This window comes from Podarcis pityusensis (assembly GCF_964106645.2).
Source record: "Podarcis pityusensis genome assembly, chromosome: Z".
NCBI lineage: Eukaryota > Metazoa > Chordata > Lepidosauria > Squamata > Lacertidae > Podarcis > Podarcis pityusensis.
Window position 1 is genome coordinate 47054563 of NC_138044.1, and position 142072 is coordinate 47196634.

At 49.6% G+C, this 142072-nt stretch overlaps 2 protein-coding genes across 15 annotated transcripts; both read right to left on the reverse strand.

Moving 5' to 3' along the window:
- Nucleotides 1-398: 398 nt before the first annotated feature.
- NLGN3 (neuroligin 3) lies at nt 399-64368 on the reverse strand. Of its 6 annotated transcripts, XM_080990076.1 has the most exons (8): nt 64184-64368; nt 31845-32556; nt 30508-30567; nt 23249-23311; nt 19181-19330; nt 16242-16427; nt 4763-5552; nt 399-3414 (listed from the first exon to the last, which is right to left on the reverse strand). In XM_080990076.1, the coding sequence occupies exons 2-8, from the start codon at nt 32323-32325 to the stop codon at nt 2568-2570; spliced, it is 2577 nt and encodes an 858-aa protein (XP_080846202.1). In that variant the 5' UTR covers nt 32326-32556; nt 64184-64368; the 3' UTR covers nt 399-2567. The 6 variants fall into 6 exon arrangements, with proteins under 6 accessions (XP_080846202.1, XP_080846203.1, XP_080846205.1 ...); XM_080990077.1 differs by lacking the exon at nt 30508-30567; XM_080990079.1 differs by lacking the exon at nt 19181-19330.
- Nucleotides 64369-83845: 19477 nt separating this feature from the next.
- Nucleotides 83846-137891, reverse strand: MED12 (mediator complex subunit 12). Of its 9 annotated transcripts, none has more exons than XM_080990033.1 (44): nt 137571-137891; nt 135298-135402; nt 134334-134525; nt 133332-133491; nt 131562-131737; nt 131330-131440; nt 130261-130515; nt 128773-128949; nt 128453-128552; nt 127949-128085; nt 125549-125680; nt 124411-124537; nt 124030-124256; nt 123834-123917; nt 123053-123226; nt 116788-116932; nt 115395-115513; nt 114624-114767; nt 112739-112902; nt 111754-111885; nt 111425-111652; nt 110652-110796; nt 109602-109722; nt 109365-109466; nt 108192-108305; nt 107897-108051; nt 106447-106626; nt 105195-105266; nt 104598-104752; nt 104267-104428; nt 104054-104165; nt 103371-103460; nt 102928-103037; nt 102396-102531; nt 100428-100589; nt 99492-99866; nt 98340-98490; nt 91451-91659; nt 90781-90858; nt 89558-89772; nt 88224-88377; nt 85467-85610; nt 85268-85349; nt 83846-84031 (listed from the first exon to the last, which is right to left on the reverse strand). In XM_080990033.1, the coding sequence occupies exons 1-44, from the start codon at nt 137667-137669 to the stop codon at nt 83988-83990; spliced, it is 6456 nt and encodes a 2151-aa protein (XP_080846159.1). In that variant the 5' UTR covers nt 137670-137891; the 3' UTR covers nt 83846-83987. The 9 variants fall into 9 exon arrangements, 8 of the variants coding, with proteins under 8 accessions (XP_080846159.1, XP_080846162.1, XP_080846161.1 ...); XM_080990036.1 differs by having other exon boundaries at nt 128803-128949; nt 137571-137890; XM_080990035.1 differs by having other exon boundaries at nt 85467-85607; nt 90781-90861; nt 128803-128949; nt 137571-137890.
- Between the last annotated feature and the right edge of the window lie 4181 nt (nt 137892-142072).

Here is a 142072-nt window from a genome sequence, read left to right on the forward strand (position 1 = left end):
TGTTTTTAGAGCATATTGCTCAGTGGCACAGCATCTGTGTGCAGGAAGTCCCAGGGGTTCAATTCCCAATGAAAGCTCCAAGCACAGATGCCCTCTAGGTGGAACCTTGAACAGCCTCTGCAAGGCAGGGCAGGCGATGCTCGCTAGGTGACCAATTCAGCCTCAGGTGGCTTTCTCTGTTCTCCGTTAAGTCAAAATGGTCTTCTGACCCCCTGACAAGGATGCGGGACAATTCTGGGGAGCAGGAGTTGTTCTCTGGGGGCCCAGATGGACCCTGCTGCACTGCTCCCCCACCCTCTTACCACACCAAAGAGCACGGGGAGCCACGGTCCTCCCCCTCCCCACTGCTGTGCCAACCCCCATGCTCACCCCAAGAAGCAGACAGGACAGCAGACAGCTAAAAATACCCCTTCCGCTTTATTTGGATTTCTTTTCCTCTGCGCAGGTGATTGACAGGGCCGCGTAAATACATTCTCAGCCAGAACCGCTCGCCTGCACCCCACCTTCCGCTGCTGGCTCTGAAAGGTACCCTCTGAAGCGGGACAGGGGGGCAGGTCAGGTCTAGAGCCCTCTTAAATGCACTCTGCCCCCTGCCCCCTGAAGTTGAGTTTGCAGCTTCCATGGGGGGGGGGGGAGGGCAAACAAGCGGCACCAAACCATCCCGGCTCAGTCCCCATGTGGGTGACCCCTGCAGCCTCCCCAGCCTCGGTGTCCATCTGACCCCTGGGCGGTGCTCCTGCCTCTCCCTTAATCCTGCGCAGCCCCCACCCCGCCCCATTGCCACAAGCCGGGCCCAGCTCCTGCTGCCCAATGGCAGGGCTGTGCCGCCTCCACCACAGGACCCCATTCCCCTCCCCAGACCTCCAAGACCCCACCCCACCGAACGTCCAAGCCCTGGTCCAACCATATTTGGGCTGTCTGCACCCCAGTCCCCCCGGATCGGCCGGCGGCTGAGTTTCTGCCAGCTCTGCCAGAAGCACCCCCCACCCACCAAACGCAGCCCTCTGTGCCTTCCCCCATGACCTTGAGCACCTGGGTTTTGCAGTGGGCGAGGAAAGCCAATTGTGCGTGAACGCAGAACCCCTGCCATCTCCCTGGGCACACTGCATTTACACTGCGCTGCCCTGCAGCTATATTCCCTCCCCCCTGCCCAACCCTCCCAGTTGCTCCTCTCTGTGCCCAGCCTGCCCTTGGCCTCCTCCTTCTCCTGCCCCACCTAATGCCTCTGAGGTCCATTGGCCTGATCCAACCCAAGAAGGCAAGGCGCTGGGGAGGCCAGGATAGGTGTGTCCGGCTGGCATGGAGCAGGGAGCGGTTGAGGGGGATGGGAGGGTGGGCTTGGCCAAGCTCCGAAAGGGGTTTGAAAACTATGGGAGGTTTGGCACAGCGGGTGGGGAGGGGAATGGGGCAGGCTGGCCAATGCAACTGGGGGGGCAGCAGCATGGAGAAGAGGCAGGAGGCGGAAGGAACTAGGTCATCCCTTGGGTGCCTCCAGGCCACAGGTTGGTTGGCTGAAACGTACAGGAATGAATGGCTGCGGAAGGGCATATCAAAAGTACAAAAGGACCTGGTAGCCTGCTGGGGGCCACTGCTGCCCCAAGGGAAGTCTGGCTGGTTTCTCGGTTTGGCACAGGTCATTGCTGGCAGGGCCACGGCGGTGGACAGAGGGAGGCTGCAGCACAGATGGGGTTGGCAGGTGCATGTCTGTGTTTCCCAGTGTATGGGGAGGGGTCTCTCTCTCTTTCTGTGTGTGTGTGTTTGTGTATTTGTGGTGTGTGTGTGTGTGTGTGTGTGTGTCTAACTGGCTTTTTTTATATCAAGAACACTTAAGTTTAAAATCTTTACAAAGGACAAAACACGGCGTCTTCCGTTAGTGTTTTAAAGAACTAAAGATCTGCTTAAAAAACGTCTCTTGGAAAGAAACAGACGGACAGGAAAAAAGTTTTCTCCACGACACGAAGGAGAGGCGTGAGGGTTGCGGGGGATGGGGCGGGGGGGGGGGAGGAGAGCCACCTGGACAGCATCTGTTTGGGCCCAGCACCAAGCGCAGGCTACATATCCAGGACACAGCACTGGGGCTTTGGGCACCGGACTGCACCTGCCCAGGGCTCCCTGGCATGCGGTCCCAAGCCGCTGTCTCGGCATGGCAACTCAGCTCACGAGAGTTGTTTTCCCATGGCACTGACTGGTAAATCTCTAGTGGTAAGGAGGGAACGGCAGGCAGGAGCCACCCCGAGGCCCACAGTTGGGGTTCCCCAGGCAGTGCCCTGTGGCTCTGGGGAGGTGCCGGGAGGGGCCTCCAGCAGGCTCAGAGGGCTCACCAATCCCCTCCTGCACAGTGTCTGGACTCGGGAGCAGGCGGCTCTGGTCGCAGTTTTTGGCCCCCTTCTGCTCGGCCAAGACCCTCGCCGGGCCTCCAGGAGAGTCAAAGCACTTGATACAAATGAAATCCCCAAAGGGCAAGTAGTCCAGGGACGCTCGCCACACCTTGCCGCCACTCCCCCCTCCCCCCGGCAGTGCCAGGTCCGGCGAGGGCGCACGGGGAGTGCACGGGTGCTTGGGGCAGGCTATACCCGGGTGGTGGAGTGTGAGTGCGGGAGCCCAGTACTGCTGAAGCTGGCGGCGAAGGTGTTGTAGGGGTGCAGGGTCTGCAGACCCACCAGGGAGTTGGGGATCATCGTGATGGTGTTGGGCGTCATGAGCGGGATGTCGTCCGGTGAGCGGCGAAGGGTGAGCGTGTAGTCGGGCAAGGCGGCAAGGCGCAGGGCGTCGTGGGGGGCCTCGCAGTCGCCGTGGTGCGCCTGGTTTGCCTGCAGCGATGGCATCTCCTCCTCTGGGGTGTGACCGATGTCGTTGGCGGCGCTGGCGGCCCGCTGCGGGCTGGGCTGACGGTGCGTGTCTTGCCGGCGCTTGTCCTTGCGGTAGTAGAGGGCGGCGAAGGCCAGGACGTTGAGGAAGAGCAGCGAGGCACCCACGGCGATGGTGACGCTCAGCTCGGTGGAGTAGTCCCGGGGGTTCTCCACCAGCAGGGTCCCCGCCCCGTCCTGCTCCGGGTTCCACTTCTCCTGTGAGCCCTCGCTGGTGTAGGCGGTGGAGATGGCTGGGCGCTTGGTGCTCCAGGCCTTGCCGTTGGGCCGGCGGGTGATGTGGGAGTTCTGGGTAGTGTCGGGCGGCGGCACCTTGGTGGTGGTGGAGGTGTAGTGGAACATGTCATGCAGGTTGTACAGGTGCGGCACCAGGTGCTTCCAGAAGGCAACCTTGGTGGCGCGGTAGTGATCTCGCACGCGCGGCTTGAGGCCGATGTGCAGGTAGAGCTGGTCGCGGGGGTTGTACTTGGACCACGCCACCTCCTCAAAGCGGTTGGCCTTGGTGTGGATGAACTTGGTGTCCTGAGGCACCGGCTTGTTGGGGTCCCTGGAAGTGTGAGAGAAAGAGGGAACACAAAGTCAGCAACGTGACTTTGGACAACATTATTATTATTATTATTATTATTAGATTAAATTTATCTACCGCCCTTCATAAATGGATCCCAGGGTGGTTCACAGAATAAAATACAAGCTAAAGCACAAGTAAATAATTAAACCAAAACAATAACACACACACCCTCTCACAGATACATTTTAAAAGACTGTCAGATTTTTATTTATTTATCACATTTATATGCCACTTTCTCCTCCTTGGGACTTCAAGGCAGCGTACGTGGTGCTCCTTCTCCTGCGCACCTCAGCCTCACAACAACCCTGTGAGGTAGGTTAAGGTAAAAGATGCCCAAGGTTGTACCCAGCGAGCTTCACGGCTGAGTGGAGATTCAAACCCTGCCCTCCCAGATCCTAGCCCAACACTCTTAACCACTACGCCAGCTGGGTCCTCGAGGGAGAAAGAACCACTATGCCAGCTTCAGAGGCCTTAGAAAGACAAGTGGCCTATCCGGGGTAGTTAACACCAAAGCAGAAGCAACAAGCTATTAAAACATAGGCGGTTGATTTAAATGGCAGGCCCTGAAATTCTGGTTCTGTAAATCTGAGCTCAGTCTAGGGCAGGGATGGGGAAACTTTCTTCAGGCAAGCTTCTGAGGAAAACATGCCACTCATGGGTGGGCCAGAGGTGAAGTGGGTGGAGCAACATGTGTAATTCTAACCTCTGCCCAGTAGGCTGTGCATTCACTTCCCCACCCTCCATCTAAACATGCTTGAGATGTTACCAGAGTTCAAGGACACGTTCCAGCCAATCAGAAGCACTAGGGATGAGAGGGAGGGCCATAGCAGGGTGTGGCCTGGAGAGACAGTCCCAAGGGCCAGATGGAGAGCCCTGAAGAGCCACATCTGGGACCAAGATTCCCCACCCCTGCTCTGGCAGATGGAGACCAGGCTTTTCTTGAGGAACCACCTTTTGCTTAGCCTGATGGTTGATCCTTTTTATTCTGTACTGCCCACTCCAATGGGAAGTGGCCCTCTTTGACTTGAAACCCTTTTAACTGAAGGAGGTAGGGATCAGACCTAGGACCCTCATGCCTACACAGCCTAATGAACTGCAGCCTTTGTCTCAACCTCCTGCCCCATCGCCAAAACCAACCAACCTGTTTAATGCACAACTTTGCACAGGGAGGCAGCATGGCAGGAGGTGTCTGCAGCTTGCAAGTAACACAGCCCCTGCAACCATTACATATCCCTGTCCTGCACCCTAGGTTCGTCCACTAGGGAGATGACTGGTACCCCCTACCCACTTGGCCCCTGGGGTGGGAAGGAGGGTGGTGCAAACCTACCCGGTCTTGGCAAAGTTTGTCCAGTAGGTCATGACCACAGCACTCAGCATGACATCGTTCTTGGAGAAGTTGCAGGGGAAGAGGTCAGTGGGCCCGATCATGGGGATCCCGAAGACGTAAGGCACCTCGTCCCCGTGGGCGGCGTCGGACCAGGGCGGCTTCATGAGGCTCTGACAGTGGTGGTAGAAGGCGTAAAAGTATGTGGGGGAGCCATAGCGGGCATGCAGGTCAGCGGTCACCACTGAGGGCTCCACCCACTGGTGGTCGGTGAACAGGGCCACCAGCGTCTTGCGGCGCGTCTCGGGGTTGTCCCGGTCAGCCCAGTCCGTGTACATGAACTTGATGGTCTCACGGAGCGTGTCCTTGCCCTCAGGGTAGCCGTACAGGTTGTCCACAAAGTTGGAGACGGAGTAGTCAAAGTCGCTGCCCGAGACACCGTCCTCCGGGTCCACCACGCCCTCCACGAACTTGAGCCCCTCGCCTTGGTTGACGCCCAGCATGATGTCGTAGTTGAGGAACTCGCCCTGTTCCATCAGGATCTCAGGGTCGTCAGGGATGACGTCCCCATCAATGACGGGCCCGAAGGCCACGTGGTAGCGTGCCGGCTGGATGTCCTGCTCCACCAGCTCCTTGGCGCTCTTCTGCCGCAGGCAGTCCACCATGTCCACCGTGTCCAGCACGTTGCAGCCAACCTTGTCAGCCAGCAGGCTAGTGTACTTCACTGGCTGGTAGTTGACAGCCCAACTGGAGAGGGCAGAGCCGCTCTGGATGATGGCCCTCTGGAAGAGGCCTGCAGGTGGGAGACACAGAGGTGAGCAGAAAAGGCTTGAGCATCAACATCAACCTTCTCTCTCTCTCTCTCCTGCCTAGGCTGAGGAACCCCTTAGGATGCTGCCCTGCCACAAGTGCTGAAACGGCAGAATTGACTGCCGAATTAAGAGGATGTCATGACAAGAGTGTTTACGGTGGAACAGAGACCCCTGACGGATCACCTACCAAAATATCAGCAATCTATGAAGTTGTGGGTGGGATTTGGCATATGAGCAGCAGATGAATGAAAGATCGAATGGTAGCGGGGTTTAGATAATGAAAATACATGTGTTACGAAACAGCTTATAAAAAGGAGTATAAACCAAACGTCAGGAAAGGAAGGGTGGTGGGAAGTCAAGAAGGAACTTGCATGTTTTTTAAAAAATGTATATGGTGACAAATGCTTTGAAATATTGCTGGAGACTTAATAAAAATGATATATGCACACATACAAACACACAAACAATATGCCACCCTGTTTTCCTGCCCACAAACAATGTGGCAGCCATCAGCCTCTGCGAGAAGCTAGCTCTAAAGGGAGAGAACAGTTGATGCTGCCCTGCGGACCTTTGGCCTCTCCTGAACTATTTCTGGGAAACACAAGAAGCCACAAGACACACCCAACAGCCCCTCTTTCTGTTGCTGGGCTCCAGAAATGGGAAGAAAGGGTGCCACTTTCTTCTTAGATGCTGGCCTGGCTGCAGAGTGTGGGGCACCCTGGGGCATTAGCTTAAGCCTCCCCCCCTCCAGTGTTCACTAACCCATCGCCAGCAGCCTCTGGCGGGATGCTCAGGCAGGGCCAAGTGTGGCTCCGTCCAGCCCCGCCCGCCACAATAAGCAGGAAGGGGACGAGGGGGTGTTGGCAGCGGCCTCCCTCCTGCAGGCAGGGCTCTTGGAGGCTGCAGGCTGGCGGCTTGGGGGTTAAAGTCCCACACCACTTAACCCTGTGCATCCCACCGGGAGCAGCCCTCGCTTCCTGCCCAGCTGGGCCCCGCTCCGTGCCAATGCCCAGTGGCACAAAGAAGCCTTTTTGCTGGAGGGAACACAAGCAGCAGGGGCGGTGGTGGGGGTGGGGGGGCGGCGACGGCAACGCAGAGCCTAGGAAGCAGGCCCACAAAGGGCCTGGGGCTGGCAGAGGAATGCTGGGCTGGGTGCCAAGGCCCCTTCCATGCAGCTTGTCCTCTGAATACAAAAAGGCCCCAGGAAACGGCAGCCTCCGCAGCTGAGACAGGGGGAAGGGGCCAGAGGGCAGCGTTCCCTCTGCGGCGGCAGAAGCGCTCAGCGCTTGGCCTGGGCTCCCCAAAAGAGCAATGCCACACAAGGAACCGAGGCCAGGCCTTGTCTCTCTGGATGGAGAAGCCCCCTGGCTCCCGACCTGGGGAGGGGGGTAGATGTCTATTTATAATCACGCTCTCTCTTGCTGCAAAATATCCTCTCAACCAGCTGCATACCTTGTCAGCGTTAATTGCCTCTCGCCTACATTTTCTGTCGGTATTTTAACAACCGTTGCAAGGGCGCTGTGTCATCGCAAGGCTTATACCAAAGCCTTCCAGGACATCCGCCGAGTGGAGGAGGTCTTGAATCAGCCACTCAAGTGCAGTTGGGCATGCTTGGAAGGCATCCTGGCTCCCGCAAGGCTGGGGCAGCTAAAGAGACCGAGCTACGAGCTGGAGGAAATCCCTGGTTTGAATCTTGCCCCAGCCATGAGAACATAATGAGGGCCTGGCTGCTAGATTGGGCCAAAGTCCAGCACCCTGACTTCACAGCGGCCAGCTGGGGGCCTCTATTGGAAGCCCATACACCAGGCCTGAGCACAACAGACAGCACTCTCCCCACCTGCAATTCCCAGGTATTCAGGGGCACAGTGCCTCTGACCAAGGGCAAAGAACACAGCCAGATCCTCAGGGATTTGTCTAATCCTCTCTCAAAGCTGTCCAATTGAGTGGCCATCGCTGCATTGCAAGAGAGCAAAACTACATGCTGAACTACATGCAATGAAGAGTTTTTCCTTTTGTCTCTTCTGAACATTCCAACATTCAGCTTCATGAGCGGCCTCAAGTTCTAGGGTCACTGAGAGGGAGGAAAAGACTTCTCATCCTCTTTCCCCCCCCCCTTTCACACCAGGTGTACACACCTCTGCCATGTCCCCTCTCACTCGTTTTTCTTCTTCTAAACTTATTCACACACCCTCTGTCTTTTTTCTTCAGTAAGCCTCTAGCCACTGTTACACAGTGATAACGATGCTTTACCGAGGTATTGTAAGGCAGAGTTTTCCAGACTGTGTGTTGTGACACGTTAGCATGTCAGCTGCAGTGTGCAGGTGTGTTGCACGAACGCTCCCTGCACTGCTGCCGGGGCTGGAAAGGGGTTTGTTTAACTTCCAGTTTGCTAGTGAAACTGAATTACTGAATGATGATGCATGTCTAAAAAGTGTGTCACCAGCATGAAAAGTTTAGAAAGATCTGTTGTAAGGATTACGAAGGGGCCCTTCTCTCAGTCCCACCACCCTTACAGGCATGCTTGGGGGGGGGGGGACACACACGCGGGACAGGGCCTCCTTGGTGGTGGCTGCTCCCCGACGACTTCAGAACTCCCTCCTGAGAGACACTAGACTGGCTCCCTCACTGTGGTCCTTCTGCAAGCAGGTGAAGACTTCCTCGTTCCAAGAGGCTTTTGGGAACTGACTGCTTTAAAGAAAAGGGCTGGTGCCATGCTGCTTTTATAGTAATTGCTGGAACACACACACACACACACACACACACACACTTTAAACTCTATCAATGTTTAATTGTTTTTAAATTATTATTTTTTCTGTGTTTTAGCAGTTCTTATTTTTATCAGTAAACTGCCAGGGAAAAAGGCAGGGAACCCACAGGAACCTCCCTGCAGCATCACAACTGGGTCAGTGGGCATATAAAACCAGTCCAAAACTAGCTTCCTCCCACAGCCCTCATCTGCGGATGCTGCCATCTGGGCTGTGAGTCCTGGAAGACCTGCTGCCTGCCTTGCAGGCCTTTTCTCACCTGGACTGGAAGGCCGGGGCCCGGACTGACTCCAACTGCAAAAGTTGAGGCTCCTGAAAAGACACTTGGGCTGGGGCATTGTTTAGGGAGGGGTTTTTTTTGGGAGGGAGGTGTTATTGCTATTATTTGTATCTTTATTTTAGATCTTGATGAACATGTGAAAATTGTTCAGTTTGATTATGCATTTTTTAAACGTTTTATTTATTGCTTTTGTTATGTCACAGCTATGTATTTTCTTTCATGTTGCAAGCCGCCTTGAACATGGTTTGAACTGTGGAAAAATATACAAATTAACTACATATGCATGCATCTATGCCATGAGAAGAGGACCGTGGGTCCATTCCTTCTGCTGATCATATCAGCAAAGTCATAGCTACTGTTTGAGGGCTTATTTTTTTAACAAAAGCAGCAAGTTGAAACTTTGGAAGCCCATTAACAACAGAAGCAAACACACAGACACTTTCCTATCAATGGGGGGCATCCTAGGTGGGCGCGTATTCTGACCTATGAACAGATATTCCAGTGCCTTTTCGGGAGGAGGGTGGAATAGGGGGCAGCAGCACTGGGGGAGGGTAGTTGTTTTTAAAAACCCTCCCCTCCCACCCCACAGGCCCAATATAAAAATCCACTCTTCCTCCCCTACCAGGAGCTATTATGGAAAACACAATATAAGTATCTGTATCCCCCCCCCCCAAGAGAACTGCGGGTTTGGCAAAGCCCTTCTCACAGGGTTCTATCCTCAGTTGACACATCTCTCTTCCTCAGATACAAACACACAGGCTAGCTCTCTCCCCGTATATGTGTGCGCACACACGTGGGTTTTTTTTTGGTGTGTGTGTGTCTGTTTTTAACCAAAGAAAAAGTCACTGGGAGCTCTCATCGCGTCACTGTCTAGTTCTGGCCCCTGGCACTTAACACGTCTCCCTTTCTCTGTGCTCCCAAACCAACGCCGTTTGTTCACTGTGACTCATCTTGGGCCTTCGCCTTGTTGGATGCAGTCCTGACAGCTTTGTGCTTTCCTTCTCCTTAGTCACATGTACTGCCTCCCGTTTCCTGTAAGTTCTGCTTTTATAAAATCTCCAGGCTGCTAGGAAATCTCCTTGTGCAGCCACATCGATCTGCTGGGGAATCATTCCAGGTTGTCCTTTGCATCGGCACGCCACGAGGGTGTGCCTCTCCCATACTGCCCTCCTGAAGAACTACCAGCCCCCAGCTCCCTCCTTTCCCCTCCTCTGTGCCCAGGACCAGATTTGCCGGTGTGCTGAAGCTTGTGCTATTGAACTTCACATCCTTCACTTGCCAAGCATTGCCCCCACCCCCAACACACACCCTGCCACCACTGCAGGAAAATACAGAACGATGTGATTTTTATTGACATGTGAAATGTAGGTGATCACATTTCAACCTCTCCTATATACACATTGGCTGGAACCGGAGGGAGCATTTTGCCTCCTGAATTCAGGTTTGGAAGGTGCTGACAGCCCACTAATTAAAGAGAGGAACCCATAGCTTGCAACCAAGTAGCCACTAATACTGAGCTCCCAGGACAGAGATGAGGGAACTGGGAGCCCTCCACATGTTCCTGGACAACATCATGTTTCCTGACCATGGAAATTGGTGTTGAGTGACATTTGGAAGGTCCCAGGTTCCACACACCTACCCTTGAGACACAACAGAAGTTAATGTGCCGTGATTTAAAAACAAACAAACAAACAAACAACCTACTTGCCAATTGGTTGGATGAGCAGGCGTGACCGTGAAACCATATCTCAAAAGCTTTCTTTGAATATTTACTGCATTTCTATCATTACCATTGCATGTATGTACCACCCTTCGTCCAAAGATCACAGAGCGTTTACAACATAAAAACACAAAATTCATAAATAATAATTTTTAAAAAACACACAGAAAAAAACATGTTTAAAAGGCCATAGATTGTCTAACAGCCAAAGGCCTGGTTGAAAAGAAATGATACCACTATGTTCAGCTGTGGATCGTGGTTGTGACACCTGTGATGAAGCCAGTGAGCAATACAAACAGATGAAGCAAAAGCAAGCAAGCAAGCAAGCAAACAAACAAACAAACAAACCCCACCAGCTTTCCCATATCCTCAGCATACAAGCATGCTAAAAGACACCAACAGCCAGCTGCCCCAATGGAAGGTTTGCACAAGTGGGACACTGACTGTCTCCAGCACAGGGGCTGCCTTCCGGCAGCCAACTTGCCCCCTTTCTCAGGAAGGGCAAAGGTTTGTGTCAATTCTGCTGCAGAACAGATGCATCAAAAGGTCCTTGAGAAAAGGGCCAAGCCTCTAGCTATTTCTGAAAGAAGGTGGTGGTGAGAATAGTTTTGTGGGGCTCATTAAACTGCATCGACATCTTCTCCCCGCATTCTCCTGGCTGGCCCTGAAAGGATCACTTCAAGGATCCCAGGGCAAGGAAGTGTTCACTATGCAGTAGTTTGGTCACCTCTGTGCGCTCACTAAATTAAAGGTGGGGAAGCTCAGGGCCCTGGGAGTTAGGCAGCCCTCCAGGTCCCTAGGACTCTCCCCAGGACACATTCCTCACTACCCCTGCTTTGCACCTTCCTCCTTGGATGCTTTTGCCTGGCTGGAATGTGTCCCTGGACTCTTGCTTGCCTGCATGGAGGACAGAGAGGGATGGGCGTGCATGAACATGCAAGCTACCCAACTGCGCAAAGGTAAACCTGGCATTCATTGCTCTGCGCACTTTCGCCTCCAGTCCCACTCACCACCGGCATGTGGCCCCTGGAAAGCAGCACAGAAAGGGATGTGGTCCTCCGACTGAGCATTATTCCCCATCCCCGCAGCATGTGCAACAAAAGCAGCCATGTGCTAAAACTGTCCCTTGTATCTGCCCACCTTGTCCTCACCACTAAGCTGTATGTCGGCCCTTTTTTTTGCTTCTGATATACACTTCTCCAGCATGGTTTCACTGGGTTCCAGTGGCCACAGGGGCATCCTTTGCCTTCCCAGCTCGACAGATAACAGATATTGCCTTTCAGTGAGGTAATATCCAAAAGGAAACATTCTCCCCGGTACATGCACTGGTAGGAGAAGGCACCCCACACCTGCTGCCATGCCATTAGAAAATGGTCTGCTAGCTCCCTCCTGCCTGCTCCTGGTCCCCTCCCCTGGCTGGCTCAAAGAGGCCTGTTTATTCCCCGAGTCTGGCATATTCCTGCCAGCCTCCTTTGCTAGCACAGGATGATACCGCCTCTAGCTTGAGTGACAAGTTTTGCAGAAGCTGCACGACAGCAGCAGGGGGAGTGGCAGAGACCCTTCCTGCGTCTGCTGGTTTATGAGCCTCGGTAAAGAGCGAAGAGATTCCACCCCAGACGTACAAGAGCCTGTTTGGAATCAGTTCCCTGCAGGCAGAAGTGAGGAAGGCCAGGATGATGAGAGGTGTATTGCTGGCTCCTGACAGAACCATCAACGGGCCAGAGAGAGATTGGCGGCAGCCTCTCTCCAACTTCTTTGGGGCTGCTTAAGGAAGATCTGTGGGGAAGTAAGACACCAGACTACACATGCTAAGCGCATGGCTCCTCCCAAACAATCCTGGGCACTGTAGTTTGTTTGCAAAGGGTGCTGGAAACTGTAGTAAGCTATACTGGTAAGGTACAGTGCCCAGGATTCTTTGGGTGAAGCCATGCGCTTAAAATGTGTGATGGGGTTATTGACCGAAAGGAGGGCCAAGTTCAGGAAGCATGCGCCAGCCATTCCTGAAGAGGCTTTCAGCTGGCCTGAGGGGGACTCATATCGCTCTGTGCTTTATACCAAGTATTTGTTTCTGTATTTTAAAGCTGAAAACTGCCTTGACAGAAAGGAGGCATATAAATGAATGAATGCTCTAGGCCTCTGCTCTGCAGGCTGGAATTTGACCAGAGTTTAATGCTTTAGAGCAACAGAGGGAAAGAGAGAGAACACAATCCTGGATGGGCCCAGCATGTGCAACATGAGCAATGGGCTCCCAGCATTTATCAGCACAGTGCAGACATGCCCTCCCCTGTAATCAGCGACATTCTGGGTGACCTTTATTTATTATTATTATTATTATTATTATTATTAATACAACCACCCTTTATCCAAAGATCCCAGGGTGGTGTACAACATTAAAAACATAATTTACACAGAATAATAATAATGACCAAAGGTCTGGGTAAAGAGGAAAGTTTTCACCGGGCACCTAAAGTCCTGCATGATGGCGCCAGGTGAGCCTCTCTAGAGAGAGCATTCCACAGATGGGGAGCCACTGCAGAAAAGGCCCACTATTGTGTTGTCACCCTCTGAACCTCTTAGGGAGGAGAGGACACAGAGAAGAGCCTCAGATGACGAGTGCAGGGTCTGGAACGATTCGCGAGGCGAGAGTTAATACGAACTACCTGCCGTTGCCCCACTCCCGTCTTGCTAATTCAGTTTCCATTTACATATTCCATTAACACACACCCACACCCACACCTCTGAAGATCCATGCAGTGAAAGGCAAAGAATCATGGGTCATGAAAGACTCATTAATGCTTCTCCTTATTTACATAACTGCTGCTAAAACATAAATATAAGGACATATGAAACTGCCTTATATCAAGGTCACCTGCACTGGCTCGGTCCTGTCATCTCTGACAATGGTTCTCAGAGGTCAACTTGGACAAAGGTGTTTCCTAGCCCTGTTGCCCAAGAACATTTTAATTGGGGTAGACTGATTCTGAGATTTTAGGCACGCAAATGATATGCTTTCCACTAAGCTATGAGCCTTTTCCATAAGTCAGCCTCTTCCATAGTGCAAGCTCACAGACAGAAATGACTGACAGCCTCCATCCTGCTCTATCTCTTTTAGCAGCAGCCAGTTTGGGTTTTCATTATGGAAAATAGCACAAGGCACAAGCACAATTCATTCCACACATGCATCCAGAGACTCATGCACACATAGGTCACATTCCAGAAGACCAACAACAACCCTGCAATTTCAAATTCCTAGCAGAATTTCTGATTCTGCATTGCAGCTGTTTCCTAGCCCCAAACAAGTCAATGGAAAGATGAAATTAACTACACCAGAGTCAAGCAGCTTCTGGTCTAGTTAACTGCAGCCCAATTAAAATAGCTCTTAAATTGTGAGACAGTGCTGAGAAGGAAAGAGGCATGGCATTACTTTCTTCAATCTGTAAAAACAGATCATATGATTGCTTGGTCAGTTAATACATGGACCCAATACCCTTATAAAAATGTTATGCAAAGCACTGATGTATCTGCTATGTGATGTCTTTGGTGATGTCACAGGCACTGCCCAATAGGGTCTGCTGACAACTGTTCACACTCAAACAACAGCAGTACCAATAGCGCCACCGGGGCTTGTACTGGTGCCTGTGATGTTCTTGATGTTGGCACCCATCTGTCTTAAGACAGAATGTTCTTGATGACCCAGCCTTGAATCAGCTCTGCCGGTCAGTTTACTAACCTCATTCTGCCCAACCTTTGCTTCAGTTGTAAGATACTCTCACTGCAACCTGCCAGCCAGGATTTAGAGTAAGTGAGAGCGTGAAGCCTTTGACCTAATTAAAACTCTTGAGTATTGCATTAGTCAGCCCCACAGGTTTTGTAAAATACAAATAAAAATAAAAGATTAAGCAGGTATTTTGTTCACAGCTTCCTTAGTTATGCATGGCAAGCTTCCAGACCTGTTTTACAAGGTCACTTGGAATGGATGGATGGGCTGCTCTGGTTCTTTGCCGAAGCTGAGCAGAAACATCTCACAACAGACCTGACCTGCTGCAGCTGTTCTTTTTAGACTTGAAAAATGCCTCTACAGCACTTTTAACCCCTATCGGCCTTGGCTATTTCATGGGCTATCAAGCTGTTTCCCATCACTGCTGCTGATTTCCCCTTTAGGCCCATTATACAGCCAACATTTCTTTTAGCGTGGCTCCCTCTGGGGCTCGGGAGTTTTGCATGCCTCTGTTCAGCTCCTCATGCTTGGTAGGAATCTGACCCTAGGAAGGTCCTCAGACCATCTTCAGTCCACCCAGCTCCTTTTTTCATCTTCTCACATGAACAGGTTCCTTCTGCCACATTTGAACTCTACCGCCAAACCATTCCACACCAGGAAGAGCTGTGTGTTTTCATTTCTTTGCAAGTGTGCAAAGCACAGCACAGGGCACCAAACTCAGCACCCTGAGAATCCTCCTCATTACAGAGGTTTTCTAAGAGAAATATCAAATGTAGAATGCTAACCCTCTTTCCAAACCATTCCAAACAGGAGTTTTTAACTTGGTTAAAATATATTACAAACGTGCAGCAGAACTTAAGAAGAACCAGGTGCCTGTAGGAAACCCGCCGGCAGGACCCTGATATTTCTAGCAACTGGTATTGGGAAGCATTACTGCCTCTGACAGTGGAGGCAGAGCAGAGCCATCATGGCTAGTAGCCACTGATGGTCTTATCTTCCACGACTTTGTCTAATCATCTTTGAAAGCCATCCAAGTTGGTAGCCATCCCTGCTTCCTTTGGGAGCAAGTCCTGCAGTTTAACTATGCACTGCACAAAGAAATACTTTGTCTGTCCTCTGCCTCTCACATATACATGTGGATTTGCACTGTTGTACCTATGCAACCTTTCAGATAGATTGCTTGTTAATTTCATTTACCCGTTTCCTGTAAAGCAGAGGAGCAGCTTAGGCACTTCCTGATCCCTCAGTGCCGACACTTTCAGAAGCCTTTGTTACCATGAGCCACTCCTTCTTTCCTGAATCTACTTTGCATTTTACTTAGATCTCCAAGATCTGGACCAAGGTACAAGAGCAACACACTTAAGGGCATGGTACCTCTCAGCACTTGCTGGGTTAAAAATGGGGTTTGGTTCTGAACACCAGGACTGAGCAAAGGCCATTGTATTAACAATAATAACAATAACAACAATAACAATTTATTTTTATTATTATTATTATTATTATTATTATTATTATTATTATTTCTACCCCGCCACTCTGGGCGGCTTTCAACAGAACATTACAAATTTCCACACAAAAATATTTTCCTATTTACCCCAAGGTCTCTTTGACAGTCTCATTTTGAGTGGAGGGCACTAATTTTGTGATTGATATTGTTAGAACAATTAGGAGTCAGAAATCCTTGCAAATCACCCAAACCTCTACAAGTAGAGCCTGATCTGCCTGATCTTTGCAGTCAAGATAATGTGAGCGTTAATTCAGAATTACTTTAACAACAAGAGCAAAGAGGCATACACATACCGGTTAAGCACCCTGGAACCTGCCATTCCAAGAGGAGGTAATGCATCAATGGGAGGTGCGCAAAGAATCCTGGGAGCTGCAGCTTACCCCTCACAGAGCTACGGTTCCCAGCACCTACGACAATCTACAATTCCCAGGATTCCTTGGGTTTGGGTGGAAGTCATGCGCCTTAAATGCATATGGCGTGTTTGTGTACAGCCATACACAAGGATAAGGAGGGGTGAAAAGCACGGCTTCTCATGTCAGCACGGCTGGAGAGGCAGAGAAGCCCAGTAATTTCAGGACGGAGATGGGGAAAAATCCGGGCTCTTTCCAAACCCTTCTCCGACGCACTCCACCTACTTGGCAAACGCAGAACTGGGTGCTGGAATGAAGCCGGTCTCTTACCCTCGGAGTGGTGCGACAGCGTGAGCAGGCTGACGCAGGAGGCACCAATGCCCGAACCGAAGACAGTGATGCGCAAGGGGTCGCCGCCAAAGAAGGCGATGTTTTCGCTGATCCAACGCAGAGCCTGGATCTGGTCCAGCAACCCATAGTTGCCCTTGGCAGCCTGGTCCCCGGTGCTCAGGAATCCTGCAGGCAAGATGATAGTAGTAAAATGGGCAGCACTGGCCCCAAGACAATTCTCGCCTGCCCTCGCCCCTGATGCTACGCACTACAAAGGGCAAAGGCCACTGCTATGGGTCCCAGTTTCTCAGCTGCGACTGACCCCTTCCCTCCATCCCCTCTCAATATTGCAGAGATCCCCCACACCGTGCATTTGAAGCGCACCTCCTCACCCTGGCCCAAAGAATTTACCCCCACAGAACTGTCATTCTCAGCATGCGTAACAAACTGTAGAGTTACTGGGATTCCTTTGGGTGGTGGAGGAGTTAATGTGCTTTAAATGTACGGTGCATACACAGCTAAGAAGAACAAATGGGCGCAGTCTGCTCTGCATGCGGCTGTGGCTCTTTTGGTATCTGCCTGTGGCGTACAGCCATTTTGGAGGGCTTGCCTCAGGAACGAGCCACCGTATTTTGGGAGAAGTGATGGTTCGCGTTTCTGTGGGTGCTGGGTCAAAACAAGTCAGCCTCTGTGAGAGGGGGCAGCTAGCAGCAGGGAAACGAGACCCTTGTCTGGGGTCAAGACTTGTCCTCTATTCCCTCACAGCTGACCCAGGCCCCCTCTGCCATCTTGGGCCTGCTGAGGGAATCTAAGGCCTCCAGGCCTTAACTAGGTCAGAGCCTTTCCGTACTTTGGCGCACTAAACAAAGCAGTTAGCCTGTTGAGGGAATTTTTATCTGGTTCCTTTTGGATGCTTCCCCCCCCCCCCTTTTTTTTTGGGAACAATTGATATATTTTATAGACATACTTTCCTGCAAGCTTTTGGGCAACATTTAGAAAAGCAGCTTTTGGACACTAGTGAGTCAAGTGGGATATATATATATATATATATATATATATATATATATACACACCCACCCACCCCGATGAACCATAATGAGCTAGGTGGGGTTTGTTCTTCTCCCCCGATTTTATGGTGGATATTTCCTTTGGTTTCTGGCCCAGGCCTTCCCTCCCCATGTAGTTATGAATGCTGTGTGATACTTGTTTTTATTTATTTATTGTATATGATATTTATCTTAAGAGCAAATGTCTCTAACAAACATTAATTTGCTAGGATGCAAAATGCACAAGTTTACCCTAGTGCTCCTGTTTAGTAGGGCTGCCAAATTACTAAAATCTTCTTTTAAAGTAGCAAATGTATCTTATTTCCAGACAGTGCCCCAGATTACCACACAGGCACCCACAAAATCAGAGATGCAGTTGCCATGAACAGTGGCCACGGTCCCTCTGTTTTCCGGTGCAGAAGAAACAGGTCCTCGGGTGGGGACTTGTTAGGGAGGGTGGCTTGTTTGCTTTTTTGTAGGGCAGACTGAGCTCCAGGGTACAGTGAGCAAGACTCCCTTCGGGCAAAGGGAAGGCCCATATTCAGAATGCAAAGGAACGTGGAAGCCGCCTCAGGTTCCCCAAAACGTCTAGCAATGTTGCCCCTTTAGCGATCAGCCATTGCCAGTCCATTTCCAGAGGAGGCTTGGCTGCACCCCAGCGATGGGGACATAGAATACTCCCTCTGGTGCAGCTCATTAGCGGCGCTTGCCAGGCCCTGCAGGAGGGAGGAGGTGAGTAAACACGTTTATTCAATATTTAACCGCAGATCAATATTTGCTCTGTGCTGTGTCAGGATGTGTAAATGAGAAAGAATTCCCAAGCAAGGGACCTAACGCCCTTCTGCACAGCCGGCCGGCCACTGCCACAGCTTCTAGCTTGGAGAGAAATGGAGGGTCTGTGCTGGAGACACGTTGCCCGTGGAGAAATGCCCCCACGCCAGCTAGACAGCAGGTATGGGGCAGGGGACCTTCCTCCACCACACCTTCTCAACATGCCTTTGGCAGTTGGGCAGGGGTGAAAGAAGGCGAGAGGGTCCCCTGCCAAGGAAACAGCATTGGGGCAATGTCTGCACCCCTCAAACATTTGGAATAAACACCTGGTCAGACATGCCCTTCCCACCCTGCACAGATATGTTCACTGCCAGCGGGTGATGGTGTATTTATTCGTATCGAGGTTGCAAAATGCTCTGGCTGCTAGAAAATTAAGGGCGAGAGATTAGAAACAAACCAACCTAGAAGGGCGGGTGGGATGTTCTTTTGCTCCATCATGCACTAATTTATATGATGTCCCTTTTGCTCTGGAGAGGAAGTCTTATTTTAATTCTCCCCCCCTTCTTTTCCTTATGCTTATCATCTGATGGAATGTTCCTGGTGCAATGTGTTAAAATTGACCATATTTCTGTGGGCATCGGACTGCGATAGAGCTAAGGTTCTAAGCAATAAAAGGTTCAGTTCAATTCGCCAGGCCAGGTCCTGGGGTGGTGGGGGTCAGCATGAAGCATAGCATTTGGGGGGAAGGGGTGGCTACTGAGAAGAAGGCGGGTTTGAACAGTCTTGCTTGTATCCAGGCACCAGCTCCATGCAGAGCAGAACAGGACACCCCCTTCCTCATCCTTGTAAAGTTTGCTCCCAACATGGAAAGGAGCCCACGAGGATGTGATGGAGATAGGCAAGGACAACTTGCTGAATGGCTGCGGTTGTGGCCATCTACCAATGTGGCTCTCACATGTCAAGAGAAGCCACAAGGAAACCAGCATCCCACTCTGGTCTTGAAGGCACAGGTCGAAGCATCTCTGCCCATCTAGATGCTCATGGCCTACTGCAGCACCTCTTTCCCCCCTGCCCCCCACAGCACCTCTGCCCCCCTGTGAAGCGGGCCCATTGGATCCATACCCAGCACTCCCACACGGTAGTTGAGGGTGATGACGATGACATTGCCGTAGCTGGCCAGCACGCTGCCGTCAATCATGTTGCCTGTGCCTTCCATGTATGAGCCGCCATGGATGTACACCATCACCGGCTTGGCCCCACTGTCTCGGATGTCTGCAAGGGGGAGAAGCTAGAGACAGGAGTCCGACAGAACCACCTCCTCACCTCCAGCCTCATTGAGCCAATGGGGGGGGGGCAGCTCCTGGCACAGGGGTGTGGGGAAAGAGGCCCAACCCACCCACCTGCATCCAGAGAGACCCTGGGCTGATGCTCAGCCCAATGACTTTTCCAGCAGAGCAGCCAGCATGAGGAAACCCTGAGGACTTGGCAGGACGCACAGCTCGGTTGAGTCTCAAAATGCTGCACTTCCAAAGCCAGACCCAGAATGGAATAGGGCCAGGGGCGGCCGGCGCAGGACCAGCATCCCACCTTGTGAATAAACCATTGTGGTTTGCATTGCCTCCCCTGGGAGGGGGCATGGGGAGCCAGGAAGGGAAATGGGCAGCCTGCTCCCTCCCCCCAGATTTGTGTGATAAGAGGGTGATTTGAAAGGTGGGATGATTGGGGCCAATAAGGTCTCAGGGCCAGAGGGAGAGGACAGAAAGCAAACACCACCTCTTCACTCTGCCAGGGAACCAGCCCTTTCCACAGATGCTGCCAGAAAGGGCTTGCACCAGAGTGATCCCACCTTGCTCAGCCTCCATTTTCCTCTCTCTCTCTCTCTCTCTCTCTCTCTCTCTCTCTTGGTGTGGGTGTTGCTCCTTAAAGACAACACATCCATCACAAGCAAGCTTTGTGCTGGGAAGAGGCTTGGGAACGCCTCCTCCCAAAGAGCTCACCCATTCTGCTCTCATGGCCCCATTGCATCCACAACAGTTGTGCCTGACCCAGCTTCACGGAGCTGGACTCTACACCTGCCAAGGTGACCCATGGGCACCAGACCCCTCACTCCAACATGCACAGATCAAAGCGTCCTAACAGGGAGGCCTACATTGCGCAGGGCACACCAGGCATGGACAGAAGGGGGGGGGGCTTCCTTTGAAATCCAATTGAGAGGCGATGCAATTGACTGAAGGAAGCCCTGTTCTCAGTAGCCACCTGTCCCCCCAAATAACAGCTCAGCGAGGACCCTTGTGGTTCTATCCAGGTGCTTATTGCTGATGTTCTCAGCACAGCCACGAGGCAGCAGCCTCGGCAGAGGAGGGGAGAGCAGCATAGGGACTCAGAAAGAAGTGCACTGCCTAATTTAGCCTTTGTATGGTAGAGGTCCCTGCATACGACTTTGGCCCAAACGGACTGGATGGGGGGGGGGGGAGGCCTTGCAGCCAAAGCAGGTCAAGTCCAGAAGCAGAAAGGTAGCAAACAAGACAAAAAGGACAAAGCGTCAGCATTGCTCCTGAAGGGTCCAGACCTCCGGAAGCTTCCAACACTCCATCCAGAGACTCATCATCAAATTCTGCCCCAAAAAACCAAACCGAGGCCTGAAGATTGAGGTTGAGGGCTGGCCCTGGAGCAGCATCCTTGAGAATCCGCTAGGAAGATGGTGAGAATGCAGGAAACAGCCTTATCCTGAACCAGGCCATTGGTCCACCCTGACTGGCAGCAGCTCTCAGGTTTCAGGCAAGGGTTTCTCCCAGACCCACCACGAGATGGTAAGGATTGAACCCTGGACCTTCTCCAGGCAAAGAAGATGCTGTGCCACCAAGCAATGGACCTCCAGCAGGAATTCACAACAAGCTCAAATGGAAGCTGCTGGCCTTCTAAGCTCTGAAACAAGTTCAGGTTATGGAGTCCTCCATTGCAGAAGAGAGGGAAGGGGAAGAAAGAAGAGTGTTGGCTCCTGGAATAGCTCTCCAAGTCCAGTCCCTGTTTGCTTTTCACAGAAGCTGCCCACCATCATGGGTGGCGAAGTTGCTCCATGGGGTTGGTGAAATGACTTATCACAGTGGTGTTTCATGAAGAACTCAGAATTTTGACCCCCTGCTGGGAAAAAAGGCAAGTCTGATAATCAGCTTCCAACATGGGTACAGCTGGGTGGAGGTCGAGTTCATCAGTCGGAAGTGAAGCCACAGGTCCTTGTCAACAGTGGGCATGATCTCAATGCCCACCCGCCCGCCCACCCACTTGCATCCAATATATCATTGCAACACCTCCAAAACCTTCCATGATGCAGAATGCTGTTCATGCCTGGTTTCCATTCTGCTGGTCTCTGGGGGTTACAGACACAGTCTTATGGTGGCTTCGCAGCCTCCAGCTGATGCCTCAGTGCCCTGACCAGGGTGGTGGAAACTGTTGGGAAGTTACCACCTAGAAGGAAACACATAATGCTCCCCAAAGCATTATGAACCCATACGGGGGGAAAGCCAGGAGAGGCATCTGGAAAATGGTTGAACGCCTCTTGACATTTTCAGCGTACCCAAAGAGTGAACCAATACAATAGGGCTTACAGCGTGGTAGCTGTTTTGTAAAATTTGGTACCCATCAAGGAAGACAAGCTTATCCCTTGATTGATTATGGTTCAGGAGTGGTGAGTAGTAGGCATGAGTTACCATGTGCTCTTTCAAAGGACTACATCACAAGGTATGCAATGGTATCCAACTTGAGCCTTCCAGATGCTGTGGACTTAAATTCCCACCAGTCCCAACCAGCAGAGCCAATGACCAGGCATAACACCTGGAGGGCACTACCCTGGCTACAGTCTCCCAGACTGGCAACCATTCTGTGGTTATTGCACGGCATCTGGGGAAATGTTAGATGGCTACTTGCGACTGTTGGTTCCAAGTTTAGTAGCTTCAGCTGTTGAAAGGTGGCTGCACACACACGCAATTAATTCATGAGTGAGTTCTTCATTGCAATGAATCTGCCAGTGCCCCAAAGAGGTGCACATCTTGCAATTCAGGAGGGGGGCCTGGGATGGCCTGCTGCAGTCTCTGGCTTCTCCATCATCCACTGCATCTACCTGCCCGAAATATAGCCACTGCCTAAGGACAGCTTCATCCTCCACATCTGGGTGTTGGTGTGATCATTCCATCTGCTGCAGAGTGATTTGACCTGGACCTTGGGCACATGAAGGTCTGTCCCCATTCCCCCCCCCCCCCCCCCAGATTCTGCATCTCCTGATCGCTTTGTCTGCCCTCTCGGCAACGGGATGGCTGCGTCCTCAGGATGCCTGCCTGGGTGCAAAAAAGAACAAGTCTCTTTTCAGCAATTTTTTTTGCAACAGTCAGGTGACAATGTCCTCCTGCCCCTGGCAGATGCACAGCTCCTTCTGACCAACATGAGAGAGGCTGTTTGTGCCAGAGGGGCTCAATCCTGTTCCCCACCCCTCCGGGTATCGTTGCTTTGGGAAAAGATGCTGGCAGGCACAGCTGAGTGGAAGGCTACTCTCCCTCCTTGGGGGGCAGGGGCAGGTGTCAAGTGTGAGAGAGAGAAACAGAGAGAAAGAGCTGTGAGAGACACGCATTACTGGTTGCAGGCTGCACAGAGGTTCTTCAGACCTGAGCCTTCTCCTGCGACCACAATACATGCTCCCTGCAACAAGCCAGCAGGCAGCAGACCTTTGGGAGACCAGACCTGCTGAGCAGGAAATCCAAAGGGGACACCTTTTTGTCCAAACAGGAGATTGGCGACAGCTGGTATGTAACATTTATCCCAGCTCACCATGCTACCCACATCGCCAAGTGAGACAAGGTGGGGTTGGGGATGGAGGCAGTGAGCAGGCTCCCATAAGCAACCACACGCCCAGAGCTGGGTGCCCCTTCCATCTCCCTCCTTCACTGCCCCCTGCCTGCCCACCTCCCTGGAAGAGGAGGCCGAGGCTCAGAGAGCATCACCACCATGCCCCTCCCATGCAGCTGCTCAGCACAAGGAGACAGAAATACACACACACAAAAAGAAAAAACCAGCGGGGACTTCCTGGGATGGCAGCAAATGAGGAGCGCGCATGAAAAGGAAAGCGTGAGAGAGAAAGAGAGAAAGAAAGAAAGAGAGCAGGTTCATGCAGCCACAGCCACCTGGCGCGCACACAAATACCTTCGTCTTCATCCCCGTCATTATCCGCTAAGTCCTCGCCCTGTTTCTTAGCGCTGGAGCCGCCTGGGGGGGACCAAACATGAAGGAGACAGAACAAAAAAAAGGGGGGGGGAGAAAATGAAGAGGAGGGTGGGGGGAAGGGAAGAAAAACAAAAAAGGAAGAAAAAGAGAAACAAAAGAAAAAAGAAACAAAAAGAGAATTCAAAAATAGCATGATTGCAGAGAAGGTGGCACGTTACCTGGGTAGCGCTTGGGCTCCACACTAAAAAGCATCTTTTTGCCCCCCCCCCCTGACCTCCAAAAGCAGCACTGGGGGGGGGGAGGCAGGGGCTGTCTGGAGCAGTTTCCCTTCCATTTCCAGGTGAGGCAAGAGGCTACTCACAGCAAGGGGAGAAGGGCAAGCAGGGACACCTCCTTCAGGGTGCTCACCTGCCTGCCCTCTTCCAGGCAGGGGATTCTGGAAGTCAGGCCCGAGGAAGGCATGGGAAGAGAGGGGTTGATAGAACCTATGGGGACCCTCCACACTGCGGCTTCAGGTCAGGTACTCGCCTGTTCCCTTCATTATCCCATGGGGGGCGGGGATGACTCCAGGACTGATGCCCGAGTTTTGGGAGGTACCAGTTCCCTTGGAAAAGTCAACAACCCTCAAGAGACCAGAGGGGAAGTTGTGGGGGAAGGAGAGAGAACTGCCACAGCTGCCTTTGCCTGGGGAGGCAGCAGTGTTGGGTGGATTTACGGGCAGCAGCATACGTGATCAGTGTATGCCTTGTGATCAGACTCAAGTCACCGGTTGCTTGCACATGGGTGCCAGTGAACAAGAAGGCCCTCACTTGCCCATTGCCAACCACGCTGTACATGCACAATTCCAGTGTGTGTTCGTGGGAGGGAAGGAGGGAGGGAGGGGAGGAAGAGGTGTGTGCGTGCACATTGGTGTGAGCATGCTCACATGCATGTGGCAGAGGCTGGTGGGGCAGTGGGAAGTCCTAGCAAGGGACAGAGAGGAGCACCCCATCTTCCCCAGGTTCCTGGGGATAAGAGGCTGTGTCCATCTCATCTGGCCAACAACTTGGTTGCTCATGGCAGTAGAGCCTTCTATGAACATATGAAGCTTCCTTGGAGTGTTGATGCACCAAGCCCAATATACCACCTACTCAGACTGGCAGCAGCTCTCCAGGGTACCAGGCACAGAGAGGGCGGGGGGGGGGGGCCTTTCCTGTCCACTTGTTTGATCTTTTCTACTGCAGTTGCCAAAGACTGGGACTTTCTGCATGCAATGCATAGATACAATATTCGCCACAGGGAGGGCTCATTTAACTTTCCATCACTTTGCGGGGTGGTGTTGTGGAGGAGGCAGGCAGATTGCTACTTTAGGAGAACTGCAGAGAGGTAGTTCAGCAAGTTACTTCTTCGCCTGGCAAATCACAGGATGGCTCCTAGCAAGTTCACACGCATGGCACCACGGACGCCTTTTATTCTCTAATGCCTGAGCATTCTTCATGCGCTCCAGAAAACATAAATGAGCCACTTGCTGAATCAAAGACATGTGTTCTAGTATGAGTAGCCCTTTCATTTTTTTAAAAAATAAATCCCTTATTTTTCTTTTTTCTTTTTTTTTATAAGATATTTATTAAGATTTTTAAAAATATTACAATAAAAATGAAAAAAAATATATAACAAAAATACAAAATAAAAATGGTTAAAAACACCCAGATTTTCCATTACTTATTTTCCTTTAGCTTGTTTCCCGGACCTCCCTTATTTTTCACTTCCCTTGTGAATGCACACTCCGGAAAGCCACCTAGCACAGACTACCTTTCTAGTTTCCCTTGTCTGAGGCCAGCTTGGTTTTCCAAATGTAGACAGCCAAGGGCTCTTTGCCTTGCAGGCCCATCACTGGCATGGCTGTCAGGAGACAGCTGGGAACAGAAACTTGGCTGTGTTCATCTTAAAAGTTATTGCTTGCTGGAAAATGGGCAAGCCAAAGGATATGCAGAGAGGGAGCCATGGGCTCATGGAGCAGCCACAAGCAAAGACAAGCCAGCATATTTTTACCCAGAAGAACTAGGTTACCAGTTCAGCTTGCAGGACCCATTATGCTGCTCCCCACCACTGCCTCTGGAAGACAGAAAACCCTGACCTTAACCACCCACACAAGAGCACAGGCTAACAGCCCCAGCCACCTAGCCCTATATCACAGAAGCAATGAGTGACTTTTGTCAATTTGTTTTTCCAAGTTTTCATTTTTGCAATGTTCAGTGCATTGGTATTTCCACATCAGTTTGCAAAAATCATTCGGGGGAAAGTCCTCATTTATCCTAATGTAAAGATTTTGCAAGCAGTTCTCCCAATGCAACACATTTCTGCATGTTATTTCCAGAAATATATGCATTTTAATGCAGATTTGCCCTTAGTTTCTGCTTCCTTGTGCACCTTTCTTTTGGCTGGAGAACTGCATTTCAATATTTGGGAAAGCACAAACTTTGGAGGATAGCAGTGCTTTGGTTTGCATAGCGTCTTGGGAAGTATGAAGTACACAGGTTTGCTTTACAATGTGAACCAAACTGAATTTATCCCCTCCATTTCTACTCTGCACAGGTGTCACTGTGACTGAGCCACAATTCCCTGGTCAGAGGGGATCACCTGCCTACAAACTTTGCAGCAAACCATTCTGATTTTCCAGGCTGCAGGCAAGCTAGTGGCAGAAAAAAAGGGCTACAGTTAAACTAGTGGCCCTGAGCACCACCATCTCTCTCTGGTCTGCTGCAACACAAATGGGCTCCCAATGCCCACCCCCACCCCGGCCAAAGCCATTGGCAACCTGAAACACTTGCACCACCGCGCAAGGGAATCTGCATAGAAAAGCATGAAGCAGGGAGGTAAGAAAGACCCTGCAACGCTGGGGGGCAGGAGATAGGCTGGGGCCAGAACAAAGCCTTGCCTGGACTGAACAAAGCTCCCCTGTCTGCAGCCGCAGTTCAGATTCCAGGCCTGCTCTGTTGCCATGGAAACCAAGGCAGAAGGAGACTGCATTTCCCATCAAGGAGCACCAGAGTCCCTCCCGCCTTCCGCTCGCTCCTATAGGGACCTCCATCCTGCCGGGGCTGGGCACAACATCTACCCGTTTCCCCTCCTGTTGTCACCCCCCTCTCCCCTCAAAAGGAGCGGACTTTTGGAGACAAGAGGAATCCACGGGAGGTGGTAGCTCCTTGTTCCCGCCACCACTCCTCTCCCCGCATCCCCGCTTGCTGCACGCAGGACGTGGCAGCCTTTGGGGACCCCAGAAGGCCTAGACAATGCACTGCATCATTCCCAAGGCCCGCTGCTGGCAGCAGAAAGAGAAAGGCACACTCACGCACCCAGGGACCAGTCTCTGCTGATGGGCTGGGGCTGCTGCCACCACCACGGAGAGCCAGGCAGAGATGGGAGATGAAGCTTCAGCTGCACCAGGCAGAGGAGACAGGCATGCAGGGGTGAAGGAGGGTAGACAAAAACCAGGGGCCTTGGCAAAACTTCCCATGGCATCTTCAGCAACAAAGCGTGGCCCAGAGAAACAGCCCTTTTATTTGCAAATGCAGTCAAGAGTTGTAAAGGACATGCCTCCCTATTGTGCTCCAGACTGGGGCCTCAGGAATGGCTCTTTACCCCACTGCCCTGAACTCCCTCTGTGTGTGCAGGTGCATGTTTGCAGCAGAGGGTACTCACCCTCCTACGTACTTGCCAGCCCAGTCCTGAAAGAGGGCGGGGGGGAATGGTGCCACCCGACAGCCCTGGGCATCTCATTGCCTTCATTGGCTAGGTGAGTTCCTTTCTCTGAAGTGCAGAATGCAGCCTCCGTCCCCCACACCCAGAGAGGGTGGGTGAGGAACAAGTAAAAATGATCCCAGTCATTAGAACGTAACAGATCTCTCTACTTACAATCAGAATCAGAAGCATGAGTGTTTGTGTTTGAATGGAAGTGTGCAAGGCTATACTACTTGAAATGACCATCTTGGTTCCTTTGTTTGTGAATGGTGCACAATGGTGAGGCCCTCAACTTGAAATCTCACCACACAGGAGCAAAAACTAAGCAATTCATTGAAATGGCACAGAATCAGGGTTCATTCCAGTTTGCAGACTGATACGCAAGACTTGCGTGTCTCTTAAATAATTTGAAGGTTGTTGTTGTTTCAAGTTAACTTTTACAGAGTAGCCAGGATGTAAGGACTAACAGCAAAGGACGCATGCAGCCTGCTTTAACCAAAGCCTTCTAAACAAGAGGCAAGAGAAATGCAAGATCTCATCTTGAAGAACAGTAAAGGCTGCTGCCAGTAGAATGAAGGGTTTAACACTTTCTCCCTGCATTGCAGTCCTGATCAAAAACACCCCTCCCACAAGCTGCTGCCCAGGGCCACCTTATTCTTGTAAAACAGAGAAGGACATAGACTCCAAAGTGGCAGTCAAGGGACATGGCCTCATGGATAATATTTTCGCCTGCTAGCTTCAGTCAAGTTTCTGCCCTTCCAGCACCAAAACCTCCAATGCAATTCTACTTCAGCATTAGTCAACAGAAAAGTTAACATTTCTGCAGATGAGCAATCCCCATCTCTTTCTCTCATTGGACTTCCTCTCAACAGACCTATAATCACAGAACCAAAGAACTGTAGAGTTGGAACGGGCCCCAAGGGTTATCTCATCCAGCTCCCTGCAATGGAGGAATCAAAGAATCCCTGACAGATAGCCATCCAACCGCTATTTAAAAGCCTCCAATGAAGGAGAGACCACTGGCTTCCCAAGGGAGTGGGTGCAACTGTCAAACAGCTCTTACAAGCTCATTCCAGTGAGTCTTTGAGCAAATATGGGAATGCTTGCCCGGCTTGAAACAGTGGACACACCTGCACAGGGGCACACTGGAAGCTGTACCAAAGGGCTGGCACACCTTTCTTCAATGGGGTCTCAGTATTTGTGGCTATGCCTCCAATTTCCCCAGGTGCAGGTGACTTGGGAACCTGGCTGGGCCCATCTGAGATCAACCCCCCTGGAGAAATCAGTGGAGCATTTCCACTGACACGGCTGTACTGGATATTTCAGTAGACTCAAGGATCCTGAAGGAGCCAAGTCTTGTTCTTCTGCAAAGTTTGTTTCCTAAGCTTGGCAAACTTTGAGGATAGCAACCTGCTCCCTCCTCCATCTTTTCCTTCAAATCTTGCCTTAAAACCCACCTTTTCTTCAAAGTCTTCAAGCACAATCTCCTTGTTCCCATCCTAGGCTGAGTACACAGACGCTCACATCCACAGTGTACATTTAAAGAACTCTTAAACAACTTTAACAGCCCTGGCTTCCCCCAAAGAATCCCAGGAACTGTGGTTTGTTGAAGGTACTGGGAACTGTAGCTCTGCAAGGGGTCTCTCAACAACTCTCGGCACCCTTAGAAAACTAGAGTTCTCAGGATTCTTTGTGGGAAGCCTTAACTGTTTAAAGTGATATCATAGTGCTTCAAATGTAACCCTGATATAATGTTACGTTCATTTCCCCACTTTAACCCATGCTCCCTTCCCCTGTTGCTCCTCCTTTGCTGAACATTACAACCACATCCTCCTTGGGGAAAGTGACCTGTTCTCCTATCCTTCGTGATGCACCATGCAAGTTCATTGCGCTGCAACAAAAACGAAGTGCACTTACATGCAGTTTGGGGGACTTTGACAACCTCCCAAGTGGTTTCCCCCTCTTCCACCACCTCAAGTGCTTTAGGTCTCTTGCCATGCATAGAAGGATATGAGCAGAGGACATTTCCAGGGAACTTCATTAGCTGTGGGGCTTCCACATTGACACCCCGGGGACTCAGTTGAGGAATAATGGAAATATATCCTGACAATATTTTTACTGTCGCATTATCCATCTGGAAGCTGCCGCTCCATTGCTAAAGCTGGGCCAAATGCTTGCCAAGGAAGAAGGGAACAGGGTGTGCAGGCCATTCTGGGGCTTTGTGGATCTATGCCGATTTGGCAAGTGATCTCTGGAAGAGCAGAGATCACTCTGAGGGCCCGTGCTGGGAGCCCCTCCAGGAAGATGGATCTCCCCTCCCTGCCAGCCATCCTTTCCTTGCCCGCTTCTGCACACCTGGAGTTAACAGGCCCGGCCAAGGAGCTTCAGGAGGTGAGCCAGAGCTTTGGAGTGGCCATGACAATGTGCCAGTGCTGGCCCCTTGAGAAGGAGCCCTGGTGCCCAGAGAGACGCTGTCTGAATAGCCGGGGCAGGCAGAAGCTGGGGAAGCAAAGTGAGAAGTCCGAAGAGGATCAGGGCAGGGTGAGGAATGAGAGCAAAGGCAGCTTGCCTTGTAAAGTACCAGCTGAGGAAGAGAAGGCCAAGCTCACCGTGGCTCAGGTCAGGACCCCCTCTCAGAGGAGATGCACATGCTGCCTTACCCATCTCTGCCACGGCAGGAAGGAGGGGAGATAAGGAGGAAACCCACCCATCCCCAAAGCGAGGCGTGTTGAGAGGAGGGTCTCTTGGGGGAGCGCGTGAAAGAGAGGAAAGGCAGGGAGGGGGTTGCGGCTGGGTGCCCAGGTGTGTTTGGCAGCACAGCCAACCAAAGAAACGGGGGGGGGGGGCAGCAGCTCTACACAGGATGCAATGCCAGGACAGAGATGGCACAGGGAACAAGGCAGTTCCTATGGCAACCAGAGCCAGTCACGTCCCCCTAGCCGCACACCCAACATACAAAGCTCAGGGCCTGGGGGGGGGGAATGCCAGTGGAGGGGGACAGACTCCATTTTGTATGGCCAAATTTCAAGCAGACCCCTGCCCCCTCTCCGCTTTGCTGCTAAGCTGCCCCCCCCCAAGCGTGACATCCCTGGTCTGCTGCTGGAGAAGAAGCAGCATGGTTTTTCCAGAGACGGAAGCTGTTGGGTGTTCCTCACAGCTCTGCCAGTGGGGAGGGCAAAGGGAACCCCCATATCCGAAGGCCCCTCCCTTCCCCGGATGACAGGCAGCCCACACCTACAGGGCAGCCCTGCTCAGAGTGGGAAGGGCAAAGGGAGAGAGTGGGGAGTTCCAAGGGGGAGCCGCCTCCCTCCCAATAGAAGATGGACGGACAGAAAGACAGACAGATCCCCTCCCCTGTGAGCTCCAGAGGAGGGCCCTCCCCCTCCCTCCCAGAGAATGAGGAGGGGGGGAACGCTGCTGTGGGTGGGGCAGGCCAGGCGCCCCTCGCGCTCGCTCCCTCTCTCTTGCCTCTCTCTGCGCCCCTCTTGCCAGCCCCGCCCCCCCGGCTCGCTACCTACCTCCTTTCCTACATATTTTCTTGTTGGGTTTTCGGGCGCATTCCTTGGAAATCCGTTTTACTGTAAAATGAATAAAAGACTACAAAATAACAGGAGGCTCCAGCGGACGGCGCAGGCATGCAATCCAGCCTCATTGTAACCCCACCGGTCCCCCACCACCCACACCCTGTCCCCCCTCCGCCCGCAGCCTTTCCCTCCCCCCACCCTTGGGACTGACCGCAGGAGGAAGGAGAGGGGGAAATTCAGGGTGGGGGTTGCTGCTGCTCTGGGAGAAAAACTCTGGAGCCAAGAAAAAGTGAGCTGGGAGGGGGGGGGAAGAGGGGAGGGCACGCTAAGCAGGAAGCTGCCACCTCACCCATGGGGGGGAAAGGGGTCACCAGCCCTCCCCAGTGCTGCTCTGTACAGACAAAAGCCCCCCCCTGCCTTCCCCAATGTCTCTATGGCTGGGCTTCCCCTCCCCTTGTGGTGAGGCTGAAAAAAGGTCCTTTCCATGCTGTGCTACTTACGGTTGGAAGAAGGAGAACCCCCTGGAAAGGAAGGGTTAAAGGAGAAGGGCACCCAGCCTCACCACAAAGGGCCAGGCCCCCTTGCACTCCTCCCCCCCCCATGCAAGCCCTTGTCACTAACAGTGGCACCAGAGAGAGAGGGAAGTCCTGTAACTCAGCCTTGGTTTCTGGGGAGTTTCAGAAGCAATGCTGTCCCAGCAAGAAAGAGAAAGAGAGAGAGAGAGAAAGTAGGAAAGGGAAGAGAGGGAGAAAAAGAGAGACAGTCCCTACTCCCTGCCCTCTGCAGAATAACAGCACATGAAACCTCAGAAAAGGTGGGGGGGGAGAGAGAGAGAGAAAGAGAACAGGAAGGAGGGAACCCCAAACCAAACTCAGGGCCGAACTTGGCCGAACCTGGGTGCCCGGGAACCAGCCACTCGCCATGAAGATCTGCAGTCAGCCAGAGAGTTTTCTTTGTTTTTGTTTTGTTGTTGTTGTTGCAACACAAGAGAGGAGGCCGTGATGAGGATGAGGATGCCATGGCAGGAGACGGGCATGATGGGCAGAGGCACAGCACATATGAGACAGAAAGAAAGGAGTGTACGCGGCAGAGAGAGAGAGAGAGAGAGAGGGAACAGGGAGAAAAAATGTCAGCCAGGAGGAGGGCACAATGGAAGCAGCGTGGGCAGAGAGAAGCATCTCCACAAACAGACAGACATGCGTTGGGCGGCCGGGGAGGGAGGAGCAGGAAGGGAAGGGGGTCAACGCTGGCATGCTGCAACCGCATGAGACCAACCACCGAGAAACAGAGAGCCGCCGCGTCTCCTGGAGGCAACCCCGCTGGGGACTCACCATCCTCAGTGGGGATGTAGATGTTGAGGTACAGGCAGTCCTCATTCGGGTCCTGGATGTAAGTGGCCACAATGTCCAGGTTCGAGGTGAACCAGATGGGCAGCATGATCTCGGGGACGGCTGTGTGGATGTTCTGTGGGCACACCGGGGAGAAGTGCGTGGCGTTGCGGATCCCCGACCAGGAGGGGGGCGGCTCGGGGGGCATGAACCGCTTCTCCCCGATGGGGGGCGCTGCGTAGGGGACCCCCAGGTACTGGTCCACGGGCCCCAGGATCTCGCTGGGCAGGGGCACCCGCACGCCCCGCAGCTTCCCATAGTGCGTGTTGACGGTGGGAGAGTACGCCTGGCTCTCCATCTGCACCACGGCCGAGGCAAAGCTGAGGATCCACAGCGCCAGGCGGGCCTCCCAGCCGGTGGCAACTTCGGTCACTTGCAGAAAGGGGGAAAGGAGCGGTGGGCCTCGGAGGAGTGACCACCACATGGTCTGGGGAGGGTAGCACCGGAAGCCAGGCCTCAAGCAGATTCTTGGGGCTCACAGAACCCCCATGGCAGAGAGGGAAGGTTTTCTGAGAGGGGGTGGGGAGTGCGTCGTCCAGAAGCAAGGCGGAGCAAGGCAGGTGGCAGCCAGCGGGTTTGTCTTCAGAGTCCTCGGTGTGCCCACAACGACCTCTCCCTTTTGGCAGGTGCTGCAGCTCCTCCGGTGCTGATGGTTCTGCGAGGAGGAAGAAGAGGAGGACACACAGGAGTTCAATAGCCATGGCCTTGTTGGGGGTGACATCAGGCACTAAACATGCGCTATATTCCAGCATATGTATAGAACTAGCTTTGAAGTCGTGTGGCAGCTCAAATACAATGCAGATATTAACTGTTAGGGGAAAATAAGTAAAACAGGGTAAGCTGCCACGTGAATGCAGCTTAAGATGCACTCTTGCTGATTATATCCCCAATCATTATACACTGCAGTGATGCCAACCTGTCAGGAGGTCCATGCGCTACAATGAAAGAATTGGGACTTTAGCCTGGTGGCACCTAACATTTGGATCTCCCGGCTGCTTCATATCAGACAGGCACCAGACCCCCTCTACTGTCTTTTTTGCACCTTACTGAGCAGACTTTCCTTTTTTCAACAAGCCTTTTAAGTGGAGGCCCGTATTCTAGTCTGCAACCACATTGGACTTTAAATGGCTTGTGTTTTTATCCTTGATGTTTTTATTGATGCTTCTATAATTTTTTAAAATTGTTAATCACTTTATAGAATCATAAGAGTTGGAAGGGACCCCTGAGGACCCTCTGCTCCAACCCCTGCAATGCAGGGATCTCAGCTAGATCACACATGACAGGTGGCCAGCCAATGTCTGCTTTGAGATAAACGAAACGGAACAAGATAAATAAGCAACGATAATTTATAGGTTCCAGGTTGGGTGGTGAGCAACCTTTCAGAGAAACAAACGCTGCATGCCCCCCAAGGAGTATGCCCCCAGCTCCCTCCACCTCTGAGTGGAAAGGGCAGGGCAATTCTGCTCAGGGCAGCAGAGGCGTAGTCCAAACAGGTTGGCCTGGTCAAGCAGAACAACCCCTGCAATGGCCGGACACCACACTACTGCTTTCCCAGCCCAACCTGCCCAGTTGCCTTGAGAAGCCTATTATGGGGCTGGTCGGACCTATATAACTGTTGCCCCAGGCTTGGATCCTTCATCTGAGCAATGTAGCTGTGAGAGGAGGTGCTGAGCCAGGGGTAGGGAGCCTTCCTTTGGGGCTTCAAGGGAACAATCAGGAGGTTAACATGAGCTCCTGGTTGTTCCTTTGCTGGTCTATGGTGCACTCCCACCCACATTCAGCTGAAGGGTTATGGGAGGTCACAGAAGTGCAGGGGAAGCTGCTTCTCCCTCCCAGGATTGCTCCTTGAATTTCCAAGAAAACCAGAAGTTCAAAGAGGTTCAGGTGTTGCTGTGCTTTCAAGCCCGATTGCCAGGACTACAAAGTGCAGTGTGAGGCTGTTTTGAAAGCATTTTGTAAATAGACCACTAATAGATCATTCCACAGTCTGGCCCTAGCTAGTGGGAGAGCCGGATTAGAATAAAAAAAGTAGAAGAGAGGCGTAGATGAAGCTCAGGGTTAAGGCTTCAGGTTTTTTTGGGTCAAAAAGATCACATTTTTAAGATGAAAACGGAAGCATATAAGCAAAAGAGTAAGGGTATAGCGACAAAGCATCAAGGTAACAAGTGAGTTAAGCAGCTGATTATGTGCAGCAGCAGGGCAAAGATGTGAAGGCAGTTCCTCCTCAAAGAGTCCTAACAAATCCCAGGCTTGCAGGTAAATTGACCCAATAAGCTACAGAAACATATATGCAGGTGGAAAGTCAATAGGGGCGTGGGAGCTATTTTGCACAGAATGTCACATGTACAGTGACCTGTCCGCTGAACAGAAGTTGTGCGTCTGTGTGCTCAGTGCAATGAGCTTCTAGTCTTCAGGGAATAAGATTGTTCCTCCTGAGGCCACCAAGGGTGGCCGACCTGGAGAAGCTGAGAGAGGCAGAGAGGCTGTTGGGTGAGGCCTCTAGGGTTGTGATGGCTTGTGTCCGGCTCCCACAGTATGACAACTTCCTTGCTGCCATGGAGAACAAGTGTCTTGGTGAAGGAGAGCATCAACTCAGGTGAAGAAGTTATTATTCCTTAGCAGGGACTCATTCTTTGAGGAGGGGGAGCAAGTCGTTAGCCTCTCATGCCAAGGGTTATCCTCCAGAGGCTGGAGCTTTCCTAGTAATGGAAGGAGCCCACCATTAGGGACACAGATAGCCTGTGTTTGTGATGGGTGTGCAGATTGCAACGTAACAGGCCTGCCTTAGTTGTAGATGTCATAGGCGATCTAAACAGCCTGGTGGATAGTGCTCAGGAGTGGTGTGTGGTCATGGTCCATGTTAGGGAGTTGGGCAAATGCTAGTTGTGCTGTCCATGAAGCAAAGTATATACTAGTGGCCAAAATTGTGGAAACCTTTTGGGGAAAGTGTATTTCTGAGGTTTGATGGCTCACCAAATCCACTTTTTTGGAGTAATACCATAAAATTATATATCAATGGAAAGATATTTAATGAAGAATGTAATGCAGCAAGGTTTGTTCAATTATCTGTATCCTATCAAAAGTTATAGCCAAATAACCAGAAAAGGGAGGCACAACTTGCTTAGGTTGATATGCAGCAGCTTTCCTTCATTTGAATGTAGCCAATGAGCAGGAGTGTTTAGAGAGCCAATCAGGTGTTATGAGCCATCACACCTTGGAAATACATTTTTACCAAAAGGTTTCCACAATTTTGGCCCCTAGAGCAGGCTGCTAGGTAGGAGGTTGGTAGCCAGAACCTTCAGGGTAGCTTTCTCAAAGTGCTTTTGGTGTTCTCGTGCAGAACCAGCTAGACAGGCACAGAGATGCAGTCTCAAAGCATGGATGAGGTGGTGGCATCTGAGGGAGAGGTTAGGATTTGTTAAGTCACTGGGCAATGTGTTCAGATGAAATGGACCTGTGCAAAATAAGATGGGCTCCACTTGAACCAGGACAGAGCCAGGCTGCTGTACTTAAAACCAATAGATTTTAAACTGATTGCAGAGGAGGGTTTGGAACAAATTATCCTCACCCACCCCCAGAATGAACATGAAAGGTTTTGGTGCACCAGGTGCACCTTGAGGTACGGTCCGCAAACAAGAGGTAGCGATGGCCACCAAATTGGATGGCTTTAAAACAAGATCAGATAAGTCCATGGAGAATAAAGCTACCATTGGCTGTTTGCCACAACAGCTATATGTTCTCCCTCTACCATCATAGATGGTATGCCTCTGAATACCAGCTGCTAGGATCCCAAGTGAGGAGAGTGCTGCTGTGCTCTGGTCCTGCTTGAAATCACTATATCAGAGTCTCTGCTAGAACAGAGTCAAGGAAGCTATTAGAGGTAAGAAGACTTCCTTCAGAGAATGGACATCTTGCCCAAGAGGGAACAAAAGGAATGTGGAATTTGGCAAAAAGAAACTGAGACAGACAATAAGGAGTGCAAAGAAAGATTTCAAGGAGCATATGGCTAAAAATAAAGACTCACAACATAAAAATTATTTAGACACGTTAGTAGCAGGAGACGAGTTAGAGAGGTGGTTGGACCTTCGGGTGACACCGGGGTGAAAAGAGTGCTCAAGGAGGAAAATGAGATTTTAGAGAAGCTGAATGAACTCTTTGCATCTGTCTCCACAGTGTAAAATGCACCCTTATTGACAAATTTTAAATTGACAAATCACTGGGTCCAGATGGCATTCACGCAAGTTATTTAAGAATTCAGATGTGAATTTGCTGAGCTTCTAACAAAACTTTGTATCTTGTCTTTAAGATCAGCTTCCGCACCTGAGAGAAGCGGCCAAGTTAGCATCAGCTCTGGGAAACTGGAGGTATGCATTATTAACGATAGAATCATAAAAAACATAGAAGATCCACTGCACTGAAGCAGACCACTCTCACTAACCTTTTAGAGTTCTTTGATAGCTTCAATAAGCACATAGAGGTGATCCAGTCAACACTGTGTCCTCAGACTTTCAAAAAGCTTTTGATACACTACCTCACCTAAGACTCCTGAGTAAGTTTAGCAGTCATGGGATAAGAGGAGAAGTCCTCTTATGGATCAGAAACTACTTAAGCAAAATGAAGCACAGAGCAGGAATAAGTGGTCATTTCTCCTAATGGAGGGATGTAGAATGCCAAGTCCCCTAAGGATCAACATTGGGACCTGTGCTTTTTAACTTCTTCGTAAATGATCCAGGGTTGGGGGTGAGCTATGAGGCGGCATATGTGCTGATGATACCAAATTGTTCAAAGAGGTGGGGTTTTTTGTTTTGTTTCTTGTTTTAACAAAGGGATTGTAAGGAGCTCCAAAATGACCTCTCCAAACTGTGTTGGCAGCAATATGGTAAATGCAGTTCCATGTAAGCAAGGGTAAAATGGTGCACAATGGGGCAACACCCCCCCCCCCCCCAGTTTGAACATACAGGCGTACCTCCGCTTACATATCCCTCTGGATACGTAAACTTCGGGATGTGAACACGGCAAACCCGGAAGTATTTTTCCGGGTTTCGCCCCGTGCGCATGAGCAGAAGTGCTCTACACGCCACACGCATGCATAGAAGCGCTAAATGACGCCACACGCACGCGCAGAAGCGGTCCTCTGGTTGCAAATTCCTCGGGATGCAGCCGGACCTCCAGAACGGATCCTGTTTGCAACCGGAGGTACCACTGTACTCTAATCAGGTGCACCAACTCCTAGGGGTGGAGGGGTCTTTGACCCCTCAATATTTGCTGGCAGGGGGCCAGCCCTCCTCGATGTTGAGGGGGCAGAGGACGACAAATGCAGTGCGGTTCAGTGGCTGACTCCTCCAGAGCACAAGAGAGGAAGCCCTGCCACACTGGGCTCTGCACTGGGCCTCCTCCCAATGTCATGTGTGCATGACATCATGCACATGCGACACAAGTCAGCCCCCCAGTCTTGGGCACGACACAAACGGTATCTGAACTGGTGGTGAATAAGAAGGAACTGGGGTGACCTTAAAGTCACAGTGGACAACATAGTAAATATGTTGACCCAGTGTGTGGCACTTGCTTAAAAGAAATAGCATGTTTGGGATTATTAGGAAAGAGATTGAAAATAAGCTGCCGCACTTCTTGTAACTGCTTTTCTGGTTCCCGTCCAAACCGATTTGCTTAAAGGTACATCAGAACTCTCTGTGTTCCCTGCTCCCCATTGTTACCTGGCTGCATGTTAAAGCCTTTGAAGAGCTCTGTCGTTAAACCAATGTTTATTTGTTTAACAAATATGCCACTTTTCACAGAGCTCACTTCTGAGTAGAAAGGTTTGGAATTACCCTGTAAAATTCTTTTAAAAAAGATTCTCAGTTCCTCAATGAAGGCATGAGGAACAGTAGTATTAACACCCCACTCAAATACCTTTCATTAAAAAAAATCTCCACCTTTCCCTCTCCATCATTATCTGGCTGCATGCTTAAGGCTTTGAATAGTTCTTAAACCAATCTATCTGTTTAACAAATATGCCACTTTCTCAGAAGTAAGTTGCACAGAATTCAGTGGCACTTCGTTTTTCATAGGCAGGTATGGGGCAGCAGAGCAGAGATCAATGAAGACATTTTCAAGCTTGGCAGATCAGAGCTCAACAATAGAACTGAGATTGCTAACAATGTGATGGGCTGAGAGGTACCTCTAATGCAGGGGTCCCCAAACTAAGACCCGCAGGCCGGATAAGGCCTGCAGGACTTGTTTATCCGGCCCGCGGCGACCCTCACCGCCTGCTGCCGTCGCCCGCTCTTACCGGTGCTGCGCTGCGTGGCTGCCCACTTCCGGGTCGGAGGAGCACCGGAAATAGCTTGTGCTCCTCCGACCCAGAAGTGTGCCGGAAATCGCATGTGCACATGCATACGGGCATGCGCTCCTCCACCCTCCGGCTCACTGCGCGATCGGCACTGGAGACACTGGCCCGAGGCGCGGTAAGTTTGCTGACCCCTGCTCTAATGCAAACTGCATTTTGGAACTATCCCAGGTGGCATGACAAAAAAAACCACGAGTGTTAGCTGAGCACAGACAAGAAACAAGCCCCATCCCCAGCTGGGTATCACAAGTGGGGAGAGGTGCTGTTGCACAGAGGTCCTGCTTTCACACCTCCCATTAGGACATTTGATTGGCCACTGTGAGAACAGGATGAGGGACTACTAGATAAGTCCTCTTTGGCTGTGATGCAACAGGGCCCTTGTTACGTTCTTATGGCAGTCACGAAGGCCTAAAAACTTTCCCTGCTGATTCTCCTTAAGACAATTTCAGTAGTCTAATTCAGCATCTCTCATGGCTTGGTGGTCTCAGCTCACACATAACACTAAGTTATGACTCATTAAACCTTGGTTTTGTACTATGTGTGGACACTGCCCAGTGGCCTAACCATGGTTTGTTTACTGCCAACAGACGTGACCTGAAGCTGTGGCTTGTTGTTTGCTTATGAACCTTGCTCTGCTTTAACTATGCCCTTCCTTTAAGCATGGCTTGTTTGGTGCATCATCCCGGATGCTCACCAAGCTACAAAGTTCACAGGGCAAGAGTGGCCGGAAAACAAAACAAACTCTAGGGAAACAAGCCATGGTTTGTTTGACCATCTAGTTTCTTAAAGAAGCCAGGCCTTAGTTTTATGAGCAAACCAGGGGTAGTTTCCAACGGTGCTCAGAATAGACCCATTTAAAACAAGTTTTTAGTGTTTGATGTTGTATTGTGTTTTTATCATTTTTCTGGGAGCCACCCAGGGTATCTGGGGCAACCCAGTCAAATGGGTGGCATATAAATAATAAGCTGTTATTACTATTGTAATGCATGTAAGTTAGTCATGTCCATTAATTTAAACAAGTTTACAGTGGTACCTCGGGTTACATATGCTTCAGGTTACAGACGCTTCAGGTTACAGACTCCGCTAACCCAGAAATAGTACCTCGAGTTAAGAACTTTGCTTCAGGGTGAGAACAGAAATCATGTGGCAGCGGCAGGAGGCCCCATTAGCTAAAGTGGTGCTTCAGGTTAAGAACAGTTTCAGGTTAAGAACGGAGCTCCAGAACGAATTAAGTTCTTAACCCGAGGTACCACTGTATTCTGAGTAGAACCTGCACTGGATACAAACCCAGAGCACTGCTTCTTATTCCGCCTGAGAGTCTATTGCTTTTATTTAAAAATATGTATAGATCACTGTTGATCAGAACACTTTCAAGGCACACAAATAAAAATGCAACTTTTAAACAGTGATAAAAGAAAATGCAATACAAAAGTTTCAAAACAACCATAACACTGATATAACCAGGAACAGCACGTACATATTTAGCATGGAAACAAAAGACACTTTTAGCAAATCCATCAAGCAAAAGGAGTACAGTAAAGCAAAGGGAATAACACTTGTGAGAACAAGTGGCTATTCAAGGCCATTCTGAGATCCTGAAATGTGGCAACTTTACGCAGGTCAGCTAGAAGCGAATTCCAGAGCTGTGGGGTCAAAAAGCCTTCCTATTCCTCTCTGTAAAATGCTTTGAGAGAGACTTGACCTGAAAAGCAACAAGCAATTAACTGGAGTCAATCAATCAATGAACGAATGACCCAGGGGCAAGAGAGATGTATTCTGTACATGCTCATATGCCTTCAGCATAACTCTGTAAGTTTCAGGGCTAATCCTGCCAGCTGAGTTTAAGCCACTATCCAAAGTTTTGCACTAGGCAGAGTTTGCAATGTGTTTGCATGGTTCGCAATGTGACGCATGGTTCGCACCAACGAAACTGAATCCATGAGGACTCAAAAGGAAAGCACCGAGGGCTGGAGCGGTCTGACACAACCACAGCTCAGAGCCCCCACAAAAGCAGCTCCTGGTGGGTTCCTACATATCTTATTACCTTGCCTCTAAGTTTTGCACATGGAGGGGTCTCTCCCTAACCCACTGTTCTGATCATTATTCCCCTGGATCATTATTACCGAACAAACAGCTTTACTTACAGGTAGGTAGCTGTGCTGCTCTGCCGTATTCGAAACAAAATAAAAAAAAATTCCTTCCAGTAGCACCTTAGAGACCAACTAAGTTTGTCACTGGTATGAGCTTTCGTGTGCATGCACACTTCTTCATGAAAGCTCATACCAATAACAAACTTAGTTGGTCTCTAAGGTGCTACTGGAAGGATTTTTATTTTTTTTGTTTCAACAGCTTTAGTGTTCCACAAGGCTAACGCAATTTAAGCACTTGACTGGCTTCACTCAGGTGTCTGAAGGTACAATTAGCATCCTTAACTTCACCTTGGAACCAGCCCAGTACCTCCTTGCTCACCTCCCCCATCACTCGTTAAATGAGGTTTTTGGCCTGTGTCCTTAGTAAGTCCAAATCTCAGATGCAAACATTATGTTCTTCCGCCTTATATTTTAGATAAAAGCTTCGCCATGCCAGGATTTTTTATTTTTGTATTTTTTTTAAGATCTCTGAATCTGGCAGTGTGAGATGTGTTCCTGTGAGACTTTGTGCTTTACAGAGATGCCAGCCAGGACATGCAAAGCAGCTCAAGTGACACATCTTAAAGCTTATTAAGTTATATATTTTGGAGCTTGGGCAGGAAAGCATCCATCAGTCTACATCAGACAGTGGCTCACCAGTCCAGAAAATGGAAACTTGGTGCGTAGTTTCTTTAGTTAGTAGGAAGAAACTGTTCAAAGGAGTCACTAAAAAAAAAAAAGGGGCTTCTGATAGGATAGGTATTTTCACTCTGCGCGAACCTTATCCAACTTACGTCTTCTTGAGTTGGAGTTTTATAGATGGGGAGGGACTGGGATTTTAAAACCTCTTAAAAACGAACACTGGCCTACCTGCAGTACTGCAGTTGTAAGGCATGCCAAGATAATGCACATGATGTGCACTTGGGGAAAGCACCATATATTGATGGCCAGAGTAGCATAGTGGTGAGTGCTGGGATAGAAACCTAAGAACCTAATAAGAGCCTGCTTGGTCAGGCCAATGACCCATTTAGTCCAGCGTCCTGTTCTCACAGTCAGTGACCAGATGCCCGTGGGAAACCTGCAAACAGGATTCGAGCACAAGAGCCGCTCTCCCCTCCTGTGGTTTCCAGCAGCTGGTAATCAGAAGCATTACTGCCTCCCGCTATGAAGGCACAGCCTGGCCATCATGGCTAGCAGCCATTGAAAGGCCTCTACCTCCATGAATGTGTCTAATTCTCTGTTAAAGCCACCTAGGCTGGTGGCCATAACTGTGCACCACACAAAGTATCCTTTCTTTTATCCACCCTGAATATTTCAACATTCAGCGTCATTGGATGTCCCAAGTCCTGTCATTATTCTCTAAACTAAAAAGTTCCAAACACTGCAACCTTCATTTATAAGAGAGCTGCTCCATCCCCGAGATAATTACGCTTGCCGTTTTCTGAAGCTTGGGAAAGCAGAGAAATCCCCGCTCAACTATGAAGTTCACTAGTTGGCCTTGGGCCAGCTGTTATATCTCAGCCTAACCTACTTCACAGGGTTGTTATGAGGGTAAAATGGAAATGGGGTGGGTGGGAGAACCATTTATGCCACCTTAAAGTCCCTGGCAGAAAGACAGACAGAAATGCTGTAATAAAAGAAATCAATAAATAGACAAATGAACATGAATATTATTACTAATGACGATGGCAATGGAGCATGTTCTAGGCCCTGCCATGGGGCCTCATTATTTGCCAGCTCAACCCCTCGTCTCTGGGAGGCACCTGGCTCTGAGATGGGCACAACCATCCCTCTCAATACCAGGGAAGCAGTGGAACCAGGTCAGTGCGACAACTTCAAGAACAAATACAACAGAAAGTAAACACACCTGCTTTTGGCAGCCCTGGCGATAAGGGGGAGGGGAAATTCATTGATCTGGGAAGACATGGGGTTGTGCAGAGTTTGGATGGGTTGGAGAGGGAGATGCCAGCGAGACAACCAGTCTGCTTAGACCAGCAATGCCAAACCTCACCTACAATCACCCCGAAGCATCTCAGCATCATGCAATGAGCCGCAAGGCAGGTTTCCCCTCACCCCAGACAAGAGCTGTCTTCTGCAAGGAAGCAGGCAAAGGGAAAGAAGGAAGTGCAGGTTGCAGAGAAGGGAAGCAGAGAAATCAGGAAGTCGGGAGAACCCTGATGAAAATGGAAACAGACGCAAAATTTGCTAAAGTTTGATTTCTTGTCCAGCAGAAAAGAAACTATTCCGGTGAACACTGACTGGTATTCGCTGTTGGGGGTGGAGGGGTTAAAGTCCACAAATTATGGGGGGGGGGGTTTCCCATTTAAATTGCGTGTCCTTAGCATTGAACTAAACGGCCTTTGCATAGAAAGGAATGGTGTGGAATTAATTACGTCATTCATTACATTAAATGCACAGCTTACATAAATAATTAGGTGAATTACATTAAATAGCAGGCAATGAGATGAATAACGTCGTATTTGGCAGGCACCAAACTGCAGTGGAACAAAACAGTGATGGTTGTGAATGGAAATAGCTGCTGCCTTATATCCCTACAGAGAAATACATGTGGAGAAGTCCACCATCTCTCCTTTGGTGAGGCCGTAAGAGGACGAGGTGAAAGGGCCAAGCCAAACTGCTTAAATTGCGCCCTATGCAGCAGGTGGGGACCACTGCGGACCGAACCACGTGAGGCTTCCCCACCGCCACTGCTAGAACAATAATACCATTGTACAAATCTGTGGTGCAAGCCGCACCTGGGATACTGTTCACAGTTCTGGATGCCTCGTCTCAAAAGCAGTAAGGTAGAGCTGGAAATGATTCAGAAAAGGGCAGCCAAAATAATCAGCAGGATGGAGCAACTCCCCTATGAGAAAAGATAATAACATTTGAGGCTTTTTTGTTTCGAGAAAAGCAGAGTGAAAGGAGACAGGACAGACGGGCTTATAATTATGTATGTTGCAGAGAAAGTGGATTGGGATAAGATTTTTTTCCTTTTCTCTCTTTCCTAATATGAGGGACATCAAGTGAAGCGGGATGTTGGAAGGTTAAAGAAAGAGTCCTTTTTTCACCCAGCAAATAGTTCAAACAATGGCATTCACTCACAAAGGACATAGTGATGTCCACCTACTTGGATGGCTTTAAGCAGTAGACAATTTCATGCAGGACAAGGCTATCAGCGGCTCCTAGCAATGATGGCTTTGCTCTGCCACTGCAGTTGGAGACAATTCTTATGAATGCCGCAGGACGGAAGAATGCTCCTGCGCTTTGGTGCTGTGCCCCATTGTGCCCAGTAGCCATTTGAGAGCCCTTCATGTGTCACATAATTAAACTGTGGAACTCGCCGCCACAGGAAGCAGTGAAAGCGGCCAACCTTTAAAAGGGGATTTAGATAAATTAATGGAGGCGGCCATGACTATGGTAGCTATGCTCTGCCTCCACTGCTGGAGGTGTTAGGCCTCTGAATCCCTGCTAATGGGAACTGCAGGTTGGGAGAGGGCTGTTGCGCTCGGATTTCCCAAAAGAGGCCCCTGGGTGGCCCCTGTGAGAACAGGGTATTGGGCTGGATGACCCACTGGCCTGACTCAGCAGGCTCTTCCTATGTTCTTGTGAGGGCGCTGAGACACAGGAGACGATGGGAGGAAGACATTAATTTCCTTGAATCCGGCAGATGATTCTTTGGGGAGGGCTCAAAAGGGCTCCGCCAAGCCGCTTCTGAATTACTGGAGCATGAGAAAGTGGCCTGCCGGCTGCAGAGGCAGCTCTGGGCAAGTGGCGCTTGCTCACATCTAGAGCGGCTCCATTGAAAGCAGCAAATGTGGGGTAGCGGAGTGGCTGGGGTGGGGGCGGGGAAGCAGACCCGAGGAGCTTGCGTTGCAATGGAGCCAGGACTGGGCCAGGACGAAACCCAGGGAAGCATGCTCAGTGCTGAGCACCACCATGCCACTGGTGCGAACAGGGTCAGCCAGAGGGGCGAGGAGTGCTTCCAGGCAGAGGGCTGCAGCTGGCCAGGTGGCAGCCCTGCCAACCCAGGTTCAGCATGGTCCAAACAAACCATCCAAATGCTCTCTCCCCATTGCGCACAAGCTGGCAGGAGAGATGCCTCCTAGGGGCCTCCCTCTCTTCAGTGCCTGCACGTGCTCAGAGGCCACAGCCCACAAAGGAGGTAGGGGGACATCTTCCAGCCCCAGAGGCCACATTCCATTGTGGGCAGCCTTCCAGGGGAGGAAGAATGGATTGGACCCTTCCCTATGCATGGGAGGCTACATTGCAGCCACATGCAAAATCCAGAGGTTTCCACATCAACACACCCCTCTCCCCATCTGTCCAGGCATGGCCTTCAGAGACTCCCAGAGTCTGGCAGTGTGGCTACAGAAGCACCAGTTGCCTAGGCCAGTGGTTCTCAAGCTGTTTCCTCTGGGCCATGATTTCGGAATAAAAACTTTCTCGCACCACATTGATTTTTTAATTGGTAAGAAATACATTGGAAAAACAAAAAAGGAGCAACTCCGATCAGGGCTCAATTTATACAACACAGAACACAACTACTTTATTATATGATCACAGAGCATCAGAAAGTATAAAAACAAAGCAGGTTACCTAAGAACATGAACTGCTCCCAAAATATAACTATAAATGAGCCTCTTACGTATGTACCTTAAGTATGTAGACAAACTCAGTGAGAGGTGTGAACTTGCTTTTGCCGGGTGATCTCATTTATACGAGGTCAAATTTGAGACAGTCAAGCTCTCGTCTCCTCATCAACACAAAGGAGCCTTTCTCTTTTCTGATCATTCACATGTTCGCAACAAAATGTTGTGGAGAACTGTAGAAGAATAGACAATGCCATTCTCCAGCACTCTGAATGGTGACTGCTCTCATTTTGGGGGAAAATTAATCTCTATCCATATTCTGAAAATAAAAATATTTTCATACTATACTACACTGAAATGTTTAAACGTTTATTTGATTGTCCTAGAATCTTCCTGCCACGTTTGCCATCCTCTCCTGCTGCACCCTTTGAGAACCACTGGCCTAGGAAACTGCCCAGCAGTAAACCCCAGTAAGACAGGGCAAGAACTGGGAACAAAGGAAATCTGCCTAATACTAGGCTGAACTATTCATCCCACTAGCCCAGGACTGTCTGTTCCCCAGGACCTCAGGCAAAGAAGAAAGGTCTTCCCTGGTGCCGGCTGCCTGGAGGTGCAGGGGGTTGAACCTGGGGCCTTCTGCACCCAAAGCAGGTGATCTCAGTGGTGGCTGGTGACCATAGGGACTGGGGGAAAGCAGGGAGGCCAGCTGTAGGGGGAGCTGGAGACAAAGGCAGCCAGAGCCAAATGTGCTCCTCCCTGCTGAGTTCTGCAAGGGCAACACTGGGACCAAGGAGGAGGAAGTGGGCAGGAAGAAAGCAAGTGAGCTTGATGGAATCAAGAGGGAGGTTGGTGAGGCAGTGCTCCGTTTGTCCTAATGGAACAGCTTCCATTGGGTGTGCTGCCCCCAGAGCTATGGTTCCGTCTCCTAGGAAGTTTGCGACACTGAGCCCCAAAACTATTGTTACCATATTGGCACAAATATAAGCCACGCTCGAATATAAGCTGTGCCTTTAAAACTGGGGGGGGGGGGGGAGAGAAAAAGAAAAAGAAAAAAATACCCAAATATAAGCCAGTCACTTCCTTGCTGCTTCTGGCTGCATACTAGGTGGTCGTGGTAGTGGTGGTGGTGAGCTGCGTTGTTGGCGGTCTTTCCCCTTCCTCCCTCTCCCCCTCCCTGGCCTTGGGGGAGAGGATGGGGGACTACATACAGGGCAGGCACCCCTTTGCCATGCTCCTGGCACTGTTTGCCCTGTGCTCCTGGCTGCACACTGTAAGATCGCGAATATAAGCCACACTATAACTTTTCAAGGTCGAAATTTGGCGAAAAAGTGAGGCTTATATTCAGGCCAATACGGTACAAGGTGACATCTCCACAAGCCAACCTGTTACAGAGGAGTCTGGTGCAGCAAAATGGCATGTGAGGTTTGCAACTCATTGCTCCTGCCTGTCTCCCACTTGTTCTTCTGTGAGTGCTGCCTGCAGGAACACAGCCACCTTCTTCCAGTCACAGTGGAAGAGGAGGAATCTTGGCTGCACACACCCCATACATTTAAAACATGTACTCCCACCCCCAAGTATCCTGGGGACTGTAGCTGGCTACAGAACTATAGCTCTATGCGGGATAAGCTACAGTTCCTAGGAGTCTCTGGAGGGACATGCTTTAAACACATGGTTGGCATGCAGCCCTGGTGTCACCCTGCAAAGTGAGGGCAATGCTATTTCCCACCTCCCACCCGTGAATACGGTAGCAAGTGCAGGTTCCAGCAGCAGCAGCAGCAGCAGCAGCTGGCAAACAGATGGGCTGCTCAAAATGGCGCAAGGGCAGGGGAATGGACTTGTGGCGTATCTGCCCACAATGACGCCATGAGTGCTGTCCAATAGGTGACAAGGCAGCCAGTCCCCAGGGCAAAAGGTTCTTTCCCGGCAACTACATTTAGCAGTCATGAGTGCTCAGGAGAGAGGGGGAGATGGTTTCCTGACAATGGGACATCTAGGTGGATTAGGGACAGCAGTGCAGTCTGCTTGGAAGGGAGAAACCACAGAGTCTGTGAAAGCCCCAATAATGTGCCATTGTCTGGTATATCGCAATCATTACTTTGGGAGTGGGGAGGCTGAAAACTGTCGCCCCCATTGTAAGAAGGAGCTGTTTAGTCCGGCCTTCTGATGCATGCCTTTTAAGAGCAGCTACAACCGCCCCCCCCGAAAGATGTTCCTTTTTCAATGCTGTCATTCCTTAGGTATTTCAGAAAGCCAAAGGCTTTTCCAAACTAATGAATAGCTTTGCACATCTTTCCATCAGGATAGCAGTCCATTTATTTATATTGTGGCTGCATGTAGCCCAAGGTGTTACCACCTCAAAAAACCCGCTCCTGTCCCTAATCTCAGCTGGAGGAGTAGCTCCTGGTGAAGAGGCACCAAGCTCTAAAGAAAGGCACAAATTATCAGTGTCCACCTTAATTTCCTTGCTTAAGCAGACTCCCTGCTTAACCTCAAGACACAAGCCCCAGCCTACCACTTCTCTGTTGCTGAGCAAAGCAGCCATTTGGTGCCCTCAGTTAAGATGGCCACCATTTCTTCACAGCCATTGGAGAGCACCCTAGAAGCACTGGATCTCAGCCTTTGTGAAGGCAGTAGGCAAGGAATTGCCCTGAAGGGACATGGCTGAAACTGCAGTCCCACAGAAAGCATGTTTGGTCTTTGTTTTAAGACTGCCCGCCTACACAACAAATACACTGTTTTAACTGTGGCACACATCCTACCTTTAAGCACATGGCTTCTTCCAAAGAACCTTGAGGGCTGTAGTTTGTTGAGCATGCTGGAAATTGTAGTTCCATTGGGGGGGTTTAAACTACAGTTCCCAATATTATCTGGGGGAAGCCACATGCTTTAAATCCCTGAGCTGCACACAGTGTCTAATGCCTGGGTCAGAAAACCAGCTATGGTAACACTGACAAACAAGCAGTTATGACCAAAAACAAACAAACAAACAAACAAAACCACACACCCCAAATCCCACAGCCCTCTGGGAACAGTTACCGGTAGCTTACTGATGGCCAAGTAATACTGCCTGTGTCCAATGGGGCGGGGGCTGTTCATACAATCAAGAGTCAGACACTTTAATCTTCAAGGGTTATCCTAAGATGGTAGTATCTGACAGCTCCAGAATTTTTTGTCCCCATTTATCGCTTGTTTTTACATATTTATATTCTGCTTTTAAGGAGGGGGGAGGTAGTTTCACAACAAGGCAGCTTGCAAAACAGCTAAAAATGATTACAATGAAAAAAGCAACAACAAAACAAGTCAGCCTGCCACAATAAAAATCCTAAAAGGCTTTCCTTACTAAAACTTCTTGGGTTACCCCCAGCCCTCCTCTTCTGTTGCAGAGCTGTGAGCCTCCCCATAAAAGAAACCAGTCCTCCTTCTGCTTCCGCTTGTCTCAAGAAGAATTGCTCTCGAAAGGAGTCTGGGTAATATGGAAGAGTGAGGCTCTGCCCCCCAGAAAATGCCAGCAACCTTTCTGGCATCCTGAATTCTGGTGCCAGTTCTGGCGTTGATGCCAGGCTCAAATGATCCAGAGGCTTCTTACAGACTGCTTATCCAGGAGGCCGACACGGGAACCCCTTTCTGCCAGAATCCCTTCCTGGATCCCTTCAGCCTTGGATCCCTTACCAGACTAAGCCCTTGCCTCTATCCCCACTTCCCCACGGATTAAAAACAAGCAAACACAAAACCCCGTCCTGGCTTCAGCAGAGCAGCATCCCCTCTGGTCTTCCACAGTTCTCTGTAGCAGGATGGCAGAGAATCCTACCTTTGTCTCCAAAAGCCTTGGCGCCTGCTACATATGGAGCAGCTGCTCGTGGGCCACAGTGCCAGCCCTGCCAGGAAGAACCCTGGGCTGAGCAGCAGCAGCAGCTACCCCTTCTCTCTTGGGCTGCTGGCATCCCCAGCGACCAGGAATTTCCGACCCTCAGAAATTGCTATTTATTTAATCTGCTAGTCACCTAACAGCTTGGTTAGTAGACCATGAGGCTCTTAATCTCAGGGTTGTGGGTTTGAGCCCCACCTTGCACATAGGATTCCTGCACTGTAGGGGGTTGGACTAGATGACCCCTTGTGGTCCCTTCCAACTCTACAATTCTAAGATTCTATGAAAAACACTGGGGGGGTGCGCATCTACTTTGGTGTGTGTTCTACTTTGAGTAGGAATTTGCTGGGTACAACCCATGCATTATTATTTTTTGTAAGAAGGACAAGTGTCAAAATTTAAGCAATCGAATCAATGCATAAAACACTAAGTTCTGCTGGGTCAGCAAATTAGAGTGAGGAATGGGACATAGTAGCAACTAGAGTGGCAACAACATCAAGGTTTTCTCATTGAGAAGAGTTTTTAGCAAACAGGAGTGGGTTTTTTTAAGCTATTAACTTGCAGTCCAAAGGGTTACAGTCTGTTCTACTAAATGTGGGAAATTCTCTCTCTCTCACACACACGGTCAAAGGGCAAGGTAGGAAACAGTTTTTCCCAGAACTGACCACTCTCTTTGGGCCAAGATGACCCTCTGCTTTAAAACCCCTGACTGCCTATCTAAATATTTACCCAGGAATACTCAAGTGAAGCAGAAGGTCCTTCTCCCAACAGAATGAGGAAGCTGACAGCAGGGATACTAAAAATATGCAGGACTCCCTGGAACTCAGATTTTCAACCAAGAGTCCAGCCCTCAAGATACTACAGATTACTTAGATAAGTAAGCCCAAACACTCGCTGCTGCAGAAAGACAGGGAAGAAACTCAGCAACCCTCTCTGTAAGATTTTCAGGACTTACCCCAAAGGTTAAGGCCAGGGGTGGGGAAACTCTGGCTCCCTAGATGCTGGACTACAACTCCCATGTGCCATCATCGCCAATCACTGGCCATGCCAGCTGCAAGGACCTATGGGATTTGAAGTCCAAAAGCATTTGGAGAAGCCCAATAGGTTCCCCATCCCAAGTCTCAACCTTTGGGGTCATCCCTGAAAATCTTACAGGGAGGGTCTCTCCCTACCTGTTGGGTATTTTATTACAATCAAAAAGATATAAATCTCATGAAATAAGTAAATGCTGCTTGGGTTAGACCTTCAGTGTAAAGCAAGGCCCATCTTAGCAAGTCAAACCATGAGGGAATCTTACTTGAATGGCCCACGACTATCAACCGACGCCTAAGGACATGCTGAACACTGGCTCTGCTCCAAGGCACAAGCAAACCTGGCCTTGACCCCTTCTCACAAACAGAGGTGAAGTGGCCCAGGGTCTTGGGGAGTCGTGGATCTGTTCCTATTTCTGCACCATCTCCAGCCCCCTACAGCTGTCTAATCAGCATGAAAGGGGAGCCTTTATAGCTGCTGCAAAGAAGCCTTCACACCCAGAGTGAGAGGAGGCAAGTCAGACACTGAGGGCTGGCTCCCGGGGTCATTCCAGGGGAGGCATGTGGCAAGAGCCCTGAGCAAGAATCATTCTGTGTGCTCCAAAGCTGAGGAACACTTCAGTTTCAAGAGTGTGGTGTGCAAGTGCTGTTGCTCATGATGGAACTTCAAGGAAAACACAAGTTAAGGCACTCTGAAAGAAAACACTCGAGCACTTCAAACCATTTGCCCATTGCTGTGCACTAGCTCTAGCAGAAAGGTAGTGCGGAAAAATCTGCCCTGATCACTGCAATGCACCCCTAATTATTATCATTGTATAATTATAAGAATATTGCATAATCTTGGGTTGCTGTATAATCTTAGAAGGGGGCATGGCTGTGGCTACCATGAAGGGGGCCTTCACTTCTGAATTTGCCACAAGCAGCCTGTATCACTTTAGACCCACATGATGGATTGCTCCTCCATACAGAACAAGAAAAGAACACCCACTGCAGAATTAGGTGTCAGGGAGGGACCCATATACAGCCTTTCCCCCAACATGCTACTTCTGTTATCTGCATGGGCTTTCTTTGTTTAAGGAAGACATTAAGGTTATGGTGTGAGGCTCTGCTTGCAGTCTGAAGTGGCAAAGGCCAGAGACACATTCTGCAAGTTTGAGAACAGTGATAAGAAAGTTCACCCTCCTTCCTCACACAGCAATGGGCAGGAGGGGTCCCTTCAGGGCCACCCAGTCCTGTCTCAGCAGAAAACAGAAGACAGAAGAGAATAGAAGCATGGGAGACCTACCTGGATATTCTCTGTCGCCTATTCAGCCCCTGGTCAAGTTAGGAAAGCAAAGCTACTGCTTTATTTCATTAGGAACACTTTGCAATGCAAGGTGAAGACTAACAAAATAAGAGGAGCTATACATTGCACACAGTAGACCTCAGGTCTAATCCCCAGTGACATTTCCAGGTATGAACAGAAAAGACACGAAGCCCTGGGGAGCCACTGCCAACCAATGTAGACAATATTGGGTGAGGTGGAGCCATGGTCTGACTTAGTGTAAGGCAGCTTCCAATGTCAAAGACATTTGCCTAGAGGAACGATCTTAGCTCTGTGACAGAACATCTGCTTTGCATGCAGAATGTTCCAGGTTCAATCCCCAATGGCATCTGCAGGTTGGCCTGGGAGACTCTGAAACCCTGGAGAGCAACTGCCAGTCAGTGCAAACAGCGCCAAGCTTGATGGAGCAATGGGTCTGGTTCACTATCAGGTAGCTTCCTTTGCTCCCGAGAGATCCCCAAAGATCTCACCAACAGATAAAGAACAATAAAAGCTAAATGGCCTATATGTGATTAGGAGAGGAGCCACGGAAAGTAAGAACAGCAACTTTCGAGCCCTGGTGGACAGAGAGGACCACTCCACCTTCTCAGATGTGGGAGACTAACGTGGTCAGATGTGGGGATGGTAAAAGGAAATCAAGAGCTTCATCCTCGTGTTCAGCCATTGGGGAAGTGGCAGGGAACCCCCAGCCTCAGCAGGACACTCGTGGTGCAAAGAGGCATGAAAGGATCCTGACCGTCTTAGCGGAAGGAAAGACCCACAGCAGCAGCAAGCTTCCCCTTCACCTCCCCCCAAAGGCTTCCCAGAGGTTCCTGCGGCAGCTGCTGCTCCTCCAGCATGACGTAAGGCTCCCCGGGGGAGGCAGGCAGCGAGGCTGCATTTAGCATGCAGCCAGCAACCTGCCCAGACTTGGTGTAAAAGCCCAGGGAAAGAGGCCTGCTCTTCACTAGCCACAGGTTGCCTACAAATTGAATTTCACACTTGTGCACCCTTGAACAAAGCCCAGGTTGGCTGGAGGGAGGGTGGTGGAGGTGGCTGAATCAGGCTTTCCTGAGTGGTGCTGGCCTGCATACTCACTGGAGGCCCAGCCTTTCTGCCACCTGTGGTGCCCCTTCCTCTGAACCACAAGCACGCCTTGGCTAACCTACTACGGGGGAGAGAAAGAACTGGCTGAGTGCAGGTCTGTTTTAGTGGAGGCTGCAGAAAAACACACCTCACATTTAGAAGGTCCCAGGTTCAACCCCCGATGACATCTCCACTTAGGGTCAGGAATGTCCCCTTGGCCTGAAAGCCCCAAGAGCTGCTGTCAGTCAGCAGAGATCACTCACTAGTCTACAACTGGAGGGTAGTAGGCACGGCTTGGTCCGAGGTGGGTCGCCGCCGCCGCCGCCGCCGCCGCAGCAGCAGCAGCAGCATTTTCACCATGTAAATATATGGCAAAGGATTGAGAAATACCACCCCCTATGCATCTTTGTGTTAAAAGTGGGTCCTGGGTTCAAGAAGGTTGAAGGCTACTTGCATAGGCAATGCAGAGCTAGATGGACCAATGGGTATATTCCCATGCTCCCAATTGAATCAGCTCTTCATTTAGAACCATGAGGACTAGAATCTTACTTTCTTTTTAGGTGACGGGCCATAGCTCAGTGGCAGAGCACCTGCTCCACACCGAGAAGGTCCCAGGCTCAGCTCAATCTGTGATGGCATCTCCCGATAGAGCTGGAAAAGCCCCCTGACCAAAACTCTTTCCCTCTCCCTCACACGGCGGCGCCTCCTCCCTCCCTCCTCCTGGCTTCTCTCCGCCCTGCCTAGAGGAGGAAGGGGGCTGGGCTTTGTTGGTGCCAGCAGCAGCAGCAGCGCTCCAGCAGCCGCCATTTTAAGCAGCCCCTCTCTGGAGCCCTTTCGTGCACCGCTCATCGTCCTGCCGCCACTGCCGCTCACAAGACACAGGTAAGCAGCCACTGGGGCTTGTGGTGCTCTTGCATCATTTTTTCCCTTCAAAATATAATCTGGCCCCCCACAAGGTCTGAGGGACAGTGGACCAGCCCTCTGCTGAAAAAGTTTGCTGACCCCTGGATAAAAGGGCCTTGGGCCAGGGCCAGGACACCTGCTTTGCCTGCCGAAGGTCCTAAGCTCCATCTCCAGCATCTCCAGGTAGGGCTAGGAAAGACTTGAGAGCTGCTGCCAGCCAGTGTAAACAGTACAGAGATAGATAGACCAATGGCCAAAAGCAGTATAAGGCAGCTTCCCATTCTCTTCCTCCCATGTTTGAACAAACTATAGTTTGTTGAGCTGTTAGGCAAGGTTAAAACCATTCTCTGCCTCCAAAGTAGAACCAGAAACCACTGCTGAGGGAAGGTGCTCAGTGGCAGAGCATCTGCTTGGCGTGTTTCATGTCTGAGGTCCAATCCCTGGCACCTCCGGGTAGAGTTGGGAATGTCCCCTGCCTAAAACCCTGGAGAGCCGCTGCCAGTCAGTGTAGGCAGTGTTGAGCCAATGGTCTGACTCAGGAGAAGTCAGGCTCCTAAATTCCAGAGTCTTTCTGTGTAGAGTCTGAGTCCAGACATGCCTTATTCCAAGCCCACATCGCACTTTAATAGGAAGCAGTTCACACTTTCGGCTGAGACTCATTAAGAGAAGCAGGGAGACGTGTCTGGACCAGCCTTGAGCCATCAGCCAGCGGATGATAAGCATCAGCTTAGCACACCAACATGTGGATAGCACTCAGTGTCCTGATATGCCAAAGGAAGTCAGGCAACTGGCACAGAATCTGTATTCTTGGGGGAACTCGGCTTAAATCTCTCCCTCCAGCAAAAAAAAAAAAGGGGGGGGAGGTTTCTGGCTTTACATCTGCGAAGCTGCAGATAATGCTGCCCAGTGGCCAATCTGCCTGGTGGCTTCCATCGCTCACTAGCCTCTTTCCTTCCAGCCTCTGTGCCACTCTTGGCCATGAAATCCCAACTCCTGCCAAGGCTCCCTGGTGTCAGAGTCAAGCATGAGAGAAGGGAGAGCTAATGCAAAATGCATGAGTCAACGGATTAGTACGCGAACACGGTATTTCTTTTCACAAGGTGCCAAGCGAATCATCCCCGTGCAGAACACAAGCTGGTCACTGAGTACATCTAAGTCCCTTTCCACCTCTCTCTCTCCCCAGCAAGCAGCCAGCCCACCTGGGGCAGCCACCTGTACAGATCAGGTGTGGGGACCCTATGGCCCACAAGGCTGAACTGTTGAACTGCAACACCCATCACCCATCCCTGGCCACAGGCCATGCTTGCTGAGGCTGATGGGAGTTGTAGTTCAGCCAAAAGCTTTCCACACCTGGAGGCAGAGGCTGGTTTAGGTGGCAGCAAACATACTCTGCGTTTCAGTGGCACTTTTCTGCATGTTTCACACACAATGAATCCTAGAGTTGGAAGGCACCACAAGGGTCATCAAGTCCATCCCCCTGCAATGCAGGAATCCTTTTGCCCAATGTGGGGCTCAAACCCACAACACTGAGATTATGTTCTACTGACTGAGCTATCCAACATCGGTTGCTCTCAGTAATCTTTACAACAAACACATAGGGTAGGCAAGCAGCAGCATCCCTACATTGTGGACTGGAGGGCAGAGCTAAGAGCAGAGTACTTTGCCTTCCAAAATCTGGGACCCTCCAGATGTTTTGGACAATATTGCTGGTACTGATCAAGAGTGCTTATTCCAAAACACATCTGGAGGACAGCAAGGTGGGGATAGATAAACTTTTTTTTTTTTGCTAAAGTTAGGATCTAAAAATTGTCAGCTCATTTGTATACCTCCACAAATTCCTAATAGGATGTATCCTAATTGTAAACTGTTTAGAGAAGAAATCTTGTGTAAAAAGTGGGGTATAAAATAAAGAGGAACAACCTTTTTTTGAACTGTGAATAGACTGTCCATCTGAGCAAGTCATTATAAGAACCCTGTAACATCAAACATGTGGTGCCTGATTTTAGCTCACTTTCCTCTTCTCTCCTCATCCCGTTTTTCCTTTTGTGTCAAGTCTTTTTTACACTGCAAGCCTGATGGCGTGCTCCGTGTCATTTTACTGCTTTGCAAGCCACTGTGTGAGCTTTTCCAGCTGAATGCTCTGAATGAAGGAATGAACGAGGGAAGGAATGCTCTCAGCCACTGCAGTTACATCAGTTCTCCTGTGATGGCTGTTAGTCTGGGCTTATTACCCAGACTCTGTAATCTGAGTGCATGAATGAAACTACTGGCCCAGCTAGCTTGCTACTGGACACTCCGGCCAGCAGAAACCACACCCCCCTGCCCCACCCAGCAAAGTCTCAAGCCAAAAAGAGGCACTTCCAGGTCTGCTTTAACTGGAGAGGCATGTCCTCCACCACTGAGCAATGGACCATCCCTGAGAAAACACCTTTACAATAGCACATCACCACAATAATCCCCACTTTTTGGACCATTTGCAGTGGTGCACAACCATCTCTGCATGTGGCAACTGTGACCATGAGGAGCACCTTAAAGCAACCTCTACATCACACCTGCAAAGCCCTTGCTTCTCTGAGGCAGAGAAATAAGCTACAATCTTTAGCTGAAGACTCTTTGGGTGCATCCTGGGCAGGGCCCTGAGCAGCCACCAGGATCGGTCAATATATGACAAGAGCTTGCGGCTCCTAAAGGGGAGGGGCTCAGTGGCACAGCACCTACTTTGCATGCAGAAGGTCCCTGGTTCGAACCGCAATGACATCTCCAGGTAGAGCCGGGAGACAACCCCGCTTGGAACGCTGGAGAGCGGCTGGCAGTCAGTGTAGACAATACAGAGCTAGGCAGATCAATTGTCTGATCAACACAAGGCAGGTTCCTGTCTCTCCAAGCCCTACTTGCAGATGCCAGGAATAGAGCCCGGGACCTTCTGGAAATGCTTCCTCCTCCCCTTCCTGTCCGCCTGAAACCCTGCCTGTCAGCATAGACCATCCTGGACCAAGAGTCTCACTCACCATAAGATGACATCCACAGAGAGTGCTGCTTGTTTATCCGACCAAGGTGGGCCTTTCCTTCTCTGACCAACGAAGCCACAGGCTGCATATTCCAAGACATTTTGGTGGCAGCTTGGTTGGCCTAAGGTGTTGCCCTAACCCTGAACTTTGGAATCTTCCTTATGGGCCAGAGTTGTCCTCCTGCGGTTGATCTGTTTACCATCTAGCCTGAGGAACAGTTCTTAAGAACTCGCAAGTTGGCACACTATTTTGTGACGCTGTGGTTGTCCTAAAAAAAGGGGGATATTGCTCTGATAGCAAGAGAGTGGTGCAGAGAATAAGCTTTTCTGTTGGAATTGGTCTGGCACCATGCACATCCTCCTGCTGCAGCTCCCGTCCACCCAGATAACCTGGCCCCAAATGCAGACTCCTTCCTACAGCTCTACTAAGGTTCCAAACCTGCTACTGCAGCTGGGAGGAGAAACTTCAAATGATACAACACACACACTCAGGAGAAGAAGGCTCTTTGAAGTCATGTGGGGTATCACCTGCTGCGGACAGCAGAGAACAATGTATGGGAGGGAATCTCCGGCCCAGGGGCCAAAGGGCTCTCTATCAGGTCCTTGGGGCCTTCTCAAAGGTGCACCTCCCACTTGTCCACAGACCCCATTCCTCCCTGGGCCTGTTCTGTATGATTCTTGAGAGCTTTCCCCTGACCAGAGATTTGCCCTTGAAGTCTGTTCATACCGCTTAGTTGCCTGGATGGAAGATAGGTGTGTGCAGTGCTAGGAACCAGCCAGGTGCCGGGTGATTTTGCGACTGACATGGGTCCCCTTGTGACCATGTGGAGCTCTCTGGATGCCAGGCTGGCGACTGGGGGAAGCAAAATGTCACTTAGAGAAGGATCTGAAATATTTTCCTTGAAGCTTGAATTTATTTTGTTCCGACTTGTTTAATTTGATGCTTTAATGTGTTGCAAACCACTTTGAGATCTGATCTTTAAAATATAAAGCACTATAGAAATGAAATTTATCATAATAATAAACTCCGGGGGGGGGGGAGGTGCCTAGACATTCCACTGTGTGGCCGAGGTTTAAGGTGCCGTTTAGCAATTGAATTATAAACCAGAGTTTCTGAGATTGTGTGTGTGAGAGAGAGGGGGGGCAGTGTGTGTAGAAACTTGCCTACTGCACACAATGCTCTACCCGCTTTTGCCTCTGGCCCTGCCCACCGCTGGCATGTGGCCCCTGGAAGGTTGAGGCGAAGGAAACGCGGCCCTCAGGCCAATAGGGAGAATGGTAGGGAAGAGGACTTCAACACTCCGACTGCCTCTGAACATATATAGACTGAGTCAGACTGAGGAAGAACTAATAGGAGGAGCGCAGAGGACGCCTTCATCTTCCCCACCTGAAACAAAACATGTCTCTCCGCAGCAGGCGCTGTGACTCTCCAACAGTTTGACTTCACCCACAAAGGCACACTCCTCCATCATCTCCTGAGCTAGACAACTTAAGCCTTAGACTGAGCAGAGCCATGACCAAATCCCCAGACGGACCCAGGTTACCTTGGGTCAGCTAGTCTCACTCAGCCTAACCTTCCTTATTGCATCGTTGTGAGGAGGAAAGGGGGCTGGGTGAATCATATAGGCTCCCTTGAGCTATTATAGACATGTTATAAATAATGTGGGTGGCGCTGGGGTCTAAACCACAGAGCCTAGGACTTGCCAATCAGAAAGACGGCGGTTCGAATCCCCGTGACCGGGTGAGCTCCCGTTGCTCAGTCCTTGCTCCTGCCAACCTAGCAGTTCGAAAGCACATCAAAGTGCAAGTAGATAAAGCGGTACCGCTCCGGCGGGAAGGTAAACGGTATTTCCGTGCACTGCTCTGGTTCGCCAGAAGTGGCTTAGTCATGCTGGCCACATGACCCGGAAGCTGTACGCCAGCTGCTTTGGCCAATAAAGCGAGATGAGCGCCGCAACCCCAGAGTCGTCCGCAACTGAACCTAATGGTCAGGGGTCCCTTTACCTTTAATAAATAAGAGCAAAGATTTTGGGACCACAGGACCCATGGTAAATGGAGGCAGCACCTCCTAAAACCATACCTGGCAGGGAATGTCAATAAAGATGCACACAAACACATACAAATAAACTTTGGGTTTGTTTTGTTTTAACCCCAGAATCTGCTCTCAGGTCCTTTTCGTGGTAGTATTCCTACTGCTGCCAATTTATCCTTTTTTGGAGGAAGTGAGAGAAAACAGGACATTCCAGTTAAGCAAGTAAGACTACAAAAGTCACTGGCCAATAAAAAATACTAACCAACCTGCCCCACTATAGTAGTCATTTGTGGCTTTCCCAGAGCTTCAATGAGAAAGGGAGAGGACGAACTCTTTCCACACTTCTTCCAAAAGGTTCTCTGCCAGGGAGGATCCTTCGTTGCCTGTGGCTCAGAGGCAGAGCACCCACTCTGCATGCAGAATGTTGCATCTCCAGGTAGGGCTGGGAATGTCTTCCGCGTGAAACGCCATAGAGTCGCTGCCGGTCAGTGTTGACAATACTGGGGTAGGTGGACCGATGGTCTGACTCAGAATAAGGCAACTTCCTATATACAGTGGTACCTCAGGTTAAGTACTTAATTCGTTCCGGAGGTCCGTTCTTAACCTGAAACTGTTCTTAACCTGAAGCACCACTTTAGCTAATGGGGCCTCCTGCTGCTGCTGCGCCGTTGGAGCATGATTTTTGTTCTCATCCTGAAGCAAAGTTCTTAACCCGAGGTACTATTTCTGGATTAGCAGAGTCTGTAACCTGAAGCGTATGTAACCTGAAGTGTATGTAACCTGAGGTACCACTGTATAGCTCAGTCGGTAGAGAATAGAATCTTGGAATTGTAGAGGGGGAAGGGACCCTGAGGCCATGGTGGAGGAAGCCACTTGGGTGCCTGGGGTGGGGCGCCCAGGGGTGGGGCGAGCTGCCCATAGGGGTGGGGGCAGGGCCGGATTTAGGTCTGATGAGGCCCTAAGCTACTGAAGGTAATGAGGCCCTTTATATGTCCAGCTGTCCTTATTGCTTTTTTGTGTTGAATATATGCTATATGGTCATTGATGGACCTAATAGGTATCTAAAGCCATTTGCACATAACAAAATATGTGTTTTATCAAAGTAATTGTTGAACTGAAATACAATTAAGAAGTATATTAATAGTGAAATTCTTTTTAATTTTTTTGGGGGGCCCAGGAGAGTGGGACCCTAAGCTATAGCTTGTTTAGCTTATACATAAATCTGGCACTGGGCGGGGTGAGCCACCCATAGGGGTGGGGCGCACTGCGGGGCCTCTGGAGTCTCAGCCGCCCTACAGCTGGAGGGAGGCAGCAGGCGGACCATTTGGGCAGCACAGAGCCTGCACACGCCTAAGCCACCGCATCTCTCCCAGGAGAGACGCGTGGTTCGGGCGCGCTACAGGCCCCGTGGTGAGTGCTGCCCAGCATTTTGTCACCCCCCTAAGTGGTGACACCTGGGGTGGCCCGCACCCAGCACACACCCCTTCCTCCACCCCTGCCCTGAGGATCTAGTCCAGGGGTCAGCAAATTTTTTTAGCTGCGGGCTGGTCCACTGTCCCTCAGACCTTGTGGTGGGCAGAAGAAGCGGCATGGCGGGGGACTGGAAGAAGAAGCGAGGGGGGCAAGTACTCCTCCGCACCCCCAACTGCTGCACTAACTTTCCCAGGGGCTGCCGCCACCACCACCGTGGTTGCTTCTCGTGGGTAAGCAGAGTGAGCTTGTGTGCTCTGCTCTCTGGCCACAGGAGCACCAGGGTGGTGGCGGAGGGAAGATGAGCGGCGCGCAAGGGCTGGCTCCGGAGAGGGGCTCCTTAAAATGGCACTCAGCCAGCTCAGCCCAGCCTCCTTCCTCCTCTAGGCAGGGCGGGGAGAAGCCAGGAGGAGGGAGGGAGGAGGCGCTGCCATGGGGGGAATGGAATGGTGCGGGGTGCCGCATCCCAAACAAACAGAATCCCCACGCTGATCCACGGACAGTCTGTGGGCCAGATCCTGAAGGCAATTGGGCCTGATCCGGCCTGCGGACCTTAGTTTGCCGACCCCTGGTCTAGTCCAACCTCCTGCAGTGGGAGGAGGGTCATGGTCGTGTGTTCATGGGTTGTACTAGAGCAGGGCTGTCCAATAGGTGGATCGCAATCTACTGGTCGATCAGGGGGTGTCAACAACTCTGGCTTCCTAAAAAAAGCTCAACAGCTCTGACAATGGGTAGATAACTGCCAGTTTTTTAATACTGTGAGTAGATCGCAGACTCTTGGAAGTTGGACACCCTTGGACTAGAGGATGCTTGTACAGTCATACCTCGGGTTACAGACGCTTCAGGTTGCGTTTTTTTTGGGTGGCGGACTGCCGAAACCCGGAAGTACCGGGTTATTTCCGGGTTTCGGCAGTCGCACATGCACAGAAGACCAAATCGCAACCCGTGCGTGCACAGACATGCCGCTGGGGGGTTGCGAACGTGCATCCCGCACGGATCACGTTCGCAACCCGAGCGTCCACTGTACAGTCATACCTCGGGTTACAGATGCTTCTTGTGCGTTTTCGGGTTGCGCGCCATGCCAAACCCAGAAGTACCAGAACGGATTACTTCCGGGTTTCGGCGCTTGCACATGCGCAAAAACACTAAATTGTGCTTTACGCATGCACAGAAGTGCCTAATCGTGCGTGCGCAGATGGGGTGATGCGGGTTGCGTGGATCACGTTCACAACCCGAGCGTCCACTGTAGTCCCTTCCAACTCTACAATTCTAGGATTCTATGATTTATAGGCTTATCCCGAGAGCATGGCTTGAGTTCAGGCAGTCTCCAACCCAAGATTAACCACTGTTTGCCGGGGCCTGATTCAGACCCTTTTCCACTGGCCAGTTGCCTTTTGACTCTCACAGTAACCTCTGTGCGAGTCTGGCCACTTACCTCCATGGACAGATCCTTGGACGAGGGCTATGAAGCCCTAGGCTTAGCACATGCGGTTACTGCTCAAGGATTTGGACTACCAAGCCTTGAACCGCATCCAGTTCTCAGCAGATCATCTGTGCTTCTGAACAACACCAGCACAATGCAAACATTGCGACTGGCCTGATCCAGTACAGGAGGCAGCTTATTATAGCAGGAACCATGGGGGAGGGGGTTTATGGCAGAAATCTTCTGGGGTGACTGCAATACCCACTGCCATCAGCAAAGCCATGTGCATGAGGGCAACCGTGTCCCTTTCATCCATACATGTGAACTAGACATAAGTTCACTTCCATGGAGCAGGGAGTCAGGCTGCAGCCGGAGAATCTCTTTAATCTCCTTCCCAGAGCCTGCTATGCTGATGGTCAAGAGCAGAGACACACACAATCTTCCTGATTGCAGCCCTTTCCCTTCTCTCCAGTTGCATTAGAAAAATGAAAAGGATTTTTGTTTGGAACAAGGAAAAGGAATTGCAAAATTGGAACACCCTCAAAAAAGGGTGTAAATTTTGTACACACACACACACACACACACACACACACACACCCCTACCTCAGGGCTCCATCGAACTCTACAATTCTATGATTCTATGATCTGTGAGGTACCCTGGACCTAAGTTTTTGAATAACTCAGTTGGTTAGAGCATGGTGCTGATAACACCAAGGTTGCAGATTCGATCCCCATATCGGACAACTGCATATTCCGGCATTTGCAAGGGGTTGGACTAGATGATCCACAGGGTCCCTTCTAGCTCTACAGTTCTATGATTCTGTGCCATTCTCATAGCTTGCAACTAGAAACGCCAGTGGGAAGCCTGCATAAAGGACCTAAGAGCTAAGAATCATTCTTTCTGCTTGTGATTCCCAGCAAGCAGAATTAAATGGTGTGCAGTGGGAGCAGAACAGGACCATTCTGGCCAGTAGTCTTCTGCTCCCCTGTGAATTTTGTCTAAGACTCTTTTAAGTCCATCCAAACTCGTGGCCATCACTCCCCCCTCCCCCCCCCATTATCCTGGCAGAGAGGCAGCTGGGAGGCTTCAGCAAGTCTTAGTTCACTGGTGATGCCCACACAGCTGTAAGACAGAGCGGCAGGAGCCCCCTTGTCCAGCCAGCCTTCCTCCATCCTTGCTTCAAGAGAGTCTCAGCAAGAAGCTCTACCCAAGCGGAATGAGCCCTTTTCTGACAAACACGTGGAGGGTCAAATCGAAGTTACTAGTCCCTTGGGAGGAGAGAGACACCGACCTAATTCTACAACACGCTGAAGCATATCTTAACACACACCACAGTGTGCTGGCAAGCATGAAGCCAAGGGTAACTGCTACAGCTAGTCCTATCTGGTCTTCCCTTCAGTTTCACTCCTGAGAAAGGGTCAACCTCCAGGTCTCCAGCGCTGAAATCCGGAGGAGACTGGAACAGCCAGTCGGAGAGGCTGCAAAGTTTCCTGCCCTCTGCTAGAGGGAGGGAGTTGTGTAACCATGGGAACTAGGCCGGAAGGAGGGCCAATCAGGTGCCCTCCAGGTGTTCTGAACTACAGCTTGCAGCCGCCCCAGCCAGCATGCCCTGGGTGGCACAGGAGGGCACCAGGCTGCAAAAGGATGATGGGCAGAGTCGGGCTCACATGGTTCAGCTGCAAGGAGGAGATGCCCCTGCTGGAGCCCGTCCCTCTTTCTCTACAGAATCCCAACACTGCAGGCTTCCCTTCTGCCACTCCTTCTCTCCTCACCCACCAGGCGAGGCGAGGGGAGGGTGTGCTCGTCTGCACCAACACACGCACAAACGGAGGCAGGGGTACCTAAGTACCTCAACCAGGATGGGACCGGGAAGGCTCCCAAAGGCAGCCAAGAGGGAGCATAGGAGAAAGGCACTCTCTGCACATGCTCACGGGCCCCTGGCTCTCTTGCGCGCCACTGCAGGGGGAGGCTTCTGCGTGCCAAAGGAGTGCCTGGACCAACCTTGGTAAGGATGCACAATCCAATGGCCACACTCCCGTAGGGACATCACCAATGCTACTCTTGCCTCCATAGGGAAAGGCAACTACATACTCCCCAACCTTCCGGAGATTTGGGGGAGGAGGGCCGAGCAGGCCGCCGCTCCCTGAGGGCCCTGTCTGCCAGCTTTGGGCCCCGAGTTCCCACCCCCATTCGTCTGCCCGCTTGCCCCGAGGCCCTCCGTACCCCAGGATCGAGGCCAAAGGGCCGGAAAGGGGCGTCCCAGCAGGCCTGGGCCGCCGCGGCAGCAGGAGGGGTGACGAGGCCTGCTGTCGGGGCTCCCCAAGGAGAAGGGGGGGGGGGCGCGCGACGGGGACGCGCAGGGGAGGCTGTGCACCCTCGTGGGCAGGCCCTCCAGCCATAATCATGGCGGATTGGGACCACCCCACGCGCCAAGCTCCCCCTCCCCCGCAAGCACAAACCTCGATGCCGGCCACCCACCCAGACCCCTTCCTCGGCAACAAGGGGCGGGGAGTGAGGGAACGAGCGCCCGGTCACGCGCCCCCAAGGCACAGACACACCGACAACCATCGCCGGTTATAGAATTTCGGGAGGGGGGGTGGGGAGGGTGCGCGGAGAGGTGATGGAGACGCGCGCCTGGACCGACAGTTGGATGGACGGGATGGCTCCTGTCCGGGGAAAACCGCCCCCACCCGTGTTTCTACCTCTTATGCCTTAAAAAAAATAATGGGGGGGGGGAGGCTCTCCTCTATGCCATCCTCCTCCGCACCGTCTCCATGGCAACGCCACAGAGACCGGTCACAGCAGCAGCACCCCCCCCTCGCTCCTCCGCCACCCCCGCACTTGCTCCCATCCTCCACCCAGACCGACGGACATCGCCCCTGAAATGGAGACGGGAATCGGGGAGAGCGCTCGAAGCTGCTGCAGCAGCTGCAGGGAAGGATTGCGAAGGGGGATTCCCGCTGTCTGCAACCCACCCGGCGGCGCTGGGCGGGTGAGGGAGTGGGGGGAAGCCTTCGCTCTGCCTGTCGGTCCTCCTGCCGTCCGTCCGTCGGTCGGTCCATCTCCCTCCCTCCCTCCTTGCTCGGCCACTCACCCGACGCGCTCCTGCTGCGCTGGGCTGGGGCGAGGAGAAGGAGGCGGTAGCGCGGGGTACCCCGCGGCGGCAGCCATGCCGGGCTAGTCCAGTCCGAGCCGTGGCGAGCGGTGGTGGCTTGGCGGCGGCGCGGGAGGGGGGGCGGCTAGGCGGGCGCGGGAGGGCTCCTGCAACGGCCGCCGTCAGCGCCGCCGAAGTCCCCGCCCCGCACGCGCGTGCCTGCCTCCCCTAGCCAGGCGCCTCGTCGTCGGCGTCTTTTGGTTTTCGCCTCTTCGCCCAGCCGGCCCCGAGAGCGCGCCCGGGCGGAGCACGCGGGAGCGAGGGGCGCGCGCGTGCACGGCGGAGAGGGGGGCAAGGAGGAGAAGGGGCTGCTGGGCCGGTAACCCCTTCATCGCCGCTGCCCGATGATGCAAGGAGGGACCACCTCCCTCTCCCCCAAAAAGGGACCCCTTCTTTTTGAGATTCGCCTTTGCGGGGGCAGGGGCTTGTTTCTAGCAGAGGAGGGTCGTCTGAGCATCTCCCCCTCCCGAGATACCACCTTGCCCCCAGAGCATCCTATTCCTTTTTGTAGCTCACCCGGAGCACAATTCATGACAGTCTCGCCCACCGCCCGCTTTAGGCTCGGCCTATGACTCTCCCCCATTCCCCCTGCGTCCCATGGTTGCGCAAGCGATTCATATTGTACCGAGGGGTGGGGTGGTTAGGGGGCAAGCAAGTTCCTGCTGTGGAACTCTGAGGCTGCTCCTCCTTCTCCCAGAGCCCCCCCCCCCCAGCCTTGGAGGTGAGTCGCCCACGCAGGACAGGAGGTGGGATGGGCTCTGCCTTTGACTCTGTGGAATCCCCAGCCCCCCAGAAGGCGAACAGACTCTGGTCCTGTGCAGGAAACATGGGGACTCTGTGGGAGAGCACCTGCTTTGCCTGCAGAAGGTCCCAAGTTCAATTCCCTGCAGCATCTCCAGGTAGGCCTGGACATGTCCCCTGCCTGAAACCTCAGAGTTGCTGCCAGTAAGCATAGGCAGTACTGAGCGAGATGGACCAATGGTCTGACTCAATTTAAGGAGGTTTCCTGCACTCCAATTCTCTCCCTCCCTGGTTTAAGCAAGCTGTAGGTTGTTAAGATGTTCAAACAGGCAAAGCAGAATCAGAAACCACTGCTTAGGAAAGTTGCTCACAGGCAGAGCACCTGCCTTGCATTCAGAAGGCCCACCCTTGGCATTTCCAGGTAGGGCTGGACAAGACCACTTCATGCAGACAACAGGTGTACCAAAGGTTTGACTCTGTGCAATGCATCTTCCTAAGTTTCGCCTGAGACTAACTTGGCCATGTGAGAGGGGAGATGTTGCACCCCACATGCAATGCCACAAGCATAGGCACTTGGCAACATGTGGTGGTCATCCCAATATCTGGGAGGTGTCTAGAATGTCAAGGACGGCCACAGGAAGGTGAGCCAGGGAGCTGCTGGTGCTGCCTGCCCCCCCCCACAACACCTGCCACCTGAGGCATTTACCTTAATGGTGGGGCTGGGCCTGATCCTAGTTATAGAAAGGCAGGAGTCCCATGGGGAACCACTGCAAGAATGTGACTGTGACCTGTTCCAGATCAATCATTCATAAATGTGATACCATCTGGTCAGCCACTTTAAAAGTTACTAGTTATTGGCTGTTCCAGAAAGTTTACAAGACTCCACAGCCTCTTGACACCTGGTAGCTGTCTGTTTGGGTGCCCACCTTAGGGGAGTGCTGAGAAGAGCTGGAATGGAACAAGGGTCAAAGTTGGAATGCCTCTTGCCACTGGGTTAATGTAGTGCTGTCGCCCTCTGGTGGCTGACACACAGGTGGTGAGTTACTGGTAGCCTATCTTTCTTGTCCTTGGGTGAGCAAGGTTTAACCTATTGGGTCTCTTGGCTTGAGCCCAAGATAAGGACCTTGTTGTTGGTATCCATCTGTATTGGGAGACAATGGAGTTGCCTTCAGGGGTGAAGTCAAACTGCTAGAGAATCACAGTGCATGCTGTGGCCGCAGAGGCCAGTAACTCATAACTCCTGCCTCCTGTGTTGCCTTTGCTGCATTAGCAGCACCAAAATGACCTCTCCCAGGTGCAAGCCTGGGCAGTGTGTCTGGAGGTCCTGGGCAGCCCAGATGACAAGACCAGCCTTGCTGATATGGTTCAAAGGAAAGGAGAGCAAGATGTTTGGCATCAGCTTGGCTGCAGGAGTGTCTGGAAGGAAGTGTACAAGGTGCCATTAAATCAGCTTAGGGACTTTACTCTGAATTTGCATAGGGTTTACTCCTTAGCCTTTTCTTCTCTCAAAGAACTTCTGAGTAGGTAACAATATGGCATTCTTCACATCCAGATGCACTTTGAAAAGTAAAAGATATCTAAAAAGCCAGTGTTCTTGATAGAGGCTCAGAATTAGGAATGCTCAAACACAAGAGGAACCATGCTGGATTAGGCCAAGGACCCATTGGATTCACCCTGCTCCTTCCCCACCATAGAATCATAGAGTTGGAGGATCATCTAGTCCAATCATTTGCAGCTGACCCCTACAGGGATCAAACCTGCAACCTTGGTGTTATCAGCACCACACTGAGCTATCCAGGCTGGATGCCTCGGGGAAGCCCAGAAGCAGGATAGGAGTGCAAAAACACGCTCCCAGTGCAACTAGCATTCAGCGATATGTTGCGTCTGATCCTGGTGGTGGTTGTATTCAACCTTCATTATGACCAGTAACCACTAGCCTTGTCCCCCACCATGAATTTGTCTAATATTTCCTTATTGCCAAGAGCCTGATCTTTTGGGGAAGACGGTTTTATTGCATAAGCCTTCCTAATGAACACGGATTGTGCAACCTAAAGTTGCCAGTATGTGAGTGAATCCCACCCCAAAATAGTGACCGTCTGGAAGCACCCTGTGTTTGCTCAGGAGTAAGTCCTATAGAATTCATTGGGGTTTACACCCAGAAAAGCTATGATTGCACCCTAAGCTGGGGGGGGGGGGGGACGACGACAAGGCTGTGCGTCCTGGAGCATATAATCCTCCCATTGGGGTAAGAAACCATGGAAGGTGTTTGATAAGCTTGGTGCATTTCAGAGTGGGAGAAGAACTCTCTTGACCTTCCTTTTGCCACAACAATCTGGAGAGATTCAAAGTCTGGCACACACTTGGGTGGGGGGCAAGCAAGACCCTGCCGTGTGGCCTCCAAGGGCCCATTTATTCATTTAGACGCTTTCTATTTTGCTTGTTTAGAATATATTCTATGTAAAAATATCATGCAGCATGCAGAAAACTAAAAAACGTTGCAACACACACACACACACACACACACACACACACACACACACCATAAATACAAATTACTAATAAGTATATGCAGATACTACTTCCTTTGACACACCTTTCCATACAACACTTCTCGGCCTCCTGCCTCTTGCCCGGGGGCCCAAACTAACTCACCATCACTGGCCCTAGCCATTATGATTTTAGGCTTACTTTTATGGCACCAAGGTGGGTGGAACTTCCTGAGGCTGCCCCCAGGCATCTGTTCTCAGAGGAAACTGCATCCCAAGCCCCCACCACGAAGGCAAAGGAATGGACAAATCTGGCCCTGGGGGGAGCATTGGAAGAGTCATTTTGGGTAAACTATCACAGATCCTGTCTAGAGTTTTAAGACAACCGGAGACATAAACCAGTAAGGGAGACTCCACAGAGCACCTCTATTTCGGTTAACAGCCAATTAACCTTCCCTTGTCCATTTTCTGCTGTGTGAATTGAGTTTATTCGGATCTTCCATGAAACCGAGCCTGCACGACCCTCAGCTGAAGAGTGCTGGTTTCTGTCAGCAGTTGCATCAGAAGCAATTGACTCTTTGGAGCAAAGGTTTTCCATTTTTGCCCTGGTGGTGCGTCTTGAGCCACAAACAATACGGCTCAAGCTCCACCAAGGTCAGCCAAGACAACCACTCCCCTGATGAGCAGATCTGCCCTTGCCCTCTCTCAGCCATACCTTCAGTCTGAATGATGCCAAGCTGTCAAAAGGAAAGTGGGAAACGCAAGTGTCCTAAGTTGTCTTTGAAACACATGCAAGGGATGTTAGAAGGGCGGGGGGGGGGGGGCGAAATCTGTCAGAGACAATGCAGTCACAAGGGACAGCTTTGCTCCTGTGGGAGGGCTCACCTTCATCTTCCAAAACAGCAGCTTGACAGCTTTTACTTTGAGGAGATGGCTTACACAGTGGGGCATTTTAGAAAAAGTTCTGCTAAGCCAGCCCTGCAGTGTCAGAGGCAGTATGTCTCTGTATACCAGTTTCTAGGAATCGCACATGGGGAGAGCACCACTGCACTCAGGTCCTGCTTTGGGGCTTCTTGTGAGGGCAGGTGCAGGAGACTTTGGGCCCTCCAGGTGCTGCTGAACTAGAACTCCCACTGGCCTTGCCAGCATGTGCAATGACCAGGGAAGGTGAGTGTTGTAGTTCAGCCACATCTGGAGGGCTACAGGTTATCCACACCTGCACTGGGGCATCTGGTCAGTCCCTGTGAGAACAGGATGCTGGATGGGATGAACCATTGATCTGACAGCACCTCCGCCAGTAGCAGGAGAGGAGCAACAGCTGGGACAACTGCAAAGCAGGTAAAACTTTTGCCGCCATCTCCCTGCTTTGCTTTGCCACTGCTGCCCCTGAAAGGAGAAAAAAGTCACCAGAAACCCTGGACCCACTCATCACTGATTTAAAGCAGATAGCCTGATGTGAAACTTCTGGGTATGATGGGGAGGCTAAAAGGAGGGGGGGGGGAGAAAAATGTTGGGTTGACATGGTGTTGGGGTAGGGGTTGAGGGTTTTTTATCTGCTAGTTGGTGGGTGGGAGTATTGCTTTGTTTATTGTTTGAGTATTACTATTGTTTTCATTACTGTTTAGGGGACCGGTGTGTTGTGTTCACCCATTCGCTGTATGAAATGTCAACATATCATACAATTTCTTTTTTCCTGTGGTATAATGTATTCACATATATTTTTCTTTAATCTAAGGTGCTTGTAGACCTTCGGGTGACATAAATAAACAAAGCAAAATGTTCCTGTTTAGAAGCCATGTATGTCCTTCTCTGCTGGGGAGCACGAAAGAGACCCATCCATCTCCACAGGAATCTAGATGTGTACCTGCCATCTGGAATTTTGCCTGCCAGTCACATTTGGGCCAAACATTCCCAGAAAGCTGCAAGGGATAATCATATCCACTCTTCTCCATTCCTCAGGCCCGCACCAGTTTCTTTTGATTGAGAGGGTGCTCTGTAGGGACTTGATCCCTCGTCTCCCAGGTCCTAGTCTAACACTCTAACCTCTGCACTATCACTGGCTCAAATGCTCTAAGACCCAAAAAACAAAGAGGGTGTGTGTGTAGAATGAGGGGGTGATGCTCTTTTGCAGATCTGGCATTTCTCTCATCCCTCTTCCCGTTGAGTTCTGTGGAGCCCTGCTTTTGCCACAGAACAAATGAGAAACACAACAGAACAGTCACATCTGAGAAGCACAGAAGGTGATACTGAGGCAATAGCTTTTTGTCAAACAGACCCTGGACCTTTCAAACCCCTCTGCAAGCATTTTAGCCACATGTAGGTTTTGCTTTTCTATTGTCCACCGCACACAGGTGATCATAGCAAAAAGTAGGGTAGGGGGGAGGCTTGAAGCTTCAACTGTTTCAGCTCCATTTAGAGATGTGACAGAAGCTGGTGTAGAAGAAATGGAAAGATGTTTCTTTCTCTCCCTCAGACTGCTAGAACTCAGCGGGGTCATCCAGTGAGGCTGAATGTTGGACTATTCCAAGTGGATAAAAGGAAGCATTTCTTCACATGGCATGTAGTTAAAATATGGAATTTGCTTCCACAAGATGTAGCAATGGTCACCAGTTTGGACAGCTTTAAAAGAGGATTGGGCAAATCTGTGCAGGGTAAGACTGTCAGTGGCCACTAGCCAAGGTGGGTCCACGGTCAGAGGCTGAATGCCTTTCAGTACCAGTCGCTGGGAATCACAAGAGGGGAGAGTTGCTGCTGCTGCTGCTGCTGCTGCACGATGGTCCTGTCTGTGGACGTCCTACAGGCAGCTGGTTAGCCACAGTGAGATCAGGACAGTGGACAAGATGGGCCTTGGTGGCCTGATTCTGCCATTCCTATTTACTGTGTTCTTTGCTCAGATTGCTTTTCCTTTTGGGTGCCTGTGAAGTATATAGCTTTCTTTCTTTCTCCTGACTTGAAAGCAGCCCAGTAACATGGCACCTCTCTTATTTCCTGTCCATTACAAGATTCTGGTCCATTCTCTAAATAAACAAGCCCTACGCATCAAAGAAACCAAAACCCGCTAGCTAGCCAGCCAGTTCTGTCTGGCATTTATATGAAGGAACATGCCTAGAAGTTGGAATAGTGGAGTTTTATTTGGGAGTTGGAAGGTAGGAGAAGGCAGCAAACACAGAACCAGTCAGAAGAAACTGAAGCACCCACTTCTGGGAGTCGCTGAGTATGAGAAGAGCAATTCAGAGGAGCTAAATTTATGGACAGAAGTATCTCTGTTAAAGTCTATCTGTATTATAAGGCCCAGGTATAACACCCTAACCCAGAAAAGAAAAGTAGATTGCTTTGATGTTGGTGAAATTTAATTCCTAGTTTGGGTGAAGCCAATCAGCAGCTCTCCACCTTCTGTCTGGTGCACATAATCTGGGACTCTGCTGTGAGAAGCGCCTTAAACAAAAATGAAGTGAGAGGAAAGTGTCAGGACCTTGGAGAGCACCATCACACAAGTGGAAAATCTACTACCTTAAAAAGCATAACCAGAAAAGATGTTCTTGCCTTTAGAAGACATCCAATGAAGCTGAATGTTGGAAGATTCCAGACATATAAAAGAAAATGCTTCTTATTTTTATTATTTATTAATTTTTTGTACCACTCTTCATCTGTAGATCTCAGGGCTGTTCACAACATAGAAATACAATATAAAAACACAAAATATATAATATAAACAACAACAAAACACAAACCAGTAAACCCATCCTATCCCACAAACACATATAAAAGGGGTATAAGATGTCAATCAGCCAAAAGCCTGACTGAAGAGGAATGTTTTCAAGTGGTGCCTCATGGTGTATGGAGGTGCCCCTCTTTTCAGCTGAGCTTTCCCCAGCCCTGGTTTTTGTGAATGTGCAGGTGTGAAAACCTGGACACTCTACCTCTTCCTAATAGGGTTTCCCCCTGCACCTCCCTTGTGCCAGTTCAACACTCTTCTGAAACGGGCACCAAGCTTGTGTCCTTCCAGATATAGCTGAACTACAGTTCCCATCATTCTTCGCCATTGATTAGGTTGGCTGCAGCTGATTGGAGCTGGAATCCAAAGACATCCAGATGCCCAAAGATTCTCTGCTGCTGATCTAAGCTAAACATAGCAGGTTCCTCTTTGATCCTTCCCTTCTCCTTTCTTATATCCCACCCACCTTCTCAATTTATCAACATTTCTCCTGAAATGCACTTAACACTGTGTTTCCAAAGGCCTCTCAATGTGCCATGCTGAGTGTAGCAACCCATTTGGCTGCCTCCTGTATCTTAGGTACATTCCACCTGCTAATGCATCCTTAAAGCACATCACCTTCTAATCTCGTGTAAGTGGCTGAGGCCGGCATTGCTCTGCCCTGGCTACTGTTGTTGGTGCAGGCATGTGTTTTTGTGAGAGAGGTTTGTATGAACATCAGTTGCGGACCTGATGACATGCTTGAGCCCTGATAATAGCTCTCCATCCCCAAAAGGGTACTTGCTTTCCATTCAGGAATGCCTGGTTTTGGAAGAGACAACCTGACAGGCAGTCAGCAAACCTTGCACAGAAGGTGCAATTCCTCTTCAAAGCCTGCAATTGATGTAGGTGGACGGTGCTGTGTCTGCTGCTGAGGCAGAATCTACTGCAGAGCACAAGGGCCAGAGACAATGATTTATCTGGGGCAGCCAGCTGGGGATAGCAAAACAGCAGAGGCAACTCCATTGGTATTTTGCACCACCAGGAGCTCAGTAGATTGCACACATTACTGCAAATGATCAGGTCAGGAGTCAACAGCAAAATAACCACAATCACCCACAGCCAGCCAGGCTGTGGCATAGACAGAGGGAGAGGAAGGCACCTCCTCCCTGGATTTCCCATGCATAGGAGAAGGAGGAGACTCCACCGTCACATGTGCTTGAGAATGGGATCTTGGCCAGGTGGCATCAGAAGAGAGACTTTGTTGTTGTCTCAGGGGTCCTGAGCCCTGTAAGCAAAATGCAGCGCACCTGAGCTGCCTGTTACCTGGCCTAAAGGGCCAAGGCTTTGCCAACTTTCCTCCTCTCCCATCCATCTAGGATGAAAGTCTCTGTGCTAGTTTAAAAGAGTACAGCCTCCATTTGGAGAGTGCCAAATAGCATTTCACATGGCATAACTCCATGTGGGTGGGTGCAGCGTACATTTGTGGCCTTGCACCAGCGTTGACGTCCCTTTCTCCAGTAAGGGGAGTTGGGCTGAGAGCTGTTGTCCAGGTTTATTGTTCGATTCGATTTAAAAGTGAGGAGCAGCCTGGACAGCCCCTCCTCCCCACTCAGCTTTCCCACACATCCATGGCTGGGCCTGCGGGATGGCCAACTTAGCGCTGCCTTGCCTAGTCCCGAATCCTCTGCCTGAATTGCTTTGGAAAACCCCAATCAGGTTGCTTTATGACCTGCCCTGTGGGGGAATCCGGAGCAGCTGCCAAGAGGGAGGCTGGTTTTCTCTCCGCATGCACGTGGGAGCCCCAAGAGATGGCCCTTGCTGAGCTCAAGCAATTCATCCTGATTAGCGGCTGCTATTTGAAGGGATAATTGTTACATAATTATTCCGTGTGCTCAAAACACTGCTGTACACCTGTGGTCCCCAGGCCTTCCCTTGTTCTTTTCCCTGAACTAAACCAAGATTCCCCCCCCCCCCTGCATAGAACAGGGGTCAGAGGAGCCATTCTCTGGACAGGCATTGTTGGGGAGATTAGGAACAGGCTGTAGCCCAGTGGTAGAGCATGAGAAGGTCCCGGGTTCAATCTCCAATGGCAATATCCAGGTAGAGCTGGGACTGTTCCATGTCTGAAACCCACAGGAGCTGCTGCCAGTCAGTGAAGACAATGAGTGGAAAGTGCTAAAGCAATTGTTCCATCAGCACATCTTTGCACAATGAAACGTTTCCCCCTCTCTCACCCACCCCTGCTCCCCTTAAATCTGTCTTAAATCCTCAACCCTCTGGATCAGATTGCGGGGACAAGGAATGCATGAGGAAGAGGGACTCCCATTGCACAAGGAAAATCCCTTGCGCTTATGGGACTTATTTGTAGAATACCACCCAGTTTTAAGCTAGATGGACCATTGGTCTATGGCAATGGTTCTCGAAGCATGCGCCACCCTGATGTGGCAGGAGAGGGTGGCAAGTGTGGCAGGAAGATTCAAGGACAATCAAAGAAACATTTAAATATTTCAGGGAGTGTAGCGTAGTATAGTATATAAAAAAATCATTTTTAATTGCAGAATATGGATAGATGTCTTTTCAAAATGAGAGCAAGAGCATCAAGTGATAGTGAGAACAATCCCAGTGGTGATCCAGAGTTGTTGGTTGAACAGAGTGCAACTCTGAGGGCTTTCCCAAGCAATCAGAGACAGTGCCTGTGTGCCATCTGTCTTTGCTCTGCCCGGTTCACGCCTCTCTTGATTCTGGGAGATAAGCAAGAAGGGGAGCTTGTTGCAGCAGGAGTGGAAGACACCTGTGACTCTTCACCAGCTTCTTCACTGCCTTTTGGCCTCCCTCCTCCCACTTTCCTGCTTCAGCTTCTACCTCTGATTCTGGATTTCTCTCTGCCACAGACTCTCTCTGCTCATTAAGCCCTGTTACCCCTTCAGCTTCCAACACCACCTCCCGATCCTCTCCCTCTGACTACTCATCATCATCCCACCACCACTCCCTGGGCTCTGAGCCTTCTTCTTTTGGGGTTCCCTAGCTAGTTCCTCCCACCATTCCTTGCATTCAACTAGTCCGTGACACTCATGGAAGGTGCAAAGCAGAGCCAGTGAGGGATGTGGCATGGGGAGGGTTCCCAGGGCCATTTGGCCCTCCCCAGGCCTGAGGCACCCTATCTTTGCTGTAGAGGTATAAGGATACCTGGTGCAGACACTTTGCTGGTGCCCATCCGGACTGGAAAGGCAGGGAGCCCAACTGCAGGTAGAGCCAGAGCCAGAGATAAGCAAAGCCAGCTCATCCAAGTTTCGTCCTCACCCTCCTGCTCTCTGCTGAGTTCTGACAGGGCACCACTGAGACTAAGGAGGAGGCGGCTGGCTGAGAGCAGTCTGAAGCTGGTAGTACAGTGCCACCCTCTGCCCTAAATAGGCCAGCTTCCACTGGGTGAAGCTGAGCAGGTCTTGGTGCCTGGCTAGGGGATCACCTGAGAGCATCCCCACCTAACCCATTGTATGCTGCCTTGAGGTGCATGGGAGAAATGTAGGATATAAATGTAACAGTTGTTTGATTTTTCCTTCCGAAAACATGACAAGTCTCTAATTTCACCTGACAATGCTGGAGGCTTTGCTACAGCAACAGCAGCAGCAGGAAGATGCACCACACAATCCAGGAAGATGCCCCATGTTTGTCCTTTTTTCTGGGAAGAAGTGTTGCAGAGCAGGTTCTTTGTCTCATTCTGATGAAGACAGATGCCTCACCCATACTTCTGCATGCTTTCTAGGCATGGATCCAAGTGGTTTTCCATTTGCCCCACCGTCTTCCCCAGGAAAACCCACTCTTTACTGCTGAATCAGAGTAAATACGAATCCGCAGCAAACCCAACTGGCGTTTGCTCTGATTCAACAATAAGGAGCCATTTTCTCCAGGAGGAAGTACCTGGACAAGAGGAAGCATGGGTGAGCCCAGATACTGCTATAAGCTTTAAACTGGATCCTTTTACTTAACAACACCCACCTCAGGAAGGCCACACATTAACCATTTAGAGTCTATTCTCTCTCAGTACTAATTAACTAATTAAAAACTGTTGCTTATTCAAGCAAGGTGTGAGCTTACTCTCTCCATGACTTGGACAACTGGGCTATTATTATTATTGTTATTGTTATTATTTTGTGGCATGGGTGGTTGTGGAACACAGATTTGAGGCCAAGACCAACATCCCGGGTCTACTTAACCTTAAGCCCAGTTTCTGCAGTGCCAGATCACAGAAAATGATTGTTATCTCAAGGTATTTGTTGGCCCTTACATTCTTGGCCATGGGTGGCGCTGTGGGTTAAACCACAGAGCCTAGGGCTTGCCGATCATAAGGTCGGCGGTTCAAATCCCTGTGATGGGGTGAGCTCCCGTTGCTCGGTCCCTGCTCCTGCCAACCTAGCAGTTGGAAAACACGTCAAAGTGCAAGTAGATAAATAGGTACCACTCTGGCGGGAAGGTAAACAGCGTTTCCGTGCGCTGCTCTGGTTCGCCAGAAGCGGCTTAGTCATGTTGGCCACATGACCCGGAAGCTGTACACTGGCTCCCTTGGCCAATAAAGCAAGATGAGTGCCGCAACCCCAGAGTCGTCCGCGACTGGACCTAATGGTCAGGGGTCCTTTTACCTTTACATTTTTGGCAGAGGTTAAGTTCCAACAGATATCAGGGTAGTTGAAGTCTCCCATGATGATGATGACTACTATATCTCTCATTTTGGAATGTTTGGTAGTCTGTTCTAGGAAGGTATCATCCATGACTTCAGTTTGGCTTAGAGGTCTATAGTAGACCCCACTGAAGTCATTGTTGTTTCCCCCTCCTAAAAATTTTGCCCCAGTACTTTCAACATGCCTTCCAAGCTGAAACCCCTCACTGGTGTACACATCCTTTACATTTAATACTATTCCTCCTCCCATCGAGTTTGGTCTTTTTAAAAAAAATAAATTATACCCCTCAATTACTGCATTCCAGTCATCAGTTGCATCTCACCAGGTTTCAGTAACGCCCATTATGCCTTATTTGCCAACCTGTGTTAAGAGCTCAAGTTCATCTTTATTTCCTATGCTCTGTGCATTAGTACAAAGAAAAGTGAAACGACGAGTCATTCCCCCTCATTACTTTATGGTCCCCCCCCATCCTTTTGCAGGTTCTTGTGCCACAGTCTCTTGTACATCAATGAAGTGATTATCTCCAGTACTTGGTGCCTGCACCACAGCCTCAGGGTTTAGTTTAAAGCTTTCCTTATTAGTTTAAAGCTTTCCTTATCAGGTTTGCAAGTCTCCTAGCAAATATATTCTTACCAACCACTGAGAGGTACAAGAGCTCCCACACCCGCACACAATTAGGATGTGGGGAGAAACATAGTCTTCAGATGCTCCTGAGTTGAACTCTCCACTCCAAACATCCTGGATCATCTATGCCACTAGCTCATGGGCTCTGCCCTATAACCCAGATGGTCGTTTAGCTGGATCATGACAGCAGCAATGCCCAGAGTCTGGCAGCATATGCCACTCTAGAGCCCCAGCCTGTCTATTACTGAGAGTAGCAACTGGGATGAACAGGCACCCAGAAGGGCAAGGAGACAGCTCTGACAGTGGCATGCAAGCAGACTGCTCATCCCCGCTGGCTCTGGCAGAAGTAGTGTTTAGCAGCAACTTGGAGAAGATGGGAGTCAAGAGAAAAGAGGCTGGGATCTGTCAGTCCAGCTTAACATAGAAGCTGGCTGGTGCTAACGGACAGGGTACCAGCCCACCCTGACAGCTAAGCTGCCAGAGGCCTGGCCTTGGTGTGTCTGTCAGGACAGAGGGCCATGGCCCCTGTACGGGTCAGGAAAGCCTTGGCCCAACATCAGGCCCCCAAGCTGGGACAAGGGGAAATGTTTTTGTAGTTGGAGTGCAAGTAGGTACCGCAGCTCTGCAATCTCAGAAAGAAAGGACATTTGGCTACCACATATGATGTTGCAGGTGTGGTCTGCTATAAAGCAAGTAGGCTTCCAGCAAGGCTGATGGTGCATTGGCAGGGGGAAGTGGGTATCCACAGCAGGGGAGAGAGGAGGCTTGCTTGAGCAACTGGAAATAGCATAGCTTCCTTCTGCACTGAGTGTTTTGCCTTGTACTCAGATCTTGACTTGTCTTGGCATAGGTACTCATCCTTTACCCTATGTTTGTCACGTCATAACAAACTGGGATCTGGACATGCAAAAAGCAAAATGCAGTGGGCTAGTTTAAGAATTCGGCACACATACTGAATATGCGGTCCCTAGTTGAGGACTGGGGCTGATGTCAGTCTTCAGCTGCCCCTCCCGGCAAAGAGTTCCTGGTGCCCCGTCTTTGTCCCACATCCTAAGAAGCCCTATGTCCAAACAAAGGCCTTACTTTAACATAAGAACAACCTGCTGGATCAGGTCACAGGCCCATCCAGCTTAGTCTGTTCTCACAGTGGCCAACTAGAAGACTGTGGGAAGCTTGCAAGCAAGATCTGAAACCAACAGTCCTCTAATCACCTCCAACACTAGAGAAGCGTAGCCATCAGCATGGTGCTGCTAACACCAAGTCTGCAGGTTCAATCCCCTTATGGGACAGCTGCATATTCCTGCATTGCAGGGGGTTGGACTAGATGGTCCTCAGTGTCCCTTCCAACTCTACAATTCTATGATTCATTGTGGCTAGTAGCCACTGATACTTTTATGCTCCATGGATTTCTCTAACCCTCCTTTAAAGCTCCCCTTGTTGGTGGCCATCAGGAATAACTTGGTGAACTGCGTAGTTTAACTACGTGCTGAGCAAATAAACATACAGTCATACCTCGGGTTACAGATGCGTTGGGTTGCACAATTTCGGGTTGCACATCACGCCGAACCTGGAAGTACTGGAATGGTTACTTCCGGGTTTCGGCACTTGCACATGCACAGAAATGCTAAATCGTGCTTTGCGCATGCGCAGAAGCACCAAATTGCAACCTGCACATGCACAGACACGTGGGTCACAGGTTGCGAACGCTGTGGGTTGCAAACATGCCTCCCGCATGGATCACGTTCACAACCTGAGCGTCCACTGTACTTCCTTTCGTCCATCCTGAATCTTCAGCTTCATTGGATAGATTCATACAGTTCTAGTATTGTGTGGCATAGTGGTTAGTGTGTGGGCCTGAGACCTGGGAGACCAGGGTTGCTCACTGGGGGATCTTGGGCCAGTCACCATCTCTCAGCTTAACCTACCTCATGAGGAAGGGAGAACCATACACCCCACCTTGAAGGAAAAGGCACTATGTAAATGTAGTAAATAAACATAAATAAACTTCCACCCACTTTTCTCTACACTTTGCATAATCTTATGTGCCATTTCAGCTTTGCATAGGAGACAGGTTGTAACTGAGCATGCAATTGCAGTGGCAAAGAACATGTAGTCTGCAACTCAGATACCCTCTTTTATGTGGCTGGGATCACTTGACTAAAGACATCCAAACTGTTTCCCTGAATTGTATTTTGGTGGAGATCAGGAATGGGGAATCTGTGGTCCCCTATACGTTCCTGGACTATAACTCCCATCATCCCTGCCTACTGCGTCATGCTGGCTGGGGTTTATGGGAGATGGAATCCAACAACACCTGGAGGGCACAGGTTCCCCATCTCTGGTGAAGACGTGTCTTGACGTAGGCAGACCTGAGCTCCTCCAGAAGCTATTTCCATGGCCCAGCCTTGGCCCTCATGAATTGCAATGAAAGGGAGTGCACTTGAACATGTGCAGTGCTTCCCCTCACCCACTTCAGTAAATGGGAAAAATTCCATCACACATGTGGAATTAAGAGGCAGGACTTCCAACGCCAAGAGCCTGACCTCTCACTGTCTTTCTGGGATGTCACTGGGGGCCACGGACCACAGCCACATCAAAGTGGCATAGATGGTGGAAGAACCCTGAGTGAAAGACAGGGAAGTGAAGATTTCTCAGAGTAAGAGACTGGGAGAGAAGTTTCACGCATCCAAGCAGCCTGTCCACATTCTCAGGAGTAACAGATTGAAATTGATTCTATGCAACTCGACCAGACAGGGCTCTAGCACTCTCCTGCCCTGGTCCTGCTCCCACGGTGGTGTCTGCCTCCTTCCGAATCTGAGTGACTTTATCTGCAAAAAACTTTGCAAAATCGTTGCAGGAGATTTTGGGGTCTTTACAAATCCCCAATGGTTAAATTGTAAACCACCTGAAAGAGTCTCCTGCTACTATTTTCTGCAGATGCAGTAGAGGCAGTGAAGAAAGTCTTCTTCGCCGTCGCTATCGTCACTTGGTAGGCTCGATGTTGAGCTCTAACCTGTGTCCGGTCTGATTCAGAATGAGTTTTCTGCTACCGGCACTCTAGCCGTCTCAGTGATTGTTTCATTGCCCTCAGATCCACGGAAAACCACGGGGTTCTCCGGGCTCCATGCAATCGGAGAGGGCGCTTCGGAGCCAGACAGTTGATAGCCCTGGTTAACTCCACATTCCAGTGGGCCACCAGGGAATCAGCTGAAAGGCCATCAACATGGGATAAAGCATCCCCTACGACTCTCTGGAAACCATTTGGATCCATTAAGTGGCAGGGGCGGACCATCCAAATTGGTCCCACTTCCCTGCAGAGGGGAAGGGTCACAGAGAAGTCCAGTTGCACCAGGAAGTGATCTGACCATGGCACTTCTTTTGTTTCACTTTTACTTACTGTCAGATCACCCACGTCACTAGAGGTGAACACCAGGTCTAAGGCATGTCCGCGACTATGAGTTGGGACAAACTTATTCAGGGACAGCCCCATGGAGGCCATGCTCTCCACAAAGTCCCGAGCGGCCCCTTTGTAAGGTCGTGTCAAAATGGGTATTAAGGTCCCCTAGGACAACCAAACTAGGTGTCTCCAGGAGAACATCCGCCATGACCTGAAGCGGCTCAGGCAGGGAATCCTTGGTGCAGCAGGGAGGTTGGTACACCAAAAGGAATCCTGCACTGCCCCTATTGCCCAACTTCCAGAACATACACTCAGGGAACTGGGTCTTCCCAATAGGATGCCTGATGCAAGCTAGAGACTTTCTAATAATCACTGCAACCCCCCCTCCCCGCCCACATGACCTGGGTTGCTGTGCGTAAGAGAAACCTGGTGGACAAGCAGCAGCTAGGACAGGCCCATCTGCTTCATCCAACCAAATCTCTGCTACACATGCCAGGTCAAGTCCTCCATCCATGCTGTGGTCTTTTGATGAAGGGTACTATATCAATTTTAATAATAATAATAATAATAATAATAATAATAATAATAATAATAAATAGCATCAAGCAACAGCACCAAATTAGGCCCTGGGCTGGGAAGCTCAGCCTGGCACTGCCCTCCAGCTGCTTTGGAAAGTGACTCCCATTTGTGCTGGCTGAAGCTGATGGGATTTGTAGTCCGGAGCAGCTGGTGAAAGCTGGGAGAGGACACCCAGCTCCTGGAAACCTCAGCTCAGCAAAGCCCTTGTGAAGGATCTGCACAAACTCAAAAAAAGCCAGACGCCGATGGCAGATTTTTTGGCAGCTGCTGCTGGACCAGCCAAAGAGCTGTTAGCTGATCTAGATTAGTTGGCCTGGGATCATTAGCCTAGATTAGCTCTGGTGGGTTGTAGCTGAATCCTGATTAGTTCATCTGTGTTGCTGAAATCCAGATTAGCATCTCTGGCTTTGTTAGCCCCGATTAAAGCTTTATAGTGGGGCGGGGGCGGGTTTGATACACTCCAGTTACAGATGAAAGCAGGGACCAAAGTGCTGCAAGGAAAGGCAGACAGACCATGGGCTCTCTCTGTGTGTGTCTGCCTCCAAACAGAAGTTTGCTTGGATCGGTGTGGGTCACATGGAACTCAGCCTGCCATCCAACAGGTGAAGTTGCCCTGCAGGTGCGCCAAGACTCTGGTTGTTCTGATTGATCTGTTAAGAGTCTGATAACGATGGCAGAAGAAACACAGACATTGGGGTGGGTGGGGCTTGCGTTGGCTTTTTCCATGCCCTTGCAAAGCCCACTCAACCTGAACATTAGTACATTTGCAAGACCTGTTGCCCAGCCTCAGGACCAGATTTGGAGCCTTTCCCTTTTGACTGAGCAGTGCCCCTTTCCAGGCACCTCCTGAATGTTTTGGCCCTTGGCTCTGCTCTGCTTAAAACATCTCGTGTCACAAAGGCAGGAGGTCACTAACCCCAGTGGAATAGGGTACTTGCCACCCACTGCTAGACTCCATGATCCCTGCCAGCTTTAGGGCTGTTCAGCAACAAATATACCTTGTGTATGGGAGCTCTAAACACCAAGTTTTAGATGTGGCCGGATAGCCAAAGACAGGGTGGAGGTTTCTTTGGAAGCAGGCCAGCCTGATTGTGTGCTTGCTTCTGTGTCCTTTCAAAGTCTGCTCAACCTGTATGCTTACACATAAAAGTATCACAAAGGCACTGCTACAGTCTCCAGAAGCTTTCCTCCAAAGGGAGCTTCATAAAAGGGCCTCTGGATTTCAATTGCTCCAAGGTGAGCAGCACAAAACACTGTTTTCTGCCCAAAAAAATGTTGTATGGGCATACTTGCCCTGTTTTCTTGAAATTGTAGTGATTATATATACATTTGCTTTTCTCTCCAAATATAAGTAGTAGCATATGCAGACCCATGTCCTCTCTTGGGGCCATGCACAAGTGGCCACACTCGGCCCCATTGCGAAAGGGTGCAGGGGGCTCATCTAGCCCAGAGAAGGCTCTGGGGAAGAGGCTGGTGTGCAGCAGCCCAGCAGAGGTGGCTGCTCCCAGACCTGGAAGCTGATTGAACAGGACAGGTTGGGAAATGCACAGGAAGCAGCTCTGCCCAGAGCTGTCCCCCCTCATTAGCAGAGAAGTCTGTCTCTTTCAGCTCTGATCGGGTTTTGTGGGCCCAGCCAGCTCACACATGGTTTGCACAGAGGGCAGCTCTGCAACTCAAAGCTGCACAATACTTGGAGTTCGGGTGGGGGGGAGAGCATTGCAAGTAGGGGGCAACTGAACCCTCCAGGAAACATACTGACCTGGAGTTAACACAGCCTCCCCACCCCAATGCTGCATGTAGACTGATATACCCAGGCACCAGTGATTTCAAAGCCATTAGATCAAGAAGCCCTGCAAACCTTCCTCTCACTCAAGCAATAGCTGTGGGCTGTGGCAAGTGCCAGGGAGTGAACAAGCACCTTGTTTAAAGAATTTCTACCTTGATCTTCAGTCAAAAAGTTTCCATGCACAGCGGGGGTTCCCAGTGCTTCCCCATCCGCAGGAGCCTCTAAGTCCCCCCCCCTCCCTTGGGCAAGAGATGGGTACCCTTTTCTCCCTTGGAAAGTACATAGAGCTAAAGAATGAAACTGCAAGAGCGGCACTCCTTCCCACCTCTTCTTCCAGCGGGAAGAAGGGAACAGGGGAACAGGGGAGAGAGAAGACGCCCAGCCCTCATTCAAAAATCCAAAAGCCCTGGTCTAAAAAGTATGGTGCCCCCTGACCTCTGGGTAACATTACATGTGTGAAGCACCCATACTCCCTCCACTGCAAACGCACCTACAAGTGTGCTACCAGGAAGTGGGCCGGAAGCCTTACAGAAAGGAGAGATCTGAGTTTACCCCGTTCCTCTTGCTCAGTTAACTCATGTGCCCAGTCAGTGTGTCTCACAAGTCATTCTGTATTTTCAGTTACTAGCAACAGAACGTGGGCCCAGGAGGGGAAGCACAGGGCAGCCAATGCTCTGGCGTTGCCTTATAAATCAAGAGTATAGCCACAGCTCACCCATTCCTTTCCCCACTTTGACAGATATGTATTTTGCTGAGGGAACAGCTAGGGAGGTCTCTAATATACAATAAGAGAGAGCCAGAGGTGGTCTAGTGGTTAGAGCATCAAACTAGGGACCTGGGGGGCCAGGGCTCAAATCCCCACTTGGCCACAAAGATTTCATTGAGTGACCTTGGGCACCAGGTTGGGGTGGGGATTAAACAAGAGGGATAGAACCATTTGTGCCACCTTGAGCTCCTTAGAGAAAAAGGTGGGATATACAAACAAACAAACAAACAAACAAACAAAACAAACAAACAAACTGCTTTAAACAAAACAAATGATGACATTCGCTACCCACGTCCGACTGCCTCAAAAAGAATGTCAGAAGTTCCCTTTAAGCACAAAGTTAAATTCTCAAACCTGCATCAAGTTATGCAAATGTGTAAGCATGCCTTTCGTTTGTGTAATTAAAAGTTGCGGCAGGCTGCCTCTGCGTGTCTGGAGCAGATTGAGGACAGGGGAGGGCGTGTAACACCAAAATGCCGCTTCAGCCCCCGCTGAGGCATGGTGGCGCCAGCCGCCTTTTCGGATTGCTGGCGGATATCCAGGCGCTGAGGAAAGGCAGGAGGGAGATGCCTCAAAGCCTTGCCCACCCACTACGGACACACGACACACATCGCCTTCTGGAAAGTACGCTCTCTGTATTTGTTTCAGAACATCTGTGATACAGGGTTTCATCCGGTATAAATAAAGTAGAAAATCTTACAATTCATTTTCGTCATTATTTTAACAAAAATACCAAAAAACTTATTAAACCTGAAATTAAAGGCGGGGAGACTCTAGCAATCACACGGGATTCCAAATCACTGGTAGAAAGGGGAGATCAAAAACACTCGTTCGGCATTATTAACCTTCTCTCTGCCCCGGGTGGCAGGGTGCTGCCGCTGCTGCAGAGCAGGCACCCCAGAGGGCGGTGGGGTGGGGGGCAAGCCGTTGGTGGCCCCAAGCAGACAGAGCCCCCCTCAAGTCCACTGCAAGGCCTTTCTCTTTGCTGGGCCTCAGTACCGTACAAAGGGGTTGCTGTTCTGCTGGGTCTGCGTATCTGTTTGGACCAAAACACAAGAGTTAGAATCTACGGATGAGCTTGCAGGCAAGAGAGATGGGTGGGCAAGAACAGGAGAAACAGGAGGTTTGGCCCTGGTGCTGTGCTCCACATTGCTTGGCTTTCTTTGGGGCAGAAGCGTGGCTGGACTTGAGGGAAGTGGGAGCCACCTGAGCATGTCTCAGCATCAAGGAAACTCCTGAAAGAAGCATTCCAAACACCATTGCTGGGCTACATCTGCTGGGCATCTCTGGCAAAACCAAACAGGTGAGGCTTTTAAGGAATTGCCAGTTCCTCTGAGGCATGAGTGATCACTTTGCTCCACATCCTCCTTCTCCCAGGGGTGTGTGTGTGTGTGTGTGTGTGTGTGTGTGTGTGTGTAATGCACCCTCACCCACAGCTCTCAATGCTCCAGTCAAGCTGAAGCAGCAGCACCCACCTCCCTCCCTGCAATGCATGGCTCTTCCCCGGCACATGGGCATGCACGAAAGTGTGAAACCATTCCACAGCCCACAATACGGAGCGCTCAAGAAAGGAATCTTGGGCTGCCCTCCTCTCTGCCACCCCACCCCCCACTTCGCCCTGCAGAAACTTCTTTTTGCAAAAGTCTTATGTATTCAGTAGGTCAGATCACAGCTGCTTCGCACGCTTCCCTTGCTCAACCCTCACAAGCTAGGGGAAGGTCTCTTTCACACAGGGAAACAAGGGCAGCTCCCTCCTGGGAGCCTGGACTGAAACCAGCCTTGCAAAAAGCTGCAAGCTAGATGAGGGACAGGGCAAGGGGTGAGAAAAACAACCCTCCACCAAGAGACTCTTTCCAAGCTGGGGCTTGACACTCTTACATCTTGGGACTCTTAGCTCCCTGCTGCGTTCAAAGCCGATCTTGTTCTCATGCGCCAAGGCGCCATGCATGGCTGCTGCTGCTCACTTGGGGAAGAGAAGCAAGGCAGGGGTGGCTGACTAGGGACAGGGTCCTGCCTCCTATCACAGAGGGAGAAGAGGGGCCTTGCTGGAGGGTATTTGTGTAAGAGATCACATTTCCTATGATCTTTGAAGAGAGGGCTTTCACTGTCTCCTGCACTTTCTTCTCCACAGAGCATCTTGAGCGCCACTTCGCTGTTGGCCAGGAGGACCCTGCTGTACTCTCATGCCTCATTCGCCTTCCCTGCATTCTCCACTAGTGTGGAGGAGGGGGCTGTGCCCAGGGGACTGGGGGAGAAGGGACCTGGGCCTTACTGGAAAGCTGTTGCTGGAGCTGCCGAACCAAAGCTGCCGTCTGCTGCTGCTGCTGAGTCTGCTGGAGGCCTTGTCGCTGGAACTGCACAGAAAAGAGACAGGGAGAGAGGGAGTGAGAGAAAGAACAGATGTTAGAGGCTGGGTGGGAAAGAGGGAGAGGCAGCTGCCCTGGGGAGCTGAAGGGGCAGGGCATACTCACCAGAGGCTGCTGAGGAGGGATCCCCAGACCGGGAGGCTGCCCTTGGGCCTGGGCCTGGGGGACGGTGGGGACCTGGGGCTGTTGCTGGGACTGCTGAGGTGGGGGCTGCGGTTGCTGCTGCTGTGGCTGCTGCTGCTGTTGCTGCACGGGAGGAGGTAGAAAGGGAAAGAAGTACAGCCTGTTAACAAGGCTGGAAACATCATATCGGCTGTGTTCCTTCTTCCACAGGGGCAGTGGCTGCCTCTGAATACCAGCTGCCGGAAGTGGAGAGGCTGGATGCTGCACCCAGGTCCTGCTTCTGGGTCTTCCCATGGTAATCTGTTTGGTCCCTGTGAGAACAGGATGCTGGGCTAGGTGGGCCTCTGCCCTGATCCAGAAGAGCTCTTTTTCATGGTCCAATGTTTTGCACAGCAAGGTAGGAGATGTGTTTCGTTCTCATAATCTGGGGGAACCTATTGCCTTCCAGCCCCAAACAACAAGGCCAGTAGCCCTAGATGAGGGGAACTTTTGTTCCCATACCATCTGTGAAGGCTACAAATTCTCCACCCCTGTTCTAATGCGTGGACTCAGCTAGGCTGGGAGCAGTGAAGGGACCAGCACAGGTTTCTACAACGAGGCTTAGCCAAAATTCATCCATCCTTCCACTAGTGGTGATGTCGGCTAGCATAGGTGTCTTTGAAGAGAAATTTTAAAAACCCACACGGATGTTTGGCTCATCCACGGTTGCTTGCCACAGAAGCTTAATGGAGCCTCCAGATGCAAAAGCATTGTACCAGAGGTGCAGGACAAACAGCAGAGGATGGCTCTTCCACAGCCATCTGGTTGGCTGGTCACGGATGATCTGCCAAGGCTGTTCTCAGGTTTTACTGAAGACCTATTACTTCCCAATCCGCCCATCCTCTCACCTTGTCTGCAGCACAACCCTTGGGGAGCTCCGAGGAAGATGTCTGGGAGGAAGGAAGGTAAGGCGAGTTGAGTTGCCCACGCATCATATATTTACTGCACATTTAAAGCACATGCACACCAAGAATCCTTGGAACTGTAGTTTGCCCTTCACAGAGATATAATGCCCAGCACTCTTAACGAACTACAGCTCCCATGATTCTTCTTTTTCGGGGGGCGGGTGCTTTAAATGTATGGTGTGTACCCAACCATTGTGAGGAGTTAATGGGGCAACCACATCCAGACCCTATTGTGCAAAACACCAGCTTGTGTTGTGAAAAAAGCCACCTCAAGGTTTCCACTCAGCTTGAAAACTTTCTTCTGACACCAACCAGGCCCCATTACTTCACAAGGTCTTGAAGATAAGACAAGAACGAGGACAGCGAGGCACTTGTTTTTTTTAAAGAATGTGAAGAAAGGAAGGAACACGAAGAAAGCAGTTGGGGTCACATGACACACCGAGGGAGGATCCCCACTTTGGCAGTTTCTTTGTGAGCACAAGCTAACCAGTCTTTACTCCTCCTTCAGGAATACAAAAATAAAACAAGATGAAATATCAAACACATGCAAAATAAAATGAAATCAAGATGTAATTTCTCGAGTAACAATAGGGAGAAAAGCAAGGAAAAAGATCATGGGTGCGTGTTTCTCTATACGGCTACAGAGCAGTCCAGTCACGATTTAAATTCAGAATCGTTCTTATAGTGAACAGGAATCAAGTTTTCGACAGATGAACATTATTACGTATAATTTTGGTGGAAAATGCCATTTGTTTTCAATAAGGGACCCAGCTCCCCAGGATTTCAGGAGTGGGGGTATTTCTCCATCTGGAGATGTCACTGGGGAAAGAACTTGGGACCCTCCACATGCAAAACAGATCATTGTTTAAAATTCCCATTGTTCTAGGCGCATTTTGCGACAGGGCATTTCATTGGTGTGAGCTGCTTCTGAGCTCTGGCTGCAGTACTGTGCCCAGTGCTTTTTTCCTAAAAAAATGTTTAGGGGTACTCTCATTCCATCTGAGACTCAGGAAACACCATGACAGGAAATGAGGCCGCCATTGGGGGTAGTAATTCACCGTGCTACAGAAAAAAACTAAAAAAAATAAAAACTTTAGTTTCTTCTCTCATTAGTTTCACAAAATGTTTAGCGGTATGCTAGACATTTAGCCCTGTGCTCCCCCAGAAAAAAAGCAATGACTGTGCCCATGATTTCAGATTAAAACTGCAGAGTGGAAGGAAAGGAGCATCTTTTTCTGCCTCCCCACTTCTGGCTACTCTCTGAAGACTGGAGAAGAGACCCTCTTAATAATATTAGGGGGGTGGGCAGGGGAAGGACTAGACCATGTGAAAAATGAACATGACATTTTAGCTGCAGTTCATTAATTTTCAGCTTTGTTATAAAAAAGTGTGCCTAGATATTCCATTCAGACATCTGAAGGCAGCCCTGTTTAGGGAAGTTTTTAATGTTTTAATTTGAAGTTTTATTCTCTTTTTAATGTTCTGTTAAAAGCTGCCCAGAGTGGTTGGGGAAACCCAGCCAGATGGGCGGGGTAGAAATGATAAATTATTGTTGTTGTTGTGGCCATAACTTAGGTTTAAGGTGCCATTTAGTTCCTAGCTTTCATATCTCAGTTTCTAACACTGAGCTACAAATTTACTAATTCATAGTAAATAAATCAAAATATTAAAATGGCACGCCCAATGGCTGGTGGGGCATCTGAAAGGAAGAACTGAGCAGAAAAAAGAGAGGGAGCCAAGTTGGGCAAGAGGAACATGCAACGCAGGTTGGTGGCAGCTCTGTCCTAATGCTTACCCTCAGCATCTGCTGCTGCTGCTGCTGCCGCAGGTACTGCTGCTGCTGGTCTGGCAGGAGCTGGCTGGGTCGGATCCCTGATGGGACGCCCTGAGCACTCATGTGGTTTAACCCACTTATCATGGCAGCTTGCTGCATTGACTGATGAGGAAACCTGCAACCAGAAAAAGGGAAGGAGAACGTGGCAGTGTGCCTTGTAGCAACCAAAAAGAAAGGATGCCCCAGTTGGCTTGGAAAGAACTCCCTGCGGCTCTTGGTGGTTAGCAGCGCTATAAGTTCTTCTTCAGGAAATCTCCGTGTTATTCCACGCCAACAGAAATCTCTCCCGGAGGGCAGGCTAGATCCTCACTTCCTCCACCTCCTTCTCCTGCTAGGCCAGGTGTGGGGAACCTCAGGCTCTCTGACATTGCTCATTGACTGCTCCCACTACCTCTGGCCACTTGGCCATGCTTGCTTTTGGGAGTTGCAGCTGCAGAACATCTGGAGGGCCAAAGGTTCCCCACATCTGCCCTAGCCCATTTTGGCAGGCAGGTGGAGCCTGACCTCATCACACACACACATCATTTTATTTGTACACCACCTTTCCATGGTTGAAACAAGGGCTGGGCGATATCTGGCTTTCAACATCATGATATATCACCAGCTAAGCATTGTGATATGATGATAGATCACCAATGTCTGAAATAAGGATGGAGCTATGTAGAGGCATGGGCTGGCTTCACGGTTTTTCTTGCATCATGATTTTTGCATAGCACATGCGTGCGCGCACACACACACACACACCATGATTTGCAATATAATGCCAGGTCAAAAATTATGAAACCAATATCATGATATGGACTTCAAACTGGTTTTGGAGGATATATCAATATATTGCCCAGCCCTAGTTGAAACCAAGCCCAAGGCGGCTCACGTAATTGTGAATGTAACAAAAATAGTCAGAAACAATAAAACGCATCAAAAATGTGCTGTGACACCAGGTGGCAGCTTCAAAGGGGCTTGCTTTCAGCAAGGATCATCTGATCTCAGCAGGGCTCACTGTCGGCAAGCCCTGCATGGAAAGGAATAGCCCGGAGCTCACGTTAACCTCCCCACTTTTTGGCTGTTCTTCCCAAGTGTCCTTACCTACCATTGCACATGGCATCAGGTATGGCCAGAGGAAGAAACAGCCTCGTTTGCCAAGCTGGGACCCCGTGCCCGCTCTAATTAGACCAACAAGTTGGGGGTTCCCCACCCATGCTCCATTGCCTTTGGTGAATGGTTCAAAATTCAGCCAAGCAGTCCCTCACCCACCACCCCTGCTTGCAGACCTGGTGCCTGGTCCCTGGAAGTACCTCTGGGCCGCATTCAGGGCGTGTCCGTAGCCAGGTGCCTGCTGGTGGACATAGCCGCTGGGTCTCTGCATCGGCCTGACGGGGTCGACAAAGGCAGGGTTGGAGCCAGGGTGCGTGTTTTGATAGGTCTGGCTGGAGTAGGTGGGGGGCACCATGGCGCTCGACTGAGAGGGGTGAGGCTGGAGACCAACGTGGGAGACGTAGGGGGTGTAGCCCTGTAAGGAACAAAGTTGCGCGCTTTGTTAAAATCAGAGGGGCTGGGCTCCTTCATGAGGAAGGACAGGACCTAAACTAAACTAATAAACAAGATGGCTGACGGAAACAGGAGACAAGAAAGAGTTGCTTGCCAGCTATTATGATATAAAGTCCTCAACCCCCTTTAGTGTCAGTTTACTTGAAAGGTCACCTTCACTCACAAATGCCCACTCAACTGTTTTGATCAGCAGAACTGTCAACTCTACAAGTGCCACATAATGTTCGTTCTGCACTTGTAAAAAAACTAGTCTTTTAGTGTGGGAGCTCTTACACTCTGGAACTCCTTGCCCATTGACACCACACAGGCCCCTTCGCTGTGTTCCTTTCTGTGCCTGCTAAAAATTTGTTGCTTAGGGAAACTTACCCAGACCTGTAAAGCTGACCTGTGCTTTAATCTGCAGCTTTATCTTGCAATGTAAACTTATAACAGCAATTTTGGTTTTTTAGCAGACAATCTCAATGTACACTTTATATCCTTTGCAAAGCACTTGGACGTTTTGTTTACAGTTTAAGTGGTACACAGATTTTGTTGAATAACAACAGAGTAATATCTAAAAAGGTGTGGTGTCGTGTTTGAAATCTGCCGGATGAGGGGCTGTGGGATTTGCTCACTATGCCAGCAGAGCACTAGAGATGCTGACCTCCTGACAAATACGCTGGCAGAGCATACCATCAGGAGGACTGTTCTGCCATCAAAGACATGAGGGCAAAATAGGGGTGGGATGTGAGAGGCACAGACGTGGGCATGGTGAACTTACTATTTCCATTTCCTATCCCCTTGCCTCCCCCAACCTGATCCCTCCTTTGTCTCCCTTTCCTTCCCATGGATCTGAAGTAATCCCATTCCTACTCCCCCTTTGATACAGATGATCAAAGTGCATCAAGCAAAGGTTCCGGGCAAGAGTCCCAGTGGGAACTGTGGGGCAGACCCCACGCACAGGCCCTCTACCTGCCCAGCCCCATCTTACCTGTGACGGCTGCACAGATCCATAGGCCGGGGCAGGAGCCATCTGGCGCACGGGTGGTTGCCCCAACATTCCTTGGCTCTGCTGGAAAAGCAGCAGAGAGGTGTGGCTAGCAAAGGTGGCCCCAGGGAACCTCCCGCAAGGCAGGGAAGGAAAAGCCCATAGCCTGCTTTGGGTGGAGGCTGTGGGGTGCGGCAGTGTGCCAGAATTTGGGGGAAAGCGGTCTGAGACTCTGTCGAAGGCCTCTGCCAGCTGCACTCAAACAACCAGGCTCAAGTTGTGTATTTGAGATAAAGACAGCCTGAAGAAGTAGAGATGGCCACAAATTCTGCCAGCTTCGGAAATAAGTTAAGAATAATTCATGGAGGTTAAGGCTATCGGTGGCCAACTACTGACCATTTCAGCTGTGTACTTCTACCAGTATCAGAGGCGGTATACCTGCAAATGGCACTCCTTCCTGGATGCAAGGACCCACCCCACACCCAACCTGGACTGCAGGATCACCGAGGCACCAACACTTAAGCCCTGATCCTTTGGTCTAAATGGCAGAGCTAGCTGAAAGGAAGGGGAGAGTGAAAGGTGTGGAACACAGTGTTCTTGATCCCTCTCCCCGTCACTCTAGTTCATGGGTTGGGCTGGGGTGGGGTAGGGTGGCTGAGGGCAGGATCCTTACCAGCTTGGCTTGCAGCTGCTGCCGAAGGAGCTGCCCCTGAGGACCAGGTGGCTGCTGCTGTCTGTAGATGGACGACTTGTAGGAAGGGTCGATTCCCATCATGCCCCCCATGCTCGTGGGCAAGACCCCAGTGTAGGGAGGGCGGCTTGGAACCCGCGTTCCCATTGGCATGCGCATCGGCCGGTAAGAGGTATCTAACCGTGGTCCACCTGAAGCGAGGGAGGAAGATGGGTAACGTTAAGGACATGACCACTCCCCTCCTGGACCTGGGTTCTCATAAGGCATAGAGGAAGACATCGATGAGGTTCAGGGTGCCACCCGCCAAGGGAGGATGCTTCCTTTTCACTGTTTGAGCTAGAGCATGCAGCCTTAGCCCCCACACCCAGATCTTGGAAGGAAAAGCCACACGGCCTTCTCCTCAACTCTGCAGATGAAGAATGCAATGATGACCAAGATGATCAAGGGTATGGAAACCAAGCCTTATGAGGAACGGTTGAGGTAGTTGGGAAGTTTTAGCCTGGGAAAGAAGAGACTGAGAGGTCATCTGCAAATACTTAAATGACTGTCCCACGTGACAGAGGGAGCAAGCTTGTTTTCTTCTCTTCTGAAGGGTAAGACCTGAACCAGTGGCCCTTAGATGTTTTTAAGCAGAGGGTAAGATTGCCGGAAGAAATATCAACAACGCCAGATATGCAGATGACACAACCTTGATGGCAGAAAGTGAGGAGGAATTAAAGAACCTTTTAATGAGGGTGAAAGAGGAGAGCACAAAATATGGTCTGAAGCTCAACATCAAAAAAACGAAGATCATGGCCACTGGTCCCATCACCTCCTGGCAAATAGAAGGGGAAGAAATGGAGGCAGTGAGAGATTTTACTTTCTTGGGCTCCATGATCACTGCAGATGGTGACAGCAGTCACAAAATTAAAAGACACCTGCTTCTTGGGAGAAAAACAATGACAAACCTAGACAGCATCTTAAAAAGCAGAGACATCCCCTTTGCAACAAAGGTTCGTATAGTTAAAGCTATGGTTTTCCCAGTAGTGATGTATGGAAGTGAAAGCTGGACCATAAAGAAGGCTGATTGCCAAAGAATTGATGCTTTTGAATTATGGTGCTGGAGGAGACTCTTGAGAGTCCCATGGAATGCAAGAAGATCAAACGTATCCATTCTGAAAGAAATCAGCCCTGCGTGCTCACTGGAAGATCGTGAAGCTGAGGCTCCAATACTTTGGCCACCTCATGAGAAGAGAAGACTCCCTGGAAAAGACCCTGATGTTGGGAAAGATGGAGGGCACAAGGAGAAGGGGACGACAGAGGATGAGATGGTTGGACAGTGTTCTCGAAGCTACGAGCATGAGTTTGACCAAACTGCAGGAGGCAGTGCCTGGCGTGCTCTGGTCCATGGGGTCACGAAGAGTCGGACACAACTAAACGACTAAACAACAACAACAGATGGCTATCTAGCCAGGGATGCTTTAGTTGGGATTCCTGCACTGTAGGAGGTTGGACTAGATGCTCCACGGGGTCCCTACAACATTATCATGATGGGAGATATGAATGGAGTGGTATCTACAAATATGGACAAGTCGCAGAGACAGGTAGTTACTAAAGATGGCAGACTACCAAAAACCTTTTTTGAAATGACTGACAATATGGATTTGATTGACATTTGGAGAATAAAGAATCCCTTGGCTAGGGAGGGAACTTTCTTTTCTGAAGCCAAAATGACATGGACAAGAATTGACCAAATTTTGATTACTAGAGGACTGGCACCTAAGACTCGAAAAGTGGAAATTTGCCCTAAAACCTGCTCCAATCATAATGCGGTGAAAATGGAGATGAAATTAACACCTACCGGCTCCTCCTCCTTGTTTAGAGATCAAGAAGTTGTCAAGAAGGCCCAAAAAACCTTGAGAGACTACTTTGAGATAAATATGAATACTAGCATCGAAAAAGAGTAATCTGGGACGCAAGTAAAGCAGTTATGAGAGGGTTTCTAATTCAACAGAATGCAATAAAGAAGAGAACTCAAAATGCGAAAAAAGATAAAATTTTGGAAAAAATAAAAGAGGGGGAGAAGAAACTGAGAGCGAAACCAAAATCAAAAGAGATTCTGAGAGAAATAAAGTTACACCAAGTTCAATATATGAAGATGATGAATCAGGAAATAGAATGGAAAATTAAACAGATGAAACAAAGGACATTTGAATCAGCTAATAAATGTGGAAAACTGCTAGCTTGGCAAATGAAAAAAAGACAAAAACTTAATACCATTACCAACTTGGAAGTGGAAGGAAAGAACATCCAGAATCCAGTGGAAATTAGAAAATGCTTCCAGAGGTACTTTGAACAACTATATACACAAGGGCCACAGAAAGAGTGTGATTTAGACAAATTTTTAAAAACAAATGGACTTCAAAAAATCTCCCAAGTAAATAAGTTAATGTTGAACTATAAAATAACAGAACAGGAGGTGGAAGGTGCCATTCAGAACATGCAGTTGGGCAAATCTCCAGGGCCAGATGGTTTAACCTCAAAATATTATAGGTCCTTGAAGGATTGGATAATTCAACCATTAAAGGAGGTCTGCAACGAAATTTTGGAGGGGGAAAAAGCGCCAGAGTCGTGGAAGGAAGCTTATATTACTCTAATACCGAAAAATGAGTCTGAAAAGACACAACTTAAGAACTACCGCCCCATATCCCTGCTTAATGTGGATTATAAAATTTTTGCAGAAATTTTGGCTAAAAGGTTAAAAAAAGTATTAGTGGAGGAGATACACAAAGACCAAGCTGGCTTTCTCCCGGGTAGACACTTGTTTGACAATACGAGGAATATAATTAACATTTTGGAGATGTTACAAGTGAATATTAATACTAAAGTTGTTTTAATTTTTGTAGATGCGGAGAAAGCCTTCGACAATATTTCTTGGAGTTTCATGAAGAAAAACCTTCAGGGGATGGGGGTTGGTCAAGGGTTTGAAAATGGTATAAGTGCAATTTACTCAGAACAAAAGGCCAAACTAATAGTTAACAATGTGGTGACAGAGGAATTTAAGATAGAGAAAGGGACACGACAAGGCTGCCCAATTTCCCCATTGTTGTTTATTTCGGTCCTGGAGGTTTTGCTAAATATGATTAGAAGGGACCGTTTGATTAAAGGTATACAGGTCGGAGCTAAGCAGTACAAATTGAAAGCTTTTGCAGATGATTTGGTATTGACGTTACAGGAGCCAGAATCTAGTACTAAAAGAGTATTAGAATTGATTCAGGAATTTGGTCATGTGGCAGGATTTAAGTTGAACAAGTTAAAAACTAAGGTGCTTGAGAAAAATCTAACACCGATTGAAAAAGAGAGGTTTCAGAAGGAGACAGGTTTAACATTGGTTAAGAAAGTAAAATACTTGGGGGTTAATATGACTGCTAAGAATTTAAACCTATTTAAAGACAATTATGAGAAATGTTGGTCAGAAGTGAAAAAGGATTTAGAGACATGGTCAAACTTGAAGCTTTCCTTGTTAGGCCGAATTGCTGTTATAAAGATGAATGTATTGCCAAGAATGTTATTTTTGTTTTAATCATTGCAAATCTTAGACAAAATGGACTGTTTCAAGAAGTGGCAGAGAGACATCTCTAGATTTGTCTAGCAGGGCAAGAAGCCCAGAATAAAATTTAAAATATTAACTGATGCAAAGGACAGAGGCGGATTTGCCCTGCCAGACCCCAAACTTTATTATGAATCAGCAGCATTCTGCTGGTTGAAAGAATGGCTGCTTCTTGAGAACACAGACATTTTGGACCTAGAAGGTTTCAACAATGTTTTTGGGTGGCATGCATATTTGTGGTATGACAAGGTTAAAGCACATAAAGCATTTAAAAACCATATTGTCAGGAAAGCATTGTTAAATGTCTGAATAAGATATAAGGACTTACTTGAAAACAAAACCCCAAGGTGGTTGTCACCGATGGAAGCAAAGGCTCAGAAAAGGCTCAATATGGAGGCCAAATGGCCGAAATATTGGGAAATTTTGGAACAAGAAGGAGACAAATTGAAATTGCAGAGTTTCGAGAAATTAAAAAACAAAGTGCGAGATTGGCTTCATTATTATCAGATAATAGAGGCATACAATTTGGATAAGAAAATTGGCTTCCAGGTGGAAAAATCAAAACTAGAAACAGAACTGTTAGAACCCAAAACTAAGAATTTGTCAAGAATGTATAACTTGCTGTTGAAATGGAATACTCAGGATGAAACGGTGAAATCTGCTATGATTAAATGGGCACAAGATGTTGGATATAATATTATGTTTGCTGACTGGGAACAGTTATGGACCACAGGTATGAAGTTTACGGCAAGTAATGCCATAAGAGAGAATATTATGAAAATGATATACAGGTGGTACATGACCCCAGTCAAGCTTGCAAAAATCTATCATTTGCCCGATAATAAATGCTGGAAATGTAAAGAAACAGAAGGTACATTCTTTCATCTTTGGTGGATGTGCCCAAGGATTAAGGCTTTCTGGGAGATGATCTATTATGAATTGAAAAAGGTATTTAAATATACCTTCTTGAAGAAACCAGAGGCCTTTCTCCTGGGCATAGTCGGCCAATTGGTGTCAAAGAAGGATAGAACTTTCTTTATGTATGCCACAACAGCAGCAAGAATACTAATCGCAAAGTATTGGAAGACACAAGATCTACCCACCTTGGAAGAATGGCAGATGAAGGTGATAGACTACATGGAATTGGCAGAAATGACTGGCAGAATCCGAGACCAGGGAGAAGAGTCGGTGGAAGAAGATTGGAAAAAGTTCAAAGACTATTTACAGAAATATTGTAAAATTAATGAATGTTAGAATGATGTTGGATAGAAATTAAGTGGTTTTTAGCTGTAATGTTATAAGGAATATGAAAAAATGGATTATTATCAGGCAAAAATCTAAGGTTATAATATTTTAAGATTGAAGATTAGGATTAACAAAGAGGGGAGGGATTTGCTGAACTAACAAACTGAATTGGAATACAGAAAAGGGAGGCGTGAGGAGGTCCAGGAAATAAGCAAATGAAAGATAAGTGATTGAAAGACTGAATTGTTTTTAACTACTTTTATTTTGTATTTTTCTTTTATATTTTTCTTTTTTCTTTTTCTATGTTGTAATATTTTGAAAATCTTAATAAATATCTTATTAAAAAAAAAAAAAGATGCTCCACGGAGTCCCTTCCAACTCTACAGTTCTAATTCGTACACCCCACAATTCCCAGAAGGTGGGGATGACCGTGGAAGAAGACTCACTTGCCGGCAGGTGTCTCCTACCTCCTGCTGTGGCAGCATCTCTCTGTGCTGCCTATTTAAGAAAACCCAGACAGGCCAGATTCACTGGGAGCTCTCCAAGGTGCTGATCTGGTTTACCTGAATCTGTAGGGTTCTCTGATTATTCTTGATGCGGCTGCACCTACTGAAACACTGTGGCAGGTGTAGCTTTCGGCCAAGGGCCGCATTCCCTTCTGGGCAACTTTCCAAGGACCACATGGATTGGTGGGTGGGGTCAGAGGCAAAAGTGGATGGAGCACAGTTAGGCCAGTTCCCTCCCACGTTCCCTTTATATCCTCCATCCTGGCAAGCAAGATCAAAGTTCAAGGTGGTTTGAGCCCTCCCAGGGACTGCTGTGGGCACGATTCCTGCATTGCAGGGGGTGGACTAGAGGACCCTTGGCATTCCAACTCCACCGTTCTTCGATTCTAAGATTCTGTGACTCAGCTCAGGCAGGCAAAAACACTTGTGGTGCAAAGGTGCACCAGTAATGAATGCTGCTTGGGGAGATTTCAGAGGAGCTGATAAAGAGACATTTAGGGTTGCATTCAACTCCTGAGCTGGAGGTTCCTGGCCTCTGTTCTGCTGGATGTGTGAAGTACATGATGGTGACTATTCCAATTCGTTGCTAACTGCTGAGTGTCCCCTGAAGAAAAAAATCCTGGACCCTTGCAAAGGTTTATCTCTCACACACAGCTTAGCTAGATGCCAAAATGCAGAGTCTCAGAATCTGGCACAGATTTTAATCTCATTATTCCACAAAACTTTGCTGCTAACCCTCAAAGTGTGTACTCAGAAGGCAGCAGGCAAACCACTTCCACCACTTCCCCAATTCTGCCCTGACCTTGTGGTTTGGATTGTCTGAAAACTTTTTTAAGCTCTGCAGGATTCGGAAGAATGCCTGCTTGGGAGGAGGGGTTGGAGCTCTGGGTTTGTAGGCAAGGTTGCTGGTTGGCCCTTTGGGACAAGCCACCCAGTATTGGCTTCATGTGGGTGCTAAAGTGATCACCTCCCCCCCGAAAAAGACCCCAAACCAACAGTGAAATAATAAACAGCAATTAAAAGGGTTGTGAATAGCATAGCAGGCAGCAGGAGTGAAAAAACCAGACCAGCACTCTGGGGACTGGAAGCCACAAAATACACATTTATATGGGTGCGTCAGTGTATGCATGCCTGTCTGCACTTTACACATTGTGGGTGGTATTCAACAATGTTCAACTTTGAAACATACCCATTGAAATTAATGAACCAAAGTTAGACTTGAGTGTGTCTGCCCTGCGTTGGAGTAGCATTAAATGCCACCCAAGGAGCATGCACATTCCTGCAAGGCTACATCGCCCAAACCGAGTGTGAACCTATCAAGTATTCCCAAAGGCACCAGTGTTTGGAACACAAAAGTCACAACTGCAGCATGTACAATATGGGTCCAGATTTAAAACCCAACAGTTCTACATATCCTGGGCTCCCCATCAGGCTCTGTGCCACCAAAGGATAGGTGCAGAATACCTCCCTTTCCAAGGCAGCATCTGGAATGGGCTGGAGCCCCCCACCCCACCCACAAATCTTGGCTCACCTGCTGGCAGAGGCTGGTTCTGGGCATAGAGGCCCATTGGAGACTGCCCGTAGGCCAGCCGTGACATGGGGTTCCCCGTCTGATGGTGTAGGAGGTCGGTGGGCATGCCACTTCCATAGGAGACCCCTCGGCCTGTGCTCATCATGTAGTCCTGCAGGGGAAAAGGCTGTGAAAAAGCAACACACACAGCAGGGCAAGCCAAGATTGGCAACAACAGAGAAAAGAGCAAGAGAGAGTATAGCACGCTGCTGGGGAATGCTTCTTTTGCCCCACTGGGCGGCGGCGGCGGCGGGAACTCTTAAGAAACTGGGAGCTTGCTTTCCTAAGATACCACCCCATCCGATAACAGCAATGGCAGCAGTAGCAACGTTATTAGTAGCATTTGTAATTAGTAAGAATTCTAACATTAGCAATTAATAGTAGTAGCAGTAGCAGGAGTGGTACCAATGACCCACCCTTCACCAGTAGGTCCCAGGGTAGCCTACAAAAAATTGTAATTATTATTAGCAGTAGCACTACCACTAGTTATCTGCCCTTCACCAGCAAGTCCCAGGACAGGACAACACACACAAATGTACTACTCAGCATTAAAGGTAAAGGTAAAGGGACCCCTGACCATTAGGTCCAGTCGTGGCCAACTCTGGGGTTGCGGCGCTCATCTCGCTTTATTGGCCGAGGGAGCCGGCGTACAGCTTCTGGGTCATGTGGCCAGCATGACTAAGCCGCTTCTGGCGAACCAGAGCAGTACACGGAAACACTGCTTACCTTCCCGCTGGAGCGGTACCTATTTATCTACTTGCACTTTTTGGCATGCTTTCGAACTGCTAGGTTGGCAGGAGCAGGGACAGAACAACGGGAGCTCACCCCATCGTGAGGATTAGAACCGCCAACATTCTGATCGGCAAGTCCTAGGCTCTGTGGTTTAACCCACAGCGCCTGCCCGTTTAAAAACATCACAGTTGCAGGAATAGGTTGGCCGCACATATCAGGTGCATATATACTGCATAAACTATATAACAACCTGGGTGGCCACTGTCAGAACAGGATGCTGTTGGGCCCCCTGTGGCCTGATCCAGCAGCCAGGCTCATATTCAGTTCTTAAGTGGCTGGGAACTGCTTGGCACCCCAGGAAAAACTGCAACGCCCTTTTACCTCGTTCTTGTTGGCGGGTGGGGGCCTCTTTTTTGTCTTGGTCTTCTTTTTGGGCTCAGTGGCAGAGTTGGTAGGATTTGCACTGGTTTTCTCCACCTTGGTCGGCTCAACAGCCTTCTTCTCCGGCTCCAGGGCGACTGGCGTGGGGGGCTCCTCCTCTTCGGGAGGCAGCGGCAGGGGCTCCAGGTAGTAGCTCCGGGGCTTCGGCTTTAAGTGCGTGTGGTACAGCAGCAGCCTCTGCTGCTCCTCGAAGCGGGACACCTTGCGGTCCACCCTCACCGTCCCGAACCAGCCCCAGGAGAGTGGGGCAGAGTGCTTCACACCTTCAAAGAGGTCCCAGGGGGAGATTTTCTGCTTGGTGGACACCTGCAGGCCCTGGGGAGGGAGGGAAGGAAGAAAATGGAAAGCCAGCCAACAGCAGCAGGGACTCATCCTCCTTGGTCCAGGTTCACAGGGCCAGAGGAGAGATGCTACCTTCTCCTTGCTCTCACAAGGCATTGGAAAGTGATTCCTTTACCTGTGCATACAATCAACAGCACAGATACCTGGGACACCATCTTGCAGCTGCTGTCCATTTCATCTTTTTTAAAAAAAAAATATTTAAACTCATTCCTTATCAGTAACAGGATCCCCAGGTGGGGTACAAAATAAAACACATTAGACCAAACACAGTACAACAATTTCAGAGAGGAATTGGATGGTGGTGGGAAACAACACAGAGGTTGCCCAAGAAAGAAATTATAATACCTGAATATGCAAGTTTGTATTGACTAGTCACCAAAACGAAACAGCGTGCTGTGCTTGCAAGGGGAGGGCACTCCACCAATGAAGCTGTGGGTGGGGCAACGCACACACCCACACACCCCTTTCCCACACCACCTTACACACTGAGAAGATGCAACCACACCAGGGCTGGTGGTCAGGGAAGCTACTTGCCTCCTTCTTGAAAATGGAGTCAAAGCCAGCGATCTTGTTGCCTTTGGTGTCAATGAGGGAGCCCTGAGGCTCGCAGGTGATCACGTCCCGAGTCTGCTTGGGCAGGGGCAGCAGCTGCCGCACCTTCTCCAGGCTGTCAGACTGGCGGTCACCCAGCTCCTTCTGCAGAGAAAGGAAGCCACAGAGAGGGCTGTTGAGAGGCCTGGCCTGCAGGAGCTCCTCCTGGAGCCCCTTTGCACTTCGGTCATCCCTGCTACACATCAAAATCATCACATCCCACTACACTATGGCTTGGGCCAAAACGCTACTTACTCTGTAAGATGGGACTGTCTGCCTGCCTTTCCAAGGAAAGTGGTGGGGTGCATGGCCCTGAAGCCGAAACTAAGCTGTGCAAAAATAAGCATCCAAGCTTGCTCTGCATCATGTCATGGGGAAATTCCCTTGCTTTACATCATACAAAGGATGAGGAACTTTTTCTCCCCTCCTGGAGAACATGCTAGTGGTGGGCAGGGTCAGAGGTGGAACAATGAGGTGAACATGAAAGTAAAGGACCCCTGGACGGTTAAGTCCAGTCAAAGGCGACTATGGGGCTGCGGCGTTCATCTCGCTTTCAGGCCAAGGGAGTCGGTGTTTGTCTACAGGCAGTTTTCCAGGTCATGTGGCCAGCAGGACTAAACTGCTTCTGGTGCAACAGGACACCATGACGGAAATCAGAGCGCACGGAAATGCTGTTTGCCTTCCTGCCGCAGCAGTACCTATTTATCTACTTGCACTGGTGTGCTAGGTTGGCAGGAGCTGGGACAGAGCAACAGCTCACCTAGAATCATAGAATCATAGAGTTGGAAGAGACCACAAGGGCCATCGAGTCCAACCCCCTGCCAAGCAGGAAACACCATCAGAGCACTCCTGACATATGGTTGTCAAGCCTCTGCTTAAAGACCTCCAAAGAAGGAGACTCCATCACACTCCTTGGCAGCAAATTCCACTGTCGAACAGCTCTTACTGTCAGGAAGTTCTTCCTAATGTTTAGGCGTAATCTTCTTTCTTGTAGTTTGGATCCATTGCTCCGTGTCCGCTTCTCTGGAGCAGCAGAAAACAACCTTTCTCCCTCCTCTATGTGACATCCTTTTATATATTTGAACATGGCTATCGTATCACCCCTTAACCTCCTCTTCTCCAGGCTAAACATGCCCAGCTCCCTTAGCCGTTCCTCATAAGGCATCGTTTCCAGGCCTTTGACCATTTTGGTTGCCCTCCTCTGGACACGTTCCAGTTTGTCAGTGTCCTTCTTGAACTGTGGTGCCCAGAACTGGACACAGTACTCCAGGTGAGGTCTGACCAGAGCAGAATACAGTGGCGCTATTACTTCCCTTGATCTAGATGCTATACTCCTATTGATGCAGCCCAGAATTGCATTGGCTTTTTTAGCTGCCGCGTCACACTGTTGGCTCATGTCAAGTTTGTGGTCAACCAAGACTCCTAGATCCTTTTCACATGTACTGCTCTCAAGCCAGGTGTCCCCCATCTTGTATTTGTGCCTCTCATTTTTTTTGCCCAAGTGCAATACTTTACATTTCTCCCTGTTAAAATTCATCTCTTGTTTGTTTTGGCCCAGTTCTCTAATCTGTCAAGGTCGTTTTGAAGTGTGATCCTGTCCTCTGGGGTGTTAGGCACCCCTCCCAGTTTGGTGTCACCTGTTCACCTTCTGATCAGCAAGCCAAAGAGGCTCAGTGGTTTAGACCACAGCGCCACCCAATGAGTTCAGTTTCTACATCTGTACACTCGGCCAGGTCCTCGGAATGAATATCCCTCTCTCTGCAAGAGGTATTATCATAGTTCAAGCACATCTTCCAGCCAGGCAAAAGCACCCAATGGGTGTGTGAAGCAGGCCAGTAGGGGTTGTGGCAGGGTAGAGCCCCAAGAGCCAGAGGGAAGGGGCACAGAATTCCAAGGTGGGCTCCTACTTACTCGGAGTTTCTTGACCAGGTTCATGTAGGCCCGCTTATTTTCCTCCATGCTGCCCTGTGAGATGCTGGACATATCTGCCGCTAGTGTACCATTGATAAGCACACTCAGCATGTCCAGCACTGTGGTGAAGAGCTCGCTGCCGGGTTAGAGCAAGAGAAAGGGGAGAAGGTCACAGGAGGAAATGGAACTGCAGCCGCTGTTGTCCCAGTCCCAACCTGCATTTCTAAACGGCAGGGAACGCCGCTGTGGTCACCCATGTCAAAACAACCACCACCTTGGGTGCCCTCCTGACATTAAGACCCAAGGGCAAGGATGCCTCCAAGGGCCGGGAGCCTGCATTCCTTAGGCGCATCCCTTCTTCCCAGGCCCTGCTGAAATGATGGGATGGTTTGGCACACACACCTCAGCTCCTCCACTGTCATCCAGTGGCATCAGGGATGAACTCAACAAGGTTCAGGCTGAGCCTGCTGCCTTTCCTGACTCGGCACAGTTGATGGAGGAAGTATGTGTGCGTGCGCACCAAAGCACTCACTTGTTAGACTGCATGTCAACAGTGCCACTGCTGATGATATCCAAGAGGAGCACAGCCCATTCTGTGGTCTGCTGGGTGCTGCGCTGCACCGTGTCAAACATGCCTCCCACCTAAGAACGAGAAGAAGAGGCTGCGTTGGCCCGAAGGAAGCACGCTTGGAGGATGGCACAATGAGCACAACACCTATGGGGAACCCTGATGGAGAGGGAAGGAGAGGACAAGCACCAAGTGTCCCCACCACGCTGGCACAGTCAAGCCACATTAACTAGAACAGACCCTCCCTAGTTTGTGCAAGGCAGAGGAACAAAGGTGAGTCAGGAGAAAAAGGTTGGGTCCAATCCTCAGGCTTATGGTCCTGCCAGCTGGAGACATTCCTTGTTCTTTTTTTCTGGCAGCACCTTGGAAGCCAGAGGAACTTGTGCCCCACCTCCCCTGGCACTTACCAGATTGAGCCTCAGCTTCAGCGCCTCGTGCATCAGCTGCTTTGCTTTGCAGTCATCCTGGTACTGATCTTCTCGCCAGTTGGTCACAATCTAGGTGGGCAGAGAGGAGACTTGCATCTGGCTAAAGGCCAAGCATGGAGTGTCCAGCCCCACAGCCCCAGATGCTCAGAGCAACGCCACCCTTAACATGCTCCTGCGACTCAATGCATGAAGAACAAAACATGTGCTCAGGCCTCCATATGAGGCAAGAAAATAGCTCCAGGGATGACCGAAGTACCCTCCCTCTTTTTCTCCCTCCCTCCCACAACCACAGCCATTGAACATGCCCTGGGGATTTTGCAGGAAGGGCTTCTGGGGCAGTAAATTCCAGGTTCAATCCCTGGCATCTCTAGGTAGAGCAGGCAATGTCCCCTGCTTGAAACCCTCAAGAGTCACTGCCAATCACTGTTGATTGACCAATGGTATAACTTGGTATAAGGCAGCTTCCTATGTCCCTGGAAACCTAGAGAAATGCCACCAGTCAGTGTGGACAACACTAAGTTAGACAGACCAATGGTGCATGTTCTCTGGAGCCCCTTAGTTTTAACACTCACGCCACCACCTGTGCTCTTCCCAAGAATCATAGTGGGAGTTGCGGAAAGGGTCACTTTGCACTTCTGATGTGGCCGCAGCAAAGATCTTACCTGCTGAACTTGGCTGTACAAGGAAGTGAGGAGGCCCTCACGCTGCTCATCCTGGCCTTTCAGGCAGGTCAAGACCAGGGACAGAAAAGGCTGCTGGCTCAGCAGGGACATGCTGCAGGTGCACCATGGTGCGAAGAAAGAGAGAAGGGTTGAGTGATGGCTTCTAAGACAGCCTCCCCAAACCCAGCCTCCTTCTCCTTTGGGCCCCCTCACCTCTTCTGTTTCTGGCGGTCCCGTTCCTTGCGGGATGAGGACCCCAAATGCTGCCCTTTCTCCAGCTCGTCTCCTGCAGCCTTCAACACGTAGCCTTGCACAGAAGTTGGGAGCTTGGCAATGAGAGGGGCCACCAGCCACACACCTGACCTCTCCAAGGAGCTGGGGAAGGCAGGCAAGAAGAGTTGTGGTAAACCTCTCCTTATTATTTCCTGCAAGCTTCCTCATTTCCTGCAAATTTCTTTTTTTCCTTACAAACTTCCTTGTTTTTTTTGCAGGAATCCCTTCCCACCACTGACCTGTTCTCCTGTGCCTTCTTGCAGACGCTTACCTGAGGATGGGCTTGGCTTTGGTGCTTGCTGGCACAAAGCTTGTGGAGCTGCAAAGGCTGACGATGCCGTTGCTGGCCGAGTTGGTCTCAGCTGACTGCTGGAACACTTCGATGGTGGCCTTGGCAATGTTCTCCAGGAGGGAGTTCATTTCCTGCTGCAGAGAGGTGAAACGGAGCTTTTGAGCAGCCAACTTCCTTGTTTGCTCCAAAGAGGTCCCCGTGTCAAAAAGTCTGTTGCCACTTGTTCACTCTCCAACTCCCTGCCCCAGGCACTCGCCCCTTCTGAGCACCCTTTGCAATCACATCTGATGCTGGGGAAGAGCCATAGCTCCGTGGGAGAGCATCTGCTTTGCATGCAGAAGGTCCCAAGTTTGATTCCAAGCATCTTCAGACAGGACTGGGACTCCCTGCCTGAAACCCTGGAGAGTTGCTGCCAGTCAATATAGATAATTACAGCACAAGAAGGACCAAGGGTTTGGATTCAGTATAAGGCAGCTTTCTGTGTTACTATGTTGCTGCACACAAACATGAGGAGAGTGGCCCTTGAATACCCCCATCATTCCTATGCTATCCCCAAATGTGGCACTGGATGCTTACGTTGTTTGCCGTCTGCTTGATCATGAGCTGCAGCTCAAGCAATGACTGTCGCATTGTCCACTGGTCCAGGTTCTGGAACAAAAACAGACAAGGTGCCCATCACCCACCTGCTTGCTGTGGCAGTAAAACTCACTTGCATTTCTACCCCTCCTCTACTTTCCCAGTGCAAGACTGAATTTTTTTGGCACCCTTTGCTGTTCTAGAATGAATGAATGAATGAATGATTATTTATACCCTGCCCATCTGGCTGGGTTTCCTCAGCCACTCTGGGCGGCTTCCAATTGAATATTAAAAACACAATACAGCATTAAACATTAAAAACTTCCCTAAACAGCGCTGCCTTCAGATGTCTTTTAAAATTAGGATAGTTGCTTATTTCCTTGACATCTGATGGAAGGGCATTCCACAGGGCAGGTGCCACTACCGAGAAGGCTCCCTGCCTGGTTCCCTGTAATCTCAATTCTCACAGTGAGGGAACCACCAGAAGCCCCTTGGAGGTGGATCTCAGTGTCCGGGCTGATCAATGCGGGTGGAGACGCTCCTTCAGGTATACAGGACCAAGGCCGTGTAGGGCTTTAAAGGTCAGCACCTACACTTTGAATTGTGCTCGGAAACGTACTGGAAGTCAATGCAGGTCTCTCAGCACCGGAGGTATATGGTCCCAGCGGCCACTCCCAGTCACCAGTCTAACTGCCGCATTCTGGATTCATTGCAGTTTCTGAGTCAGCTTCAAAGGTAGCCCCATGTTTATTTATTTTTCCAGCTGTCCCATAGCCTTCTTTTACACACCCCAAAATGCATCTTCCTTACAAACCTATGAACAGGGCCATGTTTAAAGGAAGAGGAGCTGGGAGAAATTAATTCTGTGCTGATGCAGGCTGATTGTTAAGTGACCAACCTCAATTATAGAAGCTAAGCAAAAGTGAATCTATCTAATTATTTTGCACCTTGCTTGCACTAGATTTTTAGGAAGAAGAAGAAGAAAAAAAGAAGTCTCATCTTCCAATCACAGAATATCCTCTTGCTAGCATTTCCCATGTATGCAATTAAACATTCTTGCATCCTAAGGGTCTAGAAAGATTTAACAAAAATTAAAGTGAGAGTCTGCTGAATTTAGCAGTGAATTGTAAAGAGCAAGGCTCTCACTGGAGCTCACACTGCCACGACCTTCAATCACAATGCAGGCTTGCCCTGCAGCCCACTGGGAAGTCTATGTTTAGCAATGCCCCAAGGAAACTGTAGCTGCTTGCACCTGTAAGATGCGCTTGATCCTCTGCCGCTGGGGATTCTCGCCCTCCTCGTTGTCGAGCAGCCGGTGTGGGTAACAGATCAGTTGCATCAGCCTTTGGGCCTGGGTGCTGCTCAGGACAGGATCCTGCAGGTCATTGCTGTCTTCACACAAAGATTTCAAGCACCGCTCACCCACCCACTCCTGCAGGTGGAAGAGAGCATACAGGGGTGACAGTGCCCAACTCAACCTGGGAGGCCTTGCCTCTGGGACCCACCATCTGAAAAGGCTGGTGCCTCTTCACCACACCACTTTTGCTGGTCTGCACTGGCTGCTGCTCCATGCACACAGCCCTGGCATCTGGACACACAAGCTTCTTGGAGGAGTTTGTTTCAAGGATGCGGCCATGCTTTGCCGGTCACACTTTACAGTTCTTGCAGGCAACCTGCCCTGCCAAGCATGTTACCAAAGTCACATGACACAAGGCAACGAGCAGCCTCTGGCCAGCTGAGTCACAGCTGGACTGCTGTAGAGTGAGCCAAGGCTCCCACACTGGGCCCTTTCTCTTGCACTGTAGAGGGAGACACTCCCTAGAAGAGGTGCTTAATAAGTCTAAAGCTGCAGGGCAGGGAAGGAGAAAGGACAGTCTCGGTCTGTGGGAGTTTGAAGTTCACAATACAGTGGTACCTCTGGTTACGAACTTAATTTGTTCTGGAGGTCCATTCTTAAGCTGAAACCATTCTTATCCTGAGGCGCACTTTTGCTAATGGGGCCTCCCGCTGCATGCGTGCCTCTGGTGCACGATTTCTGTTCACATCCTGGGGCAAAGTTTGCAGCCAAGAGCAGCTACTTCCGAGTTAGCGGAGCTCATAACCTGAAGCATTCATAACCAGAAGCGTTTGTAATCAGAGGTACCACTGTAGCGTAATGAAAAGAACAGGACCTTGGATAGCTCCAAGGGCACCTGCTAAGGGAAGCTATTGTAAACATTGTCTCTGCAGGGGACTGATGTCTAAGGGTCGGCTGACCAGACCTGGAGTGTCTCCCAAGAGCTGCTGACTGCTTGGTTAAAATCACCATCTTCATCATCGTTAGAGGGCCTTCACCTTATTTTGCAGCCTCTGGCTTCTGTGGAAATCCTCTGAATTTGAGGACAGTGGTAGGGCTCTGTCCATGAGGGCCACAAAGGAAGTGCCAGGGGCAATTCCTAACCCACTGGATGTAGACTGAACATTCCCTCGTCTGATTTCTCCGCCAAGGTCTGCAGGTTGTGGGTCTCAATAAGAACAGTCCCCATGTCCATTCATATTCTGGAACTCAACCATGGCCCCAGAGTTTTCTAAGGCATGTCAACAAACCCATGGGGACCTCACACAACAAGCCAGAACTCTGGCTGAAACCTGTCCACCATCCATGTCTCTGTGGAACGGGAGGCAGGAGCAACAGAAGGGCAAACGAAGCCCACTATGCTCACCTGCTGACAGATGCTCCTCAGGACGTACTTGGCATAAACGTCCAGGCTGGCTGTCTCTATGGAGACCATCCGGCTTGCAGGCTTCTTGTCGTCTTCCACAAGATCATCCACCCCGGCCGGATGGGAAAAGCCAGAGCCCTTCAGTTCGGCGTCCCCTGCAACCAGGAGCAAGGGTCACCCAGGGCAGAGACCCACATGTAACGGCCACATGTTGCTGTGCCTCTCAGATGAGGCAGGACTGTGCCCATCTCCTCACCGTCCTGGAGACAGGAACCTACATTCCCCAGGCACATACCCAGTACGAAGACAGCCTTCAACACAGCAAACACAGCTCCGTCCACAATGCGGTTCTGGGAAGCAGCCAGCAGGTGTCGATCGCAGGAAGAGCGGATGCCCACTGACGGCTTGCCTGTAGCAAGGTGACAAGGGAAGGGAAAAGCTCTTGCTGTGAACCGACTATGAATACTACAGACCAAGCTGGGAGACAAAAAGGCACCCAAAGGCAATGCAGTAGCTGGTGAACACAGAGCAGCCAGGATGGTGTCATTGTACAAAACATTTAGCCATTGCTTATTGTTAAAGCCGTGGTGCTTGGGAAAGCTACAGTGATAAAAATTCTGGTCAAGAATGGAGCCTTCAGGACATTGTGAGAAGTGTTTTCTGGCCTCCTCCCTGGGACATTGGGCAGATCTTGGTTTCTTTGTGATCTTTTTGGAAACAGTTATGGTAGCCCTGTAAATAAGCCTACAAAGTTACTCTCCTGTTTTTTAAATTTTTTTGTAAACTGCTTTTGGGTTTTTCCTTGACAATCAAGCGAATGGAATGGAATGGTGGCCAGACCCAGCCACAGGGCTCAAGACACCTGCTGGCTCTCAACCTAAGAGGAGCCCCAAGAGGGGTTCATATCATGCTTAGCCAGCATGACCAATGGCTAGAGGTTATGGGAGTTGGAGTCTGATAACTCTTGAGACTGTCACAGGGTCTGCATCCCAGCAATAAATGGAGACTTCCATTTAGCCATCCCAGCTAGTAGCTACTGTGTAGATATTTAGGGCCATCCAGTGCATTACTGTGGCCACAGGGAGTCACCATAAGGCACCAGAGGCCTGACTGGCCACCAGGGCAAAGGCTGGCTCAGTCTATGTGGGAAGGTGGTTTTGACCAGCCATGAGAAAGAAGGGCAGATGTCACCAGCTAGCCAAGTCAGGAGACACAGCAAGCGAGGAAGCAAGGAAAAGGTGGTAAAAGAGTGTCTGTTTAGGATCAGTTAATGGAGTTAAGGGAAGAACTTGCAGACACCACCCCATGGGGGATGCTCTGCCCCATAGGCTGAAGAGACAACTGTCAGCAGCCAACAGGTTGACCATGAAACTGCACAGCAGGAAAGAGGGTTCGGGGAGAGCAGCATCCTCCATCAGGGCAAGAAGAGACACGGAAGAGGAAAAGCCCCAAAGGAGCGATCACTTACTGCTGTCCTGCTGGCAGGGGTTCAGCTGCGGGGTCTTGAAGAGGTGGAGCAAAATCCGGCAGGTCAGGCGGGCTCCGGGTTCCGAGTCCTGCTCGCTGCAAGCTGCAGAAAGGTAAAACCACCGGTGGCAGGTTGATGTGAGCTGACCCTCTACTTTTCAAGGAGGGTGGGCAGGCCTCCATTTGCAAGGCCCCTTACTAGGCAGCAGGGTCCCAGCCACTGCAAGCAGGCACTCACCAGCATTGAGCAACGAAGGGATGGCAGCACAGCGGATCAGGTCCTCGAGGAGGAGGCACTGGCGAGCAATGAGGATGGCCACGAACGTGGCAAGGGAGTCATGGAAAGACAAGTCACTCACCTAAGGGAAGGAGAAGGCCACAGCTGAGACTTCTTTAATTAAAAAAAAGTTGCCTCTGTGGAACTGGAATCACTCAAGAGCAATCCACACACAAGACCTCGTCATGCCATAGCCTCAGGCTGGGGAGTATTTATCTTTCTCTTTCTTTCTTTTAAATAAAGTTTTATTAAGACTTTTCATAATATAATTAAGAAACAAACTGAGCTAAACAAAAACAAAACAAAAAAAGAAGGAAAGAGATAAAAGAGAAAGGATTAAAAATTACAAAAAGTCCTCTCTCTCCTTAACTTTTGTCCCATAAGAAAAGGTAGCATCCTCCAAGCTCTCACCTGGGAGCATCCCTTTCTTCCCCCAGCCTCTGACCCTGGGATCTCACCTCCCTGCCTCTCACACAGGGTCCTTTACCAACTGTCTGTCACTTTCACCTGCATGCAGTTCTTACCAAAATATAGTACGAGAGAATGTTAAAGGGAATAATAACAGAATAAAGAGAGAGAGAAAAGGTAAAGAAATGAAAAAAGAAATGTCTTGTGACAGAGATTAAAATTCCTCAGGGTAAAGCCCTTCAGATAAATGCAGCACTCCACAGTATATATGTAGCTAGCAGCAGACATAGGAACACAGGAAGCTGCTTCGAACTGAGCCAGACCATTGGCCTATCTTGCTCAGTATTGTTTACACTGGCCAGCAGTTGCTCTCCAGGGTTTCAGGCAGATTCCCTACCAGGAGATGCCAGGATTGAGCCTGTGACCTTCTGTGTGTAAAACAGGTGCCTTTCCTCTTTCTACCATCCTGTGTATTTCCTTGAGTTGCTCAAGGATTTCACACCCTGACGCTTCTCCAGGTACCCTCAGCAGCCTCCACGCACACTCTATCCAGCACAGCTCCAATGTCCCCCCCCCCCATCACAGCTCAGGCACTGCCCTTACGTCCACATTGCAGAGGAGGTCATTGAAGCCACAAGTCCCATTGTTGGAGGAGCAGCACAAAGCCTTCAGCACACCCAGCCACTCGGCACTGAGTGACTTGCAGTAGCCCGTCAGTTCAGCGCACAGGATCGCGATGTCGTTGACCCTGCGCAAGGAAAGGCATTGGTGGTGGTGATGACGGCCCCTGGCCTGAATGGCTTCAAAAGAGGCGATTAAGACATACTAAATGGAGAAGTAACCTAAGCAGTGGTTATTTAATTGTGGCGGTCAAATGGAACCTCCACGTGCAGAGGCAGTATACCTCTTAAGACCTGCACTTCTTTAGGCAGGTCTGTCCAGAAATGTAGAATGGCTCTTTTGATCTCGGTGTTTTGATCCTAGTTTTAGCTTATCAGTGACTTTTAATTATTTCTGAAGGTATTAAATAATTGTTCTCAACTGGTTTTTTATGGTGAATTTATTGGTTTATTCTTTTTGTAAATCGCTTCGAGGCTTTCCACTTACAATCAAGCAGTATGAAAAGCATCACAATTTTTAAATTTTTTTTTTTTAAATGCTATATGCTTCTAGGAGGGACGCAAAAATGTAGGCAAGGCCTATTGGCTCCATACTTTTCTTCTGAAGTGCCTGTTGGCCCCTGTAGGAGAAGGGCTGGTGGGCCGGACGGCTCTGCTCTAGTCTAGCCCATCCAGAGCCCTTACATGGTTAAAAAGTGTCACTAAGAGGAGAGGCAGCCCAGCCCAGAGGCCCAACCAGCCTAGTCCAGCTCTCACCGATCAGGGTCGTGGTGCCCCACACAAACGTGCATGAGGGCGTTGCACACAAAGCTGTAGCGGTTGGCCGGGTTGTCGGTGAGGCTCTTGCCCAGGTTGGTGTAGGTAAAGTTGTGGGCCGACGGATTCTCGATGGTGTCGATCATGAACAAGGGCTCCCACAGCATGTTCGAGTCGGATGGCTCCACATTGCAGTAGATGGTGTTCTTCACCTTGGAGCAGAAGTCGCTGGTGGGGAGAAGGAAGGAAGGTGGATGAGGACCTTTTAGGTAGGAGAAACAAAACGCACTTCCCTGCGTCACCTCCCTAGACAGCCAGATGGAGCTCACCTGAACAGCTCTCCAAATTTACTCTTCAGGTGGCTGCAGGAAGTGTAGAGGTCATAGAGGTACGCTAGGATGCAGCGTTCTGCAGAAGATCCGTCGGAGCGGTTCATGCCGTGCTTCACCACCCCACACAACCTGAAGGGGCAGAAGAAAGCAGGGTGAAGGAGTGGTGAGAGGGTTGGATTAAGTCAGGGAGGGTTCCAATCCTCCACTTGGTCACCTTGGGGCAAGCCACAGTCTCTCAGCCTAGCCTTCTGTCATCAGCGCACCCCCTCCCCATCACCAGTCTGGTGTATAGGCAGCTATTCCCAGGTCTGTGCTCTATGGAGCACTTGCAGCAACAGAGGGCCACACACCCTCCACCAGTTTATGTATCTCCCCCTGAAGGCCTGTGTGCACACAGCCGGAGACTACGCCTGTGTGGAAGCTGCCTCTGTGCTTTCCTCTTCAATCCCCTCCTGGTTCTGGGAGACAATGGTGCAAGAAAGGGCAGCAAAACTCCTAGCCCTTCACTTGCCCAACCTGCCTCTTCCTCCTCTTTTTCTGACCAATCCTGTGTCCTGCCTCCCATCTCCGAAGCTTTCCCTGCCTCTGACTCTTGCCTACTGACTAGTACAGGTCCCCACAAACCACTGCCCCCTTCTCATGACTCCAGCCCCCTTTCCCCTCAGGCACACTCATCAGCATCCTGCCAGTCCCTGACACGATTGTTGTGAGGATTAAAAGTGGAAGGGAGGGGGAGAAACATGTATGCCACCTCGAGCTCCTTGGAAAAAATGGTGGGCTATAAATGTAGCAACAGGTTTACAAATAAAGTGAGAGAAACTGTGATGGAAGGCAGGGTGGTGAGGGGAAACTCAACATGCAGGGGGCAATGCAGGGCATTTCTGGGCATTAAGGATGGGGAGCTGCACCAACAAGAAGCTCTTACGCAATGCTAGGCCCCTGACACCCTTAGAGCAGCAGCTGAGAAGCACTGGATTCCTACCCTTCGAATACTTGAGCCATCTGGTCCTGATTCAGGATAAGGCAGGAATGATAGTGCCGCAACACGGCCACGATGCACAGGCACAGGCTGGTGGTGTAGCTGCCCACCAGGTTAGAGGACTTCAGCAGCAGCTCTGCCTCCACCACACTCAGCTCATTCAGCAGCTGGATTCAACACAAGAAAATGTAAGGATTAAAGGAGGCATGTGTGAATGACACAGCAGACTAGTTCACAGACCACCATCCCCAGCCCCTTACAAAAGCTGTTTCTGTTTCTGTTTCTGTTTCTGTTGACAGAAATAGGTCAGGAGTTGAAGTTTTCCAAAATAATAGTGAGGGGCTTGGAGATGTAGGTCTGTGGCCCCCTCACCCATGAACTCTCTAAGTAGCCAGTGGCCAATTCCCCACGGGGCTTTGTGCTCACACAGTCCCTCCTCTCTCCCACATGCTTCAATGAATTACTTTTCCCTTTGGGGCAAAGCCACAATTTGTTGTAACACCTGACCCAGGAAGCTGTGACTTGCACATAGCCTCCAAACCAGGATCACCAACCAGCTGCAAACAACAGCTTGGAATCTTGGGTCTGGAGAACATAATCAAACCAGAGTTTGCAGGCCAGGCATCACAGTGGCAAGTGATGGGCCTTTTAAAGTGAAAACGTATCCAAGTTTTGCTTTTTGTTTTGGTAAATGAAGCCGCGAGATTTATCTCGAGGCAGCTCAGCTTCAAGGTTTGCTGGACTACAACAAGCTAGCAGAGCCAGTGGTCAGGGATGATGTGAACTAAAATCCAAAAACAGGTGGAGACTCAGGTTTGAGAAACATTGTACTAAAGTATCTCCAGTATCAGAGACAGCATGCTCCAGAATAAGTTGCTGGGGAGCACAAGTGAAAAGAGCACTATTGCACTCCTGTCCTGCTTGCGGCATTCTCAAGCGAACCTGGTTCACCACTGTACAATAACATGGTTCTGGGCCTTGGCCTGACCCAGCAGGGCTCTTCTGGTGTTCCTATGGAACAGAGGAGGGAGAAGCAGACTGGAGAAAGGCAAGAAGCAGACTTCTCTTTTATGAAATACAAAAGGCAGAACATGAGAGGAAAGAACAGAGAAGATGCTCTGATCCTGGTTGGTGGGTGGACAGCTCACTTGGACGCCTCTCTCCCTCTGGACTAACAACAGTAAGGTGCAAACGGTTTGTGTACCGTCATATCTCGGGTTAAATATGCTTCAGGATGAGCGTTTTCAAGTTACGCTCTGTGGCAACCTGGAAGTAATGGAGCGGGTTACTTCCGGGTTTCACCGCTCATGCAGACGCTCAAAATGACATAACATGCATGCGCGGAAGCAGCGAAACACAACCCAAGCACACGCGTGTTATGTTCTACTCAGGATGCGAACAGGGCTCTGGGTTGGATCCTGTTCGCATCCAGAGGTACCACTGTATTACATGCACTTCCATTTGGTGTGTACAATTTTGTTCTGTCTGTTCATTCTCACTGCTATCCTTTCACTGCTATTGTATTTGGTAACATAAGAAGAGCTCTGCTGCATCACCTGACCATTGGAGAAGATGGGAACTGTGAGTCCAACCATGTTTGAAAGACGATTGCTTTCTCCACCCCTGACTTAACCAAGCACAAGGTTTCTGGAAGGGGTGGGGTCAAGGCATACAGCAGCAGGACCCAACCAAGTGCCATCCAGGTGCCTTGGACCACCATTCGCAACAGCCCAAGCCAGCTGTGCTGATGGGTGCAGGTGGAGATGTAGTCTGAAACATCTAAAGGGTACCAGGCTGGAAAGGCTGCTATAAGGAAGATGGGAGGGAGAGAAATGAAGAGGGGACCGAAGCGGCTTCTATCATCAGCCCCCAGCTTCGAGATGCCCACCTGGATGGCGAAGTCGATGAGCCCACTGATGTTGAGCGAGTACTCCATCAGGTCGAAGATGAACTGGATGTGCTGCACCAGGGGCAGGTGGTAGGACATCCCTAAGGCAAAGCTGGTGATCTGCTCTAAGACGTTGCGCGATACCTGGAGTTGGGGAGCAGGGGGTCAACAGCCACCAATTACAAAGCCGCTGCCTTGCATCAAGGCAGCCCGTTGGTCCACGTCGCCTGGGGTGGGTGGGTGTCAGCCCTGGGGAGGTCCAGGTGCAGCCCTCCAGGCCTCTCTGTCTGTCCCGGACCATGCCCCCTCCCCAGGCCACGCCCCTCACTGGCCCTGTTCTGTCCCCTCCTCTAGGGACTTTACCTGGGTGGAATGTGTCCTTGCACTGTGATGGGATCTCTTGCTTGCCTGGATGAAGGATGGAGAGCGGGGTGTGTAGGTGTGTCTGGCCATGCCTACTTTGGCCACACCCACCACTGGCATCCCCCCCAAAAAAACTTGCACACAATGGAATATGGCCCATGGCCTGAAGAAGGATCTGCATGCCTGGTGTAGCCCAATACTGTCTTCACTGACCAGCAGCAGCTTTCTTTCTTTCTTTTTCTCAACATCTGCTGCGTGAAACTATAGACCAGAGATGCCAGGGATTGAACCTGGGACTTTCTATGTACATAGCACATGCTCTGCCCCTGAGACACATGTGCCTTTCAGTAGTCAGCTGAAAGGCACATGACCAAAGGAGATCCCTGTCCTCACGCACAAGGCACACACCTGAGAGGTGACAAGGTGCTGGTCAAAGTGAGAAAGGTGTTGGAACTTAGCAAAGATGTCCTCGGCTGTTGGGAAGGCCTCTGGCTTGTTCCGTTTCCTTTTCTGTCCCTCCTCTCCCCCTATACAGAAGGAAGGAGGAAAAACAAAACAAAACCAGACGACTGCTGCTTAGCTTTTGCTTAGAAATGTAAGCCCCACATTTTCCATTTGCATAAACACAAAGAGCAGCTTCAGGAAAACCATAAGCGATACAATGTCAGTAGAAAATCAATGTGAAAATGGCAATGAGTTTTGCAATTACTCGGTAAGTACAAAAAGCAGCAGTTTACAGTATGGTAGTTGGGAATTAGAAGCACTGTATATTATTGTCCCCCAAAGAACCTTAGCAAACAGAGTGGTTTTTAACCTGGTGCCCGAAACGTATCTCGGAGAGGGCCCCTGAATATCCTGGAAGATAGCATTCCATAGGCTAGGTGCCTCAAAATAAAAAGCCTCCTCTCCAGGTGTTGCTCACCTAACCTTTGCAGGAGGCCTTCAGAGGATGACCTTAGCAGGCTGGCAGATCATCAGTTCATTACCAGGATCAAATGAAGGTGGTCAAATTAGTGTTCAAAGCCCTAAATAATTAGGCCCCAGATATTGGAAATGCTGCTTCCTTCCCTGGAGACCCTCTCATATGTTAAGATCCTCTTGGTAGCTCCACCACCCTCAGAGGTTTAGGACATGAAAGCAGCCCAGGAGAGTGTTCACTATCTGTGGCAGCACTTAAGCTATGGAATTCACTCCCCACAGAGGCACATGTAGGATCTTCACAGGACAGCTTCTGTCCCGTGCTGAACACGCACCTCTTTATTCTGGCATTCTACACCTGAGGTGTGTGTTTCTAGGAGCTGCCCTGTTCTTCTGACTGTAAATTGCTTTAACTGACTTTAATATCACTGCTGTAATGTGGCCCTGGGACCTTACGGTGAAGAAACATAATGCAGGTAAGAAATGTAATAATGGTAACAATAAGATGATAGTGATATTGGAGATGACCATTCAGGTAACCTGGTCACAGGCCACTTGGTTCAAAAGCAGCACTCTGAAGTAGGCCAGGAAGCCAACACAATTATTTCAATACTTTCCAAATGTGATCTCACCCACAAGCACTGCCATATTTTGAACACATTGTCCTTTCCAGTGTTCAAAAGAAGCCCCATGTAAAGTGCACGATCCCATAACACAGGGTTTCCCAACTTTGGGACTCCAACTGTTTTTGGACTACAATTTCCATCATCCCTGTCCACTGGTCTTGCTAGGTAGGGACTATGGGAGTTGTAGTCCCACAACAACGGCTGGAGACCCAAGTTTGGGAAACCCTGCTCTTTGGACACACAGGTGCCCCACAGACCTGTCTCTGCTGTGCTCTTCCTGTTTAACACCTTCAGGATATCTTTGGTTATCTTCTTGATGGCATGCCGTGCCTCATCACGCTGCTTCCCAACACCAAAAAGGACCACCAGCCGCTGGTTGCATTCGTGGCTGCTTGACTCCTCCTGAGAAGTAAGAGGTTGGGAGGGATGGGTGTCAGCTGCTGATGCCAGGCGGGGAGGTTTTCCAGCTACCAGTGTTAAGAGGCCCTTGCCTACCTCACAAACCCAATGAAGCAGGGTGTGGGGGACCTCAAAGACATTTCCCCTAAACCATGCTCACCTACCCCACACCTGATGTCAGGTGCAGTGGGCAGGTACTGGAGTGGCTGCAAAGGGACAACTAGGCAGGAGCAAGGTGCACCTCCACCAGCATTCAAACTGCTGCCAAAATAGAGGGAGAAAACCTCAGCTATAATGGTCATTTCAATGCAAACAGCTTGGTGCTGCAGCAACAGCAAAGCCCCTTGCAAGGCAGTTCCCAAGCGCCTGACCACCAACTGGCTTCCAGGCGCTTGGGAAGTGCTGCACAATGGACTTCAACAGGCGGGTTGCCCAGAGAAAGGTCTGGCCTGCTGAACCAAAAACAGTACTCTTTAGTGCAGGGTTGGTGAACCAAGGCAGAGAACATAAAGCATTCCATAACGTAGCAGGCAGTGGGAAATGCTTTTGATAAAAATGCAAGAGTTGCTCATAGGAAGGTGCCATGTTGTAAATCAGAACTTTTGTCCACCCAGCCCATGATGGGCCTACTTTGTCCCTCAGCAGTTTGCAAGAGTCTCAGAAAATGAGATCTTTCCCATCACCTCCTATCTAGAGCCTTTGGCTGAAAATGCCAGCAGTCAGACCTGGGAAGTTCTGCATGCAAAGCACACACTCTGCCACTGAGCTGTACCCTCTCTCCTAAATCTACATGCATAAAGTAGCTGGCAGAGAAAAGTTTATATGGCACATTGGCCATCTTTGCCACACTGCACCATGCACTAGATCAAGGGTGGAAAAGTTGTAGCCCAGCGGATGATGCTGGACTTCGTACTCTGATCATCCCTTGCCAGTGGCCATGCTGGCTGCTGGGGCTGCTGGGAGTTGGAGTCCAGCAACATCAGGAGGGCCACAGCCCCCACCCCGCTCCAGATCACAGTCTATGAAGCTGCCTCCAAGTTTCTACTTTGCAAGTTGTTTCCAAGTGACTCTGAGTTCATGTTTCTGAAAAAAGCAGCTAATAAATATTAATCATAATAAGATGGGTGATAGGTCGCTTTGTTTTGTGTCAGTAGCCGAGCCCTGCTAGTTACCATACTTCCTTTTTTAAATGGGGGGACAGCCACATTAATGTTTTTATAAATTAGGCAGGGGGCGGGGAGAGGAAGCATGCACAAATTCATGTTCTAACTCAGGGCTTTCACATTTCCTAGAGTCCTCCCACCTTCTTCCGAAAGGTGGGAAAGCACTAACTAGCACACTGTCAGAGCCCTCAAACCTCCTTCCCAAAGTGCCATGGTTACTCGGCTTTGGGAAGGCAGCACAAGCACGGGGGTGGGGGGTGGGGGATGTCAAATGTTGAGGGCTGACAAAAGAAGCCTTGAAGGCTGCATGTTGGACCACCCTGTTCTAACCCAGAAAGGTAGCAAAACCCAAATGATGCAGGTCAAGGGCAGAGAAGTTTGCAGAGAAGTTCGACAAGCACACAGAAGCAACTTCCGCAAATGATATCTCCCTCGTGTTCTTGAGGATGTAATGAGGGGAAAGTGACAGCATCTCAACTACACGGAAGGCAGTGGTGAGGAGGGTATTAAGTGGTGTCAGGTGGAATATGCAGCTTGTCAAACCCCAGATGGATTTCTGCAGTGCTAAAAGTTGGAGAGGGACTGCTGCAGGCAGAAGCCACCTCAAACACCATACTAAGTGGCCTGTTCCCATCTAGCAATATAAATTTATACACAACTGGTGTCTTCCGCCAACAGAAACACAAGACCCAAATCATACACAACCTATTGTTCTTGTTTACATATGAAAAACACACACAACAAAGAATCTACTTAGAGAGCCTTAAGGGGAAAAGTGCCAAACAAGATTTCCTTCAATGGTGCACATTACATCAAAACACAACAAGACCTACAAATTCTTGGCAGGATTATCTAAAACAACCATTAAAGGACATTATGAATATGATTTTAAATATGGGCGAGCTGCCAAAATCATGGAAGAATGCTTATATAATTTTGATTCCTAAACAAAGCATAATGTCTCCTGCGATTTTATGTTTAAAGTTTTAGAATATATGGGTTGTGGAGACACTTATATAAAAGGAGTTAAGGTAATATATACTGACCAGTCAGCTAAGCTGATGGTATATAGCGTTCTGACTGAGAAGTGTAAAATAACTAAAGGAACAAGTCAAGGCTGTCTGTTGTCACCTTTGTTGTTTATAATAGTTTTAGAAGTTTTGGCACAAAGAATAAGATGTAGTTAAGATTAAAGATGTAAAAGTGGAACAGAGACAATATGAATTAAAAGCATGTGCAGATGATGTGGTGATATCTGCAGAAGAACCAATAGAGTCAATCCCCAAAGTATTATAAGAGATTTTAAAAAATTGACGAAGTAGCAGATTAATAAAGGTAAAACCAAACTCTTGCTTAAAAATATAAAGAAGGAGAGTAAGAACAAATTACAAAATTTATCCAGTTTAAAGATTGAAAGAAAGGTTAAATATTTAGGTGTATGGGTAACAGCAAATAATATAAATTTATATAGAGACAATTATTTAAAAACCTGGTAAGATATTAAAAGAAATTTGCAGATTTGGAACAGAATGAATCTTTCATTATTAGGTAGACTGTAGACCATAAACATAAATGTGTTGCCCAGAATGTTATTTCTGTTTCAATTGATTCCAGTGACTGGCAGGACAGATTGTTTCAATGTATGGCAAAAAGATATCTCCAAATATATTCGGCAAGGGAAAAAACCGAGAATAAAATATAAAATATTGATAGATGCAAAAGAAAGAGGAGGTTTTCCCGGCCAGATATGAGATTTTATTATGAGGCAAACTGTCTTTGTTGGTTGAAGGAATGGATGTTAGAAAATTCAGATATTTTAGACTTAGAAGGTCATGATAATATTTTTGGCTGGCATGCTTATTTATGGTACGAAAGGTGAAAGTTCATAAAGAATTTACAAATCATATAATTAGGAAAAACTTGTATAGAGTATAGGATAAATACAATAATTTATAAGAGGTAATAAATTAATTTTAAAAATTAAATTAATTTTTTTTAAAAAAATGGCTCTCACCGCTGGAAGCTATAGTGGTAAAGAAAAAGAATATGATAGAAGGGTGGGCAACTTATAGAAAACTATTAAAACAAGAGGGAGGAGAATATAAATTAAAAGAATTTAAGGAATTATCAGGGAAATTAACAACATGGTTACAATATCATCATTTGAATGAAGTATTTAAGAAAGATAAGATACGAGGGTTTGGGGAACAAATATCACAACTGGAGTGAGACCTGTTGGAATATAATGTATAAGGTGTCTAAAATGTATAAAATATTATTGGAATGGGAGACAAAGAATGTGCAAGTAAAATCCGCAATAGATATTGGTCATAATATAGACATGGAAGCATGGGAACGATTGTGGAATATGAATACAGTGGTACTTTGGGTTAAGAACTTAATTCGTTCTGGAGGTCCGTTCTTAACCTGAAACTGTTCTTAACCTGAGGTACCACTTTAGCTAATGGGGCCTCCCGCTGCCAAACAATTTCTGTTCTCATCCTGCAGCAAAGTTCTTAACCCGAGGTACTATTTCTGGGTTAGCGGAGTCTGTAACCTGAAGCACCTGTAACCTGAAGTGTCTGTAACCCGAGGTACCACCGTATAAAATTTACAGCATGTTATGGTTTAAGAGAAAATTATATGAAAATGATATATCGTTGGTATCTAACACCGAGTAAACTGGCAAAAATGTATAAATCTAAATCAATGAAGTGTTGGAAATGCAAAGTGAAAGAAGGTTTTTTTTATCATATGTCTTGTAGTAAGGTTAAAGCCTTCTGGGAAATTATAATGAATTGAGAAGGATGTCTAAAATAACGTTTGTAAAAAAAAAATACCAGAAGCTTTTCTTTTGGGAATTATAGGAAAAGAACTACCCAGACTGTACAGAAATTTATTCATGTATGCGACTACAGCAGCAAGAATGTCACTCGCCCCAAAATGGAAAGAAGTCCCAGCAAAGGAAGAATGGGTACAAAAACTTATGGAATATGCAGAAATGGTGAAACTTACCGGAAGAATAATAAATCAAGATAACAAACTTTTCATAAATGAATGGAAATGGCTTATTGAATATATACAGTTAAACTGTAAAAAGATAAAAAAATTGGCAGGATTATTGTAATAACCTGCAGTTTCCTAAGAGTATACATTTAGAGTAGATAATTAAATGAGCAAATTAGATGAGTTTGGATATGCAGAAGGTATTAAAAAATAAATTTAAGGAACTGCAGAAAGAGGGGGAAGGAAGTCAAACCTTGAAATGTTAAAATGATTGTAAAATTAATGAAATGTATAAATTTGAAAAGTATAAATAATATTTTTTAAAAGAAAAGACCTATAAATTCTAATGGAGATTATATTTTTCAAAGTGACACAGGAGAAATTTGAATCCATACTACCTGCATGTTGCATTAGTCACTATATCGGTCAAAGATCTTGTTTATAGATTGTAAGCTGATGTTATCGTTAAGTGTATTAAACATTACCGGCTCTCTTTATTCAGGCAAGGGGAAGACAAATAGAGAGTTATGTTTAATTTGATTTATTTATTTATTGAACTTATATAGCGCCCTATACATAGAACAAAATCAAAATATAAAACCACAAAATATATAATCAGAATAAAAACAACCACCCAATAACCCCCCCCCACAAAAAAACACATTTTGAAAGGGCATAGGATGTCAATCAAATCAACCAACGGCCTGGTTAAAAAGGAACGTTTTTGGCTGGCGCCTAAAGGTGTATAATGAAGGCGCCAGGCGAACTTCCCTGGGGAGAGCATTCAGATGGGGAGTAAATGCAGAGAAGGCCTGTCCTCATGTTGCCACCCTCCAGATCTCTCGAGGAGGCACATGAAGGAGGGCCTCAGAAGATGATCTCATAGGTTCATATGTAAAAAGGCGGCCCTTGAGGTATTGCAACCATTTAAGGCTTTATACGTCAAAACTAGCACTTTGAATTGGGCCTGGAAACTAATTGGTAGCCAGTGCAGTCAGACCAGGATCAGTGTAATATCCCCGAACCATTTTGCTACAATGAGCAACCTGGCTGCTGAATTCTGCACTAGCTGAAGTTTCAGCTAGCTGAACTAGCTCACCACCTGCCTACTGCAGCATAACTTATCATCAAAAATAAAAAGTAAAATAGTGGAAATATAACACAGGCAGGCTCAGTTGGCAACGTAAGCCGTTTAAAAGCAATTTGACAAATAAATTTTCTGAAACCAGGGTTATTTTCTAAAAGGGAGGGTTAGTTGTTTTTTTTAGGTGCCAGACAAAAACTTTCCTCTATAACCAGGTCTTCGGCCTAGAACTATCAGCAGCCTTGCAGAAGTAGGTGGAATGTTTTTAATGTAGGTTGTTTTGTTTTTTTACCCTATGGTTTTAATGTATCTAGTGAGCTTTAATTGTCTGTCTGGTTGGTTGGTTGGTTGGTTGGTTGGTTGGAAGTTGCTCTGGGTTGTCCTGGGCAAGATAAAGCAACTAACAAATTTAATTAATTAATTTAATTAATTGGCCTGGTTGTGTTGAATATTTGTTTGGAACTCGAGTGGCAAGTTTCTTTTGATTTATGAAAGGTTTTGATTGCAAATTGACATGATGGTATGCAAAAATGAATGTGCTTTGTAGGAAAATTTCATATGGATACCAAACAAGAGGCAAGCTTTCTAGCCTAGCTACAACTTAATTGGAGTTCAGCAGAAATAGCTAACTTCTAGTTCCTTGGGAGTGTGTGTAGTGGAAACTGACCTTCACTTGTATTCCACTGTTTAATAAACATGGTACGCATTTATCTGTAATGTCTTGTTATTCACTGCAGCGTGTGCTGTGGGTTTCTCACAACTGATAGCATAATACAATTATTTTATTTAGAGGAGATTAGGTCTTATGCATCTGATTTCTACTCCTGTTCTCTCCATCCAGGGCAAGCCTTGAGCTGCTTCTTCTCCTACCTGTGGAATAGGGAAGTGCATGGAGTACTGGATATGCCGAGGCTGGTCATAGAGGGACGCCAGCATTCCATCTGCAACTCTGTCCTTCAGGAGAGGCTTGATGTCCTTCTCAAGATCCAGTTTCTCCGGAGAAGGGCTGGCTTTAGACTCGCAGTGCATGGGAGGGGAAAACATCTGGTGGGGGGAGAAGAGAGATGCACACGCAGAAGGCAAGGTGAGGTCACTGAACTAGTTGGAAAGGGGGAGGAAAAAGGCTACCTTCAAAAAAAGCAGTCTCGGAAGGACACCAAAGCAAGGTTGCTATAGTCTCGTGGCCAACACACCAAACAGGCCTGTCACTCACTGCATGCCTTTCATTGAGCACCAGGCAGTGCAGGGGGAGGCGGGAGCCTGGGGTAATCAGCTGGCTACCAAGGATTCCAACGACTTGCTTCTGTCTCTCCCACTAAACCCACGTTTACGCTGTCAGGGCCACCTGACTCCCTGCACGCAACCCCACTTTGGCTGCCACGAAAAGGTGACTTTGGCTGTGCCAAGCTCTGCCCTCATCCCTGGCTGCCTCTTTGAATACTGGAATAAAACGGGCATTCAGGGAGCAGAATGCTTATGGGCTGTGCCCTCTCTGCAGCATACCAGGCAGAGGAAACCAAAGGCATGCACTACTCCCCCCCCCCCAAGCACTGGGGTGGGGGGCACACACCAAAACCCCCCATTATTTTCTGAAGTCAGAAGTATAGGACTTAGAAAGGGGCCTGGCCAGGGCCACCCTGGCAGGTCATACCGAGAAATCTGTCTTCTCCATATCATCAAAAATCACGCTGGAGTTGTGGTCAATGTCCATCTGGCACTCTGACAGGCCCGTGTCCTGGGAGAGACAGGAAACAAGGCGCAGCCGTTCAGATCCTAAAAGCCCCACAAGCAAGCCCCAAAGTCCCCTTTTTCTCCTGCACTATCTCCTTCTCTTCCCTGGCCCACACCTCTAGCTTCATGCTGCTGCTCCCTTCCACCTCCTTCCTGTCGTGCTCGTCAGCTGTGTCGTCAAAGGGCGAGGGAGGGCGAGGCCCATGCTCGATGGCCAGGTCCCCGCGGGAGATCAGTGTGCACATGTACATGTTGTGGGAGAAGACGTCGTGCCTGATCAGCTCACAGAACAGCAGGACCAGGTTGAAGAACTCCACCCTCTCGTTCTCGTTGCTGGGGTCGGCTGCCAGGGAAAGGGAGAAGAGCAGGTGAGGAAGCAGCAGTGTAGCCACATTTCCCCAAAGGAAGGGTAAGCGAAGGAGGGAAAGGCTTTCCCAACTGCCGCCTCGGGACCTGCCAGGAGTTGAAGGTGAGAGCCCATACACCAGAGCCCATACTTAGCACAGGAGCCTGGGTGTCCAGGAACTGCATGAGGACGTCCTGAAAGACGGGAGTAACGACTGGCGAGAGGGAACCTGAGGAGATGGAGCCTTTCTCGTCCACCACTTCTGAGTCTCCGCACCTCTGGGCAGAAAGGGATGTGGTTAGTCTCTAGCCCCTCAACCGTCAAAACAAAGACCATCCCGCTTCTGCAGTTTGCTGCCTTTGGATGAAGCAAAAGCCTGCCCCAGTAACCGAGGTCTTCACAGCATAGGAACCAGGGTATCTTAACAACATCTGTCTCCTGTATGGGCCTCTCAGCTCTCTAAGGATGTCAGCTGACACCCTGTTCTACATTGCCCGGCCTTCAGAGGTTAGATAGGTGGGCGAGTGGCTGCTTTTTGCACTGCACTCTACACTCTCCCCACTTGTGATTTCCAACAAATGGTATTCAGAGGTACAGTGCCTCCAGTTTTTTGCGACTATGTTCTCTTCCACCAAGTTATGTTGTGTTGTTATGTGTTACGTTACGTTACGTTTTTGCTTGTTTTAAATAGAATTCTATTACCGTTTTTATTTTGGGGATTTTCTAAACAGCTTTTTTTTTTTTTTTTTTAACAGAAGAGTTGGTTATAATTTTGAAGCAAACAAAGCTACTGCCATGGTCATCCACACAAGAATGACACCAATATCCTGGAGGTGATAACAGAAGCTGTTACTAGCATTTTGTCCAAGGACACCTAGTGAGTTTCAGAGTTACCCCCCAACTCAAACTCTGCATCAAACCTTAATAACCAGGTCTAGGCGGAAGAGTGGGATTTTAAGAGTACTTACCCCAGCTTTTCCCAACCTAGTGCCTTCCAGGACTACAACTCCCATCAGTCCCAGGGGCTGATGGAGAGTTGTAGCCCAAACATCTGGAGGACACATGGTTGTGGGAGGCTGCTTTTCCCAAATCACTAGATTCCTTGCAAATTTTTCTTTTCTTCCACACCTACAAGTTCTCCCTACAGCAAGGATGGTGAATCTGTGGCTGTCTTGATGCTGTTGGACTGCTGTTAGCCCAGCCAGAACAGCTAATCAATTATGCTTCATGGACATTGTAGTCCAACAACTGCTGCCCGGCTCTGCAGTTGAAAGTGCTCCCGCACTCACCTCCGCTTCAATCTCAGAGTTCCGCTTCTCCAGCAGCTTGGCCACAACCATTGCCCTGTGGCGCCCGGATCGCTTGTGGCTGACAGCCCACTCACACAGAAGGGCCACCACTGCGTCATCATCTGGGGAGATCTGCCAGGAAACAGGTTGAGTAGAGCAGCAGTTCCCAAGCTTCCCTCTGCCCCACACCAGTTGAAAACTGCTGATGGTCCTAGCAGATCACTTAATGATGTTTTTTTCTGCCTGTTGTAGCAATTGTAATGCACTGTACTAGATGCTGTGTGATTTCTAACTGCATTTTTATCACTTCTTTTATTTCTTATGTAACAGATTCCACAAACTGCAAACAGTAATGCACGAAAGCACAATGTCAGAAACAAAAGAAGCTTCTGTTTACTGCTTCTTCTTTTTATTGTATTTTGGTGCATTATAGTTAAATATCAATACGAATATTTAACGCAGACATGCCCCAGACCACCTGAATTAAGCTTGTAGACCACCCACAATTTTGGAACCCCTGGTGCAGGGTATCTAAATGTGCCAGGGGCTGGTGACAGGCTCCACTTCTGCAGACTGACCATGAATGGGTTCTGAGGTCCCATAGTTTCAAACAATCCTACCCACAGACCCTGTGCTCTCTTCCCACATTGCTCAGAGAGAAAATGCTCTAGTAGAGGCCCAGAGATCAGGCCAGGTCAGGATATAAATTCAGGTCTGCAACACCAGCTGTTGCTTTACTTCAGTCACAGTGTTAAACAAAGCAAACATTAATGCCAGAAGAGGCCTGCTAGAGTGATCCAAGGTGAGAGGATTATGACTCCTCCTCCCCCCCCCCCCCCCAGAAAAGCAAAACTGCAATTGGCTTACGTTAGAAACCATGATAAACAACCTAAAGTTACACACACATACACACAAACAGTTCAAACTCAGTGCCACTCCACTAAAGATAAGCAGAACATTAAGGACCAAATGCCTGGGGAAAACAAGAATGTTTTCGTATGGTGCCTCAGAACAGAGAGTGATGATCACTAGCTGCTCCTAACAGACTCCTGCATAAAAGCCTTCAGTCCCTTGCGAAAGCTTCTAGAACAGTTTCATTACTCCAGTTTCTAGACTGACGGTGGTGACTTGCTGAGAAACAACCTTCCCTTGGCCAATGACTGGACTTTCCCTCCGTTCTTGACCCTGGACTGTACTCTGGCTTTGCTCTCTGGAACATCCTGTAAACTGACTCTGAACCCCTGGCACAACCCTATCTCCTGAAGCAGGGGGCACACACTGCTCCTAAACCCAGAGGTTATTGACAGCAGCCACTGACCGACCCCTTCCCACTATTCAGCATCACAAGGTGGTTCCGAGTTCTGGTATTATGGAAAAACAGAGGGAGGGGGCAGGAACGGACTTACTTCTACCCACATTCTCTGCACTGTGCATGGCTTTTGTCCCATGTGGTTTGACATTGTGAAGCTGAAACAAGAGGTGGTGAATGCTATGGACTGAGCTGGAATCGACGCAACAGACCACAGTCTCCACATGAAACCTGCTTCCAACATTCTCTGGCTGCATACACACTATAGAACTCAACACAAATCTGGAGTGGAGTCCTTAAGACAGTTGGGAGGCACCTTGTACACCTCCTTCCGGCAACTTCAGAGCCCCGCTGGTACCAAAGTTTTGCTCTGCTTTCTTCTGGACCACATCAGTGAGGCTGATGTGTCATCTGGTCACCCAGGGCCTTCATTCATACTGCCCTGGCTTAAGCACTGGGGAGGTCACTTGGGTGCTGCCAACACTGCGGTTTGACTTCACCCCCAGCACACTCCACTGTCTCCCAAGATAGATAGATGCCAACAACTATATGCACCCCTCAAAAAAAAGGGGGGGGGAATCATGCAAACTGTACTTTACCCCTTACAGAGCTACAATTTTCAGCACCCTTAAAACAACAGTTCCAAGGATTCTTTGAGGGGGTGCCTTACGTGTACGGTGCGTTCGCAGCCTCAGCCACACAGACAAAGGGCCAGGGCTCAGAGGCACAGCACCTGCTATGCATGCAGAATGTCCCAGGTTCAATCTCTGGCATCTCCAGGTAGGGCTAGGAATGTCCCCTTCCTGAAACCCTGGAGAGGCACTGCCTATCAATGTGGATGTTACAGTGAGCTAGCTGGAACAATGGCATAAGGAATGCTCTTATTCATATCAGCCCTTTATCCAGAACCATGAGGACTGGAACCTTACTTTATTTTTAAGGGAAGGACCAAAGCTCAGTGCAGGACTCAGAGAACTGCTGGCAGCCAGTGTGGATGATGCTGAACTAGAGGGGTAAAGAGGATTTGACTCTGCAAAGGGCAGCTTCCTATGGTGAAAGAAACTGCAGCTGCTTTGTGCAGTAGTCCTCACCTCGTGGCTGTCTTTGCTCGGTCCTCCCCCGAATATCCTGTTGTACAAGGAATCCAAAGAGTTGCTGAAGTCTGATCTCTCGAAGCTGTGGCTATCTAGCACTTCCAAGGTGTGCAGCACACGGCTTATTGTGAATCCTGGAATGGAAGAGGAAAGCAGAAGAGATACAGAGGCCGTCCTGTGGCAGGTGGCAGACTCTCCTTCCTTGGGAGGTTTTCAAGCAGAGGTTGGGTGTGGCCATCTGTCATGCTCTAGCTGAGATCCCCTGCACTGCAGGGGGTTTGATGACCCTCGGGGGGTCCCTTTTAACTCTACAATTCTAGAACTCCCCAAGTAGAAGAAAAACAGCCAGGCTGCCTGGAGAGTGAGAGGAAAGGCTCATGAACAACTGGCAGAACAGATAAGAGCACACGCGCAAACACATCAGGGCGTGGGGGTGGGGACATGAAGAGCAAACCACACTTCACGTGGGCAAAGTGTGGCATGCGTTGCAGCATGGCCTACCTGCAGTGGCTTCTTGGCATTTGTCAAAGGACCAGCGCACCTCCACTGCCTGGCCCCGCTCCTTGATCTGCTGCTCGATCTCCCGGAGTCTTGCTCGGACCTGACAAGGAAGGCACGTTGGAGAGGATGTGGTGCAACCCCCAGAAGCACGAGAGGGGCTGCCACCATTTAGCCCCAAACACCCAAGAGGGGACCAAGCAGGGTGAGCCAGGGGTGACAGGGAAAGCCTGGTATGTCTCTCCTGCAGCTGGGCTACTGGCCCAGCAAGCCGTGGGAATCGAGACCGACCGAGATGAGGGGCTCCAGGCCCTGGTGCTCACCTGCTGCTCATTCCGGTCCCTGCTGCTCACCTGCTGCATGAAGCCAGCGCTGACCCCAGGCATGGGCAGGTTGGAGGGGGAGATGGGCAGGTGGTCAAGTGGGGAGCCAGTCTTTATTCGGCTGTCGGTTAGGGAGTAATGCCAGACGAGGGCACTGGGGCAACACAGGACAATGCTCTGAAGAAATACAGTAGAAAGAGGGACTGAGTTCCCTAGAAGGTTGGCAGGCTCCTCTTCCCTGTCCTCCCTCTATTCCATGCTTGCTATAAACATCCTGAAGACTTTGGACCATTTCCCCTTTTGCTCCCTTTTGCCCAGTATTAAGAACTCTCCACAAAGCATCTGGTCCCCACAAACCTGCTGTAACCAGATCCAGGTACATGTTAACTAAAATCATTGCATGTTATTTCTGTTTGCCCTTGCCTTGACCTCTCTCCTCATCTCCCCTGCTGTCTCCTTGTCTTGAACTATAGGCCCCATCCAGCACCTCACATTTAAAGCAGTATTATACCACTTTAAACAGTCACGGCTTCCTCCAAAGAATCCTAGGACCTGTAGTTTGCTAACAGAGTTCTTAGGAGACCCCTGCTCTCCTCACAGAGCTACCGTTCTCAAAGTGGTTCATACATCAATCCCTCTTCCCAGGGAAATCTAGGAATTGTAGCTCTGTGTGGGGAACAGGGGCTCCTAACAACTCTCAGCACCCTTCGTAAACTACATTTCCCAGGATTCTTTGGGTGGGAGGAAGCCATTACCTGTTTCAAGTGGTATGGCATTGATTTATACATATATAACACAGATGGAATTATATATTGTAAGCCTCCCAGAGTAAGGACTTGTCCTTGGTGAAGCACCACGCACACAAATTGGATGAGAATAAATTTGTTTTAAATGTGCCAAGCTTGGTTGTCCCCATTTTGCCTAGTACTGCATTCCATCCCACTTAGGGTGACACAGCCTGGCACTCCTTGTTCCTTATTTGCCATCCTGTTAAGGTCAGGAGACTCCGACCAAGATGGTCAAATGCTGCCTTCCAAGCCTGCATATCTGGCCATGAGAATTCTCCTAAGATTGTTCCACTGATTCACACCTTCCTCCAGTGTCCTTGCCTGGCTAGAATGCATCTTTGGACTCTGGTCATGCCTCCTGCTTGCCTGAATGTAGTATGGAGAGAGGTGTGCAAGTATGTGCAGAAACTACATTTATTTCTCCACCCACTTATGCTCTGGCCCAGCTCCTCTGGAAGGTTGCCCAGAAGGGAACGGGTCCCTTCGGCTGAAAAGGGTTCCCTGGCAATGTGCTAAAATGATCACACCAGTAAAAGGGCAAATATCTGTAGGATTTCCCAAAAGTCCCTTCTATGAACAATCCTATTCCACCAGTTGCCTAAACCCTCCTGGACAGTAGATGTGCCCGCTTCCCCACCCCCACCCCCTTGAACCGTCCCGTCACTCCATTGACCAGGCATCTGCCTCTACCCTGACTTGCCTGGAGGATGCAGCTTAGCCCATAAACCACAGGGCGGTGCTGTGGGCAATGCAGCAGGTCACCGAACGGACTGGGAGGGGGATTCCCCGCAGCCGGCTGAGGGGTGGGTGTGGATGGAAGAGCAGGGGTGCTCTGTGCCGTGAGGTGGTGGGCAGGATGCCCACCAATGCTGTCCAGCAGTATGGCAAGGCGGCGGGTGCAGAAGTAGGCGAGACGCCTGGACAAGTAGGCTGACTGCACGAACTCACCGGAATACTGTTGCGGAGAAAGGAAGGAAGGAAAACTTGTTCATTGCCAGGATGGAGGAGCTGCCCCTCTCCATGCAAAGCAGCTCTGGACAGGAAGAGGAACTTCAACCCTGGCCAGACTTTGAAGCCGAGGAGAAGGACCAAGGGGGAGAAGGAGCTTCCACCAGGTCACCACACTGCCAGATACCCTGAAGAAGCAATGGCCCCAAGACCAGGCGTCCCCACACCAGCTGCCTACATCCCCGGGCAGTTCTCTGACTCCCACCCGCTACTCATCATCTTTGCCAGGGACTACTGGAGTGATTGGGCACGCAGGAGCTTCAGAGTCACTGCCAAAGGGCCTGGCTGGCTACTCAGGAGCAGGGGAAAGTGCATGGAAGCCACATGCCCAGATCAGCCTCCAGCTCCTACATAAGCTCCAAGTCGTAGCTGCTTCACTGATGAAGAAACAACTATCCTCCAGGCTCCAGTCTTCCTGACCTGGTATCAGTCAGTGCAAAAATCTTCCTTCACAACAAACATGCCATGGGCAGCCATACCAGCAGCCATTCTATCAAGGGAGAGGAAGAGATGGACTCATTCTCAAGGCACAATTGAGAGACCAGCTAGCATTTGACGCCTCTCCCCCATCAGCTGTTTCCATTCAAGCTGGTTATTATAACAAATTTGTGATTTTAAGAACTGGGGCCCAATACTATTTCCTTCCACTCTTCTCTCCTTGTCCCTTTTTCCTTTCATGCCATGTTTTTCAGACTCTTAAGTCTGCAGGCAGGGAGTGTCCTGCTTGTCATGGTTGTTGCAGAGGAAGGGGGTAAGCTGACCTGCAACAGAAGGGGAAGAAGCAGCTTCAGGAGTTCATCTTCGCCTGGTCGAATCTTCTCAAAACACTCAAGAACCCAGGTCAGGAACTCGTGTCTATCCAGCATCCCATCCTGGAAGCAAAAAATTAGATCTGAGCAGACCTTTCCCTAGATGGGAGCCAGAGCGTTTGAACCTCTGACAAGAGAAAAGGAGAAGTATAGTCAAAAGGAGCAGTCACACCCTTTCCCTCACCTGGAACATGAACATAGCTAACTTCTCATTGTAGTCCCACTGCTTCACAGAGTACTCCACTTCCTGGGGCATGAGGCTAGAGGGAGATGCACAGGCCTGTGCCAGCAGCTGCCGATGGAAGTCCGAAATCTTCTGCAGCTGCTCCCACAGGAACTTGGTGATGATCTGCGTCCACTCTGGAAGGAAAGAAAAGCTGCTGGAGAGGTAGAAGGGGCTAGGGCTGGGCCTCAAGGGCTGCAAAGAAAAGCGCACTGACGAGGGGGAAATAAGAAGGGAGTCGTGGGAAGCCAGGGCAAGCTGTGGACTCCAGAGGCCGAGCTGCAGCATCAGAAGCGCAAGCTGGTCCTGCCCCAGGAACAGGAGAAATACCATATTTTTCGCTCTATAACACGCACCAGACCATAACACGCACATAGTTTTTAGAGGAGGAAAATCTGGAGGCATGCCACCCGTAGGCATTCCCTCCATAAGACGCACAGACATTTCCCCTTACTTTTTAGGAGGAAAAAAGTGAGTGTTATGGTGCAAAAAATACGGTAAATGAGCAGACAAGTACCAAAGGTCAAGGACAAGGGTGGGGAGCCTGTGGCACTCCAGATGTTGTTGGACTCTAACTCCCATCAGCCCCGTCTAGAAAGGCCAGCCATCAAGATGAGGGGAGCTATGGTCCAACTACATGTGGAAGCCACAGGTCCCCCACCTGTGGTCTCAAAGCAAGGGTGGGGAGCCTTTTTCAGCCTGAGGACCACAACCTTCCCAGAGTCACATGCCAGTGGTGGGCGAGGCCAGAGGCATAGTGGAGGGAGCAACTAATGTCAACTTTGCCAATGTCCAGTAGGCTTGTTTCTACACACCCACTCCCATCTCTCTCTCTCTCTCTCTCTCTCTCTCTCTCTCCTCCATTCAGGCAAGAAAGAAGCAGTAACTTTCTCCGTCCAGGCAAAGATGCTAGGTCTGCAAAGCAGGCTCAGTGAGGGCTGTGGCCTGGGGAAGGTTTCAGGGGCCAGATAAAGAGTCCTTGGTGCCAGGAGCAGGTCAGCAATAACTCACACAAGTTCAGTGAACTCTTTATTCAAAGAAACAGGGTAGCTCAGGAGGCCACGCCTAGTGGGCACAACAACCCTTCCTGGTAGAATTTGAACCTATGAGGCAGTTGTGAGGACTGAAGGTCCCTGCCTTCCTACAGTTCCCTAAGTCTCCTCCTCCCCTGGTTCCTTCTCAAGCAATCTGAGACTCTGTTGTCTTGCCTGTCCTTACTCCACCCTCTTCACACCTCCTCTGGTTCTGGGAAACAAGGGGCAAGGAAGAGCTGGTTGCAGCAGGAGTGGGAGACACCTGTGACTCTTCACCAGCCTGACTCATCTCTGCCTCTTGGCTCCAATCCACTCCAGTTTCCTCTTCTGCCTCTGATTCTGGACTTATCTCTGCCACAGCCTCTTCCTGCTCACTAAACCCTGTTATCTCTTATGCTTCCAACACCTCTTATCCCTCTGACCACTCATCATTGTACCACCACCAATTTCCTGGCTCTGAGCCTCCTTGTCTGAGGGGTTCCCTTGGGGGTTCCCTAGCTGATGCCTCCCACCGCTCCTCTGCATCCTTCCCATCCATAATACCCAAGGAACCACATTTGGCCCATGCATGGTCTTGAAGAATAATGATGCGCAACAGCTGGAAGAAGAAGAAATCTCCAAGAAACCCAAGCCTGTCTAGTCCCACACTGCTGTATGGGTCCAGATGGCATTTGCAATGGGGAGAAGCAGTCCTTACCACTGAATGGATCGATGACATGCCGTTTCTTCACTTTAGTTTCTGTGATGGCTGCATAATAGGCACAGGTCATTTTGATCAGCCAGGCTGCCCTCATCACAGGCACGGTGTACTTTGCTAGGTAACCAAAGACCTCCTCTTTCTTACTGAAGATGGGCACCTGACAGAGGGAGGGTGGAGGGTGAGAGCTGTAATTGGAGAGGGGCTGTCCAGCAACAACAACTGCTGGAGCTGAAGGCAGCTTGCTGGTAGATGCAAAACAAACAGTGCTCCTGTTCTGCCCCAGCTTTGAAAGAAGTTAAAAGTGCTTAAAGTCATGGCTCCCCCCAAAGAATACTAGGAAATGTAGCTTGTTAAGGAGGCTGAGAGTCGTGAGGAGACTTCTATCCCCTTCACAGAACTACAGCTCCCAGATATGCCTGGGAAGAGATTGATTGTTGAACCACTGTGAGAACTGTAGATCTAATAGCGGGGGATAGGGATCTCCTCATCTGCAGTACCCTTAACAAACTACATTCCCCATGATTCTTTGGGGGAAGCCATGACTGTTTAAAGTGATACTGCTTTCCATGTATTGTGTAGATGAGGTCTTTGCTTATAAGGAGAAGGCCATATTTGGAAAGTCAACATATGACCTGGTGCCACAGCTTCTGCCACAGCCATGGAAATCCCTCCCCAAAAGTTCACCAGTCCTTTTTCTACCAAATTCCATGCCTATCAACTCTTCTGAATCACTCTTGCATCTCCAAACTGTCCCAAATACTTTCTCTTTATCCTCTTCCCATTCAGCCCCTGCACTCAAGTCTGCTCTTCCTTTCTTTTCTAGCCACTATTCTCAGAGACATCTCTCCTCCCGCCCCAGAAAGGGTCTATCCTAGAGTCACAGCAAGGAGGAGCCCATTTAGCTTCTGGGTCACAGTTCAGCCATCCCTACACTACAACTCCCCCCTCCCCTTCTTCCTAGCAGCCTTAGCTAAAAGAAAAAAGGGGAGGGGGAAGTACCTTTTTAGCCAGGTGAGTGAGGGGCTTGGTCCCAGCCAGATCGTTGAACCAGTTGTTAATAGCACTCTGGGAGCGGGCTGTCACCAGCCAAAAGTTATCCTTCTGGTTCACCTGGGGTTTTCGGCGGCCTGTGTCAGGCAGAGTGTTGCAGCGCAGCTTCTCAGCAATGATGCTGCTAAAGTTTGAACTGATCTGGAAAATGGAAAAGAACGAGGTGGTGGAGCTCCCAAAGAGACCCCGCTGCCCCCACTCTGCAAAGACTCACTAGGCACAGCACACTCGGCGTTAATCGTCAGCCACATACTGTCTTCATCTCAGCTATGAAAGCTTCATGCAGAGGATCCAAGACACTCTCTCTCTCTCTCTCTGTATGTCACACACACACACACGAACACACAAGCGAAAGATAGCAGAACCCTGCTCCCAGACCAAAGGCACTTTCCACCTGTATTGAGAAACTGGTAGGTTACAGGATGCAGACCAAGGTGAGTTTGCAGGGTGTCAAAGCTTGAACGTCACATCTTGTGACCCAGCACAAAGCGTTCATGCACACGCTCACAACAGCTCTCCTGTTTCCGCTGCAAATGACCCACCCTTCTGCAATCAGAACACTGGCTCCAAAATCAGGAGAAGCAGGGGATAGCAAGTACACATGTCATCGGACAGGAACACCCAGTAAATAATAATAATTTAGTAACGTTAAACTGATTTCTGTTTTTCAATGTTGTAAATCGCCTTGAGACAGTTCTTTAGAAGGCAAATTAACAAATTGGGGTGATGATTATATATCCCTAGAGCTCCAGGTAGCTGGTGGATAGCACTGAAGCAAAAGAGTACAATGATTGTAGCTCCAAAAAGCCAGTAGAACACCGAAGCTGAAACACTGATGCTGTTCCACAGGACCCAGCCACAATCACTTAGGAGGCTGCAGCAGGTGCACCTTCAGAACGGTCAAGCCTCTCACCTTGGAAGGGTTGAAGTTGACATTTTTGGCAGTGCCATGCTCATCCCCAGAGACCGCCGGCTGGTTGTTGAAACCCTGCTTCACATTGAGAGCTGTCAGCTCATCCTGCAGAAGAAAGGGGGGGGGGAGCATCTAAGACCAGGTGCTTTGGCAGAATCAATAAGGAACAGTTCTTGTCATCACATATGCAGTGGTGGTCAGTGCCCATTGGGACTGGCAGGGCAGAAGGCATGGAGACCAACAGCAGGCAGAGCCAGAGCCAAAGCCAGCCACAGCCAGAATCAAATGCAGGCAGACTGTAAGTAAGTTGACTGGTTGTGAGAGAGGCAGAAAGATGGGGATTGGCTTGAGGTAAGCTGAGGGCCAGTCTCCACTGCTCTGCTTAAGAAATTATATTAGCAATTATTTCTGTCTGATCCAGCAATGCAGTCCTTGTGATTGCATTTGAAAACATTAGGAACTACAGTTCCAGCAGAATAGTCATGATGTCATTTATTTGGGAAGTGGTATTCTGTTTTTCAAAAGCAATGTCTTTCTAAGAAGCCTCACAAAAATAAGATCGTAAAACCAGTATCATTAATATCAAATTAATAAATTTTCTTTTTTAAAAATCAGAACCTAAAAGAGCATATCTAAATCACTGCAGCAACCAGCATAATGTCACAAAATCCCAGCAAACTAAATAAATTTGAAACAAGAGTTAAGAATAAATGAGCCGTCAAATTCTCCTAGTCAAAGGCTGATTGAAGCAAAAATGTCTGTACAGCCTGCCTAGAAAGCAGACATGGAAAGGGCCCAAACATATATCTCTAGGCAGGAAGGTCCATATATTCTGTGTTACAAATCATACTCCCGACAACATGGCATCTATCCAATGAAACTTCACGATACTGAAAGTGTAATAGGTCTATATGAGGCTATTAGCTATGAACATAAAAGCCCTGCTGGCTCAGGCACTTGCTTATCTAATCATTAGAATGTAGGGAGGTTCTTTCTATACCACATCAAACCAGGGGTCCATGCAGCTGAGGACGCTTATCTACACCAGTGTTTCTTAAACATTCTCCCAGCATGGAACACTTGAAAATTGTTGACGGCCTTGGCTGCCCACCTAATGCTTTTTCGGTCTGCTGTAGCAAGCATAATGAACTGTGCTAGCCCGCTTCTTAGCTGTATTCTTTATCACTTCTTTTATTTCTTATATTGTATTACAACCTGCATCCTACAAAATTCAAATTGCAAACATAACAAAATGGAATGAAAGAAATAAAAGAAGCAATAAGGAATACAATTAAATATCAATGTTTAATGAGGACATGCCAAGGGGTACCTGAATGAAGCTTGTGGGACACAGTGGCCCTGGTCTACACTGACTGGCAGTTTCAGAAGAACTCCTGGGTTTCAGAAGCAGGAATCCCTCCCAGCCCTTCCTGCAAATTGAACCTGGGGCTGTCTAAGCAAATGCTCTATCACAGCCCCCTGACATCCTCCTCTCAAAGCACCCACAACCAAATGTCCATGGAAAGCCTTAAAGGTGGACCCGACTGTAGCACTGCCCTAAACCCACTTGTGATCCCCAGCAACTGGTTCCCGGAGGCAAGCCGCCCTCCTACAGGTGCTACTTTCTAAGAATGGGGAGCTTCCATGTCCAAGCCTCTATGGGGGGGGGGGCTGAAGGAAGAGAGAGGCGACACAAAGCACCCTCCTTCTGAGCTGCCTGGGGAGCGGGGGGGGGGGGCGAGCAGCTGGGGAAAAGAAGCGCACCTGCCTGGCATGCAGTCACAGGTTGCCGCTGGGCCAGGAGCTGTGTCCCACCAACACCCCAGCCCTACACACGCCAAGCACAGCACAATTTCCCTCTGTCTGCTGCTGAGCTCACTCGGCATGAGACTCATACTCCCAGGGCTATGGTCTCGAGCCCCACAGAGGGCGGAAAAAACATCCCTGCCTTGGAGGCGACTGGGCGAGATGGCCCTGGTCGGGACCCCTTCCAGCCCTACGATTAAGTGACCGGGGCGCGGGGAGGGAAACGCCGGCTTCCTTATGCGTCTGGCATGGGGCGGGGGGCAGGCAATGCGAACACAAGGGCCCCTTACTCGGCAGGGGGCGATTTGGATCTCAGGTTAGGGGGGGTGTCTAATTCCCCGCAGGTGGGTGTGGGGCGAGAGGGAGCCCCCTCCCCAACTGGCCCACAGGGGATATCCTCCCACCTCCGACCCACAGGGGGTTGTGCTGCTGACCCGCCGCCCCCCGCCGCCGCCCCCTCTCCCCACCTCCTTCTGCTTGGGGTCCTGCGGGTACACGTCGGGAGGCCCCAGACGCGGCCGCTTGAGGGGCCGGTGCTCGTAGCTGAGGATCCCGAAAGCCGCCATGGCGAGGGCCGCGGGGGGGGGCAGCCGGAGCAGCGGGCGGTGGGGGGCAGCGAAGCCCAACCGGGCCCGCCGAGGGGGGGGGGAAACGCTGGCCCCCGCGACAACAAGGGGCCGGCGGAACTAGCCGAGCAGGTCTCGACAGCTGCCGGAAAAGCCCGAGCCCAGCAGGGCTGCCGAGGCGCGGGGATTGTGGGGCTGGTCGGACGAAGTCTTCCGAGGGAAGGAGGCGGAAAGCGACGAGCGGGGCCGGAACGAGGGAGGGCCGGAACCAAAAGGCGGGGGCTGCGGTTGCCAGTGGGGGAGGGGAGAGCACGCCGGCTGCACAGGCGCAGAAGCTTTCCGAGCAAAAGAGGCCGAAAGCGACGGGGCGGGGCCGGAACGAAGGAGGGCCGGAAGCATTGAGCAGTGGCTGAGGTTGCTGCGGGATGGCGGCGGGGAGGGTTGGGGGAAGAGAAGGGAAGCGGAACACCGGGCGGCCACGCGAGGGGACGGTGACGTCAGCGGCCGGAATGAGCCGGGGGGAGGGTTGAGCGCAACGTTCTTTTTTCCCCTCTCGCCCTCTCTGGAGGCTACGGAAATCGCCGAGCGAGGACGGAGAATGCCGAGGGAGCGGAGGGATGCTAAGGAGGCGTTTGCCCCCTGCTGGCTGACTTTGGTCGTTGCAGCAAAACTTGATGGGTCGCGGAAGAGGAGGACCAAATCATTTTAAGTCATTAAAAAAAAAAGTTCATGAATGTAAATTCTAGTCAATACAGCATTCTTTAAAAAAAAAAAAATCACCGAAAATGTTAAATAAAATATAAAAAATAAATCATAGAATGCGTATTCTTTTCTACAAGACAGGCGTTATTATACGGAAATAAAAAAATTAAGGTCTTTTATATATAAATGTTCATAAATGTACCAACCAAGCATGTACATAGATATGTGGACCACATGTCTGGAGCAGCACAGGAGGACCGCCCTGAAACCATTTTGACTCCCAAACTGACCAAATGTTTTCTCTGCAAGGAGGGAGGGGGTGAGGGAACCTTCCCATTGTCTCAGGAATTGGGTAATCACCATCTCAAAGGAATGGCCAGACTTCCAGGAAAGGCAATCAGATAAGGCATTATCAGATAACCTGGCAAACAGGAAAAACAACAACATTCAAATTTCTGTTGTAGACCGCCTTTTCTGTGGTGTAGGTTTGATGTTTGTGGGGGTGGTCTTGGGTTACACCCCTTCTGTGATGTATGTATGATGTATGGAGGGGTGGTCTTGAACTCCAGGGCAGGGAATTTAAAATGTCTATATAAGGGCAGGCACACCTGGGTTCTGGGTCCTCCTCCTCTCTCCTGCGTGTGGGGGAGCACCCTGTTGCAACAGTTCAATAAAGATCAGGCTTACTAGCTGCTTTGCTTCTCACAATTCTCTGGTTGGCCTCTGTTATTTTCTCTGACCAATGGAGAACCTACAAAGGACTCTATAAGGGCTCTTGTGTCCCCCATAAGGGAATAAGGGCAGATTTTGTTATTACAATACCAAGTCTGCACATTTACCATGAGCACAGTGGAAGTAAATTGTATTTTATTCCTGTGATCATGATGGCAATTAAGTCAGCTTGTTTTTGTTTCCAACTTACCAGGAACATGGAAGCAGTTGTAAAGAGGGAATGGCCATGAGTGGGAGCAGGAGACTGAAAAGGGGAATGCCAATGCTATAAAATTTTAGGGTGCACTCACACAGCAGACACACTTCACAGAAAACCAACCCTTCACCCTTCAAAATTTAGGAAATATTCCCTGAGAAAAGTTACATTTTATTTTAGCACACAGAACAACCCCCCCCCCTAAAAAAAATACAAAACCCCGGCCTATTGGCTCTCCAAATCACTCTAAATATTTCCTCTACAGGAGGAAATATATTGGAGAAGCCTTTCACTATAGTTCTTTCACTTCCAAATCCTGTCTTATGGCCATTTTTTTTGTATGACTAGGGTGGGCCTGTGACCTGGATTCAAGAAATAAGATATTTACCATCTGAAAGGCATAGCCAGGTAATTCAATCAACTAAGGTCTGCAGGCCGGATCAGGCCCAATTGCCTTCTGGACCGCGGATGGTCCAGGAATCTCCGCATGGATTGCCAGCGCACACAAATTTCCCTCTCCGTCCCGCGGCGGCGCTTTTCTCCTCAGGGACGGAGCAATCTTGTCCCACGCCAGGTGCCATTGACAGCGGGAGTCAGCTCACCTGCCTGCCCACCTCAGCAGGGTGGCGCTGTGAAGGAGGCGTGTGATGCCAGCTGCCGCTGCGTTTTCCTTCTGTTCCTCCTCCCTCTCCCTCAGTCCGCCCTTCCTTCCTTCCTTCTCTATGCCCTTTTTCTGCGCCCCTTCCTTGCAGGCTTTCTTTGTTGCCACTTGCCTCCCTCCCTCCTTCATTTCTCCCATGGCATTCATGTGGGTCATTGCGGTGACCATGGCAGCTGCTTGCGGGTTGGCAGGTAGCTCTGACTTCTTCTCTGCGGTGCCTCTTGGGAAGAAGAAGCAGCAGCAGGTGGTGGGTAAAAGCTCCGGCGATGCCCCGGTTCCCCTGCCTCCATCTGTGGGTCCTCCACTGGGGCTGCTGCTTCTGTCTTTGCCGGCTAACACAGCCTCCTACTCCGCCACGGCGCCTGGCTGGCTGGATAAGCCCAACTGCGACTACTGGGATGACAACTGGGACAGGTAAAGCGAAGCATCTTCAGTCCTCTTTGCAGGCAGGTGAAAATCGTTCATTCCTCTCCCCCCCCCCCCCCAAATATTGTCTGGCCCCCCACAAGATCTGAGGGACAGTGGACTGGCCCCCTGCTGAAAAAGTTTGCTGACCTCTGACCTGGACAGACAGGAGACAAGCCACACTCAAATTTCTGTTGTAGACCTCTTCTTCCTGTGACACGTGTATTTTGGGTGGTCTTTTTGGGTGGTCTTCAGTTAAGGGGTTGGGCAATTTTAAAAGTCTTTAAAGGTTCTTGTATGCCTTGATCTGGGTCAGGGGTAGGCAACCTAAGGCCCATGGGCCACAAGCAAGTCCCCGTATGCTGTGCTAAACTGGTGAAGTGTGGCATGGGGACTCACTTCCGCGGCACCAGAAACCGCATCTGTGCAACGCAGACGCTGGAAATCACGGGCGCACATGCATGCACAATCTGGCCCATGGAGGGATCTCCGCTGGAGTGAACCGGCCCAGAAGTAAACCTTGCCGACCCCGGATCTGGGTCTTTGAGTGGGGGGAGGGGACTCTGTTGCAACAACAAAAATAAAGATCTGCCTTGCTTTCACTGGATCCTGCCTCCATCCATCTTCTCTGACCAGTAATGGACTTAGGGGGACACTGAGTCCCTTGGTGCGGAGTTGGGCTGCAAAAGCCAACCCCAAACTTTTCTAGAACGCTAATCAGATGATTTGCAAATGAGACAATACACATGACTGTCTAACGGGGAGGAGACTTTTACCATGAAAAATACCACTAGTTTAAGACCAGTGCATACAGAAAGTCATCAGCCTACTCGACAGCAACTGAATCACAAATCTTCAGGGATAGAATATGGTGTTTTGATATTCTCTCGGGATTTTAATATGTGTATGTGTACATACTTTGTTCTCAACAAACAGGCACAGAAAAGGCTCTTACAGTTTGTAGAGGTTGCTTTGATTCCAGAAATGGTAATTATGGCAAGTATACTGTACTGCAAAAACAATATTAAACAATATGTAATAATAAATATTTCCCCCCCATTTATACCCAACCCATCTGTGATGTTTCTATGTTTGCATACTTTGTAAAATAAAACTAATTTTGTTTTTAGAGGATGTATTTGTGTGTATTCACAGTGTTACTTGTAGACCCAGTAGGTGGCAGTGTGGTATAGGGAAGTATTTTGACAGCTCATGAAATGACAGAGGATGGAATGTTGACCATGCAAGAGCACGATAAGCAATATATAAAATCACATTTCTCTAGGTACATTTTCTAGTACAAAGAAAACACTTTTCCAAGAGGGTACATAAAAGTATACACTAAAGTACATTTGAATCAAATAATCAAATACATTTGAAACAAGTGATTGTTACATTGCTACATTAAGATGCATTTTCTAGGCCAGGGGTCAGCAACCCGCGGCTCCGGAGCCGCATGTGGCTCTTTTACACCTTTGCCGCGGCTCTGGGGCGGATACTAGCGAGGGGAGGAGGCGCATTGTGTGCCCCGACACTCCCCACTGTGGCGGGCGCTGTACTGGCTGTGACATTGCATGGGGGCGGTGCGTGCGTTAGTCACGCACCGTCCCGACGTCACCTTCCCGCCCGCTGTCAGATCGCGGCTCCGGAGATATATTTGTTTTAAATGTCGCAATGCTTTTGCGGCTCCCAGGTTTTTTTTCTTTG

Coding starts and splice junctions, on each gene's coding strand:
- NLGN3 (XM_080990076.1), bottom strand. CDS start 32,325: ATGTGGTGGTCACTCCTCCGAGGCCCACCGCTCCTTTCCCCCTTTCTG. Junction 30,568..31,844: donor CTACATCCCCACTGAGGATG/GTGAGTCCCCAG, acceptor TTCATTTTACAG/TAAAACGGATTTCCAAGGAA. Junction 5,553..16,241: donor GCTGTCGCACCACTCCGAGG/GTAAGAGACCGG, acceptor TCCCACCTGCAG/GCCTCTTCCAGAGGGCCATC.
- MED12 (XM_080990031.1), bottom strand. CDS start 137,669: ATGGCGGCTTTCGGGATCCTCAGCTACGAGCACCGGCCCCTCAAGCGG. Junction 123,227..123,833: donor TGGAGAAGACAGATTTCTCG/GTATGACCTGCC, acceptor TCCCCCCACCAG/ATGTTTTCCCCTCCCATGCA. Junction 99,867..100,427: donor ACTCCATTTTCAAGAAGGAG/GCAAGTAGCTTC, acceptor CTCCCTCCCCAG/GGCCTGCAGGTGTCCACCAA.